Raw genomic sequence first — 144,179 nt, forward strand, 5'->3', positions numbered from 1 at the left:
ATATATATATATATATATATATATATATATATATATATATATATATATATATATTTACAGGCACCTACAATATATATATATATATATATATACACACACACACACACACAGTGAGGGAAACAAGTATTTGATCCCCTGCTGATTTTGTATGTTTGCCCACTGACAAAGACATGATCAGTCTATCATTTTTATGGTAGGTTTATTTGAACAGTGAGAGACAGAATAACAACAAAAAAATCCAGAAAAAAGCATGTCAAAAATGTTATAAATTGATTTGCATTTTAATGAGGGAAATAAGTATGTGACCCCTCTGCAAAACATGACTTAGTACTTGAGTGTGCTCCTAATCTCAGCTTGTTACCTGTATAAAAGACACCTGGGAGCCAGAAATCTTTCTGATTGAGAGGGGGTCAAATACTTATTTCCCTCATTAAAATGCAAATCAATTTATAACAATTTTTACATGCGTTTTTCTGGATTTTTTTGTTGTTATTCTGTCTCTCACTGTTCAAATAAACCTACCATTAAAATTAAAGACTGTTCATGTCTTTGTCAGTGGGCAAACGTACAAAATCAGCAGGGGAACAAATACTTTTTCCCCTCACTGTGTATATATATATATATATATTTGCATCTCTAAATGGGAAAACATGTTTGATTAAGTTGAACATGTGCTCTTTATGACAGAATTTTAAAAGGTGAAACAAAAAGTATTTTTTTTTCACCAAGTTACAGTACTCAAAAGGCACCCAATTGGTGGGACAACCAATAGAGGTCAAAACATGGTGTCTTGGCTTTTTTAATTGACCCTGATTTTAAAATGCAGTTAAGCATTTAGAATGTATTAATAATAATTGAGATTTTGTGCATAATAAGAAAAAGGGAAACTGGGAAGCACGAACAATCTAACACTCGTCCTCTTCTTCGTCCACCTCAATATCCTCCTCGTCATCTTGGCCTCGAACCTCGCGACCTCGTGATTCATCCACTTCTTCATCCTTCTCTCTGTACGATGAGTCCTCATCCTCTCTGGCCTCCTGGTCGCTGTCATCAGAGCCTGGAGAATGGAGATGATCAGACCTTTTATAATGAGTTTCCCACTTTGAGCAAATGGCTTGATTAGCATGGGATATAAACAGGGGTTTAACACTGGATTATGGTGAATGCCCAGAAGGAATATAATTATTTTGTACAATTGGTCAAAACTCTTGATCTTAGTTCCTCCTGCAATAAAATGTGTGTGAATGGTGAAAACAGTGAGATGTGAATTGAAGTATCAGGTAACCAAAATGTATAAACAAAGCACACCTTAACACCTAGTAAACGTTTAAAAAATAACTTCCAATGATTGTACAAATACCCCTTATTTAATGTACGAACAGTCTTTGGGTCTACTGGATTTTGCAGAAAATTGGCAGATCAGTGTGAATAAGCTGCTGAGTTTGCATGTAAAAATCACAAAGTCTTCCTGAACCATTCAAATAAATAGACTTTCATCCAAACAATGACTTCATGTTCTGAACTGAGCTGCAAAGCTGACCAGCAGATCCAACAACCTTCCACATTCTATGTGGTTTTCGTATAACATTTCTGCTTGTGGACAATTTCACCTGCATTCCTCATACAGGGACATCTTACTACACAGTTCTACACATTTCTCAGGAGGTAGAGGTAAACCAGCAGACAGTGTGGCCCTAAAGGATTGGAATCAGCTCCCTTACAGTCTTCACTTACCTGCATCTCGGCCCCCATCCTCACCTTCATCCTCCTCTTCCCTGCTACGACCTCTTCCAGGCTTAGCCTGCTCTTCAGCCTGCTCTTCATCATCATCCGAGTCAGAGATCACCACACAATCATCCCTGTTGCGGTTGTCAGCTGGCTTGGGCCCACTGGTGCTGTTGGAACTGCATGTTGTGATCAGGGATGTTAACAATTAACCGTTAATCAGTTAGCAGCTGAAAATACATTTGACCAGTCATGCTTATCGGTCTATAGGTTAATTTGCATAATTGTGTGGAATTAAATTGGCGAGTGTGTATTTTAGTTAGTCATCATGTATCTTATTTATCACACACGCAGAGCATACAGAGCCTAGTTTGAGGAGCGGAATAGCCTACCACCTGTCAGACAGCGTGAGAGTAGCTCCTCAAAAAGCTGCTACTGGAGTGAAAAGTGCTTTTGTCAGCCCAGTCATCGCGTGTTAAAAACTGTTTTGATCACCATGATTAAAAATAGCCACTTTCATTTCTCAATCTCAACTCGTAATTAAAGTGTGCCTCCCATTCGCCATTCGAGTGCATATAAAGTAAACGGTAGGCAGGCTATCAGCGCGTCACCCACCACTTTGCGATGCGAACTTGAGGCAGTATAATTGTTTGAAACCTGAACATTTTACTTTACTTCAAATGAGGCACGTCTTACCTTGCTTCAAAGTAGCCTTGCAAAAATCCATCCATAGAAACATGGAGGCAATTATTTATTAAGACTTCCTCATGCCATTAACCAGCATTTCTCTGGTGTTCAATTGGTTTTCATATCAACTTTATTTTGTTGTCCAGAAGCCAAAAGGCACAATCCTAGTCATATTAGCAACCTATCCTAGTTGTTGCTATTAGATTCCCCCTCTTTCTAAGTTTCTGACAGAGATGAAAATCTCTGTTAGAAACATATGGAACCACTCGCATTAGGTGCGCTGTTTAGAACTGTTTTCCAGCTAAATGCATTTTGGCAAATGTTTGAAAATGACATTTTATTAGCTGCTTCATTACAAGAGTTGCATTTTCAATAATAGGCTATAGCCTTTTGACTGTAAGACGATAGGCTTGCTATTGTTGCCTGTTTCCATTAAGCTCTTGATGAAAAATTTATGTTCCTTGTATGCAACTAGTCCAGTGGTATTTTACATTGACATTTTAGTCATTTAGCAGACGCTCTTATCCAGTGCATACATTTTTCATACTATGCATGCATAGTATTTTCTGTTGGTCAGTCAATTTACTGTTTGGGAAAAATGTAATAGTTTGTTGACCGGATAATGGGGATTGGTTAGTCAGGAGCAAAATTGACTGAAATTTGCATCCCTAGTTGTGATAGTTATGACAATCAAGAGACCTGTCATGTCTTGTTTTTTTACACAAAATGCTTTCTAATTAAAGTGTTTGGTAGCGTTTTAGGCTACATTATTATTATACATTACAACACAGAATAAAGTGGTAATAGCATGGTAATAGTATCATGAAGATGGAAAAGTCCTTATTGAACTTAGTTCCACAAGAAGAGGTTTTGTTGGGCAGCTTACCTGCCATTCTGCCTGGGTTCCCACAGTGGAGTCAGGTAGTATCTCAGAGGGTTTCTGAAAAGGTCATCCTTCAGTATCTTTAGATTCACACGGAACAAAGAGAGAAGAAGTGTGTGTTGGAATAGTGCAGTAACCTTGAGTGTTATAGAGCCTAAAATAAAGTCAGTTGTGTGGTCACCAGTGGATCTGTGCAATGTTCAATGGGCGGCAAATAGCGGCTAAGAGCGTTGGGCCAGTAACCGAAAGGTCGCTGGTTCGAATCACTGAGCCAACTAGGTGAAGAATCTGTCAACTAAAATGTAAAATGTGTCTGTGCTGGAATACTCCACGCATCTCAGACTGTGCACCAGCTCTCAACCTGTGCCAGGCAGTGAGCATGCTGTTACCTGTGCTATATCGTCCCGGCCAGGACTGGTGTGGTCGCTGAACCAGCTGAAGAAGGTCTGGTAGATGCCGCGTCCCGATCTCCTGGGCTCACTGTGGAGTGTCAGGTTCTGCCCGCGGTACCACAGGATGGGGTCGGAGAAAGACACCGGAGATCCTGTGAGAGGACATGTAACAGGGGAAGGATATTGTCATTATTGGCCTAATTTACACCTCTGTGTAGACACAGGAGTCTTGTCCTGTCAATATTTTCCCCGTACTGTCCGGTTTCCGCAACAGTTCTATGACCGACAACTTTCCTGTCCTGTCCCGATATAAAATTACTCCCGTCCAGTGCTCATTTTAACGTGCAACATTTTTTGACGTGCAGAAATCAGAAATAACTTCCTCCGTTAGCTGCTCGTCTGTCGGTCCCCCCCACTCCCTGCACTCTGCTGCATTTGTGTTTCCATAGCAACGGCCCATCATGAGACGCAAGAGAGCTGTTCACTCACTGTTAGCTACTTTTCGTTGCCTGCCCAGCTGATTATTTTTTTTTTTGCTATCTATAAATAAGGACAAACCACCTGGTACCTACAACCTGGATGGTAAATTACTGAGGTTGGTAGCGCAATACATTGTGACTCCTGTTTGCCACATCTTCAATTTAAGCCTAGAAGATGGTGTGTGCCCTCAGACATGGAGCAAGGCAAAGGTCATTCCACTATCCAAGAATAGCAGAGCGCCCTTTAATGGTTCAAACAGCCGACCAATCAGCCTGTTACAAATGCTTAGCAAACTTTGGAAGAAAATTGTGTTTGATCAAATACAAAAAGTTATTTTACAGAAAACAAATTAACAACAGACTTTCAGCACGCTTATAGGGAAGGGCACTCAACATGCTCGGCACTGACACAAATGACTGATGATTGCCTGAAAGAAATTGATAGTAAGAAGATTGTGGGAGCTGTTTTGTTCGACTTCATGCAGCTTTTGATGTCATTGATCATAACCTATTGCAGATTTTTTTTGGGGTGTTATGGATTTGCATCCTCTGCCTTATTATGGATTGACAGTTATCTATCTAGTTTTCGTTAATGGAGGCCTCTCTCATGCAAATTCAGTTGAGTGTGGTGTACTGCAGTACAGCCTGCTAGGGCCATTATTGTTTTCTGTTTTTACAAATGACCTTCCACTGACCTTGAATAAAGCCTGTGTGTCTATGTACGCTGACGACAACAGTATATACGTTGTTTGCTGATGACACAACAGTGGTAGGCCTGATCACGACAATGATGAGACAGCCTATAGAGAGGAGGTCAGAGACCTGGCAGTGTGGTGCCAGGACAACAAAAGGTTATACAGCTGCACCATTGAGAGCATCCTGACCGGTTGCATCACCGCCTGGTATGGCAACTGCTCGGCATCTCACAGTAAGGCGCTACAGAGGGTAGTGCGTACGGCCCAGTACATTACTGGGGCCAAGCGTCCTGCAATCCAGGACCTATATACTAGGCGGTGTCAGAGGGAAGCCCAAAAAATTGTCAAAGACTCCAGTCACCCAAGTCATAGACTGTTCTCTCTGCTACTGCATGGCAAGCGGTACCGGAGCGCCAAGTCTAGGACCAAAAGGCTCCTTAACAGCTTCTACCCCCAAGCCAACAATTAATCAAATGGCCACCCGGACTATTTACATTGACCCCCCCAATTTGTTTTTAGACTGCTGCTACCCGCTGTCTATTATCTAAAGTGAGGGAAAAAAGTATTTGATCCCCTGCTGATTTTGTACGTTTGCCCAATGACAAAGAAATGATCAGTCTATAATTTTAATGCTAGGTTTATTTGAACAGTGAGAGACAGAATGAAAACAAAAAAATCCAGAAAAACGCATGTCAAAAATTTTATAAATTGATTTGCATTTTAATTAGGGAAATAAGTATTTGACCCCCTCTCAAATCAGAAAGATTTCTGGTTCCCAGGTGTCTTTTATACAGGTAACGAGCTGAGATTAGGAGCACACTTAAAGTGCTCCTAATCTCAGCTTGTTACCTGTATAAAAGACACCTGTCCACAGAAGCAATCAATCAATCAGATTCCAAAATCTCCACCATGGCCAAGACCAAAGAGCTCTCCAAGAATGTCAGGGACAAGATTGTAGACCTACACAAGGCTGGAATGGGCTACAAGACCATCGCCAAGCAGCTGGGTGAGAAGGTGACAACAGTTGGTGCGATTATTCGCAAATGTAAGAAACACAATAACTGTCAATCTCCCTCGGCCTGGGGCTCCATGCAAGATCTCACCTCGTGGAGTTGCAATGTTCCTGAGAACGGTGAGGAATCAGCCCAGAACTACATGGAAAGTTCTTGTCAATGATCTCAAGGCAGCTGGGACCATAGTCACCAAGAAAACAATTGGTAACACACTTAGCTGTGAAGGACTGAAATCCTGCAGTGCCCGCAAGGTCCCCCTGCTCAAGAAAGCACATATACAGGGCCGTCTGAAGTTTGCCAATGAACATCTGAATGATTCAGAGGAGAACTGGGTGAAAGTGTTGTGGTCAGATGAGACCAAAATCAAGCTCTTTGGCATCAACTCAACTCGCTGTGTTTGGAGGAGGAGGAATGCTGCCTATGACCCCAAGAACACCATCCCCACCTTCAAACGTGGAGGTGGAAACATTATGCTTTGGGGGTGTTTTTCTGCTAAGGGGACAGGACAACTTCACCGCATCAAAGGGACGATGGACGGGGCCATGTACCGTCAAATCTTGGGTGAGAACCTCCTTCCCTCAGCCAGGGCATTGGAAATGGGTCGTGGATGGGTATTCCAGCATGACAATGACCCAAAACACACGGCCAAGGCAACAAAGGAGTAGCTCAAGAAGAAGCACATTAAGGTCCTGGAGTGGCCTAGCCAGTCTCCAGACCTTAATCCCATAGAAAATCTGTGGAGGGAGCTGAAGGTTCGAGTTGCCAAACGTCAGCCTCGAAACCTTAATGACTTGGAGAAGATCTGCAAAGAGGAGTGGAACAAAATCCTTCCTGAGATATGTGCAAAACGGGTGGCCAACTACAAGAAACGTCTGACCTCTGTGATTGCCAACAAGGGTTTTGCCACCAAGTACTAAGTCATGTTTTGCAGAGGGGTCAAATACTTATTTTCCTAATTAAAATGCAAATCAATTTATAACATTTTTGACATGCGTTTTTTTCTGGATTTTTTTGTTGTTATTCTGTCTCTCACTGTTCAAATAAACCTACCATTAAAATTATAGACTGATCATGTCTGTCAGTGGGCAAACATACAAAATCAGCAGGGGATCAAATACTTTTTCCCCCCACTGTATGTATAGTCACGTTACCCCTACCTACATGTACAAATGACCTCGACTAATCTGCACCCCCACACATTGACTTGGTACCGGTACCCCCTGTAGATAGTATATAGCCTCGTTATTGTTATTTTATTGTGTTACTTTATTATTTTTTACTTTCGTTTATTTGGTAAATATTTTCTTAACCTCTTTCTTGAACTGCATTGTTGGTTAAGGGCTTGTAGTAAGCATTTCACGGTAAGGTCTACACCTGTTGTATTTGGCGAATGTGACAAATAAAGTTTGATTTGCAACAGTAAAATAAATAACTGAGACAATTAACATTGAGCTCCAGTCAGTTTTAGAATGGGTAACTAGCAATAGGCTGGTGCAAAATATCAAAAAAACTAAAAGCATAATTTTTGGGACAAATCACTAGCTCAACCTCGTTTAGATCTATTATTGAATAATGTGGCTATCGAGCAAGTTGAGGAGACTAAACTTCTGGGTGTATCCCTAGATAGCAAGCTGTCTGGATGATAGCGGGGTGAACAGGCAGTGGCTCGGGTGGTTGATGGCCTTGATGATCTTTTTGGCCTTCCTGTGACATCGGGTGTTGTAGGTGTCCTGGAGGGCGGGTAGTTTGCCCCCGGTAATGCGTTGTGCAGACAGCACCAACCTCTGGAGAGCCTTGCTGTTGCAGGCGATGCAGTTGCCGTACCAGCCGGTGATACAGCCTGACAGGATGCTCTCAATTGTGCATCTGTAAAAGTTTGTGAGGGTTTTAGGTGCCAAGACAAATTTTAGGTGCCAAGCCAAATTTAGGTGCCAAGCCACGCAGTCATGGATGAACAGGAAGTACAGGAGTGGGCTGAGCACGCACCCTTGTGGGGCCCCAGTGTTGAGGATCAGCAAAGCGGAGGTGTTGTTCCCTACCTTCACCACCTGGGGGCGGCCCGTCAGGAAGTCCAGGACCCAGTCGCACAGGGGGGGGTTCAGACCCAGGGCCTCAAGCTTAATCTCTATGGGATCGGTGTCCCGTATACGGGACGGTTGAGCTAACTTGACTGTTGTAAGTAACAGCAAACTTTCCAGGACATAGACATGTCTTATATGGTCAGAAAGTTTAAATTCTTGTTAATCTAATTGCACTGTCCAATTTACAGTAGCTATTACAGTGAAAAAATACCATGCTATTGTTTGAGGAGTGCACAACAACAACACAACTTATCACGGCAACTGGTTTGATACATTCACCTCTGAAGGTAAATAATGTACTTACAGTCAGTAATCTTGCTCTGATTTGTCATCCTAAGGGTCCCAGAGATAAAATGTAGCATAGTTTTGTTTGAAAAAATCATGTTTATATTCAAATGTAGGATGTTCTCTATAGTTATGTACTTGAAAATGTATCAATTGACCAATTCGGCACATTTGGGCAGACTTGATAAAAAAATAGTCCAGTATTGCAATGCTTCACTGGATCAATCTGAACCTTTACACATACACTGCTGCCATTTAGTGGCCAAAATCTAAATTGCACCTAAACTGCAATATTATTTAGTGGCCTTTCTCTTTCATTTCAAAGATTATGGAACAAAAAAAAATTAGAAAACTGGGCCGGCAGCCTTGCGAGGGTTAACACATTTAAATGTTTTACTCATGTCGGCCACGGAGAAGGAGAGCCCACAGTCCTTGGTAGCGGGCCGCTTCGGTGGCACTGTGTTATCCTCAAAGCGGGCGAAGAAGGTGTTTAGCTTGTCCGGAAGCAAGACATCGGTCTCGGCGACGTGGCCAGTTTTCCTTTTGTAGTCCGTGATTGTCTGTAGACCCTGCCACATACGTCTCGTGTCTGAGCCGTTGAATTGCGACTCCACTTTGTCTCTATACTGACGTTTTGCTTGTTTGATTGCCTTGCGGAGTGAGTAACTACACTGTTTGTATTCTGCCATATTCCTAGTCATTCCTTTTGTTTGTATTATATTTTACCAGATGTAATGTGTTATATTCTCCTACATTCATTTCACATTTCCACAAACTTCAAAGTGTTTCCTTTCAAATGGTATCAAGAATATGCATATCCTTGCTTCAGGTCCTGAGCTACAGGCAGTTAGATTTGGGTATGTCATTTTAGGTGAAAATTGAAAAAAAGGGTCCGATCCTTAAGAGGTTAATGATGAGCTTGGAGGGTACTATGGTGTTGAATGCTGAGCTATAGTCAATAAAAGAGCATTCTTACATAGGTATTCCTCTTGTCCAGATGGGATAGGGCAGTGTGCAGAGTGATGGCGATTGCATCGTCTGTGGATCTATTGGGGCGGTAAGCAAATTGAAGTGGGTCTAGGGTGGCAGGTAAGGTAGAGGTGATATGATCCTTGACTAGTCTCTCAAAGCACTTCATGATGACAGAGGTGAGTGCTACGGGGCGATAGTCATTTAGTTCAGTTACCTTTGCTTTCTTGGGTACAACGGTGGCCATCTTGAAGCATGTGGGGACAGCAGACTGGGATAGGGAGAGATTGAATGTGTACGTAAAACACACCAGCCAGCTGGTCTGCGCATGCTATGAGGATGCGGCTAGGGATGCCGTCTGGGCCGGCAGCCTTGCGAGGGTTAACACATTTAAATGTTTTACTCATGTCGGCCACGGAGAAGGAGAGCCCACAGTCCTTGGTAGCGGGCCGCTTCGGTGGCACTGTGTTATCCTCAAAGCGGGCGAAGAAGGTGTTTAGCTTGTCCGGAAGCAAGACATCGGTCTCGGCGACGTGGCCGGTTTTCGTTTTGTAGTCCGTGATTGTCTGTAGACCCTGCCACATACGTCTCGTGTCGGAGCCGTTGAATTGCGACTCCACTTTGTCTCTATACTGACGTTTTGCTTGTTTGATTGCCTTGCGGAGTGAATAACTACAGTTTGTATTCTGCCATATTCCTAGTCACCTTGCCATGGTTAAATGCAGTGGTTCGCGCTTTCAGTTTCGCGCGAATGCTGCCATCTATCCACGCTTTCTGGTTAGTGTAGGTTTTAATAGTCACAGTGGGTACGACATCTCCTATACACTTCCTGATATACTCAGTTACCGCATCGGTGTATTCTTCTAAATTATTTTCGCAAGTTATCCGGAACATACCACAGTCCGCGTGATCAAAACAATCCAGAAGCGTGGATTCCGATTGGTCAGACCAGCATTGAATAGTCCTTAGCACGGATACTTCCTGTTTGAGTTTCTGCCCATAGGAAGGGAGAAAGAAGCAACATGGAGTCGTGGTCAGATTTGCCGAAAGGAGGGCGGGGGAGGGCCTTGTAATCATTGCGGAAGTTTGAATAACAGTGGTCCAGTGTTTTAGCAGTGCAAGTACTACAGTTGATATGTTGATAGAACGTCGGCAGCCTAGTCCTCAAATTTGCTTTGTTAAAATCCCCATCTACAATAAATGCAGCCTCAGGATATGTGGTTTCCAGTTTGCATAATGTCCAGTGAAATTCTTTGAGGGTCGTCGTGGTATCGGCTTGATGGGGGATATAAACGGCTGTGGCTATAACAGAGGAAAATTCTCTTGGGAGATAATACGGTCGGCATTTGATTGTGAGGTATTCTAGGTTGGGTGAACAAAAGGACTTGAGTTCCTGTATGTTACTACCATTACACCATAAGTCGTTAATCATGAAACACACACCTCCGCCCTTCTGCTTCCCGGAGAGATATTTATTCCTACCTGCGCGATGAACTGAGAATCCCTCTGGCTGGACCGATTCCGACAGAGTATCCCAAGGGAGCCATGTTTCAGTGAAACAAAGTATGTTACAGGCCCTGATGTCTCTCTGGAAAGAAATCCTTGCCCTGAGCTAATCAACTTTGTTATCCAAAGACTGAATATTAGCGAGTAACATACTCGGAAGCGGTAGGTAGTGTGCGCGCCTCTTAAGTCGAACCAGCAGGCCGCCTCGAGTGCCTCTCCTCCGCCGGAGATGTTTTGGGTGGGCCTCTGGAATCAGTTCAATTGCTCTGGGGAGAGTGAACAAAGGATCTGATTCGGGGAAGTCGTATTCCTGGTCTTAATGCTGGTAGTTCTGGTGAGTTACCGCCGCTCTGATATCCAATAGTTCTTCCCGGCTGTATGTAACGACACAAAATATTTCCTGAGCTAAACATGTAAAAAAGAATACATAAAAACAAAATACTGCAGAGTTTCCTAAGAGCTAGTCGCGAGGCCGCCATCTCCTTCGGCGACATCTTTTGCATATACAAAAGTGTGTATGTTATCGTTTGTTTGTATGCATGCGTCTATTTTTGTGTGGCTTCACAGTCCCTGCTGTACCATAAGGTATATTTTTATCAGTTTTTTTTAAATCTAATTTTACTGCTGGCATGACTTACTTGATGTGGAATAGAGTTCTATGTAGTCATGGCTCTATGTAGTACTGTGCGCCTCCCATAGTCTGTTCTTGACTTGGGGACTATGAAGAGACCTCTGGTTGCATGCCTTGTGGGGTATGCATGGGTGTCCGAGCTGTGTACCAATAGTTCAAACAGACAGCTCGGTGCATTCAACATGTCAATACCTCTGACAAATACAAGTAGTGATGAAGTCAATCTCTCCTCCACTTTGAGCCAGGAGAGATTGACATTCATATTATTAATGTTAGTCCCTCTTTGTGGCACCTGACCACACGACTGAACATTAGTTTAGGTGCGACAAAACTAGGGCCTGTAGGACCTGCCTTGTTGATAGTGCTGTTAAGAATGCAGATCAGTCCTTTATTATAGACAGACTTCTCCCCATCCTAGCTACTGTTGTATCAATATGTTTTGACCATGACAGTTTAAAATCCAGGGTTACTCCAAGCAATTTAGTCTCCTCAACTTGCTCAATTTCCACATTATTCATTACAAGATTTAGTTGAGGTTTAGGCTTTAGTAAATGATTTGTCCCAAATACAATGCTTTTAGTTTTAGAAATATTTAGGACTAACTTATTCCTTGCCACCCATTCTGAAACTAACTGCAGCTCTTTGTTAAGTGTTGCTGTCATTTCAGTCGCTGTGGTAGCTGATGTGTATAGTGTTGAGTCATGCGCATACATAGACACACTGGCTTTACTCAAAGCCAGTGGCATGTCATTAGTAAAGATTGAAAAAAGTAAGGGGCCTAGACAGCTGCTCTTGGGAATTCCTGATTCTACCTGGATTTTGTTTGAGGCTTCCATTAAAGAACACCCTCTGTGTTCGGTTAGACAGGTAACTCTTTATCCACAATATAGCAGGGGGTGTAAAGCCATAACAAACGTTTTTCCAGCAACAGACTATGATTGATAATGTCAAAGGCCGCACTGAAGTCTAACAAAACAGCCCCCCACAACCTTTTTATCATCAATTTCTCTCAGCCAATCATCAGTCATTTGTGTAAGTGCTGTGCTTGTTGAATGTCCTTCCCCATAAGCGTGCTGAAAGTCTGTTGTCAATTTGTTTACTGTAAAATAGCATTTTATCTGATCAAACACAATTTTTCCAAAAGTTTACTAAGGGTTGGTAACAGGCTGATTGGTCGGCTATTTGAGCCAGTTAAGGGGGATTTACTATTCTTAAGTAGGGGAATAACTTTTGCTTCCCTCCTGGCCTGAGGGCACACATTTTCTAGTAGGCTTAAATTGAAGATATGGCAAATAGGAGTGGCAATATCATCCGCTATTATCCTTAGTAATTTTCCAACCAAGTTGTCAGACCCCAGTGACTTGTCATTGTTGATCGACAATAATATTTTTTTCACCTCTTCCACACTTACCTTACGGAATTAAAAATGTAAATATATATATATATATTTTTTTACATTTTAGTCATTTAGCAGACGCTCTTATCCAGAGCGACTTACAGTTAGTGATTGCATACATTTTCATACTGTTTTCATACTGGTCCCCCGTGGGAATCGAACCCACAACCCTGGCGTTGCAAGCGCCATGCTCTACCAACTGAGCTACACGGGACTACTGCTTGTCTTTCAGAATTTGGTCAGATATACAGTGAGGGAAAAAAGTATTTGATCCCCTGCTGATTTTGTGCGTTTGCCCACTGACAAAGACATGATCAGTCTATAATTTTAATGGTAGGTTTATTTGAACAGTGAGAGACAGAATAAAAACAGAAAATCCAGAAAAACGCATGTCAAAAATATTATAAATTGATTTGCATTTTAATGAGGGAAATAAGTATTTGACCCCCTCGCAATCAGAAAGATTTCTGGATCCCAGGTGTCTTTTATACAGGTAACGAGCTGAGATTAGGAGCACACTCTTAAAGGGAGGTCCCCCTGCTCAAGAAAGCACATATACAGGGCCATCTGAAGTTTGCCAATGAACATCTGAATGATTCAGAGGAGAACTGGGTGAAAGTGTTGTGGTCAGATGAGACCAAAATCAAGCTCTTTGGCATCAACTCAACTCGCCGTGTTTGGAGGAGGAGGAATGCTGCCTATGACACCAAGAACACCATCCCCACCGTCAAACATGGAGGTGGAAACATTATGCTTTGGGGGTGTTTTTCTGCTAAGGGGACAGGACAACTTCACCGCATCAAAGGAACGATGGACGGGGCCATGTCTTGGGTGAGAGCCTCCTTCCCTCAGCCAGGGCATTGAAAATGGGCCGTGGATGGATATTCCAGCATGACAATGACCCAAAACAAGAAGAAGCACATTAAGGTCCTGGAGTGGCCTAGCCAGTCTCCAGACCTTAATCCCATAGAAAATCTGTGGAGGGAGCTGAAGGTTCGAGTTGCCAAACGTCAGCCTCGAAACCTTAATGACTTGGAGAAGATCTGCAAAAAGGAGTGGGACAAAATCCCTCCTGAGATGTGTGCAACCCTGGTGGCCAACTACAAGAAACGTCTGACCTCTGTGATTGCCAACAAGGGTTTGGCCACCAAGTACTAAATCATGTTTTGCAGAGGGTCAAATACTTATTTCCCTCATTAAAATGCAAATCAATTTAGAACATTTTTGACATTTGTTTTTCAGGATTTTTTTGTTGTTATTCTGTCTCTCACTGTTCAAATAAACCTACCATTAAAAGTATAGACTGATCATGTCTTTGTCAGTGGGCAAACGTACAAAATCAGTAGGGGATCAAATACTTTTTTCCCTCACTGTGTAGTGTCAGCGTTTGCTAATCTTGCCAATGAAAAAAGTATTAAAGTAGTTGGCAATATCAGTGGGTTTTGTGATGAATGAGCCATCTGATTCCAATGAATGATGGAGCGGAGTTTGCCTTTTTGCCCAAAATTTCATTTAAGGTGCTCCAAAGATTTTTACTATCATTCTTTATGTCATTTATCTTTGTTTCATAGTGTAGTTTCTTCTTCTTTTTATTCAGTTTAGTCACATGATTTCTCAATTTGCAGTACGTTTGCCAATCGGTTGTACAACCAGACCATCTCATTTGCCTCATCCCTCTCAACCATACCATTTTTCAATTCCTCATCAATCCACAGGGATTTAACAGTTTTTACAGTCATTTTCTTAAATGGGTACAAGCTTATTAGTAACTGGGATAAGCAATTTCATAAATGTGCATTGTCTGGTTGCTCGTCATTACACACCACAGACCAACAAATATGATTCACATCAACAACATAGGAATCACTACAAAACTTATTGCATGACCTCTTATACACAATATTAGGCCCAGCCTTTGGAACTTTGGTTTTCCTAGATATGGCTACTATATTGTAATCACTACATCCGATGGATTTGGATACTGCTTTCAAAACAAATTCTGCAGCATTTGTAAAGATATGGTCAATAAATGTTGATGATTTCATTCCTGTACTGTTTGTAACTACTCTGGTAGGTTGATTGATAACCTGAACCAGGTTGCAGGCACTAGTTATAGTTTGAAGCTTTCTCTTGAGTGGGCAGCCTGATGAAATCACCCAAAAAGTATACCTCTCTATTGCTATCACATATATTATCAAGCATTTCACACAGGTCAACATTCACAAGGTCGCAGGGCCAGACGGATTACCAGGATGTGTACTCAGAGCATGCGCTGACCAACTGGCAAGTGTCTTCACTGACATTTTCAACATGTCCCTGACTGAGTCTGTAATACCAAGATGTTTCAAGCACACCACCATAGTCCCTGTGCCCAAGGACACTAAGATAACCTGCCTAAATGACTACCGACCCGTAGCACTCACGTCTGTAGCCATGAAGTCCTTTGAAAGGCTGGTCATGGCTCACATCAACACCATTATCCCAGAAACTCCTGACGGACCACCCCTAGGTGGTAAGGGTAGGTAACAACACATCTGCCACGCTGATCCTCAACACGGGGCCCCTCAGGTGTGCGTGCTCAGTCCCCTCCTGTACTCCCTGTTCACCCATGACTGCATGCCCAGGCACGACTCAAACACATCATTATTTCTAAAATTAGCCGCCGAAATTGTCGCAACCCCTATTACTAGCCTGTTCAACCTCTCTTTCGTAACGTCTGAGATCCCCAGAGATTGGAAAGTTGCCGCGGTCATCCCCCTCTTCAAAGGGGGTGACACTCTAGATCCAAACTGTTACAGACCTATATCCATCCTGCCCTGCCTTTCAAAAGTATTTGAAAGCCAAGTTAACAAAACAGATCACCGACCATTTCGAATCCCACCGTACCTTCTCCGCTATGCAATCCGGTTTCCGAGCTGGTCATGGGTGCACCTCAGCCACGCTCAAGGTCCTAAACGATATCATAACCACGATCTATAAAAGACAGTACTGCGCAGCCGTCTTCATCGACCTGGCCAAGGCTTTCGACTCTGTCAACCACCGCATTCTTATTGGCAGACTAAATAGCCTTGGTTTCTCAAATGACTGCCTCGCCTGGTTCACCAACTACTTCTCAGATAGAGTTCAATGTGTCAAATCGGAGGGCCTGTTGTCTGGACCGCTGGCTGTCTATGGGGGTGCCACAGGGTTCAATTCTCGGGCCGACTCTATTCTCTGTGCATATCAATGATGTCGCTCTTGCTGCTGGTGACGCTCGGATCCACCTCTATGCGGACGACACCATTTTGTATACATCTGGCCCTTCATTGGACACTGTTAACAAACCTCCAAATGAGCTTCAACGCCATACAACACTCCTTCCGTAGCCTCCAACTGCTCTTAAACACTAGTAAAACTAAATGCATGCTCTTCAACCGAACGCTGCTTGCACCCGCCCACCCGAATAGAATCACTACTCTCGGCGGGTCTGACCTAGAGTATGTGGACAACTACAAATACCTAGGTGTCTGGTTAGACTGTAAACTCTCCTTCCAGACTCACATTAAGCATCTCCAATCAAAAGTTAGATCTAGAACCGGCTTCCTATTTCGCAACAAAGCCTCCTTAACTCATGCTGCCAAACATGCCCTCGTAAAACTGACTATCCTACCGATCCTTGACTTCGGCGATGTCATTTACAAAATAGCCTCCAACACTCTACTCAGCAAATTGGATGTAGTCTATCACAGTGCCATCCATCCCCAAAGCCAACACCTCCTTCGGCCGCCATTCCTTCCAGTTCTCTGCTGCCAATGACTGGAACGAACTGCAAAAATCTCTGAAGCTGGAGACTCTTATCTCACTCACTAACTGTAAGCGTCAGTTGTCAGAGCAGCTTACCGATCACTGCACCTGTACACAGCCATTCTGAAATTAGCCCACCCAACTACCTCCTCCCCATATTGTTATGTATTTTGCTAATTTGCACCCCAGTATTTGCACATCATCTTTTGCACATCTATCATTCCAGTGTTAATTTACGAAATTGTAACTATTTTTGCACTATGGCCTATTTATTTATTGCCTTACCTCCATAACTTACTACATTCGCACACACTGTATATATATTTTCTGTTGTATTTTTGACTTTATGTTTTGTTTACCCCATATGTAACTCTGTGTTGTTGTTTTTATCGCAGTTCTTTGCTTTATCCTCTTTAGCTCAGCTGGTAGAGCGCGGCGCTTGTAACGCCAGGGTAGTGGGTTCGATCCCCGGGACCACCCATACACAAAAATGTATGCACACATGACTGTAAGTCGCTTTGGATAAAAGCGTCTGCTAAATGGCATATTATTATTATTATTATTATCTTGGCCAGGTCGCAGTTGTAAATGAGAACTTGTTCTCAACTGGCTTACCTGGTTAAATAAAGGTGAAAATAAAATATTAAGTTGCCCGACGACACAACAGTGGTAGGCCTGATCACCGACAACGATGAGACAGCCTATAGGGAGGAGGTCAGAGACCTGTCCGTGTGGTGCCAGGATAACAACCTCTCCCTCAACGTGATCAAGACAAAGGAGATGATTGTGGACTACAGGAAAAAAAAAAAGAGGACTGAGCACGCCCCCATTCTCATCGACGGGGCTGTAGTGGAACAGGTTGAGAGCTTCAAGTTCCTTGGTGTCCACATCACCAACAAACTATCATGGTCCAAACACATCAAGACAGTCGTGACGAGGGCACGACAAAGCCTTTTCCCCCTCAGGAGACAGAAAAGATTTGGCATGGGTCCTCAGATCCTCAAAAAGTTATACAGCTGCACCATTGAGAGCATCCTGACTGGTTGCATCACCGCCTGTTATGGCAACTGCTCGGCCTCCGACCGCAAGGCACTACAGAGGGTAGTGCGTACGGCCCAGTACATCACTGGGGCCAAGCTTCCTGCCATCCAGGGCCTCTATACCAGGCAGTGTCAGAGGAAGGCCCTAAAAATTGTCAAAGACTCCAGCCACCCTAGTAATAGACTGTTCTCTCTGCTACTGCACGACAAGCGGTACCGGTGCTCCAAGTCTAGGTCCAAAAGGCTTCTTAACAGCTTCTACCCCCAAGCCATAAGCCTCCTGAACAGCTAATCATGGCTACCTGGACTATTTGCACTGCCCCCACACCCCACCCCATCCCCTCTTTCTGCTACTCTGTTTATTATTTATGCATAGTCACTTTAACTCTACCCACATGTACATATTACCTCAATTACCTCGACTAGCCGGTGCCCCCACACATTGACTCTGTACCGGTACCCCCCTGTATATAGCCTCCCTACTGTTATTTTATTTTACTGTTGCTCTTTAGTTATTTGCTTTTCTTTTACTTATCTATTTTTTTACTTAACACTTTTTTGATTTTATTTTTTCTAAAAATATATATATTAAAAAAACTGCATTGTTGGTTAAGGGCTTGAAAGTAAGCATTTCACTGTAATGTCTACACCTGTTGTATTTGGCACGTGGCAAATAAAATTGGATTTGATTTGATGTTATCCAGCTACTGACTGTTAGCACTTGGTGGTCTATAGCAGCTTCCCACCAGAATGGGCTTTAGGTGAGGCAGGTGAACCTGTAGCCATATTACTTCAAAAGTATTTAACATAAGATCCTCGCTAAGCTTTAAAGGAATGTGGTTCTGAATATAGACTGCAACACCGCCCCCGTTGGCATTTCTGTCTTTTCTGTAAATGTTATAACCTCGTATTGCTACCTCTGTATCATCAAAGGTATTATCTAAGTGAGTTTCAGATATTGTCAGAATACGAATGTCATCTGTTACTAGCAAATTATTGATTTCATGAACCTTGTTTCTTAAGCTACATATGTTAATGTGTGCTATTTTTAACACTTTTCTGGGATGCTTGATTATTTTTCTTGCTTTACTGGGAAGCTTGGCAGAGGTAGACATACTCTGGGTTATTTTTTATTAGTGCAGGGTGAGCTGCACATAGTGGACTTCCTGCTAGGGCACACCACCTCAGTGCTAACAGTATTACTCTGGTTCATAGGCATATGATTAGTGCATACAATAGCTGTAGGATCAGCAGAGGCATTCCGAGCAGTAAGAGGGACATAAATGAGGTTATTTACATTGTGTCTTCCAACGCCCCTAGGATAATGTACATTTGCTGAATCATTATGACAACTCAGCGACACAATGGTAGGGATTAAATGAGCTGGACTTGGGTCATTGATAAGTCATTGAAGAGACACAGCCATTTTATACATCTTGTATTGTAATTTGCACTGTACTATGTATCAGACCTAGATATTGTGTGTATGTACTGATATGTAGGCTATGTGTGACATTTTAAATGTATGTATTTCAGTCTTTGACTAATAATGTTCTGTACTATGTATTATGTGTTTCATGTGGACCGCAGGAAGAGCAGCTGATGCTTTTGCAGCAGCTAATGGGGATCCTAATAAATACAAAAATTATCATTTTTAAATAGTGATTGAAGACTGAAAAATGCGTGTTACTATAGTGAGGAGGGGTAGAGGGGAAAAAAACATTCAAAACGATATGTCCTCCTAAAACTGCTTACAACACAAAAATAACTGTTTAAAATATTTCCTGCACTGCCCAACCCTGTGGACTGTTGATCCTGTCCGGTCCTGTCCCGAACTTGACTCCCATTCCTGCAGGAATCCCACAGGAGTCCTGTTCCTGTGTCAACCTCTAATCTACACCTGTCAAATATGTAGGGACACCTGTCCAATGTCCAAATGTTGCATCCTAAAATCTGTTGTTTAGAGATGGTGACTTAATTTTCCATTATATCCCATGGCTGTGCCCCGTCACAGTTGGGTCCATTTACGTAGGAGAGGACAAGCAAGATCAATATGACAACTGGATCTGTCACTCACCTCCCATTCCACGGTGGAGCTCCTTCACTATGATGAGGTTTTGGAAGTAAGGGTTCCGCCTGAAGTGGAACCCGATTCTGTAGCCAAGCTTGTTGTTCTTGAAGGATTCAATCTACGGAGGAGACAAGAATACATTTTAATTTCAGGGGAGCAATAGGTCATTTATTCGGAAGATTTTTAAAGATTCATTACATTTTCGCTGGGATTATTTAATTACTTCAAGGTTGGTCATGTAACTGAGAGCGTCTTCATCTGTTTCGTCAATGTGAGCAGAGAGATGAGGGTGGTTCAACAACTGTTGAGCTTTGAGTCAAGAGAAATATATGTAACATACCAACACACTCACACTCAACAACATCTAGGCACATAAATCCAGGCACATGAACTGGAATCATGAAGTAATTTGCTACCATCTGGAAAAGTGTGTGTGTGTCACTGTGTGTGTTTGTATGAGTATTCAAAAGGATACTGCTGTGACCCAGAAGCCGGGGATGGCTTGTGTGATTGAGCTGCGCTGGTCCAGTTGTGGACGGCGCTGGCGGCTCATCTTCAGCTCTAACCGCTGGTGGAGCCGCGCACCTTTCTTCTCCAGAGCGTCCAGCCTCATCTGTACCTGTGCCAGAAGGGCCAATGATTGTCGGATCTCTGGGGCCATCTTCACTGATACTATGGCGCACTCCCCGTCATCGTCGTTATCTGATGGGAAAAAGGAACTTGGCGTGGAGGATGATCCAGGTATTGAGTCGTCGTCCTCATCGGGCATGTCCTCAGCATCCTCCCTGTCAACTCCACGCAGTGCAGTAGAGCTGTCTGCTGCTGCTGCCTGCGTGTGACGACCCCTTTCAGGTTTTGACCGTTCCTTTGAGGACTCACGTTCACCACGCTTAACTTTGTGTCCCAGTCTCTCATGATGTCGAACTTTTTTGGAGGAGCAGGGCGTTTGTTTAGCCTCATCTGCAGCTGCTCTTGTGAAACTAGCAAGTGCCTTGGCGGCTGCTATTGCGGACAAATCAGACTGTTCAAGTGAAGTTGAGGGTCGGCAATCTTCAGCACCAGCACTTCCCTCGGTGTCTACTTTCTTTGGATCGCTAGAGACTGGTGCATCCGAAGAAGGGGCACTCTCGGCGGCTCTGACATGTGCATCAGCGTTGGTTAGGTTATTGGCAGTGACAGTCGCACTAAATTTCTCCCCCGGTCCCTTCTGCCCATCTAGTCCACTCTCGCCATTGCCATCATTCTTCTCTTCCTTGGCTGCTACTTTATCGCCATCTTCCCCATTTTTGTTTCCATGAGAATTCGATGGTAATTCACTGGACACTTCGTCGCCCACTTTTGCTAACTTACTAGGAAGCGGGGACTCACCAGCCTGCTCGGGGGACGGACATCGTTTCTTCGGTGCGGAGACTGCAGACTTTTTGCTGCAGCTTGTTTTTTTGCTCATTTTTGCCAATTAGCTTACTAGCTAAAGCAATAAACCACAAATTAGTTAGGGGGTAGTGGAATTGCTTGCTTAGATGTGACTGGCTAACTTGTTCGTTGCACAAATTACTAGCTAACGTTAGTATTTCCTATAAACAGTTAGCAAGCTAGCTACTTGCCCTCCTTTTCCGCGTAAATTTAGCTAGAGGCCTAGCGCGAGCTAGCTGTGTTCTTCGTATCACAACACGGCCCCATTCTCTTAAAAGCTAGATATCAATTTAGCAATAGTTGTGCATAATAATAATACAGTAATAACGTTATATTGAATAAAATATTGGTTTATAATTCCACATAGTCCTGAAATTGTTTATATTTGTCCTTTCCCTCACTATTTCTTCGTCCGCGATGTTTATTACATTCCGAGACAGGAAAACAATTCGCTGATTGGTTACAGTACGCCGCGCCGAAATCTTTCAACCAATCATGCAACGGGGGTAATGTTTACGTGAGTCAAGCCCAATGAGGTATAATAAGGTGTGTGCTATTCGGGATCCTTGGGATGTCCAGACCATAACCCTTAACCGTTTTAAATTTCAACTAATCGCAAGGGTGTCGGATAGCTCGGACCATGCGGAGTCCGGTTTTCAGGAGGAAATTGGAAAGAAGAGCCTGTGACGCGACTTCCGCTTTTGGACGTTAACCACTTATTATTATTGATATTTAAAAGAGAGTTTGATATTTTTGTGCAATCATTAAGATTTGTTAAAAACAATCATGCCCTGAAACTCATTGCTGCCTTTGAAACATATACAACCTGATATAATATGTATAATTGAAGGTATATAAGTCGCTTTGGATAAAAGCGTCTGCTAAATGGTATATTATATATTATTATGTTATATATAATGCCGCGTTCATGTGATAGTCAGAACTAGGAAACTCGGACATTTTCGACATACTAACTAGTTGAACGGGGCACATGTATAACTATAACCCATTAGCCAGTCGGACATTTCCAAGTTTCCTAGTTCCGACTGGCACATGAAAGCGGCATAAGACCGTTTGTAAAAGTTTTTTATATAGATATATTTTTTTCTTAAACTTGTGTGCTTGGTTTGGTTATGTACTTTGCTAAATATGTATTTTGAATATATAATTCAACTTCTTTATATGTTGAATAAAAAAAAAGGGAGATAACCACTGAGGTATAATAAAAACTGGAGACTGCGTCCAAGATGTTCTACTGTTGTTTTCAAGGTAATCTACTCACGACAGCATATGCCAATTCATTGACCTTCTATGGACCAACATCACACGCGCACTAGCACTCAGTGCGCACAGGGAGCAGGGTTTCCACTAGTTACCACATCCATAAAGTCAAAGTGGCTATATTATAAAAATGAATGAAAACAAAAAGTAGCTTTTTGGTCTTAATTAAGGCTAGGGTTAGGCATAAGGTTATCAGTGTGGTTAAGGTTAGATTTAAAATCACATTTTAAGAAGATAAATTGTAGAAATAGGCTGGGTTTATTACTTTGTGGCTGTGGTAACTAGTGACGACCAGGGAGCAGCGCAAGCAGCGAGGTTGTCACTAGATACCACAGGCAGAGCCTGGCTTTATAGTACAAATATATGAAAACAAAAATGAGCTTTTTGGTCTTAATTTAAGGTTAGGCATAAGGTTAGCAGTGTGGTAAAGATTAGAGTTAAGGTTTAAAACCAGATTTTAAGATGAGAAATAGGCGGGGTTTAGCCACAATTATGACTTTGTGGCTGTGGCAACTAGTGACAACCAAGCAGCAATGACATGTAATCCAAAAACATGGCAGACATTTGATGACTATAAAATGATGTTTGATGCTCTTGAACACAATCCATGTGTTCGAGAGCATCAAAACGACTGCAGGTGACTGCCGACTGTCTGATCTACAAATCACCTTTCATCATATCACCTTTCACTCATTATTATTAATGAGTTTGATCAGTCAGTCAGTCAGAATTTCCCCTTGATACATTGTGGTTTTGATCCTCTTGAACACGGCCAATATCTTTGGCTGTGAGTGCTGAATATTTTTTGGCCTCAGAGACAGTTCTTTGAATAATTAAATGGATATTTTGTGCACAAAGATGATGACTAAATATTCTTATTAGGAATTGTCAAATCTGACTTCTCTATGTGGCCGTGTATGGAAATTGTATTTCTGGGCCGGGGTCAGTTAAACTCCAGTACCGAAGCAAAACTGTAGGAGCAGTCAAAACCGTGCTTCTAGACCGGAACCCTGGAGATACAGTAACAAGGTAACACTCCATGTTAACTCCTCCACATTTTCTGGATTAGTTGAACAGTGCAGAAGAGAACCTCCCCTGACAGTTTTTATTCTTACATGTATTTATATTTTTATATTATCCAGAGCGACTTACAGGAACAATTTGGGTTAAGTACCTTGCTCAAGGGCACATCACCAGATTTTTTCACCTAGTCTGCAAATCGAACCAGCGACCTTTCACTTACTGGCCCAACGCTCTTAACTGCTAGGCTACCTGCCGCCTCAATTTGTTTCTGATATCATCTTGGGTTGATGCTATTTCAAGCTTTTTCAGAAGCCAAGTGCACTGGTTGGTAATCCCTCGCCTCTTTCTCTTTCTCTGGTGCTTTCTACACTGGCCTTTCACCTCTTCTAAATCCCTGTCTTGATTTCCCATTAGATGTCCTGATCCTATCCTTAATACTAACATTTCCTCTTGGTGGTTTCCTATAACGTTTGGGAAATGTTTCTCTCAGTTTTTATATCATCTCTCCAACTCATTCAGCTCTGAGTTATGTCATGATGTGAACTTGTATCAAAGTGTTGATATCTGACCTGCTGTTGTTGTTGTGTGGTTCTCTCCTCCCCAGTCCCTCGAATCAATGGCCACTCTAAGTCGGAGCGCACAGCGAGGGACTCTGCCATGGGCTGTGACAGCGCCTCAGTGATGAGCAGTGAACTGGAGTCCAGCTCCTTCATCGACAGTGAGGAGGATGATGACGGCAGCAGGTAGATGGTCTTTCTCTCTCTCCCTCTCTCTCTGTCTTTTCTCTCATTTCCCTCTTTTCATCAGTGGTTCTTTACTGAAATCAACAAATCACCCCTCTTTTCCTGCCCTGCGGCTGACCCTGTGCTGCTCCTCAGTCGTGTATGTTGTGTGGTGGGGCTGGGTACTGTGACAGCAAAAGTCACCAAATTTCCATTGTCTCTGTATAATGGACCAATAAAGATGACGTTGTATTGTATTGTATCTCAGACTCAGCAGCTCCACAGAGCAGAGCTCATCCTCTCAGCTAATGCGCAGACACAAACACCGCAGACGGCGGCACAAAGGACTGGACTGTTGCACATACATGTGTGTGAGTGAGAAAGGGAACAGGAATGGTCGAAAACCGAATATCCAATATAAAACTAATTTTACCTTTTTTTTCTTTTTTATCCAGTCGGATAAACACTCCAAACAGTCTACCCGACCGCTCGGAGGCGTCCGCACACCGTTGCCTCGTTTTGTATCACATTCCAATTATAAAACTGGGGGGGACAAGAATGCAATTTCAGAATGTCCCCAGTAAAAGTTGCGCCCCTGCTGGCATCATTACTGAGAAGAATGGTATAAGCAATGCTTTTAACCAGCATTTTATCTCGGCATATATTTTATTTCAGAGAAACGCAAATAATTGACCCTGGTCAGTCAATCGACTGCTCTTCCCTCTCCCAGCTTCTAGCTGACTCAGCGGTTAACCCGTCAACTTCTAGTGAATCTTTGTTTTCATATGAACAATTTACTAACTGTGATGTGCTACCAGAAGCCTTGCTTAAGATAAAAAATCCACTGGGGCTGATATGCTTGATCCATTTATGATGCAGCTCTTTGCCCCCTTGATTGTGAAATCATTCATCCATATTTTTTACCTGATGATTATACACTGAGTATGTCCTCAGAACAGCCTCAATTTGTTGGGGCATGTCTCAAGGCTTAAAAATCAATTTTAACCTGTTTCCTCCCCTTCATCTACATTGATTGAAGTGGATTTAACAAGTGACATCAATAAGGGATCATAGCTTTCACCTGGATTCACCTGGTCAGTCTATGTTATGGAAAGACAATGTTTTGTATACTCAGTGTATCTGGTACTATCTCCAAGGTTAGGAAGGCGGCTCATGTACTCCACCTTCACAAAGGTGACCTTTGTGACCTAAATAACTATCACCCTATTTCAAAACTTTCTTGCCTAGCCAAGATTTTTGAATCCTTGATGAATTCTCCCCTAAGATATTTCTTGTCTACGAAATGAAATCTAAATGTACAGTGCATTCTGAAAGTATTCAGACCCCTTGACTTTTTCCACATTTTGTTACACTACAGCCTTATTCTAAAATTGATTAAATAAATAAAAATAGTCATCAATCTACACACAATACCCCATAATGACAAAGCAAAAACAGGTTTTTAGAAATGTTTGCTAATTTATAAAAGCAAACAAAATAAACAATACCTTATTTACATAACTATTCAGACCCTTTTCTATGAGACTCGAAATTGAGCTCAGGTGCATCCTGTTTCCATTGTTTCTACAACTTGATTTTAGTTCACCTGTGGTAAATTCTATTGATTGGACATGATTTGGAAAGGCACACACCTGTATATATAAGGTCCCACAGTTGACAGTGCATGTCAGAACAAAAACCAAGCCATGAGATCGAAGGAATTGTCCGTAGAGCTCTGAGACAGGATTGTGTCAAGGCACAGACCTGGGGAAGGGTACCAAAACAATTCTGCAGCATTGAAGGTGCCCAAGAACACAGTGGCCTCCATCATTCTTAAATGGAAGAAGTTTGGAACCACCAACACTCTTCCTAGAGCTGGCCGTCGGGCCAAACTGTGCAATCGGGGGAGAAGGGTCTTGGTCAGGGAGGTGACCAAGAACTCAATGGTCACTCTGACAGAGCTCCAGAGTTCCTCTGTGGAGATGGGAGAACCTTCCAGAAGGACAACCATCTCTGCAGTACTCCACCAATCAGGCCTTTATGGTAGAGTGGCCAGACGGAAGCCACTCCTCAGTAAAAGGCACATGACAGCCCGCTTAGAATTTGCCAAAAGGCACCTAAAGGACTCTCAGACCATGAGAAACAAGATTCTCTGGTGTGATGAAACCAAGATTGAACTCTTTGCCCTGGAAACCTGGCACCATCCCTACGGTGAAGCATGGTAGTGGCAGCATCATGCTGTGGGTGATGTTTTTCAGCGGCAGGGACTGGGTGACTAGTAAGGATCGAGGGAAATATGAACAGAGCAAAGTACAGAGAGATCCTTGATGAAAACCTGCTCCAGAGCGCTCAGGACCTCAAACTGGGGTGAAGGTTCACCTTCCAACAGGACAACAACCCTAAGCACACAGCCAAGACAACGCAGGAGTGGCTTCGGGACAAGTCTCTGAATGTCCTTGAGTGGCCCAGCCAGAGCCCAGACTTGAACCAGATCGAACATCTCTGGAGAGACCTGAAAATAGCTGGGCAGCGACGCTTCCCATCCAACCTGACAGAGCTTGAGAGGATCTGCAGAGAAGAATGGGAGAAACTCCCCAAATACAGGTGTGCCAAGCTTGTAGCGTCATACCCAAGAAGACTCAAGGCTGTAATCGCTGCCAAAGGTGCTTCAACAAAGTACTGAGTAAAGGGTCTGAATACTTATGTAAATGTATATTTCTAAGATACAGTAGAATATTATAGAATACAGTATATACATATGAGATGAGTAATGCAAGATATGTAAACATTATTAAAGTGACTAGTGTTCCATTTCTTAAAGTGGCCAGTGATTTCTAGTCTATGTCTATAGGCAGCAGCCTCTAATGTGCTAGTGATGGCTATTTAACAGTCTGATGGCCTTGAGATAGAAGCTGTTTTTCAGTCTCTCGGTCCCAGCTTTGATGCACCTGTACTGACCTCGCCTTCTGGATGATAGCGGGGTGAACAGGCAGTGGCTCGGGTGGTTGATGTCCTTGATGATATTTTTGGCCTTCCTGTGACATTGGGTGCTGTAGGTGTCCTGGTGGGCGGGTAGTTTGCCCCTGGTAAAGCGTTGTGCAAACCGCACCACCCTCTGGAGAGCCCTGCGGTTGCGGGCGGTGCAGTTGCCGTACCAGGCGGTGATACAGCCTGACAGGATGCTCTCAATTGTGCATCTGTAAAAGTTTGTGAGGGTTTTAGGTGCCAAGACAAATTTCTTTAGCCTCCTGAGGTTGAAGAGGCTCTGTTGCGCCTTCTTCACCACACTGTCTGTGTGGGTGGACCATTTCAGTTTGTCAGTGATGTGTACGCCAAGGAACTTGAAGCTTTCCACCTTCTCCACTGCGGTCCTGTCGATGTGGATAGGGGGGTGCACCCTCTGCTGTTTCCTGAAGTCTACAATCATCTCCTTTGTTTTGTTGACGTTGAGTGAGAGGTTATTTTCCTGGCACCACACTCCCAGAGCCCTCACCTCCTCCCTGCAGGCTGTCTCGTCATGGTTGGTAATCAAGCCTACTACTGTTGTGTCGTCTGCGAACTTCATGATTGAGTTGGAGGCGTGGTTGGCCATGCAGTCATGGATGAACAGGGAGTACAGGAGTGGGCTGAGCACGCACCCTTGTGGGGTCCCAGTGTCGAGGATCAGCGAAGTGGAGGTGTTGTTTCCTATCTTCACCACCTGGGGGCGGCCCGTCAGGAAGTCCAGGACCCAGTTGCACAGGACGGGGTTCAGACCCAGGGCCTCGAGCTTAATGATGAGCTTAGAGGGTACTATGGTGTTGAATGCTGAGCTATAGTCAATTAACAGCATTCTTACATAGGTATTCCTCTTGTCCAGATGGGATAGGGCAGTGTGCAGTGTGATGGCGATTGCATCGTCTGTGGATCTATTGGGGAGGTAAGCAAATTGAAATGGGTCTAGGGTGACAGGTAAGGTAGAGGCGATATGATCCTTGACTAGTCTCTCAAAGCACTTCATGATGACAGAGGTGAGTGCTACGGGGCAATAGTCATTTAGTTCAGTTACCTTTGCAATGTGAAACATAGACGTCTATGATTGGTACAGATTTGGTCCGGGCTGGACCAACCAAATTTGTTATTGGTTGGTGGGCAGAGTGTCGTGGCAAAATTACAACTTTTGTTATGCACATGCACTGTATGAGCCTTAAACCTGTACATTTCCAACTGTCTGTTTGGAGGTCTTGTAAGAAGAAGCTGGTATTTTTCCACTCTGCCTCTGTTCAACTTAGTCACACGGTCAAGAGAAAGAGCCTCTGAGAGTGATCACAGTGTCTCAGTTTATCCTGTTCTTCTCATATCTTAACAAAGGGCACAGCTGTGTGGAGATATGAGGTGAACAGAGGCTGGCTTGAACAGAGAGTCATAACATGCTGACCACACCGCTCGCGTCGCGTGCGCAAGCGTTGCAAAATAAATGTACACATACATGCTATTCAATCATTGCACCCACACTACGCGCTAATATAGAACTTTGTGACGCTTGACACGCTGCAAGTTCCGCCTCTCCCATCTCCTCATTGGTTTTTAGGAGCATATACCCATGTGGGTGATTGAAAGATGAACTGAGGTCCACACTCCAGTCCAGTTGGTTGTGGTAATGCACCTTAAAGTTGGTTGCTAAACGCCATTTAAAGTCCAGTGAAGAAGAAGCCATTACTAGAAACAAACTCTGTTTACACTTTTATCTGTGGATTAATTGTCAGAGTAGAGGTCCTTGTGCATTTCAGGTAACATAACAACCCAATGTTTATATCTCAGGACAAATTAGCTAGCAATAGCATAAATGTTTAATGCTTTTCGACCTGTCCCCAAATTAATATAGTTGGTTCAGAGTTTGTTTTGATATTTCAACCTGCGTGTCCTGGGGCCTGTTGCACAAAACTAGGATAAGGGATTAAGCCAGGATATCTTGGTGATCCTGGCTCAATTGATCCGTAATCCGGTTGCACTAAAGATGGATAGGGGGCAGGAGGATATGTTATGGTATAAATTACCATGGAGATTTATTCTGTGGAGCTAGCCTGCTCCAGACCAGGCTAAATTCCAGGATCTATTTAATCTCATCCCTAATGTCAGTCAGCAGTCACCACAAATGGAAACCAATAGTTATTTCACTGCTCACTATACATTGTTATCACATATAACTAGACCCACTGTCATTATTTAAACGTTTGTGATCATTAATTTCAATGATTTTGGATAAAAAATGATTTTTAGATGATGTTGCTATCATTAGATAATTTACAGTTTCCCATAGACTATAAGGCTATATATAAAATGATAGAATATTAGGGCCACAGAGGGGAAAAAAACACAAGTCATAATATTGTAACCAGTTGTTTTAAAGGAGGACAGTTGTTAAAATGACAGATGTGGGGCATTTCGTGAAATTGTACTTCAGTATGGTTTCATAAACAAAGACATGCTGATGTGCCAGAATATTAAGTATCACATTGTCATAAGTATCAAAACTGTAAAAACAATATGTAGCTTTTCTGCAGAAAGAACCAGCCTCATAAATTTATGACTTTATCCTTTTTCTTCAGTGTGGCCCTAGTACTCTGTCATAAACAAATACACATTCCATATGAATATAAAAACACAATGTGTAACATTATGTTCCTTTATTGAATAAGGACAAAACAAAGCAGGTAAACCATCAGCTCCTTTCGAAACTGAAGTCACAGTGACTCTACAAGATGGAAAGCACAGAATCCAAGCATATTATACAAAATGATACATACACATTCAAAGGTCTGTATATAACACACCCTGCATGTCTGCACACTAAAATAAATGCAGGACAAATCCATACACATCAACTGAACAGACAAATGAATGGATGCAGTAGCCTCCCTGCAGCCTTGTATTACACACAGTATACCGCACAAACATCATAAGAGGCCAAATTCGTAAAAAAACGAACCCAAAAAAACCCAAATTCCTCTGCCACCGCAGGACATATTTAACCAAAATTGAAAGCACACATACTAACTAAAATAATTCAACACATATTGGTCCCTCAGCAGCCGACCACTGTCGTCATCAGGGAAGATTGCCGGATTGTCCCAGTCCATGGCTGGTGGCACTCTGGGGGCCCTCTCCTTCCTCAGGCAGGCCACATTGTGGAGGACAGCACAAGCCACAGTAATATCACATGCCCTAACAGGGCTGACCCTTAATTTGTGAAGGCAGTGAAAGCGTGCCTTCAGGAGGCCAAAGGTCATTTCAACTCTGGCCCTGGTCCTGGCATGGGCATGGTTGTAGGCCTGCTGTGCTTCCTGGGGGTCTGTGAAAGGTGTCAGGAGAAAAGGCTGGCAGCCATACCCCCTGTCTCCCAGCAACACACCAGAGAATTCACCTGTCAACACAAAATCTCATCATTACTACCTCATAAACACAGTGATATTCTTGACACAGCCATGATGGTTATAAATAGGGGTTGTGTGGCTTACCTTGTGATAGGCACTGATAGATTTCAGAGGCCCGAAAGATTCTGGAGTCATGGACTGAGCCAGGCCATTTTGCCACAACATTGCTGATCACACAGTCAGCATTGCAGACCATCTGAAATCATAAGATGAGGAATATTACACCAATCAATGCACATCACTGGCAATGCAGAGTGTTCGTCAATGGACAATATCAAAAAGTTATGTTCACCTGAACATTAATGCTGTGAAAGGATTTCCTATTCACAAAATCGGCCTCATGGGCACCTGAGGGGGCTTTTATCCTTATGTGTGTGCAGTCCACTGCACCAATGACATTGGGGAAACCTGTCACACAAAGTAATGAGTATCCTACTATGTGTTAACAGTTGTCCTGTAATTTGTAGATCCTCTTACCTGCAATCCTATAGAACTCCTCTTTGATGTCACAGAGTCTTCTGTGGCCAGGGAAGGAGATGAAGACATCTGCTAATGCTTTGATAGCCAGACACACACTCCTTATTGTGCGGCAAATTGTGGCCTTGTTCAGCTGTTCTGCATCCCCCACTGAGTACAGGAAGGCTCCACTAGCAAAAAAGCGCAAGGCCACACAAACCATTTGCTCCACACTCAGTGCATGGCTCCGTGCAGTGCGGTGCTTAATCCTGGGACCCAGTAGTCTGCATAGATACCTGATGCCATCTGCAGAAAACCTGTATCTTTCATATAGATGGTCATCAGGGAAGGCCAGTGGGTCCAACCGGTCCCTGAAGACCCTTTCTCGCCTGAAGGCTCTCCTCAGCACAAGTGCTTCTTCATCCACCACATCTCGCACGAATGGGCATGCCATTGTCAGAGCAGAAAGGAACACACAATTTTGGGCCTTCATATAGGCTAGTGGCCACACCTGGTGCTGGGGGGGTGGGCAAAAGAGGGCGATGCCTTATAACGATGACTTGGTTGTACTGATTGCTGGGAAAATAAAAAAAAACTTAGAAAGATGCCACCGTCCTGTGTGCTCACAATAAGAGCTCATATGTCATGGCTCACTTGACTTTACGAGAATATACCTAATTTTTATTTTGAGCTGTGTCATCTTCTTGGAGCTGGGGGAGGAAAGAAAAATAATGATTAATACATTTGTGTTACAGTTAGCATACAGTGTACATTGAAGGCATATCTCACCTCCCTCTCAAGTTTTTTTATTTCAAGGTCCAGTTTCCTAATTGTCCTCTTTTTTATTTCGGACTCCAGTGCAAGATTTTCCATCTTTTTCTTCTTGTACTGAATGTCTATGTCTGCCAGTTCTATTTGGCGCCGGAGGTGGTTGCCATACAACTTTCTGATAGCTTGTGAGCTCTGTGAACACAATACAATTAGCGCAGCTGGAATTTGGCAGGATGTGGTGTCCTTTTATTAATACGCACTGTTGCCAGGCTGGTTTTCCCACTGTATAGCATCTGGGTCCTGTAAAAGAAATTAGATTTTTTGATTTTGATGAGGACTCCTCACCATTGTAGAGTAAATAGTACTTTCACAGTCTTAACATGATACCTCATGCCTTCTGGAATCCAGAGAGATGGTCTCCTCCTCATCATCATCGTCTCCATCATGTGCTGTTGCTGCTGCACTGGGGCCTTCACCCTATCACATTTAATCGGATTCATATTGAAGCTAGTAGACAAGACATGCCAGGCCTACAGTATGCCTTTGATGGAGTACTCACTGGATCAGCATCGTCTGGTGCTTGTGCTGGTGGCTCTAACAGGAACACAGTGCTGCCAGACACTGCAAGGCAATAGGTAAACCAAAGTCAGACAGTCCAAATTGATTCAATATGAATGTGGTTGTATCCCATGTAGAGATGGAAGGACATACCTTGAATGAAGCGGGTGGCATCTTGGGAGGAACCTATGCTCGTCTCTTTCCCCCCAGGGATCCCCTCTAAGACGGGCCTGCCTTTATTTAGCTCCAAGGCCATGTCCTCTGCTGGGGTAAGGTCAGCCTTTGGTGACCCACCACCCGTGCCTTGTCTGTGGGTATTCTTTTTCACTGCTAAAACAGTACAGACAATGTGTGAGCAGGCACCTTCTGGGTACAATATATGCTTGTGCTTTGTTAAATATTAGTCAGGGACCATACCATTCTGCAGAATGTTCTTGTATTTGATTTTGACCTGCTGCCATGTCCGTTTTGGCCCGTTCATGTTTAATCTACACACACACACACACATTTAATGGAGTCACACTGCAAAAAATTACTTGGTATTTTTGTCTTGTTTTCAGTAAAAATATCAAAAAATTTATCATAGCTTTATACAGTGTGATGGAGTTACTTTACACAATTTCACTCATATCTGCAGTGCATTTCAATAAAAAATTTAACCGTTTCATAATTACAGTACAACTGCATTTTTGGAGATGTGAATTAAATATTTGAATTGTCATTGTGATGTTTCAGCGGAGCGGTGAGTGTGTAATTGTGCACTACTTACGCATTCAGGCGGTCTGCAATACTTTGCCACGCTTTTTCTCTTTGCTTTATCACTGTGGCGGTGTTGCCTTTCTTCTTAATTATATATTTTACCTCCTCGTATGCCTCCATGAGGATTTGTGCTTCCGACGGGGAAAAGTACGCGGCTCTAGTTGCCATGGTAAATCAGTTAATCTGTGATCTGTGGCGGGGTCTATTTGAGTGAGCCGTGAGCGCGCACCTATCCAGGATTGGTTTCACCTGGCTTAATGAATCCGTGTCTGCTCATCCTGGCTTGGTCTTTGTGCAACCAATTAAGCCTGGATGCACATGTTTTGGCTTCATTGAGCTCAGCTGAGTCATTTATCCCGGATGTCTTAATTCTACTTTTGTGCAACAGGCCCCTGATCATGACTGGTGTGGGTGGACAAAAATAAACACGCGCACGATGGCGCAGGCGGACGCACGCGCGCGCCCGGTCTAGTCAGCATGTGACGGAACTAACGTTATCACTTGTTTGTGCGCTATGACCCGATACACATAGCCACAAGAAGAAAACAAGGTAGCTTATGATGCCCTGATCTGTCGGGGAGGGGTGGAACCAGCCATGACTAAGCATTTTTAGGTCTACTATATAAGACCTCAGCATTTCTTGTATTGTCGGGATCTCAACAAATCAACTACGGGTGGCTCGTTGACCAGCTCCATTATTGCAATAATTAATCGATATTAAATAAAGATTATTGTTTGAAGAAATGACAAAGAAATGACAAAGTCTCTCACTCATTTCCACCACAATACTTGACGACCCAGATGGGACACCAAACTCCATCTGCTGACGGCTCCTGAGGACCTAGGTTAACCGGGCACGGGGGCCACACCAAGTGGCTTAAGAAACCCGCACTAATCAGGGACCTGCCTAAGATCTGAAGGATGGTGTCGGCAGGGTGGATACGGTGTCCCGAACAGAGACAGATAAATAGGGGGAGACTGACATTTCTTGAAAACAACTATTACATTTTTTTTTTGAAGAAAATTGAGTTCTGAGGGAACTGCCATCTAATGTTAATATCCAAACCTGTTTGGACTGGATGAACATCCAAACCTGTGTGGACCGGATATAAAACACTTAAAAAAACTAGAATCTGTGTGAACTAGTTACGATCATTTAACGTTAGCATCCAAACCTATGTAGACCAGATGGAAACTAGAACCTGTGTGGACTAGTTAATACTTTAAAGCAGAGACCCTGTGTGGGTTAAAGTCCTGTGTGGGCTAGAGACCTGTGTGGACTCAAAAGCGCTATAGACATTTAGAGAATGCATTACAATGATATGGTATAAAATAGTGAGATGTACGTGTGAATGTTTTAATTCTCAACCACTTATTGAAGTTAGAAAATATTCCTGCAGGTTACAACATTTTTTGTAAAATAAAATGTATTAATCAGTGGACTGGTAAAACAGTTGATTATGATTGGGAAACCAGCTATAAATTTAAACCCTACACGGAAATGTGCATAGGAGGAACTACCATGTGGGTACAAAATCTAAAATTACATAGTCATTAAGAAATATATATATATATATATATATATATATATATATATATTTTTTTTTGATGGAGAAGAAATTACTCCTTTTTGAATTATAAGAAAGGAGGACGTTCCTAACCAAATACTGTTTGTTTTGTTTCCTGAATATGCGTGTTTTGAAGAGAGAATCGTGACAGATTAGGTGGAAATAGGAGTCGCCGGCAGTGAAAGATAATTTGGAATTATTAACGAGACAAGGACATGAGGCTGAAAACTGAAGACGGATATCTCATTAACTGGGCTTGCGTGTGGACTTCCATTTACAATTACAAGATGACAGACTGAATTGGCTGGATTAAATTAAATTAAGGAAACGCAAAAAGCGTGTGGGCGTTGTGACCATTCTTTCCCAAGTTCCTGACTGAAATGAATGGCAAAGGTATGTAGAACATTATCATTAACAGCTGGGTGCAGTAATGACTGCGATGGGGAAATGATTTGTGGGTTAAATGAGCGGGTTATAGTTTTTTAAGGTTGCTTTAGATGTGATTTATTTTTATGATTGTTTTGTAAGGGAAATGTACTGCTTGAAAAGCATCTGCTGTTAGCGGGTTATAGTTGTTTAAGGTTGCTTTAGTTGTGATTTCTTTTGATGATTGTTTTGTAAGGATAATGTACTGCTTAAAGCATTTCCTGCTGTGGTTTTATTTCAGATTGATGGAAAGTTATGCTTTTTTGTAGAATTATCTTGAAATTAGATGTTTGAAGACTATTAGAAAATTAGCGTTGAAATATGACATTTGTTTAAGGGGAATTAACTTGGTAATGGAATGAATAAGAGTACTGTTGTAATTTAGTGGACTCCTTTAGACCTTCCTACATTTTATAAGATCTACAATTGCTGTAGACTGTAGTTTTACAAAATTATAACTAAACTACTGACTGAAGGAGTTATGACTGATTTCCAACAATACCATTTTCTGTTCGCCTGTTAATTGTAGCAGTATTCTTACCGCTAACCTTTGCTTTCACAGCACTACCGGTGAAGACTTTAGAATTCTACGTTTTAAAAGTGAATGCTTTGAGCCTTGTGTAGAGGAGGCCTGTTTTTCAAGTGAGTTGACACGTGTAGTAAGGATACCTGAACTCTCGGGAACAGAATTTAAGTAGTGAGAATTGTGTTGATTGATCTTTGGAATTGAATTTAAGTGAACCAAATTTAATTTAAAATAGTCCTGGAATTAGTTAACTGGTTGATCTAAGAGTTGACTGCTGTTAAGAAATGTAGATACCTTTTTAAAGAACTAAACAAATAATGAGGAGTACCCCCATTAATTAATGTTTGGATGCACACAATAACAGAATGATTGTGAATGAATGATTGCATAATGAGGAACTGTTTAACACATGTTGACACTTATAGAAATGGCTGAAATCACTCAACCATTTTCTGATCTCACCCATGGCCACAAGATGGCGATGAAGGACAAGATAAGGTGGATTCCTGAGGGTTTGCAGGCACTTAACATTGAAACAGTTGCCGGATCATTCTAAACCGTTTAATCTATTGGTGGCGCACAACCAGAGAACATTATTTAGTGTAGAGGTGCTGACTAACGGTGAATAAACTGTAAGTTATAAAAACAAAGAGTTGCACTCTATGTATAAACTCCCAGTAATTTATTGGGTAAGAAACCACCATCGTTTCGGCATCACTGTGCCTTCTTCAGGTTTTTATAGCTTACAGTTGGATTATTTTTTTTGTTAATGGTTTTATGTCATCTGTCCTTATACAGGATAACAGTGGGAAGCAGTGGCCGTTGCATACTACTCTAAGAGACATGACAGCTGTGCTGACATCGTGTCAATGTGCCCTTTAACCTTTAAAGTTCCTCACACTGTTCATGCTCTCATTTCACAGGCACGTACTGCTCACCTCACCCCAGCAAGGCTGTTCCATTACTAGAATGTGCTGTTAACAATGTCACATGTCACACTGAAGCGCTGTACCATCCTTAACCCTGCCACTCTTTATCAACTGACGATGATGGTGAGCCCCATTATTGTGCTTTCCTAGTTGCCGGGTCTGTAAACCACGCTCCAATTTATCTGATGTGCCTTTAATTAATGCTGATTTGGAACTATTTTTTGATTGTTCAGCTCAAAAATCACATCAATAAAAACATTTAGTGGCTTATGCAGTAACCACGGCTGCCACTACCTTAGAAAGTGCTAAAATACCACCCCATCTGTCTGCTCAGGCTGCAAAATTGTTTGCTCTTACTAGTGGCGCAGTGGTCTAAGGCACTGCATCGCAGTGCTAACTGTGCCACTAGAGATCCTGGTTCGAATCCAGGCTCTGTCGCAGCCGGCCGCGACCGGGAGACTCATGGGCGGCGCACAATTGGCCCAGCGTCGTCCAGGGTAGGGGAGGGAATGGCCGGCAGGGATGTAGCTCAGTTGATAGAGCATGGCGTTTGCAACGCCAGGGTTGTGGGTTCGATTCCCACGGGGGGCCAGTATAAAAAATATATATATGTATTCACTAACTGTAAGTTGCTCTGGATAAGAGCGTCTGCTAAATGACTAAAATGTAAAATGTAGAGCATTTATTCTGGCTAAGAATAAAAATGTTATGATTAAACTGACAGCAGGTATGCATTTGGGGTTGTGCATGACTTCGGTACACTCTGGAAGCAACTTGGGTTCCTCACCTCATCTGGTAAGACAATTTCACATTCTAAATTGGTTGAAAACTTGTTGGAGGCTATTTTGTTGCACTTCCTGTCTCTGTTAAAAACACGTTTTCTTTACAGGATGTGTCTGACCTGCAGTCTACTGCAGGGCCAGTGGAATTTCATCTCTGGAACACAAAATGTACACGCGATTCACAGACTCAGCTGTGGATGGGCCCTGCCTAGGTCCTGTTTTCCCTATGTTGCTAAATTGGCACATGGTCAAGATCATGTGTCAAAGAGGGGAGTAGTGGGAATTGTAAATAATTTTTGGTTTGCTCCAAGTTTTTCTCTATTTGCGGAGCAATTTTGTGCAAAATGTGTAAACCCCTTTTCCACAGAACAGATTGACACTGCTGGGTTGCGAGGATGAAATGGTAAGCTACTGTGCTGCACGTAACAATGTTCTGAAGTCTATTTTCCCCAGGATAAAAGCGGCTTTACCTGAACCAAAGGGAAGACAGCTCCACAAATTGCAGCCAGGAGAACGGGTGGTCATCAAGGACCTCCGCAGAAAGACTTGGCACCAACAGCGCTGGACTGATCCATTCCAGGTGCTCCTGACGGTTGCAGAGAGGTCGACGTGGGTTCATGCCAGCCACTGCAGGAAGGTGCCCCACAACCCAGACGAAGATGTACCAGCCGATGAATCGTCATACTCCTGAGTGGCGCAGTGGTCTAACGCACTGCATCGCAGTGCTAACTGTGCCACTAGAGATCCTGGTTCGAATCCAGGCTCTGTCGCCGCCGGCTGCGACCGGGAGACTCATGGGCGGCGCACAATTGGCCCAGCGTCGTCCAGGGTAGGGGAGGGAATGGCCGGCAGGGATGTAGCTCAGTTGATAGAGCATGGCGTTTGCAACGCCAGGGTTGTGGGTTCGATTCCCACGGGGGGCCAGTATAAAAAAAAATATGTATTCACTAACTGTAAGTCTCTCTGGATAAGAGCGTCTGCTAAATGACTAAAATGTAAATGTAAAAATGTCATAGGTGACCCCAGTGGCCATGGGAGGACCATGACCAGACTCTACGCATCATGTTTGTTGCTTTCGTGGTCAGTCTTCTCATTGCAGCTGTTGTATGGGCCCTGGGAGAAGTGACCACAATGCAACTGAAGAATACCAGTATAGTCCCACAGCGGGACTTAAATAACAGCCGCTACAGCTCGAGCCAACGGCAGGCTCAGGACAGGAGTCCAGCAAACAATAGCCGCCCCATTGTTTAAGAGGACTGAGATTGATGCATCAACGTGATGATTGTCCTCTTTGTACAGATGAAGAGTTTTTTTTCTGTATAACTTACAAGGAAAGAGCGAGTGCGCTGCCCCTGAATGAGGGACACCTGTCACTGTCAATTTTACTATTCCTTGAATTACCTTATGGGATACAATTAAGTTAAGGTAGGAGCAGATTTACCGCTTGTGGGAATTCCCATAGGGGTAAATCTGACTATGCAAATGGAGCTACCCTTTACTGCTGAAGACAGTGATGTTTGACCTGTTTGCTCACTTAGAAATGCGCCTGCTGTAGACAGTGATTTGCTCTCACAAGGTCGGCTCAGTGGGAGTGGAATATTGGCTGAACGCTCAGACTCTGTGATTGCTAGGTGTTCTCTCCTAATCAGCCGCACTCTGGGAGCAAACGCTTTTCTGAGAAATGATGCACTTGGCAGTCTTTATTATGCCTAATCATCAGCAGACACTGGCAAGTTAGAACTGTATATGGTATGTGTAGACAGTTAAAGGTTTTAAACTCAGTGGCACAACAGAAGCCATTTACAAAGATAATGTGCTAGCGTAAGAAAGCCCTCTCCTACAATGTTTCATATTCTGCTTGGTTTAAGTTTTGCTTAGATTATGACATAATTGGCTTATATTATGAATTATGATTTATATGCTTACTTGTAATTTTATATTAGATTGAGATTAATCTCAAAAGGGAGGAATGTCGTGGCAAAATTACAATATTTGTTATGCACATGCGCTTAAACCTGTACATTTCCAACTGTTTGGAGGTATTGTAAGAAGAAGCTGGTATTTTTCCACTCTGCCTCTGTTCAACTTAGTCACACAGTCAAGAGAAAGAGCCTCTGAGAGTGACCACAGTGTCTCAGTCTATCCTGTTCTTCTCATATCTTTCAAGGGCACAGCTGTGTGGAGATATGAGGTGCACAGAGGCTGGCTTGAACAGAGAGGAGTAACGGAACTAACGTTATCACTTGTTTGTGCGCTATGACCCAATACACATAGCCACAAGAAGAAAACAAGGTAGCTTATGATGCCCTGATCTGTCGGGGAGGGGTGGAACCAGCCATGACTACGCATTTTTAGGTCTACTATATAACCACCTACAGTGGCTTGCGAAAGTATTCACCCAACTTGGCATTTTCCTATTTTGTTGACTTACAACCTGGAATTAAAATGGATTTTGGGGGGGGGGGTTGTATAATTTGATTTACACAACATGCCTACCACTTTGAAGATGCAAAATATTTTTTTGTGTGAAACAAACAAGAAATAATACAAAAAAACAGAACTTGAGCGTGCATAACTATTTATCCCCCCAAAGTCAATACTTTGTAGAGCCACCTTTTGCAGCAATTACAGCTGCAAGTCTCTTGGGGTATGTCTCTATAAGCTTGGCACATCTAGCCACTGGGATTTTTGGCCATTCTTCAAGGCAAAACTGCTCCAGCTCCTTCAAGTTGGATGGGTTCCGCTGGTGTACAGCAATCAAGTCACTTGATTGACTAGGCCATTCCAAGACATTTAAATGTTTCCCCTTAAACCACTCGAGTGTAGCTTTAGCAGTATGCTTAGGGTTATTGTCCTGCTGGAAGGTGAACCTCCATCCCAGTCTCAAATCTCTGGAAGACTGAAACAGGTTTCCCTCAAGAATTTCCCTGTATTTAGCGCCAACCATCATTCCTTCAATTCTGACCAGTTTCCCAGTCCCTGCCGATGAAAAACATCCCCACAGCATGATGCTGCCACCACCATGCTTCACTGTGGGGATGGTATTCTCGGGGTGATGAGAGGTGTTGGGTTTGCGCCAGACATAGCGTTTTCCTTGATGGCCAAAAAGCTCAATTTTAGTCTCATCTGACCAGAGTACCTTCTTCCATATGTTTGGGGAGTCTCCCACATGCCTTTTGGCCAACACCAAACGTGTTTGCTTATTTCTTTCTTTAAGCAATGGCTTTTTTCTGGCCACTCTTCCGTAAAGCCCAGCTCTGTGGAGTGTACGGCTTAAAGTGGTCCTATGGACAGATACTCCAATCTCCGCTGTGGAGCTTTGCAGCTTCTTCAGGGTTATCTTTGGTGTCTTTGTTGCCTCTCTGATTAATGCCGTCCTTGCCTGGTCCGTGAGTTTTGGTGGGCGGCCCTCTCTTGGCAGGTTTGTTGTGGTGCCATATTCTTTCAATTTTTTGATAATGGATTTAATGGTGCTCCGTGGGATGTTCAAAGTTTCTGATATTTTTTTATAACCCAACCCTGATCTGTACTTCTCCACAACTTTGACCCTGACCTGTTTGGAGAGCTCATTGGTCTTCATGGTGCCGCTTGCTTGGTGGTGCCCCTTGCTTAGGGGTGTTGCAGACTCTGGGGCCTTTCAGAACAGGTGTATATATACTGAGATCATGTGAAACTTAGAATGCACACAGGTGGACTTTATTTAACTAATTATGTGACTTCTGAAGGTAATTGGTTGCACCAGATCTTATTTAGGGACTTCATAGCAATGGGGGTGAATACATATGCATGCACCACTTTTCCGTTATTTATTTGTTCAAAATTTTTGAAACAATTTTTTTTTTCATTTCACTTCACCAATTTGGACTATTTTGTGTATGTCCATTACATGAAATCCAAATAAAAATCCATTTAAATTACAGGTTGTAAAGCAACAAAACAGGAAAAACGCCAAGGGGGATGAATACTTTTCCAAGGAGGTTCGTTGACAAGCTCCATTATTGCAATAATTAATCGATATTAAATAAAGATGATTGTTTGAAGAAATGACAGTCTCTCTCACTTGATTAGAATTTCCACCACAAGCGCTAATTAGAATAATAGCAAATGTGTAGAATAATACCCAAACATGCAAAGGAGAATATTAAATGTTTCTATTCAGGATACATCACCATGACGATAATGACATTCATAATTATGCATTTCTGTATAGTACAGTTTAGGGACCCATGATGTCATTCTGTTACCGGGTGTTGATCCACTTCACTTACTGTAGTTCAATAACAGAAGGAGATTTTTTCAAACTCAAGGTGTCATATCACAGCTGACACCCCATTCTTTCTGCAGACGTCTTTGAATCTTAATTTGGAGTATATATTTAAGAGTTTTTGGAAAATGTGGTCATATAAAAAACTGAGGGAGATTTTACTGTCATTCTGTTACCAAACTTTGCATCTGCACTTCCTCGAGTAAATGTGTTTTAGTAAAATGTTCTGTGGCAATTGTTAAAAGTAGACTTCTGCATATACAGTAGGTGTATGGTTTGTTAAACTTTGCAATCAATGGTTTTTGCTTGGCATACATTTTAAAGTGAAAAAGTGAGTCTCCGCGTCACTCTGTTACCGTGGACTTGCCCATATGTTGTCGCATAAAAATAACTTACGTTTTAATAATTTAAGCATATGCACTTTGGATGGTGCCCATATTGATCGTGTCCCTGCTTACAAATATCAGGGCTTCTGGATAGACCAAAAGCTGTCTTTTAAAAATATGGGTTTGTTAAGAAGCTGAGAATAAAAATGAGCTATTTTCTGTAGAAATAGGTAATGGCTCTTGCTAAAGAGTAGAAATCAGATTATTCAGTCAACATTCCTATCACTCCTAGACAATGGCGACATCATCTACATAAACGCAGGTGCCACTTGTTTAAAGCCGTTAGATGCAGTTTATTATAGCGCATTGCACTTTATTGCGGGCAACAGGTTTAGTACTCAGCACTGTATTCTATACCAGAAAGTTGGTTGTCCCTCTGACGTCACATATGCTGATACATTGCTATGTTTTCATAATAAAGCCCTTTTACAAAAACGGCCACTGTACCTAACATCATTACTAACCTTTAGACATACAGTAGGAGTTACATTTACATTTACATATCCAGAGTGACTTATGATAGCCAGTGGGACAACCACCTTTTTTTTATTTTATTTTTTTAATGGGGGGTGGGGAAGAAGGATTACTTTATACTATTCTAGGTATTCCTTAAAGAGGTAGGGTTTCAAGTGTCTCCGGAAGGTGGTCAGTGACTCCGCTGTCCTGGCGTCGTGGGGGAGCTTGTTCCACCATTGGGGTGCCAGAGCAGCAAATAGCTTTGACTGGGCTGAGCGGGAACTGTGCTTCCGTAGAGGTAGGGGAGCTAGCAGGCCAGAGGTGGATGAACGTAGTGCCCTCGTTTGGGTGTAGGGTCTGATCAGAGCTTGAAGGTAAGGAGGTGCCGTTCCCCTCACAGCTCTGTAGGCAAGCACCATGGTCTTGTAGTAGATGCAAGCCTCAACTGGAAGCCAGTGGAGTGTGCAGAGGAGCGGGGTGACGTGAGAGAACTTGGGAAAGTTGAACACCAGACGGGCTGCAGCGTTCTGGATAAGTTGTAGGGGTTTAATGGCACAGGCAGGGAGCCCAGCCAACAGCGAGTTGCAGTAATCCAGACGGGAGATGACAAGTGCCTGGAGTAGGACGTGTGCCGCTTTCTGTGTAAGGTAGGGTCGTACTCTGCAAATGTTGTAGAGCATGAACCTGCAGGATCGGGTCACCGCTTTGATGTTAGCGGAGAACCACAGGGTGTTGTCCAGGGTCACGCCAAGGTTCTTTGCACTCTGGGAGGAGGACACAATGGAGTTGTCAACCGTAATGGCGAGATCATGGAGCGGGCAGTCCTTCCCCGGTAGGAAGAGCAGCTCCGTCTTGCCGAGGTTCAGCTTGAGGTGGTGATCCGACATCCACACTGATATGTCTGCCAGACATGCAGATATGCGATTCGCCACCTGGTTATCAGAAGGGGGAAAGGAGAAGATTAATTGTGTGTCGTTTGCATAGCAATGATAGGAGACACCATGTGAGGATATGACAGAGCCAAGTGACTTGGTGTATAGAGAGAATAGGAGAGGGCCTAGAACTGAGCCCAGGGGGACACCAGTGGTGAGAGCACGTGGTGCGGAGACAGATTCTCACCACGCCACCTGGTAGGAGCGACCTGTCAGGTAGGACACAATCCAAGAGTGAGCAGCGCCGGAGATGCCCAACTCAGAGAGGGTGGAGAGGAGGATCTGATGGTTCACAGTATCAAAGGCAGCGGATAAGTCTAGAAGGATAAGAGCAGATGAGAGAGAGTTAGCTATAGCAGTGCGGAGAGCCTCCGTGACACAGAGAAGAGCAGTCTCAGTTGAATGACCAGTCTTGAAACCTGACTGGTTTGGATCAAGAAGGGCATTCTGAGAGAGATAGCAGGAGAGTTGGCTAGAGACAGCACGCTCAAGAGTTTTGGTGAGAAAAGAAAGAAGGGATACTGGTCTGTAGTTGTTGACATCGGAGGGATCGAGTGTAGGTTTTTTGAGGAGGGGTGCAACTCTCACTCTCTTGAAGACGGAAGGGACATGGCCAGCGGTCAAGGATGAGTTAATGAGCGAGGTGAGGTAAGGGAGAAGGTCTCCGGAAATGGTCTGGAGAAGAGAGGAGGGGATAGGGTCAAGCGGGCAGGTTGTTGGGCGGCCGTCCGTCACAAGTCGCAAGATTTCATCTGGAGAGAGAGGGGAGAAAGAAGTCAAAGCATAGGGTAGGGCAGTGTGAGCAGGACCAGCGGTGTCATTTGACTTAATAAATGAGGATCGGATGTCGTCAACCTTCTTTTCAAAATGGTTGACGAAGTCATCCACAGAGAGGGAGGAGGGAGGGGGAGGAGTAGGAGGATTCAGCAGGGAGGAGAAAGTGGCAAAGAGCTGCCTAGGGTTAGAGGCAGAGGCTTGAAATTTAGAGTGGTAGAAAGTGGCTTTAGCAGCGGAAACAGAGGAAGAGAATGTAGAGAGGAGGGAGTGAAAAGATGACAGGTCCGCAGGGAATCTAGTTTCCTCCATTTCCGCTTGGCTGCCCGGAGCCCTCTTCTGTGAGCTCGCAATGAGTCGTCAAGCCACGGAGCAGGAGGGAAGGACCGAGCCGGCCGGGAGGATAGGGGACATAGAGAGTCAAAAGATGCAGAAAGGGAGGAGAGGAGGGTTGAGGAGGCAGAATCAGGAGAGGATTTAGCAGAGGGAAGAGATGATAGGATGGAAGAGAAGAGAGTAGCGGGAGAGAGAGAGCGAAGGTTGCGACGGCACATTACCATCTGAGTAGGGGCAGAGTGAGTAGTGTTGGAGGAGAACGAGAGAGAAAAGGATACAAAGTAGTGGTCGGAGACTTGGAGGGGAGTTGCACTGAGATTAGTAGAAGAACAGCATCTAGTAAAGATGAGGTCAAGCGTATTGCCTGCCTTGTGAGTAGGGGGGGACGGTGAGAGGGTGAGGTCAAAAGAGGAAAGGAGTGGAAAGAAGGAGGCAGAGAGAAATGAGTCAAAGGCAGACGTAGGGAGGTTAAAGTCACCCAGAACTGTGAGGGGTGAGCCATCCTCAGGAAAGGAACTTATCAAGGCGTCAAGCTCATTGATGAACTCTCCAAGGGAACCTGGAGGGCGAAAAATGACTAGGATGTTAAGCTTGAATGGGCTAGTGACTGTGACAGCATGGAATTCAAATGAGGAAATAGACAGATGGGTCAGGGGAAAAATAGAGAATGTCCACTTGGGAGAGATGACGATTCCTGTGCCACCGCCGCGCTGACCAGATGCTCTCGGGGTATGCAAGAACACATGGTCAGATGAGGAAAGAGTAATAGTTACCACACCCTAATGTTAAGTTGCACACCCTTTTGCCCTCAGAACAGCCTCAATTCGTCGGGCATGGACTCTACAAGGTGTCGAAAGCGTTCCACAGGGATGCTGGCCCATGTTGACTCCAATGCTTCCCACAGTTGTGTCAAGTTGGCTAGATGTCCTTTGGGTGGTGGGCCATTCTTGATACATACGGGAAACTGTTGAGCATGAAAAACCCAGCAGTGTTACAGTTCTTGACACAAACTGGTGTGCCTGGCACCTATTACCATACCCTGTTCAAAGGCACTTAAATATTTTGTCTTGCCATTCACCCTCTGAATGGCACACATACACAATCCATGTCTCAATTGGCTCAAGGTTTAAAAATCCTTCTTTAACCTGTCTCCTCCCCCTCATCTACAGATTGAAGTGTATTTAACAGGTTATAAGGGATCATAGCTTTCACCTGGATTCACATGTTCTTAATGTTTTTGTACACACAGTGTATAATCAAATCAAATCAAGCTTTATTTATATAGCACGTTTTAGACATGAATGCAACGCAATGAGCTTCACAGGAAAAGACAATAAAAAAAAATATATATCAACTACATGACAAAAATGATGTGGACACCTGCTCATCGAACATCTCATTCCAAAATCATGGGCATTAATATGGAGTTGGAAGTGGCGACCTGTCATTCAGGGCAGGTAGAGCCCCACCTGTTTTGAGCCCTGCCTGTTTAGCTATATAAATATATATAGTTGAAGTTTACATACACCTTAGCCAAATACATTTAAACTCAGTTTGTGAAATGTCAGAATAATAGTAGAGAGAATGATTTATTTCAGCTTTTATTTATTTCATCACATTCCCAGTGGGACTGAAGTTTACATACACTCAATTAGTATTTGGTAGCATTGCCTTTAAATTGTTTAACTTGGGTCAAACGTTTCAGGTAGCCTTCCACAAGCTTCCCACAATAAGTTGGGTGAATTTTGGCCCATTCCTCCTGACAGAGCTGGTGTAACTGAGTCAGGTTTGTAGGCCTCCTTGCTCGCACACGCTTTTTCAGTTCTGCCCACAAATTTTCTATAGGATTGAGGTCAGGGCTTTATGATGGCCACTCTAATACCTTGACTTTGTTGTCCTTAAGCCATTTTGCCACAACTTTGGAAGTATGCTTGGGGTCATTGTCCATTTGGAAGACCCATTTGCGACCAAGCTTTAACTTCCTGACTGATGTCTTGAGATGTTGCTTCAATATATTCACATAATATTCCTTCCTCATGATGCCATCTATTTTGTGAAGTGCACCAGTCACTCCTGCAGCAAAGCACACCCACAGCATGATGCTGCCACCCCCGTGCTTCACGGTTGGGATGGTGTTCTTTGGCTTGCAAGCTTCCCCCTTTTTCCTCCAAACATAACGATGGTCATTATGGCCAAACAGTTCTATTTTTGTTTCATCAGACATTTCTCCAAAAAGTACGATCTTTGTCCCCATGTGCAGTTGCAAACCGTAGTCTGGTTTTTTTATGGCGGTTTTGGAGCAGTGGCTTCTTCCTTGCTGAGCGGCCTTTCAGGTTATGTCGATATAGGACTCATTTTACTGTGGATATAGATACTTTTGTACCTGTTTCCTCCTGCATCTTCACAAGGTCCTTTGCTGTTGTTCTGGATTGATTTGCACTTTTCTCACCAAAGTACGTTCATCTCTAGGAGACAGAACACGTCTCCTTCCTGAGCGGTATGATGTCTGCGTGGTCCCATGGTGTTTATACTTGCGTACTATTGATTGTACAGATGAACGTGGTACCTTCAGGCGTTTGGAAATTGCTCCCAAGGATGAACCAGACTTGTGGAGGTCTTGGCTGATTTCTTTTGATTTTCCCATGATGTCAAGCAAAGAGGCATTGAGTTTGAAGGTAGGCCTTGAAATACATCCACAGGTACACCTCCAATTGACTCAAATTATGTCAATTAGTGTATGTAAACTTCTGACCCACTGGAATTGTGATACAGTGAATCATAAGTGAAATAATCTGTCTGTAAACAATTGTTGGAAAAATTACTTGTGTCATGCACAAAGTAGATGTCCTAATCGACTTGCCAAAACTATAGTTTGTTAACAAGAAATTTGTGGAGTGGTTGAAAAACAAGTTTTAATGACTCCAACCTAAGTGTATGTAAACTTCCGACTTCAACTGTATATACAGTACCAGTCAAAAGTTTGGACACACCTACTCATTCCAGGGTTTTTCTTTATTTTTACTATTTTCTAAAATATAGAATAATAGTGAAGACATCAAAACTATGAAATACCACATATGGAATCATGTAGTAACCAAAAAAGTGTTAAACAAATCAAAATATATTTTATATTTGAGATTCTTCAAAGTAGCCACCCATTGCCTTGTTGACAGCTTTGCACACTCCTGGCATTCTCTCAATCAGCGTCATGAGGTAGTCACCTGGAATGCATTTCAGTTAACAGGTGTGCCTATTAAAAGTTAATTTGTGGAATTTCTTTCCTTCTTAATGCGTTTGAGCCAATCAGTTGTGTTGTGACAAGGTAGGGGTGGTATACAGAAGATAGCCCTATTTGGTAAAAGACCAAGTCCATATTATGGACAAGAACAGCTCAAATAAGCAAAGAGAAACAACAGTCCATCATTACTTTAAGACATGAAGGTCAGTCAATCCGGAAAATTTCAAGAACATTGAAAGTTTCTTCAAGTGGAGTCACAAAAACCATCAAGCGCTATGATGAAACTGGCTCTCATGAGGACCGCCACAGGAAAGGAAGACCCAGAGTTACTTCTGCTGCAAAGGATAAGTTCATTAGAGTTACCAGCCTCAGAAATTGCAGCCCAAATAAATGCTTCACAGAGTTCAAGTAACAGACACATCTCAACATCAACTGTTCAGAGGAGACTGCGTGAATCAGGCCTTCATGGTCGAATTGCTGCAAAGAAACCACTACTAAAGGACACCAATAAAAAGAAGAGACTTGCTTGGGCCAACAAACACGAGCAATGGACATTAGACCGGTGGAAATCTGTCCTTTGGTCTGATGAGTCCAAAATTTAGATTTTTGGTTCCAACCGCCGTGTCTTTGTGAGACGCAGAGTAGGTGAACGGATGATCTCTGCATGCGTGGTTCCCACCGTGAAGCATGGAGGAGGAGGCGTGATGGTGCTTTGCTGGTGACACTGTCAGTGATTTATTTAGAATTCAAGGCACACTTAACCAGCCTGGCTACCACAGGATTCTGCAGCAATACGCCATCCCATCTGGTTTGCGCTTAGTGGGACAATCATTTGTTTTTCAACAGCACAATGACCCAACACACCTCCAGGCTGTGTAAGGGCTATTTGACCAAGAAGGAGAGTCATGGAGTGCTGCATCAGATGACCTGGCCTCCACAATCACCCGACCTCAACTCAATTGAGATGGTTTGGGATGAGTAGGACCGCAGAGTGAAGGAAAAGCAGCAAACAAGTGCTCAGCATATGTGGGAACTCCTTCAAGACTGTTGGAAAAGCATTCCAGGTGAAGCTGGTTGAGAGAATGCCAAGAGTGTGCAAAGCTGTCATCAAGGCAAATGGTGGCTACTTTGAAGAATCTAAAATATATTTTGATTTGTTTAACACTTTCTTGGTTACTACAAGTGTTATTTCATAGTTTTGATGTCTTCACTATTGTTCTACAATGTAGAAAATAGTAAAAATAAAGAGTAGGTGTGTCCAAACTTTTGACTGGTACTGTATATACATGATATATCATTTATTTATTTTTGCATGTTCTGTATGTTATTTTGGCATTCATACGTGTCACATATCAGTTTGCAAACAATGACAAATTAAATAATTGAGTTAATAAAGCCGCATACAAACATGGTCTCTTTTTTGCTTTCTTGAGTAAGGCAGCTCCAAAATGCAGGCGTTTCAGCCTAGCTCAGTGCTTTCTGTGGTGGTGGGCAGCCAGCGGAAAATACACAGTGTAGAGGTTGGTAATGTTCTCTAGTTGCGCCATGATCGGCTCAGTGTTCTGTCATGCATGGGGACATTACGTCACCGCAAAAATTCAAGCCCCTTGGGTGCTGCCATAGAGTTACATTAGAAGTGCCCATCCAAGAAGGCTGAAGGTCATTGGCCACAGATAAAATGACGTTGTTATGTGTGACATGTTTTTCTTTCTCCCAATCTTCCTTTGTAGTGTTTGTGTGGTTCAGAGTGGTTGTTCTGTTGGTGTGTTCTGGTTATTTCAGGTGTGCTGAGTTGCGTGGGCGTGGCTTCGGTCCGGAGTCCTGGCAGCTGTGGTTGAGTGACTGATTGACTAGAGCATATAAACTGTTTGTCGCGTGAGAGAGCACTTTTTGTTTGGCTGAGGATTTAGTTATTGGTTGTTTTGATTTATCTCAAAATTGAATCTGACGTCACACCACTCCCACTGCGGTTCACGGGATCGCGTAAAACGGAGGTGGAGGGTTGGGCTAATTGGATTGAGCCCAGGGGATATTGAGACTGAGCCCTTTGTCTTCGAAACAAGGACGGGCTACCCTCTACTACGAGCCACAAAAGCTGACATTATAGACACTCGCTCTTGCTCATCGGTTCTCCATTGATGTCATGCTTTACAACACGTTCTGAAACTGGATAAGTGGCAGTGGTTCTGTGTAATGCTGGTTTAACGCTGCACAAACCCGCACCACTGAATTCTATTGGAGTCCTCTGATCCAGTGTTAACGTTTCCTACACTAAAGGGGAATAGCCAACACAATGTATTTTTTAACCATACCATACGGGGAGGGACTTTTCACCGCGGTGAAAAATGAGGGGTCATCCGGAGGAGTACGGTGTAATGACGAAGGGCAGTGTAATTCGGATGAAAAATGCGAAGAGAGCGGGGAAACGAACGTGACTCTCATCTCGAGATTCCCTCCTATCCCAATAAAATCTATGCTGAAACCGCAGAGTATTTTAAAATCAAAGATGCAATTCACAGCAGGAGAGTGTGGATTGCCGATACAACAGGTGGAGACCTAACCGAGATGATGGAATTCCTCACATTTGATGAGGATGATGATGCCAGGTGGAAAGAAGAGGAAGCAAAAACCGACGGAAAATCCGTGAACCGACCTACCGCGTGAGCCTGGAGTGGACCATGCCCACCACCTCTGCCCTAAAGAAAGCAATGCACACTAATAAAGTAGAGGTGCCGAATTTGTCTCCGGTTGAAGATGAGCCCCTGGCATTAACCAGGTTTATTCGAGTCCTCAATATTTCATTTAACAAAACTATGTGCATTCGATCAACTATGGACAGATGGAGCACCTACTTTGATTGTCCAGCAGATTATGTCCAGAGCAACGGTGAGACATACATTTTCCTTCAAGCTCTCTTTCTGCCTACCGTATCTTCACCATGGGGCTTTATAATATACTAGATTCTCTATGTTTTAAATGTAATCCTGACCCATTTAGGAATGACACGCTGTCGATCGTAAAAGTGTAGAGGAGCATTTTGAGTACAGTTACAGGAATTATTTACATTTGAGTCATTTAGCAGATGTTCTTATCCGGAGCGACTTACAGTAGTGAATGCATACATCTTCGTATTTTGTGACTAGTCCCTGTACCTCAAAGCTATTCTGGTCCCAGATCTGTTAGTGCTGTATAGCCAACTCCTATTGTCATTGTCACGCCAAACAATGACCATTGTTGGCTGTACACCACAAATCTGGGACCATGCTACCTCAAAGCTCCCATGTCCGTCAATTACTTATTTATCTTTATGTTATTCCTACAGACTGCCAATGACATACCCAGTTCTCCTCTCCCAGCCAACCTTCCATCACCAGATGGAACACTGTCCAGTACCACTGTATCCCTAGGTGAACATTCACCTCATGTGTCTTCCACATCCACAGCACAAACCAATGAATTACTATACATACTGTAGCATCCCAAGTCAACCAACTGACAACTGAACCTTCACCGGAACTGGACTGTGAATTACCAAAACTGACCTGAACTGTGAAATACCGAAACCCAGGAGGAGCCCAAAGATAGAAGTCCCTGCACACCTCTGAGCTATCCATACCTGTAACACCGCACCACAGCAGCATGGCTGAAACCTTAGAGGTTGAGGTCGAGGAGGAGCAGGAGGGAGGAACCTCCACCCTGAATCACAGAGAACCACACACTGAACCTGACCCACCTCACACAGAGATCCAAGCCAACATGCCTTCACTGGAAGATGTTTCATATCAGAGTGTGCTTCCCGCAACACCAGATGTAGTGGTGGAGGAGGTGGTGGAGGTGGTGGAGGAGGAGAAGGAGGTAGAGAAGGAGGTGCCTCAGCAGGGATCAAAGGTGGAGGCAGAGGATCCAAGGCAGGAAGCAGAGAAGGAGACAGAGGAGGAAAACAAAAAGTCCTTCAGAATTCAGGAGCCAAGCACCAGCTCCTCAAGTCTCCTAGAACATCCTCAGACCCCACCCACTGTGAGTTCAGCAGAGCTGAGGAGGGTAGCAACTCCCAGATAGAGGTTTCCCCTGAGGCCTCCCCATCTCTCCCTGAAGAGTCTGATGATAAACAGCTGACATCAATGGATGATGGCATGGCCATAGAAATTGGAGTCTTGATTATGGAGGCTACAGGGCCCAGGCTCGAGAGCTTCCAGGCAGGTGGTGAAGGGTTTCTCGGTGTAGTGGCCACCTGATTTTGGAACTTCTAACGCGAGTGGGGCGGGTGTGGCTTCTTGATAATGATGCAAGAGCAGCTGCTCACCGATTTGACTGCTCCAACAGTTCCACTTCCTACACCGCCAAAACATTTGCTAAGCGGGTGTCTGCTATCGCTGGTTAGATCTGATAGAATCTTGGCCTTAATAAACTAGAAGTCATAACTGTTTTATGATACAGTGCCTTCAGAAAGTATTCACACCCCTTGACTTTTTCCACATTTTGTTGTGTTACAGCCTGAATGTATTCAATTGAGATGTTGTGTCACTGGCCTACACACAATACCCCATAATGTCAAAGTGGAATTATGTTTTTAGAAAGTTTTACAAATTAATTAAAAATGAAAAGCTGAAATGTCTTGAGTCAATAAGTATTCAACCCCTTTGTTATGGCAAGCCTAAAGTTCAAATTTGCTTAAGTCACATAATAATTGTCATGAAGTTATTAATTACTCTTTGGATTGTGTATCAATACACCCAGTCACTACAAAGATACAGGGGTCCTTCTTAACTCAGTTGCCGGAGAGGAAGAAAACCGCTCAGGGATTTCACCATGAGGCCATTCGTGACTTTAAAACAGTTACAGAGTTGAATGGCTGTGATAGGAGAAAACTGAAGATGGATCAACAACATTGTAGTTACTCCACAATACTAACCTAAATGACAGAGTGAAAAGAAGGAAGCCTGTACAGAATAAAAAATATTCCAAAACATGCATCCTGTTTGCAAGTAAAACTGCTAAAAATGTGGCAAATAAATTAATTTTATGTCCTGAATACAAAGCTTTATGTGTGGGGCAAATCTAACACAACACATCACTGAGTACCACTCTCCACATTTTCAAGCATGGTAGTGGCTGCATCATGTTATGGGTATGCTTGTCATCAGCAAGGACTAGGGATTTTTTGGGGATACAAATAAATGGAATAGAGCTAAGCACAGGCAGAATCCTAGAGGAAAACCTGGTTCAGTCTGCTTTCCAAAATACACTGGGAGACAAATTCACCTTTCAGCAGGACAATAACCTAAAACACAAGGCCAAATATACACTGGAGTTGCTTACCAAGACGACATTGAATGTTCCTGAGTGGCCTAGTTACAGTTTTGACATAAATCGACTTGAAAATCTATGGCAAGACTGGAAAATGTCTGTTTAGCAATGATCAACAACCAATTTAACAGAGCTTGAACAATTTTTTTAATAATAATGTGAAAATATTGTACAATCCAGGTGTGCAAAGCTCTTAGGGATTTACCAAGAAAGACTCACAGCTGTGATTCTAACATGTATTGACTCAGGGGGCTGAATACTTATGTAATCAAGATATATAAGTGTTTTATTTTTCATATATATATATATTTTTGAATTTTCAAATATTTCTTCCACTTTGACATTACATAGTATTTTGTGTAGATCATTGACAAAACATGAAAAATCAATTTTAATCCCACTTTGTAACGCAACAAAATGTGGAAAAAGTCAAGGGGTGTGAATACTTTCTGAAGACACTGTAAATACTGACATACACATAATCCCAGCTGTACTCAGCTGTACACACCCATTCTTTTAGAGTGGGCACGAAGTATGTGAGGGTGGAGGGTGGGTTGTCAGAGAATTTAGCATTTTTCAAACACCTTCTATCTAGAGCCATAATAATTATGCCTAATTCTATGTAAAAACAAATTCTGCATAGGTTATCTAACCATACCTCTTTACCTGTTCAATTGTTATTTTAATTAATTCACTTTTGTGATTTAAAAAAAAACGAAATGTATTTGAGTGTTTACCAGCATTTGTAACTTGAGTCTGATAATTATCTGTACAAAACAGTTAATCTGATAATACTTGTGGAATATAAAAACACTTCTTTGATATATGTTTTTCAGTTTCTTGAAATACTTTGCAAATGCACCGTATTTCTATGTGAAACCTGAAATGGTCTATTCATTCCTATTTAGAAGCTCTTATCCAGAGCAATTTACAGTAGTGAGTGCATACATTTTCATACTTTTTCGCACTGATCCCCTGTGGGAATCAAACCCACAACCCTAGCATTGCAAGCGCCATCCTCTACCAACTGAGCCACATCAACACATCATTACAAACCACTTGATGTCTCAATGTACTCAATTACTGTATTGTGCATTGTTTTAATTCATGGTGATGGAAAGTCTATAGGTACAAACCTAGATGACCAGCCTATGTGCATGACCAGCCTATGTGCATGTACACTGCTCAAAAAAATAAAGGGAACACTAAAATAACACATCCTAGATCTGAATGAATGAAATAATCTTATTAAATACTTTTTTCTTTACATAGTTGAATGTGCTGACAACAAAATCACACAAAAATTATCAATGGAAATCAAATTTATCAACCCATGGAGGTCTGGATTTGGAGTCACCCTCAAAATTAAAGTGGAAAACCACACTACAGGCTGATCCAACTTTGATGTAATGTCCTTAAAACAAGTCAAAATGAGGCTCAGTAGTGTGTGTGGCCTCCACGTGCCTGTATGACCTCCCTACAACGCCTGGGCATGCTCCTGATGAGGTGGCGGATGGTCTCCTAAGGGATCTCCTCCCAGACCTGGACTAAAGCATCCGCCAACTCCTGGACAGTCTGTGGTGCAACGTGGCGTTGGTGGATGGAGCGAGACATGATGTCCCAGATGTGCTCAATTGGATTCAGGTCTGGGGAACGGGCGGGCCAGTCCATTGCATCAATGCTTTCCTCTTGCAGGAACTGCTGACACACTCCAGCCACATGAGGTCTAGCATTGTCTTGCATTAGGAGGAACCCAGGGCCAACCGCACCAGCATATGGTCTCACAAGGGGTCTGAGGATCTCATCTCGGTACCTAATGGCAGTCAGGCTACCTCTGGCGAGCACATGGAGGGCTGTGCGGCCCCCCAAAGAAATGCCACCCCACACCATGACTGACCCACCGCCAAACCGGTAATGCTGGAGGATGTTGCAGGCAGCAGAACGTTCTCCACGGCGTCTCCAGTCTCTGTCACGTCTGTCACGTGCTCAGTGTGAACCTGCTTTAATCTGTGAAGAGCACAGGGCGCCAGTGGTGAATTTGCCAATCTTGGTGTTCTCTGGCAAATGCCAAACGTCCTGCACGGTGTTGGGCTGTAAGCACAACCCCCACCTGTGGACGTCGGGCCCTCATACCACCCTCATGGAGTCTGTTTCTGACCGTTTGAGCAGACACATGCACATTTGTGGCCTGCTGGAGGTCATTTTGCAGGGCTCTGGCAGTGCTCCTCCTGCTCCTCCTTGCACAAAGGCGGAGGTAGCAGTCCTGCTGCTGGGTTGTTGCCCTCCTACGGCCTCCTCCACGTCTCCTGATGTACTGGCCTGTCTCCTGGTAGCGCCTCCATGCTCTGGACACTACGCTGACAGACACAGCAAACCTTCTTGCCACAGCTCGCATTGATGTGCCATCATGGATGAGCTGCACTACCTGAGCCACTTGTGTGGGTTGTAGACTCCGTCTCATGCTACCACTAGAGTGAAAGCACTGCCAGCATTCAAAAGTGACCAAAACATCAGCCAGGAAGCATAGGAACTGAGAAGTGGTCTGTGGTCACCACCTGCAAAACCAGTCCTTTATTGGGGGTGTCTTGCTAATTGCCTATAATTTCCACCTGTTGTCTATTCCATTTGCACAACAGCATGTGAAATGTATTGTCAATCAGTGTTGCTTCCTAAGTGGACAGTTTGATTTCACAGAAGTGTGATTGACTTGGAGTTACATTGTGTTGTTTAAGTGTTCCCTTTATTTTTTTGAGCAGTGTATATTTACATTAAGTGGTTTGTAAGGATGGTAAATTAATACTGCACAAAAAGTGGTTGTTGTCCATGTTATTTTATCAAGAAATTTATTTAATTTGATGTGGATGTTCTGTGTCTTTCCCCATAACTTTGCACCTTTTGATGTAAATGTTTGAGGACAGGGTTTTGTTCTTTCTGGATTACATTAGAATGACAATCGCAGAGAAAGGGACAGGGCAACAACTCTTACAATTCCAACTACTGAATCCTGCAAGATACTGTTCTTAATTATACAACAACCTTTTTTTTGCCAAAGCAGAGTTGCTGAAAAAATGCTTTTGCCCGTGTTACAGATGCCTGTATCAGTCTGCTAATACTAGGAAAGGACCAGTGCACTTTTTCACATTTTGTTACGTTACAGCCTTATTCTGAAATTCATCTATCTACACCCAATACCCCATAATGACAAAGCGAAATGTAGCAAATGTATTAAACAGAAAAACAGAAAAACCTTATTTAAATAAGTATTATGACCCTTTGCCATGAGACTCGAAATTGAGCTCAGGTGCATCCTGTTTCCATTGATCATCCTTGAGATGATTCTACAACTTGATTTGAGTCCACCTGTGGTGAATTCAATTGATTGGACATGATTTGGAAAGGCACACACTTGTCTATATAAGGTCCCACAGTTGACAATGCATGTCAGAGCAAAAACCAAGTCTTGAGATCAAAGGAATTGTCCATAGAGCTCCGAGAGAGGATTGCAGCGAGGCACAGATCTGGGGAAGGGTACAAAAACATTTCTGCAGCATTGAAGATCCCCAAGAACACAGTGGCCTCCATCATTCTTAAATGGAAGAACTTTGTAACCACCAAGACTATTCCTAGAGCTAGCCGCCTGGACAAACTGTGCAATCGGGGGAGAAGGGCCTTGGTCAGGGAGGTGACCAAGAACCTGATGGTCACTCTGACAGAGCTCCAGAGTTCCTCTGTGGAGATGGGAGCACCTTCCAGAAGGGCAACCATCTCTGCAGCACTCCACCAATCAAGCCTTTATGTAGTTTAGTGGCCAGACGGAAGCCACTCCTCAGTAAAAGGCACATGACAGCCCGCTTGGAGTTTGCCAAAAGGCACCCAAAGGACTCTCAGACCATGATAAACAAGATTCTCTGGTCTGACGAAACCAAGATTGAACACTTTGGCCTGAATGCCAAGCGTCACGTCTGGAGGAAACCTGGCACCATCCCTATGGTGGTGGCAGCATCATGCGGTGGGGATGTTTTTCAGTGGCAGGGACTGGGAGACTAGTCAGGATCGAGGGGAAAGCTGAACAGAGCAAAGTACAGAGAGATCCTTGATGAAAACGTGCTCAGGACCTCAGACTGGGGCGACGGTTCACATTCCAAAAGGACAATGACCCTAAGCACACAGCCAAGACAATGCAGGAGTGGCTTTGGGACAATCTCTGAATGTCCTTGAGTGGCCCAGCCAGAGCCTGGACTTGAACCCGATCGAACATCTCTGGAGAAACCTGAAAATAGCTGTGCAGCGACGCTCTCCATCCAACCGGACAGAGGTTGAGTGGATCTGCAGAGAAGAATGGGAGAAACTCCCCAAATAGATGTGTGCCAAGCTTGTAGCGTCATACCCAAGAAGACTCAAGGCTATAATCGCTGCCAAAGGTGCTTCAACAAAGTAATGCGTAAAGGGTCTGAATACTTATGTAAATGTGATATTTCAGTGTTTGATTTTTAATAAATTTGTATACATTTCTACAAACCTTTTTTTGCTTTATTATGGAGTATTGTGTGTAGATTGAGATTCAATAATAATAATATATCAAAGGTAACAAAATGTGGAAAAAGTCAAGGGGTCTGAATACTTTCCGAATGCACTATATATTTTTTGTATTCTGTTTTTTTCAGGGGGTGCTGCAGCACCCTCAGCACCCCAATTTCCCGCTGCTATGCCCCCTCTGCAAAATAGTAATTAATTTAACAGCTGAAAAATACAAAAAACAGGACATATCTGCCCCCCAGCGACTGTTGTGGTTAACTACACAGAGAAAAGTAATGGCAGACTCTTTGGATAATGCTTGTTATCTTACAATATTTTTATACAGCTATAAATGATCTAATCTTTAGGATATTTTAATTGTAATAAAGCAACTCTTATACATGTGTTTTATAATTACTGTTGGGCCAAATTACAATTTCTATTACATAGGTATTGGTCAGTATTGATTCATTTTAAGGCAGCATGGTCTCATACACTAGACGTGACATAGTAAAGTAAATCCAGGACATTCAAATTAGTATGATATGTTACATTTGGTATGGTTACATAAGAACGATGGTTACTTAAGGCAAAAATGAAGGGAGGGTGGTTGGACGGGGTGGATGAGTGGTCGTATAACACAAACATCTAGCAATCCAAATGTTGTGTGTTTGAATCTCATCGTGGACAACTTTAGCTAATTAGCAACTTACTACTTTTTAGCTACTTTGCAACTACTTAGCATGTTAGCTAACCAGTCCCCGTCCCCTAACCTTAACCCTTTTAGCTAACTCTAACCCTAACCTTAACCCTTTAACTTAACCCCTAACCCTAACCCCTAGTCTAGCTAACATTAGCTTTAGCCACCTAGCTGACATTAGCAACAACAAATTGGAATTCGTAACATATTGTACATATTGCAAATTCATAACATATAGTACAAATAGCCGCCTGTCCCTTTTAATAGCCAGGCAACGGCACACATTTCAGCAAATAAATGTCTGTTTCAAATAAACACTGGGTCTAAATGAATTGTACAAGGTTTAATGTTTGATTTGTTACATTAATTAATTCAGTAATGACTCAAAATAACTCTGGCAATAATATTTTTTTATCGCCAGTAGGAAACTGCTAGCCATTGGCTGCTAAAAGCTGAGAACTGCTAGCTAACTGGCAAGCACAAAAACAGTCAACAACTTCGGGAGTACAGACACCTGGCTCAAATGGGAAATAGATGGGAAATAGACACCTGGCTCAAATAGAAGCTTGTCTCTAATAAGCGCCTGTTGTGTTCAGTGATTTAAGCAAATTAATCCCAAGGCTATTCATTTAAGTTTTACTGTATTGTAAGAATTGCATTACTTAACATATCATACGAATTGTAATCACAAATGAATACATACGATACGAAACGTAACATATCATACTAAATGGAGTGTCTTGAATTTAAGTAGAGAATAATATGAAATGCTCTGAGACCAGGTTGTTTAAGGTCACAGTGCATTCCCACTCCGAGGTCATGACATTTGACCTTTCACATATAGAGGGAATTCCTGGTACATGCACTGTGACCTTAAACAACCTGGTAGGCTTCTTGGCAAACAAAGGTGATTCTGATTCTGATAGGTGAGATTCTAATCAAATCAAGTCAAAATGTATTGGTCACATTTGCCGAATACAACAGGTGTTGACTTTACCGTGAAATGCTTACTTACAAGCCCATTCCCAACAATCCACAGTTAAAAAGGAAGAAAATGATTTGCTAAATAAAAAGGAAATAGTAACACAATAAAATAACAATAACGAGGCTATGTACAAGGAGCAACGGTACAGAGTCAATGGGCAGGGGTACGAGGTAGGCTAGTTGAGGTAATTGAGGTAATAGAGTATGTGCATGTAGGTACACTCCCCCCTCTGCAAGCAATACCAAAGATTTATACGAATAGGCGAACAGCATCCACGTAAGCAGACGCAGCCATTTAATTGGGATTACTTTAAAATAATTAATTTAAACACCCAAATGTTTTTATTTTTAACATATGTTTGTCGACTAGACATGCAATATAAATGTAAATGTTTGTCATTTTCAAAAGCCAATGCCAAATCAAATGCGCTCCGACCGTTCGCTAGGCAGACAAATGCAATGTGGACCTTCACCGGACAACAACACAGACTGGCTTCAAATTACTGGGTAAATAAATGCACAGCGTTTACTTTGACATCATGGAAATCGAGATTAATCGAGGTTATTTTGAAGACTGTGGATATGCGTCAAGGGGCGTCAAGACGTTAGTCAAGGGAAACTCGATATTTCATTTTACGTTTATGGCTATGAAAATCTGAGATTTGGATCTGACGATATAGAGGAAGATTGTATTGCAGGCTATAGAGGCTAGCCTACGTGCTGTTACTGTTACCTCTCCTAAATTGTCTTTAGGCTCTATTTACCTCCGACCTGATGCAACAATAGCCTATCCGATGATAGTGCAAATTACATGAAATGATGGACACTAAAATTGGACACATCCTTTGGTCTGTGTCAAACTTATGCTTAAGAGGCCCAGTAAACATTATGCTACCTGTGGCCCAACCCAATTGTGTAATCGCTCAGAGAGGACAGACATAGCCTATCTTGAGTGACGTGGTTTCAATATTGACTGGAGAATGTGTTCATACAATGTCAATGCCGCTTCTATGAAGGAGGTTTCCGGCATCTTTACATTTCCCAGCAGTGTTGGAGAGTAGTGAACTAAGCTAGTAATTTAACTACATTTTGCAGTAGCTTGGTGGTAGTTTAACTAAATTCAAATCTTGGTAGTGTTTTCAGTAGTTACATTTAATTATTTTGCCATGTAGCGGTGTAGCTAACTACTGGAACTACACACTACATTTTTTGCAATAAAAAAAGGAAATATCGGTGACGTAGGCAATAATTTACTTTATTTTTCAGCATTAGACCTGCCCAATTCTCACTTGAAACAGTTTTTGTGTGGAATAGGCTAAATCACACATTCTGTTAACATCTGACTCCAGAGTGATCTATTCTTTCAATTTGTAGTCTGACATTTCGGATTTAGATATGATAGTTTTTTGTAGTTTGGATGTAGTGAACTAGTTTTTCAAAGTAACTTTATTTAGTTAAGTAAACTATATTTTTCTTAAGGGTAGATTTAGTGTAGCTTAACTTCTTCCAGTGTGAAGTATTGTTAGCTTGGTAAACTATATTTTCAGAGTAGCTTCTCCAAAATTGTATCCCAGAAATCGAAGGTAAGTTATTTCTGTATATGAAGCAAATAATGTAAATGTGACATGACGATGCACCTTATATCTCTTTCCCATGCTGCATGTTCACAGGGCATTACTTAAAACGAGTCAAGAGTCAATGCAGTGATAAAGTGATATGTGTTCATGCAGAAATATGTTTCTTATCAAAGCTAGTCATTTGTAGCCAAGGTCTATGAATAAGATGACATGCATCTACACAGTCTTAATTGGGATTAGAGCAGTATGCAATACTCTTCTATGTATTTAGTGCCTCCCTGCAGGCTCAGCCCCAAGAACAGGTGCATTGTTATCATCATATGAGTTTCCTGGGCACGGCGCTGTTCAGTGACATGGGTGCTGAAATCTGCGATCGGGCCTTTGTTTTAGTTCGCGCTGATGTGGCGCTGTCCATTGTGCTGTATGTTTGCTTGATGGGCACAACAATGAATTCCCGCAGCCTGGTTAGTTACATTTCTTTATTGTACCTGCTCCTTCTACAATTAAGTTGAAATATGCTTGGGTCAGGGTATTCTAATGTGCAGAAAATTCCCTGCATGCTATGTAGACATTTCCTTGATATATTATTATTATTATGTTTAGGCCTACATTGTCCCCTGGGAGGCCTGTGTATTCAAATATTAGGGAATCATTTATATTCTATGAAGTCAACAGGTGAATCACTCACTCTCAGACACACTCATAGACCTGCATCTTCCTCCCAACTCCTTTGTTCAGCTGTAATGATAACTCAATTTCCATTTACAGTGTCCTTTTAATCACATAATCAATTTGGAGTACCCTTTTTCGGCACAAACACTATTTTCACATTTAGAATGTGAATTAGTTGGACTCTAATGCTGTCTTTCTTATTTGATCTGCTTGGTTGTGCTCTGCTCTGCTCCATCCCCTATACACCCCCATGCATGCACTCAAACACCCACACTTGCACAAAGTATGTGAGCTGTTGTATCTTAGCAACAGGCAAGGTAATTACTGAGAGAGCCAAGGAGCTGGCATGCTGGTGAACTGCTGATCTGATCCCAGCCATTGAAAGACAGTAAGGCGGAGATATCTTCACTGTTGCCCAACACAGACTTCTGAGAAGCCATGTTTTCTTTGTTGTTTTTATGGATCTGAATCGGTCTGACAAACATATAAGTAGAGGCTGCCTGCTTTACAGATGATTGCGTTCTGGTAAATGGATAAATGTGCTAACTATGCCCTCCTGGAGTGAGTGTTAATGCACTGTCTTATTATGTCTGTCTGTTTCTTTGTTCACAGGTGCTGAATGTAATGGAGAGAGGACAAATGAGTCTGTTATGTAGAATGGATCCTCACAGCTCCCTGTAAGAGTGGGACAGAGGCATACACCAGGACGTACGAGAGGAGGGCTGCCTGAGGCGGAAGAGTGGCGTCGGTCGGAGAGAGAGAAGGGGTAGAATCACCCAAGCACCCCACCCCTAGAATCACAGAGCTGGAGGCATGTCTAACCAGACCCAGATCTTTGGCATTGATGGCCCAGGCAGCCTGCTGGCAGTGTTGGCCTCACAGAGGGCCAGCAGCATCAGCACCAGCAGCAGTGAAGGAATCTCGGCTGCAGCTGTGTCCGCCTACATCAAGCTGGTGTTCCTGGGCCTGATCCTCTGTGTTAGCCTGGTAGGCAACCTGCTGGTGTCTCTGCTGGTCCTCCGAGACCGGGCCCTCCACAAGGCCCCCTACTTCTTCCTCCTGGACCTGTGCCTGGCTGATGTTGTCCGCTCTGTTGCCTGCTTCCCCTTTGTCCTGGTGTCTGTCCACAACAGCTCTGAGTGGACCTACAGCACCTTCAGCTGCAAGGTGGTGGCCTTCCTGGCTGTGCTCTTCTGTTTTCACGCTGCCTTCATGCTGTTCTGTGTGGCTGTGACTCGCTACCTGGCCATTGCCCATCACCGCTTTTACACCAAGCGCATGACGGTCTGGACCTGCGCTGCCATCATCTGCATGGTGTGGACTCTGGCCATCGCTATGTCATCCCCACCCATCTTTGACGTGGGGACGTACAAGTTCATTCAAGACGAGGACCAGTGCATTTTCGAGCACCGCTACCTTAAGACCAATGACACTCTGGGCTTCATGCTCATGCTGGCCATCGTGGTCCTGGCCACTCATGGTTTCTACGCCAAACTCCTGCTGTTTGAATACAAGCACCGGAAGATGAAGCCTATCCAGCTAGTGCCGGCCATCAGCCAGAACTGGACCTTCCATGGACCAGGAGCCACGGGCCAGGCAGCAGCCAACTGGATCGCAGGCTTCGGCCGGGGCCCAATGCCCCCCACCCTGCTGGGCATCAGGCAGACTTTGCACAACCAGCAGCACCGGCGTCTGATGGGCATGGAGGAGGTGAGGATGGAAAGGAGTCTGGGCAGGATGTTTTACATTGTCACCCTGCTCTTCCTGGTGCTCTGGGCTCCCTACATAGTGGCCTGCTTCTGGAGGGTGTTTGTCAAGTCCTGCTCCATCCCACACAGGTACCTCTCCATCACAGTGTGGATGAGCTTCGCCCAGGCCGGGGTCAACCCAATCTTCTGCCTCCTTCTCAATGAGGACTTGAGGAAAGTGCTGAGGGCCCACCTGCCCACCTACAGCAGGACTAGACAACACCAACAGCTGCCTCGCCATGAGCTGTTGGTGTTCACCATCACATGATGCTCTACTGCAGGGGTGTCAAACATCCGGCCCGCAGGTGGTTTGCATAAAACAATTATTTAAAAAATTTATTTTTAGAAGAAGAAATGTGTGGGGGGGTGAAACAAACTCAATATACTTTATAATGACTAAAACCAAATCGAAACTGTGTAGAAATTATAATGGACCTACACTCATACAGTTTCTTGACTGTGTCCAGCTTGCTAATAATCACCGAAATTAAAGCTAGACAGTCAGGGAGCATCAAAAATAAAAAATATTATGGATAGAGGACTATTTTGTTCAAATTTCGACGCAGAGGAAATATTTTAAAAAATTCAGTGCGGCCCTCAGTCTGTTGAAGAGCAAATGCGGCCCCCGGAGCAAAATGAGTATGACACCCCTGCTCTACTGCATTGAGTGATGGTGGTGGGATTGGTGTGTTTTGTTTATATTATACTGAAATGTCTATTTGACATTTTTTTGTAAATATAATGTTTATCAGATGCTACTATTTTTGCAAATGAATTATGACTTCGTTTCATATGTGATGTACATATCACGTGTGTGTGTGTGTGTGTGGACACATGCAGTATGAGAAGCAGGTTTGTAGTAATACTTGGTAATTAACATTATCCGTAGATTATCTCATTTATATGGCTGAAAATGTCAAAACTATTAACAGTGATTTTCTCTAGTTCAATGGAGGCGATTGCAACTGTCACCAAAATAGCATAGGTTATCATCAACTGCAAATGGATAATGAATCTAGATTGGAAAGAATCTCATGTGCATTGTAATGGGACCCATATTGTTATTTATTTTCTTTAACCATCAGGGAACCACCAATATAACCTGGGCAAAAGTATGTGCCTTCTATATTCCAGATAATCATAAAAATCTAATGACATTCACTAATTTAGATAAGAGTAATGTTTGGAATTCAGTGCTAATTATTTGGCTTAAATATGTCTGAACATTCCTTGTTCAAAGATAACACTTTCTAAAGGCAGAGAGCAACAAAATAGCATGCTTTCCAACATCAAGAGTTGCATTTTTTCATGGTTCCCAGACTGAAGTTTGCAAATAATGTTTTGACATTGAAAAAACAACTGAGAAGTGAAATGGGGTTTAGAAAGATTGGAGGGGTCTGGTATTCATCTCTAAGATATCCTGTTGTACAGTATTTAAAGGGGTTGTTTTTTCCACTCACCAATAGTCTACTTTTGCTGCATTTTGATCTGGCTACTGACTTCAGTTGCTATGGGATCCATATTCTTAGCAATTAGAGAAACACAAAACAAATAGAGCTAAACATGCAGTTGGTATAATAAAATATTCCTTTTATTTTGCCAGTTGTACATTCGTAAGAAAAAGGCATGTTTTATTTACAGAAAGATCTGGACCAAGATGACCTAGTAATGCTCAATATACAGTGTAGCTTTTGCCACTGAATGACATCCGTTAGGGAAAGTCTGGGGCAGTACGTATCAAGTATCTCAGAGTAGAAGTGCTGATCTAAAAGGCAAAACTGATCCTAAAATCAGCACTCCTACTCTGAGACACGTGATACATAAGATCTCACAATGGGAAGAGGTCCTACAATTTTGCCAGTCTAACCCAGTGCAACCTCTATGAGGGGACAGTAGCTCCATATACCAATAAATGTGAGGCTTAACACGAGTGACAGGCCTACCGCCTGTAATTAATGGTTTTAGCCAGCCTATTGAATTGCAGTCACAAGAAAGCTCTTTACAATTTCTCTATCAACGGTAGGGTTGGGAATTGCCAGGGACCTCACGATACGATATGTATTGAGATTCTCACGATTCTATATGTATTGCGATTCGATAATGTGATTTTATTACAATTCGATGTTCCAAACATATTGCTCACCATATATCTGCTGCAGAGGGACAAGAGAGAGCCATGAGAAAACCAGTTTTGATCAGCCATGGAAATAAAAGTGTTTAAAAGATATTGGCGCCCTATCTAAAAAGAATATGGAGAACAAGCTATGATGGAAAACTACTGGCATTTTGGTGCAGCCAACTTCAGCAAAAAATTATATTCCAATTTTGTCAAACCTATACGATTTATAGTCAAAAATAATATCCCAATATGTAACTATCGATTTCCCCCCCATCACTAATCAACGGCTCCTAATCCAAATAATGTCATGGAAGAGTGCATTTTCATACATATTAAAAACACACCTTTCAACTTTCACACATGCCAGTTTTGTACAGACAAATTGTACAGCAGATGATTACATCAAATGAAAAGTAGTTCAGCATTCAATGAGAGATCATAGTGTTTATGTTATTTAAATATGGCACACAATTTGATTCTAGTGTTGTATACTAAAACCAAATAACTCTAAAAAACTGCAAACAGGTTAGAAACAAATTAAACATGATGCCCCAACCCTAATGAATAGTGTTTGATGAAAGGGTTGAATATTAAAAGACACCATATATTCACAGTCCATTTAAAATGCCAGAAATAAAGTTTAATTGTCATGATGGCACTAATGGTGTCACACCCCTAAAACAAGTACCCCCTGCAATTGTCATTCCCACACTTGCACTCCATGCGCACACGCTTTTTGGGTGATCCAGACATGTGATCCTTTTTGGGTGATCCAGACATGTGAGTCTTTTTAGGTGATCCAGACATGTGAGCCTTTTTAGGTGAGCCAGTCATACTGAAATTGGAGTCCATCTTAGTGCTCTCCACATCTATTGGATCAACTAGAAAGACAAAAAGAAAAAAGGGTTAAAATGACAGAAGCAATGCAACCCATTTTAAGATATCACCGAATCTACAACCTAAATGGATTCTAAATCTTCCATTAACCTTACCACCAGCTCTATTGAGACATATGAATTAATGTTCCATTTTGTAGGCTCTCAGAAATGTAATTCGACTGTATTTCCATATGTTTTATTTCAGCGATCTTGTGATCTGTGGATATACAGTATGATATATCAGATGAAACCTACTCTGCATATTGTAGTCGAAGGTGAGCTCCTCCCCAGCTCTGATACCACGGTTTGAGAAGAAAGCCAGGCGTGGTAGTCTCTCATCCAGGTTGTCTATGAATACATTGTACACCTGCAGGTTCGGGTTGCACTTTGGGACAGAGGTCAGAAAAGACAAGGTCTAATGATTAAGTGTTCTCAAATGTGAAATGATTTGGTAAGTAACAGGGTTGGGGGTCAATTCCCTTTCAATTCAGTAAGTACTTAACTGAATTGAAATGGAATTGACCCCAAACCAGTAAGTTTCCCTTCCCCCACTCACACTGTGGTTGACAAAGTGGGAGACGTTTCCATAGCGAGCAGCGTCAACAGTGTACTCATCCTCAACATAGTCCAGGTCAAACAGGTATGTTGCTCCCTGTCTGTCATAGACCTGACCCCTCCTCTCTGCCTCCTCTGTAGTGATGATCTGGATAGAACACAATACAGCCAATCACAACAGAGAACAACCATACCGTGTAATACAGCCAGGATACACACAGTGCTGCATGAGATAATAAAAACCACTAGTAGTATGTTGATGTTTGATTGTCAATTGTGACAGCTGCTGGTGATATTAGAAACTGAGCACCAAATAAGCTCTCTCTATAATCAAAGTTGTCTTTCTTACCTCTCCGACATACTCCATGACGAAGGAATGCTTTTTGATACGCTCAGAGGCGCGTACGCCCCACCCCCGCCCGTTGTCTGTTTTGAAGATGCAGAGGGTATGCTGTATCCCTCTCTGTACCACTCTGTTGGGGCAGTCTGGTCCACAGCGACACTTCTTGTTGCACTCATAGATGGGCTGCCCAGGCTTAACCGTCACCTGCCCACACTCGTTGTAGGAAAAGCCATGGCCCGATACTCCTGGGCAGCAACCACCCACAGGGTTCTCCAAACAGTTGGTGCACTCGCACCCCACTGCCACCGTCGTCACCGAAATGCCCTCACCCACCTAAGAGAGAAAATCTTTGATTTCATTATACATATTTATATTTGTACTGTATTGCTGATGCATAATACTGCAGCCTATATACTAGACAGTGATAAAGAGGGTAGCATCACTACAGTTGAAACATGTCTTGGATACAAAGTACTGGTGATTCACAAGCCCTTGCACACCTTGTATCCGTTGATGTAGGTAAAGTTCTTCGGAGGGCCCTCAAGGTCCACACGGTTGCGGACCAGGATGCGTTTGGTGAGGCCCCCGACACTGTTGATCTGGGCCTCCCACCTCTGCAGGCTCTGCCTATGTCTGGCTCTCTGCTCCAGGTAAAAGGATAGCTCTGGTTCAAACCGGTTGGGGACTACAGTCTTTTTCTGTCTCTGCAGCTCCAGGAAGACATCGTCCCAGAACTGACGTAGGAGCTCCACACACCTGAGGTTTTTCCTCGGCTCCCAGGTGTTCATGTGATCTGGGTAACGCTTCCATTTAACCAGGTAGAACTCCCTCTCCTAGGAAAAAAACAGCAGCTGACAAGGAGTCAGACTAAACTCTGGTGCCCCTATGACAAGGTAGACATCTCTTAAGATCACTTTATTTGGCCAACTGTACACAAGGTCCAACGGAAATGTGACTTCTATTTTATCCCAACCCCTCTGAAAGACACACATACACATACAGGTTGGAGCAGGGTTTGCAGGGGAGCATGTCTCTCTCAATTAAAGATGGATGCTTTCAGTGACAGTCAGACATTGCCAGCACTGTAAATTACATAAATTAAAGCTGGATCAATATAATCTCTAGCTACCAAAATCAAACCATAGCATAGCTAGCAGTGGTGTAAAGTATACTAGTAAAAATACTTTAAAGTACTACCTAAGTAGTTTTTTGGGGTAACTTTTACTCCTCTACATTCCTAAAGAAAATAATATACTTTTTACTCCATACATTTTCCCTGACACCCAGAAGTACTCATTACATTTTGAATGCTTAGCAGGACAGGAAAATGGTCAAATTCACACACTTATCAAGAGAACATCCCAGGTCATCCCTACTGCCTCTGATCTGGCAGACTCACTAAACACAAATGCTTTGTTTGTAAATGATGATGTCTGAGTTTAGGAGTGTGCCCCTTGGCTATCCTGTTTTATATATAAAGTATATATCATTTCAAATGTGTTATATTAAGAAAACCAGATGGCACGATAAAAAAAAAAAAAAATATATATATATATATTTAAAAATCGTGCCATATGGTTTTCTTAATATAACACATTTGAAATGATATATACTTTTACTTTTAATACTTAAGTATATTTGAGCAATTACATGTACTTTTGATACTTAAGTATATTTCTAACCAAATTATTTTAGACTTTCTCAAGTAGTATTTTACAGGGTGACTTTCACTTTTACTTGAGTCATTTTCTATTAAGGTACCTTTACTTTTACTCAAGTATGACAATTGGGTACTTTTTCCACCACTGATAGATAGAATTTGTTCTAACCTTTGGTACTCCCGTTGGATTGGCTCTCTTCCTTCCAGGAACAAGTGTCCTCTTGTAGTCACACAGGTACTCCACTTCGAAGTCGTGCATTTGTCTCTTGTTGACCCCCAGATCCAAGCACACAATCCCTTCATGACGACAGTGTGTCTGCAACTGGCTCGTTGTCACTTTACATGCAACTTGGCACTCTGCAGTGAGTGACAAGCCAGTTACACAAAGAACAACACGACATGGCTCGCTCCGATCAGCAACTATCATCATGACTCCATTTATTTATCAACATGTTTTCATTCTGTATGTGCATAGCTAGGTTGCTAAGTATTCATATGCGATGGTAGTTATATTCACTACTGTTTATTAATGAAAATCAAACATGTTGCAGCTAACTAGCTACAAGATTCGACCACTGATTGCGAAATGGGCCAGCTAACGTTAGCTAGCTAGGCTAACTTCGACAAATATATAATAAACTGTGTTGCATCACCATTTTTCTAATCAACTTCATGATATATAATTTTTTTAAAGCGTGATTATCACATAACAGCTGTTACCGAAGAAAAGTAAACAAATCCAACATTTTCTTTAGAATTTGGGACCTTACCTTTTAAATCTTCCGCCATCTTTACTTCACCGCCAAAATCCCAGGAACTCTCGCTAGCCAAAGGTTGGATGGATCCGCTTTTAGAATGACAGCCCAAATGACCAATAGACTTCTAGCTCAAGTGTGGAAAACGAAAATAATTTACACATGGCTAAATAAATAAATAAATATGCCATTTAGCAGACGCTTTTATCCAAAGCGACTTACAGTCATACATTGTAATAAACACTAGCAATTCAACAAAATCAAGCAACTCTGTGTGATGTACTGTGGTTACTTTATTCAGTATATGCATTTCATAAATATATTATAGTAATTTGCAACCAGCAAGACTTCAGTGACAAACACAGGCAAATGCAAATACAAACACTCACAAATGTTTTGAGGTCCCATCATTTTGATCGGTCTTTATTGATCCTGTAGTTATTCTGAATTGTCAATAATGATTTCTATGATGGGTTCTTGATACATCAAAGTCCAACAATAAACATGGGAACCCTTGAAGGCAAATGGGCAAATGCATAAATAAGGCTGTCAATTAGTATATTCCATTATTCTGCTTCATTACTGCTTTACAATAAACAGTTAGCTCTATACCAGGGTGTCATTACAGGTCTTAATCTTGACTCATGCAAGCCTCTCAGGTCCTTCAGTGAGAAGCAGTGCTCTCTTTTCTATGGTGAAAACCTAAAAACTCCACTAAAACCTCCTAGACAACACAGATATCCCTTGATTACCTCACTGCACGTTGTCAGAGTTCATTTAATTTGTACTGTATTTAACATTCTAGAAGTGAAGTTCTAATGGCTTATGGTTGGACAGTAGAGTGGTAGCTGCTTTTTTTCTAGCAGAGAATTGACAGAAGTACAGTGGGGAAAAAAAGTATTTAGTCAGCCACCAATTGTGCAAGTTCTCCCACTTAAAAAGATGAGAGGCCTGTAATTTTCATCATAGGTACACATCAACTATGACAGACAAAATGAGAATTTTTTTTCCAGAAAAAAATCACATTGTAGGATTTTTAATGAATTTTTTTGCAAATTATGGTGGAAAATAAGTATTTGGTCAATAACAAAAGTTTCTCAATACTTTGTTATATACCCTTTGTTGGCAATGACACAGGTCAAACATTTTCTGTAAGTCTTCACAAGGTTTTCACACACTGTTGCTGGTATTTTGGCCCATTCCTCCATGCAGATCTCCTCTAGAGCAGTGATGTTTTGGGGCTGTTGCTGGGCAACACGGACTTTCAACTCCCTCCAAAGATTTTCTATGGGATTGAGATCTGGAGACTGGCTAGGCCACTCCAGGACCTTGAAATGCTTCTTACGAAGCCACTCCTTCGTTGCCCGGGCGGTGTGTTTGGGATCATTGTCATGCTGAAAGACCCAGCCACGTTTCATCTTCAATGCCCTTGCTGATGGAAGGAGGTTTTCACTCAAAATCTCACGATACATGGCCCCATTCATTCTTTCCTTTACACGGATCAGTCATCCTGGTCCCTTTGCTGAAAAACAGCCCCAAAGCATGATGTTTCCACCCCCATGCTTCACAGTAGGTATGGTGTTCTTTGGACGCAACTCAGCATTCTTTGTCCTCCAAACACGACGAGCTGAGTTTTTACCAAAAAGTTCTGTTTTGGTTTCATCTGACCATATGACATTCTCCCAATCCTCTTCTGGATCATCCAAATGCACTCTAGCAAACTTCAGACGGGCCTGGACATGTACTGGCTTAAGCAGGGGGACACATCTGGCACTGCAGGATTTGAGTCCCTGGCGGCGTAGTGTGTTACTGATGGTAGGCTTTGTTACTTTGGTCCCAGCTCTCTGCAGGTCATTCACTAGGTCCCCCCGTGTGGTTCTGGGATTTTTGCTCACCATTGTTGTGATCATTTTGACCCCACGGGTGAGATCTTGCGTGGAGCCCCAGATCGAGGGAGATTATCAGTGGTCTTGTATGTCTTCCATTTCCTAATAATTGCTCCCACAGTTGATTTCTTCAAACCAAGCTGCTTACCTATTGCAGATTCAGTCTTCCCAGCCTGGTGCAGGTCTACAATTTTGTTTCTGGTGTCCTTTGACAGCTCTTTGGTCTTGGCCATAGTGGAGTTTGGAGTGTGACTGTTTGAGGTTGTGGACAGGTGTCTTTTATACTGATAACAAGTTCAAACAGGTGCCATTAATACAGGTAACGAGTGGAGGACAGAGGAGCCACTTAAAGAAGAAGTTACAGGTCTGTGAGAGCCAGAAATCTTGCTTGTTATTAAGTGACCAAATACTTATTTTCCACCATAATTTGCAAATAAATTCATAAAAAATCCTACAATGTGATTTTCTGGAGAAAAAAATTCTCAATTTGTCTGTCATAGTTGACATGTACCTATGATGAAAATTACAGGCCTCTCTCATCTTTTTAAGTGGGAGAACTTGCACAATTGGTGGCTGACTAAATACTTTTTTCCCCCACTGTGTGGTTGGTTGATCACTTCTGCTCCCGCCTCCAGATGATGACCATGCCAGTGGAATCAGCAGAGGCCAGTAAGCTCTCATCACAGTTGAAGCTGACATCCAGCACTGGGCCACCGTGACCCTGCAGCTTGTTGACTATGGCCTTAGTGTTGCGCTCCACATCGAAGAAGTAGACACAGGCATCCTCACTGCCAGTCACTGGCATAAAGAGAGGAGAAAAGGGGGAGAAAAACAGGAAAGAGAGAGTTAGAGAGAGAATACTGGTGTGAACAATCCTATGCTATAACTATGTTATAAGTAAGGCAGTGTGAGTGAGGCTCATACCAACACAGGCGCCCTGTCTGAAGGACATGAGAGGGCAGAAGATGCTGTGGAGGGGCTGGTAGCCATGCTTGATAGGGAAGCTCGTCTTCAGCTGCAGAGTGCCTTCATTATCCACCACTCTATGAAGACGAGAGGAACACAGAACCAGTCAAACTCAACTCAGCATACAGTGCACAGAGTGGATCACACCTTCCTTGTTTATGCAATAGCATACAAGTATGTATGACTGATATTACATACACGTTCCAATGCAAAATGCAGCAGTTAATGAAACTATGACAGTTAAATTCATTTTTAAGTGTTTGGATTATAACTAATGGAGCCTCTGTGTGTGTGACCTGTAGAGTAGCAGTTTGTTGACACAGGCGTTGATAAGCAGGGAGGGGTCTCGGGCCTCTCTGCTGATCCAGGAGCGGGCAGAGATGCTGCAGATGGGACTGCCCTCACTCACCACCAGCCGCTTGGCTTTGGTCAGCTTCCCTGTGGGTCGAAATTCAGAGTTGTTGTTAGACACACACACACACAACACTTCTCTTTCCTATGCTTGTGGCCTAGTACTTTGGGTTTGTGATAAAGCGCTTTATAGATAAAATGATTTTATACTACTTATTCATAAAAAGCAGAGAGGGTTTTCCTCGGTCTACCTGTGGCCATGTCAAACAGGAAGGAGAATATGCTGCCCCTGTCGTCCCCGGCCCAAAGGATCCTCCCAGGGGCATCAAAGGACATAGACAGCACCCGTCCTGTCAGCTTACTAGAACCTCCCTTCACCTTCTTCCCTGTGGAGATGTTTACCACCTGCAGGAGGTGCTTACTGTTCCCCACCTGGAGGACAGAACAGAGGTCAGGGGGTCAGGGTGAGCATTGGTGAAGGTCAGGGAAGCCGTAAGGAAGAGAGTTTGGCCATTGTAGAGACAACGCTTTTACTATGACTCACCACTGTGAGGTTGTTGTTCATGGGCTGGAAGGTGCAGCAGAGCAGTTCGCTGGCCTCAGGGTCTCTGACCTCACGGATACACCTCCCATCCTCCGTGTTCCAAATACGCAGCGTCCCATCCTTTGACGTCGACACGATGACGTCGTTGCTAAGGGACCAAGCGAAGTCAGTGACGGGACCTGCGTGACCCTTCAGGATCACCTTCACACTGGGCGGGGACGAGAACAGGGTCATGATAGATAGAGTGCTGTCCAATGAGCAGCAGGCTAGGAGGTGCTTGTCATCGTTAGCAAACTGCAGCCGTGGAACTAGAGGAGAAGAGGGAACCCAACAAAACATGAGAATAAGACACAGAAATACTCAGTCCTTGCATTGATATCTTTCCATCACATACTGTCCTTTCCACTCACCTGCAGCATCCACGTGTTGGTCAAATATGTGGTGCATGCCAGCAAAAGCATAGTTCTCACTCAGAGTGGTGTCCCCGGCCATGGCACGGCTAGCCTCTGCCACAGAGGTTGGCACCAAGGCACCTGGAGGCCTGTAGGCACAAACAAACTAACGTTTCTAATCAGGAAGAATAATGTATTACACATTTGACCATCACTCAATGAAATGCTGTGCTTATAAACATGAAACAATCCAGTGTTTCAAAAGAAAAGAGACTAAAGGATGAATGGGATCAGTAAGGAGTGGCTGGGGTTACCTCTCATCGTAGACTGCCCTGTTCATCTGGGCCTTTACCTGGTAGGAGCCTCTGCTCACCGATCGACGGTGACCACGAGCCCCCTGAGCACGGGGGTCCTCCTCAAAGTCCTGTCAAGAAAGAGGGTGGGATAATGAGCAAGAGAACCTAATGGAGTGAGTGCAAGCAGTGAGAGATTTACAGGCCATATCAAAACAATCATCTTCTGAGTCTGCCTACGTTTGTCTTTCTCCCTCCATCTCAATTTACCTTGACGGCATCTCATCTCAGTCTAATCTTGACTGTTCAAACTACTTATTGACAGTATTCTGTTTCTGACCATCTCGCTCTCGCTCTCCCTTCCTCTCAGTCTCTGAGTCTAACCTCCATGCGGTCCAATGTGGTGCGGGAGCTGCGCACACTGCTGGCCCTGAAGCTGCTCTGCTCAGACAGGGGCCCGTAGCGCATGCCCAGCAGCTGGCTGCGCAGCCTCAGGTAATGTCTGCGCAGCCCCGGCTCAAAGCCACACTTGGCGTTCTCCCTGAGCAGCTGGCTGCGCCGGCGAATGTATTGCGTGCGGAACTGTGGGAACGTAGGTGTGCGGTAAGCATTGTACCTGTGAAGGGATCGCGGGAAGGGGGTAAAGAGAGCGAGAGAGAGAGACAGACAACAGTTATTAGCAACAGTAGGATCTGTGAATGGTAATTTCTCACTTTGTACCTTTCTTTAGATCGTTTTGCTTGAACTGAGAACTGCTGTATAAGTATTAGGCCTACTATTCACTAATACAAACATGCTGACAGCAGTTTTACTACAATCAATGCCCTTGGCTAGCCTGGTTTAACGAGACTAACAACTGCGATCACCATTGTTTTAGCAGCGGTCAGTCTGGTTTAACCAGGCTAGCCCTAGACAGCAATCTATGCAAGATCTGTATCAGTAGACTTATTTTTATCAGTACTGTGAGGCCATTAAGCCATGCCACCAGTTCTTTAAATGAGACTTACCTTGCATCCACTGCCAACACCTGCTGCCAAACTGCAGCCATTCCACAAACATTCAAGGTAGAGAGGACGCCACGGCCAGGGCAGATGTCAGATCCCTATAAACACATACACAGCACAACTAATTAGAGAATGGTAGGGGAGTAGGCTACATGCAGGCTAATTCAATTTAGCCTCCAGAGTCCAGACAGTGTGTTATTGGCAGGTACAGAACACTGTCGGCTAGATCGGCATTAATCCCGGGATATAGCTTCAGTGGCAAAGAAATTGGGCACAGTGTAATGCAATTTGTGTTCCAGATGGTAGCTACTCTGTCAAAACAGGACAGGTCGCAACAGACACGATCCAGCGATTGACTTCTGCGACTTCTTGACATTAAAAGGGCTGCCCTATTATAACGACAGCTACATTGTTAGTCACAGAATATCAATGACAAAAGACAGAAACGGTGCCGAAATCTTTTATGTAGATGCCACAAAACTAACTTGCTAACCCGCCCAGTCAAAGTCTATGAGAATGCTCACGAACGTCGGCTTCCGAGTGCTTATACTGTGTGAAGAAAGCTATGCTAGCCCTTGATCATGATTCAGTTCCATTACATATACACTATATATACAAAAGTATGTGGACAACCCTTCAAATTAGTGGATTCTGCTATTTCAGACACACCGTTGCTGACATGTGTATAAAATCGAGCACATAGCCACGCAATCTCCAAAGACAAACATTGGCAGTAGAATGGCCTTACTGAAAAGCTAAGTAACATTCAACGTTGGCACCGTCATAGGATGCCACCTTTCCAACAAGTCAATTTGTCAAATTTCTGCACTTTTAAAGCTGCCCCGGTCAACTGTAAGTGCTGTTATTGTGAAGTGGAAATGTCTAGGAGCAACAACGGCTCAGCCGTGAAGTGGTAGGCTAACAGAACGGGACCGACGAGTGCTGAGGTGCGTAAAAATCGTCTGTCCTCTGTTGCAACACTCACTACTGAGTTCCAAACTGCCTCTGGAAGCAACGTCAGCACAAGAACTGTTTGTCGGGAGCTTCATGAAATTGGTTTACATGGCCGAGCAGCTGCACACAAGCCTAAGATCACCATGCACAATGCCAAGCGTCGGCTGGAGTGGTGTAAAGCTCGCCGCCATTGGACTCTGGAACAGTGGAAACGCATTCTCTGGAGTGATGAATCACGCTTCACCATCTGGCAGTCCGATGGACTAATCTGGATTTGATGGATGCCAGGAGAACACTACCTGGCCCAATGCATAGTGCCAACTGTAAAGTTTGGTGGAAGAGGAATAATAGTCTGGGGCTGTTTTTCATGGTTCGGGCTAGGCCCCTTAGTTCCAGTGAAGGGAAATCTTAAGACTACAGCATACAAAGACATTCTAGACGATTCTGTGCTTCCAACTTTTTGGCAACAGTTTGGGGAAGGCCCTTTCCTGTTTCATTATGACAATGCCCTCGTGCACAAAGCGAGGTCCATACAAAAAGGGTTTGTCGAAATCGGTGTGGAAGAACTTGACTGGCCTGCACAGAGCCTTTACCTCAACCCTATCGAACACCTTTGGGATGAATTGGAACGCCGACCGTGAGCCAGGTATATCGCCCAACATCAGTGCCCGACCTCACTAATGCTATTGTCCCGCAGCAATGTTCCAACATCTACTGGAAAGCCTTCCCAGAAGAGTGGAGGCTGTTATAGCAGCAAAGGGGGGACCAACTCCATATTAATGCCCATGATTTTGGAATGAGATGTTCGACGAGCAGGTGTCCACATACTTTTGGTTATGTAGTGTAAGTCATTGGCAGACTAAATAGCCTTGGTTTCTCAAATGACTGCCTCGCCTGGTTCACCAACTACTTCTCAGATAGAGTTCAATGTGTCAAATCAGAGGGCCTGTTGTCTGGACTCTATTGGGGTGCCACAGGGTTCAATTCTCAGGCCGACTATTCTCTGTGTATATCAATGATGTCGCTCTTGCTGCTGGTGACTCTCAGATCCACCTCTACGCAGACGACACCATTTTGTATACATCTGGCCCTTCATTGGACGCTGTGCTAACAAACCTCCAAACGAGATTCAATGCCATACAACACTCCTTCCATGGCCTCCAACTGCTCTTTAACGCTAGTAAAACTAAATGCATGCTCTTCAATCGAACACTGCTTGCACCCGCCCGCCCAACTAGAATCACTACTCTCGGCGGGTCTGACTTAGAATATGTGGACAACTACAAATACCTAGGTGTCTGGTTAGACCGTAAACTCTCCTTCCAGACTCACATTAAGCATCTCCAATCCAAAGTTATTCCTATTTCGCAACAAAGCCTCCTTCACTCATGCTGCCAAACATGCCCTCGTAAAACTGACTATCCTACCGATCCTTGACTTCGGCGATGTAATTTACAAAATAGCTTCCAACACTCAACTCAGCAAATTGGATGTAGTCTATCACAGTGCCATCCGTTTTGTCACCAAAGCCCCATATACTACCCACCATTGTGACCTGTACGCTCTCGTTGGCTGGCCCTCACTACATATTAGTCGCCAAACCCACTGGCTCCAGGTCATCTATAAATCACTTCTAGGCAAATACCGCCTTATCTTAGATCATCCGTCACCATAGCAACACCCATCCGTAGTATGCGTTCCAGCAGGTATTTCTCACTGGTCATCCCCAAAGCCAACACCTCCTTTGGCCACCATTCCTTCCAGTTCTCTGCTGAAAATGACTGGAACGAACTGCAAAAATCTTTGAAGCTGGAGACACTTATCTCTCTCACTAACTTTAAGCATCAGTTGTCAGAGCAGCTTACCGATCACTGCACCTGTACACAGCCCATCTGTAATTAGCCCACCCAACTACCTCATCCCCATATTGTTATTTAGCTGGTAGAGCACGGCGCTTGTAACGCCAAGGTAGTGGGTTCGATCCCCGGGACCACCCATACACAAAAATGTATGCACGCATGACTAAGTCGCTTTGGATAAAAGCGTCTGCTAAATGGCATATTATTATTATATTATTATTATTATATTATTTACATTGTTATTTATTTTGCTCATTTGCACCCCAGTATCTCTATTTGCACATCATCTTCTGCACATCTATATATACTCCAGTGTTAATACTAAATTGCAATTATTTTGCACTATGGCCTATTTATTGCCTTACCTCCATAACTTACTACATTTGCACACACTGTATATACATTTTCTATTGTGTTATTGACTGTACGTTTTGTTTATTCCATATGTAACTCTGTGTTGTTGTTTTTATCGCACTGGTTTGCTTTATCTTGGCCAGGTCGCAGTTGTAAATGAGAACTTGTTCTCAACTGGCTTGCCTGGTTAAATAAAGGTGAAATAAAATAAATACAAATTGGAAGAAGGCGTCTTCTGTAGGGGGAAGTTTTGTAAAGAGAGCCGCAACGCTTGGTCTGAACATTAACATGCATTGCTTGCCTTAAGTTTTTGAAGCATAAGGACCTTATCTTTCATATCAGCAAGACATAATTTTCAAAAAACAAAAAGGTTAAATTGATACACACCTTTATATGGTTAGGGTTCCCACATGGCCGTATTTGAGCGCTTGTAAAGATGGAAGACCTGTGCTAATTAGCTATCTGCGTCTCGGAACACCTGTGTGTAAAGGACAGACACCACAAATGTGTTGTCACTGAAAAGTACTGTCGCTGTAACTGTGTTAAACCCGATTAAAACACTGTACATACAGTAAGTGTGTATTTTGCATTTGTGAAATTATTTGGATGTGATATGAAAGTAGAGGGTTATGTTTCTAGAACCGCAAATGAGAATCGATTCAAGTTTATATTTGAGAATTTGGTTGTTTTGGCTTCCAGAGGCAATTTGCCCTTTAAAACAGAACATGTAAGGTCCTTGGACTACGGAGTAATGTTAGGCTCCTTTAGTCAAATATTGGGCTAGCTACAGTTGCTTGCTAGCCATGCCTGATGATAACTGGACGCCCCTGTCCTCAAATGCTACTTAGCAGACTGATTTTGTCTATTTCTTCAAAAGCATTTTAAACGACGTCCTTTTCCATAAAAAATGACATTCAACATATAACGAAAACCTCACCGATAGCTCACCTTCCTTCCTTAGCTTTTCGCCAGCGCTGTCAGTGTCAAATCATGTGACACCATTGATCCTGCCCTAGTGCGCAGCTACGCTGACTTGTAAAACATATGGCTGACCCAGCATTACTATGTCTTGACGTAATCAATATGATTTACAAATCAAATAATATGTCTGTACGCCAAAAATGTATGTATGCAGAGTTTGTACAGTCTTTAATAAACCAGGAAACCATGGCAATTAGGGCGTGTTCCCAAATAAATGCATAAGCGTTTTATGTTTTTTGTTGTTATCCATAGTTTTGCTTAGCCCTGTTGTAATTTTCCAATACCCAACATATTCAACATGTATTATATAGTAATGGTTGTATATCAATTACACCTAGTGTAGTTGAATAAAGCTTGCCCAGTTTTCCAATTGTTTTTTACTGGTTCCACTTCTGTATTTCATCACTAGGAGGAGACATTGACCACAACACACAACACCCTGCGAACCAACCTGTATGGTCTACCACACCGTCTCTCATAAGCACCACCATCTGAAGAGAGTTTTCTCCCTAATTGTCTTCCCCGTGCCCTGTATGAACTTGTCCATTTCCTTGTGATTATTCTGAAGAAGGCCATTGAAGGCCGAAACGTCAATCTTTTAAACTTGCTTAAAAAAACTAAGAATTTTAAATGGTGAGCAAGTGTTGCGCCTTTTCCTTTCCAATGATGTTTACACATTTTTAAGTTGCACTTCGACTCACGTTGTTTGAGCACCCTCTACTTCTTTCTAAAAACTAAACCAAAGAAAAACAATATTCTGGATAGCTTATATATTGCCCACTCAGACACTCTTGACACCAGTGGAGACTGCTGAGGAGAGGACGGTTCATGATAATGGCTGGAATGGAGCAAATGGAATGTATTTGATCCCATTCCACCCATTCCGCTCCAGCCATTACCACGAGCCCGTCCTCCCAAATTAAGGTGCACCGACCACCTGTGCTTGACACCCATTCCAAATGGGAACTACAAATGTGGCTCATGCACACAGTGCAATAGCACTACAAAAACATCCTTCTTCAGACACCCACATACAGGTCGAAAAATCCCTGTTAGGAGTATCATCTCATGCAAGACAAAGGGAGTAATCTATCTCATCACCTGTTCATGTGGGAAAGCCTACGTAGGACAAACGAAAAGACAATTAAAACAACGCATAGCTGAACACCGCAGCTCAATCAGGTGTAAGAACACTGACTATCCAGTAGCAGCTCACTTTGTTGAAACTAACCATCCCATCTCCTCCCTCAAATACACAGGTATTGAGTGTTTTACTCTACCAAGGAGAGGAGGTAACATCGAGACCCTACTACTACAGAGGGAGGCCTACTGGATATTCTATCTAAAAACATTGACCCCTAGTGGTCTGAATATTGACTTTGATCTCAGGCCCTTATGAACAATTCTCATTTTTTATGAACAAGTCTGATAAATGAATATATATTTTTTTACAGTTTATCAGCTTACACCCAATGTTCCCCCTGTTGATGATGCTTATTATGCATTATGGTTGAACCAAAATATTACACGTAACAAAAATGAAATGAAATTGGAAACAATTAAATGTACAGTGGGGAAAAAAAGTATTTAGTCAGCCACCAATTGTGCAAGTTCTCCCACTTAAAAAGATGAGAGAGGCCTGTAATTTTCATCATAGGTACACGTCAACTATGACAGACAAAATGAGAATTTTTTTTCCAGAAAATCAAATTGTAGGATTTTTAATGAATTTATTTGCAAATTATGGTGGAAAATAAGTATTTGGTCACCTACAAACAAGCAAGATTTCTGGCTCTCACAGACCTGTAACTTCTTCTTTAAGAGGCTCCACTGTCCTCCACTCGTTACCTGTATTAATGGCACCTGTTTGAACTTGTTATCAGTATAAAAGACACCTGTCCACAACCTCAAACAGTCACACTCCAAACTCCACTATGGCCAAGACCAAATAGCTGTCAAAGGACACCAGAAACAAAATTGTAGACCTGCACCAGGCTGGAAAGACTGAATCTGCAATAGGTAAGCAGCTTGGTTTGAAGAAATGAACTGTGGGAGCAATTATTAGGAAATGGAAGACATACAAGACCACTGATAATCTCCCTCCATCTGGGGCTCCACGCAAGATCTCACCCCGTGGGGTCAAAATTATCACAAGAACGGTGAGCAAAAATCCCAGAACCACACGGGGGAACCTAGTGAATGACCTGCAGAGAGCTGGGACCAAAGTAACAAAGCCTACCATCAGTAACACACTACGCCGCCAGGGACTTAAATCCTGCAGTGCCAGACGTGTCCCCTTGCTTAAGCCAGTACATGTCCAGGCCCATCTGAAGTTTGCTAGAGTGCATTTGGATGATCCAGAAGAGGATTGGGAGAATGTCATATGGTCAGATGAAACCAAAATAGAACTTTTTGGTAAAAACTCAACTCGTCGTGTTTGGAGGACAAAGAATGCTGAGTTGCATCCAAAGAACACCATACCTACTGTGAAGCATGGGGGTGGAAACATCATGTTTTGGGGCTGTTTTTCTGCAAAGGGACCAGGACGACTGATCCGTGTAAAGGAAAGAATGAATGGGGCCATGTATCGTGAGATTTTGAGTGAAAACCTCCTTCCATCAGCAAGGGCATTGAAGATGAAACGTGGCTGGGTCTTTCAGCATGACAATGATCCCAAACACACCGCCCGGGCAACGAAGGAGTGGCTTCGTAAGAAGCATTTCAAGGTCCTGGAGTGGCCTAGCCAGTCTCCAGATCTCAACCCCATAGAAAATCTTTGGAGGGAGTTGAAAGTCTGTGTTGCCCAGCGACTGCCCCAAAACGTCACTGCTCTAGAGGAGATCTGCATGGAGGAATGGGCCAAAATACCAGCAACAGTGTGTGAAAACCTTGTGAAGACTTACAGAAAACGTTTGACCTGTGTCATTGCCAACAAAGGGTATATAACAAAGTATTGAGAAACTTTTGTTATTAACCAAATACTTATTTTCCACCATAATTTGCAAATAAATTCATAAAAAATCCTACAATGTGATTTTCTGGATTTTTTTTCCTAATTTTGTCTGCCATAGTTGACGTGTACCTATGATGAAAATTACAGGCCTTTCTCATCTTTTTAAGTGGGAGAACTTGCACAATTGGTGGCTGACTAAATACTTTTTTTCCCCACTGTATGTATGTTGATGCAATTATTATGCAAAATATCTAATTATGTTGACATATGATAACAATAGCCTATTATATTCAACATGCTGTAAACTATTATATTTTAACAGTTTCACTCAATTCATTCTTATCAACCTAATAATTATGACACAACCCTCTTTATTGACATTGGTTGCACTAATTGCACTGTTTGTCTATATAACCTGATTCAAGCATTCATGACATTACCCTGAAGAAGGCATTGATGCCGAAACGTTGGTGGTTAACCCAGTAAATGACTGGGAGTTTATATATAGAGTGTGCGACTCTCTTTATTTATTTTTTATAGCTTACAGTTTGTTCACAGTTAGTCAGCACCTGTACACAAAATAATGTATCTGTGTGTGCACCAGCTCATGCCTTTTATTAGACTAAGGCGCTTTTCATAACAATCTAAAAGCGCTTCAAACGCAAAAATATAAATAATAAATATAAATAATATTATCTCTATGTAGGCCAGTAGGCCTAAAGTAATAGCCTATGATAAAAACGCTTTCTTGTTGTTTAATTTGAGGACAATGAGACAGCTCATCTTCCATACAATGGTGGGATTATGAGTTTGGGTCGCGCGCTCAGACGTTTCGCCTGAGCTCAGCAAAGGCCCGCAGGACAGTGTCCCTCTCGCGCAGCTGACGGGGCTCTTTGCTTTTTCGCCGCGCTCTTTCCCGAAGGGGCCCCGGTGAAAGGAGCATTCAGGTGCTGGAGCCATAAATGAGCGAGTTGGACGCCACATAAGCACTGAGTTTTCTAAAAGACACAGAGACTTTGGAGCACAGCCAAAATGCCCGGAACAAAAGGTATTTCTAAAGTAGTTTTTATGCTTTCATGTAGCCTATATATTTGTATTAGGCTATAGTCTATTATTATTGTATATAAAAAATATATATATTATATATAAAGGCTTTTCTCAAGGTAGTGTATAATGTAGTGAATTTAGGCCAATGCTATATTTGTGTTTTATTCCATTCATTAACTGGCAAAAGCTAAAAGCTGAATTTGGGACTACCCATCTAGTTCAATTGGACTCAGTAATAAAGTAAAATACAATAAGTGTTAAATTCCCTCAGTCTCCCCTACAGTCATACAATGACTTGACTATATGAAAATTATTGCAAAATGGAAAGGAAAATGCAGCATCCTCTTACCTGGATCATCATGAAGGGGACAGTTATTCTAAAGACTAATAAATCAACATACTTTCTTCATTTGCAGGTAACAAATCTGACAAGAAATCAGCTACCAAGGTAAGAACAAGAAACCAGCAGATAGTCCTCATTCATTGTAAGTTAAACATTCAAGTTTGAGTTTGTCTAAATTTAATTTCCCCCCATTTGATCTCCATAGCAACCACAGAGTCCTAAGGAGCAACCGAAGAAAGCTGATCAGAAAGGAGATGATAACAAAAAGCAAGGAGGTAAGCATTAGACTAATCTAGGACCGAGGGTAGGCGGATCATGGTCTTTATCAGCCTCATGGAGTCCTTGCTCTCAAAATGATTGGAGAGAGCTGGACCAAGTGAATTACAGTTGGCTATTACCCCCATTGTTATGTGAGAAGCAGGGCCACTGCCTATTTCTGTGTTCCATCCCCTCGCAGGACAGCCGAAGGGAGAGAAGCAATAATTTCCAGGCATTTGTGAAGATGGCTCTGGAGACTCTGCTGGGTTCCTGCCGTCGCAAGAATGGTGGTCCTTGGGGTAGGCAAGGCTGAAAAGCAGCCTCCCATCCTCTCCCCATCTCCCTTGGACCTGCATACATGCCCTGTCTTGCTACACAACTGCGCTCACTTGCTCTCGCAACGGCAGAAAGTGACACAGATTTCCATCCATCAGTGATCAACTTTCTTCCCACCCTGTTTGCCTTCACCCGTTGTCTGCTCTGGATTGTTGAACGCTTAGAAATGGACGGACACAAGGTCAAACCAAGCCAATGCTCTGAGCTTCCCCAGAAACTGAAACCTTCACCCCTCCCAATCTTTCCCTCTTCCCACCCCAAGTTCCTTATTTTGATCAACTGTCTAACGGTCCAAACCATTCTTGTAAATAAGCAAATAAACCATTTTTTCTTAAAATAGTCCAGCAGTTTCTTGTTGTTACATGTTCACACAATATGTTTTTGAATGCCATGTAAGAACAGGTCTACTTGGCAGAAATAGTTTACTTAAAGCTAGAATCCTTAGTTGCTACATCCATTTTTGGACTTATAAATTAATTATATATACCCATTGATTCTTGAAGAATATAACTTATAAATGCCTCATGAGCATAGTTCAACTTTTGTACCCCACCAGAACCCTAAATATAAGCTTGTTTAACTCCAATGTTTGTAAACAATGGACATGTAAACAAACACTGTATAGCCTCAAAGCATGGTTAAAAATGTTATTATTAAATCATGGATAGTCAGTCCTTGCATCCATAGTTCTGTCTATGAATTTGTGAGTGGTTACATTTCTCCAGGCCCAACCCTCAGCTTTTTACCGAAACAGAAGCGGGGTGCCCACTTTATTGTTTCAGTTAGCTTCCTTTAACAGTGAATAGTTCTTTACATAAACTTGAACCAAAGATAGACAGTGATTAACATTTGATAGAAAATGTATAAAAAAAAACTATCACAGACCTCTCTCAGTAGCTTCACACATATAGGTACAAGTTTGACAAAAGGACAGTGGTGAAAGGTGGTGTGCTAAGGCTGTGTACTTGTGCATTGCATGCACCTTGTATTCTAAGGGAAAGCCTACTAAATTACAGTATATGTTATATATGCTAGTGTAAGTTTCCCAGTCACAGTTGTGTAACAGAAACAAAATGGAAACAAAAGTTCTTAAGGGTGGTTCTGGACTGGCCCTCTTCACATGAACCAAATGAGCAGTAGGTTTCAACGTGCAGTGTGTTCAGGAGCAGTATGTATTCCATCATGAATTATTAATTTCCTTAAAAGCATGTTTAAAAGAGCAGCATGTTGAAAATGACCAAAGGCTTAAGTTACAGATGCAACTTCATCTTAAGTTATGCATTTTCATAATCAGCTTTACAGCAACATGAAAAACCCTTACTGACCATGTAAATACTTTAGTATTCTTGACTGAACTACAATAATTTGGTGAATACAGTGAGGGAAAAAAAGTATTTGATCCCCTGCTGATTTTGTACGTTTGCCCACTGACAAAAGACATGATCAGTCTATAATTTTAATGGTAGGTTTATTTGAACAGTGGGAGACAGAATAACAACAACAAAATCCAGAAAAATGCATGTCAAAAATGTTATAAATTGATTTGCATTTTAATGAGGGAAATAAGTATTTGACCCCTCTGCAAAACATGACTTAGTACTTGGTGGTAAAACCCTTGTTGGCAATCACAGAGGTCAGAAGTTTCTTGTAGTTGGTCACCAGGTTTGCACACATCTCAGGAGGGATTTTGTTCCATTCCTCTTTGCAGATCTTCTCCAAGTCATTAAGGTTTCGAGGCTGACGTTTGGCAACTCGAACCATCAGCTCCCTCCACAGATTTTCTATGGGATTAAGGTCTGGAGACTGGCTAGGCCACTCCAGGACCTTAATGTGCTTCTTCTTGAGCCACTCCTTTGTTGCCTTGGCCGTGTGTTTTGGATCATTGTCATTCTGGAATACCCATCCACGACCCATTTTCAATGCCCTGGCTGAGGGAAGGAGGTTCTCACCCAAGATTTGACGGTACATGGCCCCGTCCATCGTCCCTTTGATGCGGTGAAGTTGTCCTGTTCCCTTAGCAGAAAAACACCCAAAAAGAAGGTGAAGGTGGGGATGGTGTTCTTGGGGTCATAGGCAGCATTCCTCCTCCTCCAAACACGGCGAGTTGAGTTGATGCCAAAGAGCTTGATTTTGATCTCATCTGACCACAACATTTTCACCCAGTTCTCCTCTGAATAATTCAGATGTTCATTGGCAAACTTCAGATGGCCCTGTATATGTGCTTTCTTGAGCAGGGGGACCTTGCGGGTGCTGCAGGATTTCAGTCCTTCACGGCGTAGTGTGTTACCAATTGTTTTCTTGGTGACTATGGTCCCAGCTGCCTTGAGATCATTGACAAGATCCTCCCGTGTAGTTCTGGGCTGATTCCTCACTGTTCTCATGATCATTGCAACTCCACGAGGTGAGATCTTGCATGGAGCCCCAGGCCGAGGGAGATTGACAGTTATTTTGTGTTTCTTCCATTTGCGAACAATTGCACCAACTGTTGTCACCTTCTCACCAAACTGCTTGGCGATGGTCTTGTAGCCCATTCCAGCCTTGCGTAGGTCTACAATCTTGTCCCTGACATCCTTGGAGAGCTCTTTGGTCTTGGCCATGGTGGAGAGTTTGGAATCTGATTGATTGATTGCTTCTGTGGACAGGTGTATTTTATACAGGTAACAAGCTGAGATTAGGAGCACTCCCTTTAAGAGTGTGCTCCTAATCTCAGCTCGTTACCTGTATAAAAGACACCTGGGAGCCAGAAATCTTTCTGATTGAGAGGGGGTCAAATACTTATTTCCCTCATTAAAATGCAAATCAATTTATAACATTTCTGACATGCGTTTTTCTGGATTTTGTTGTTGTTATTCTGTCTCTCACTGTTCAAATAAACCTACCATTAAAATTATAGACTGATCATTTCTTTGTCAGTGGGCAAACTTACAAAATCAGCAGGGGATCAAATACTTTTTTCCCCTCACTGTATATCACAGTTACATAATTATTAACAGGAAAATTGAAAAAAATTCTCAAATTACATGACAGATGAAAAACATAGTATAAAATACACAAACACCAATGTACACTATTATTTCCATAAATAAAAAATACATTAAAAAAATACAAACATATTTTTTCAATTAAAATCCACAAAGGAAATCTGCTGCCTTATAATGTTGGTTTGTGCGGTCATAAAAACGGAAATGGACTCTTTCCTCATCTCAAACCTGGGTTTCACATGCTCTATAAATGTAACAAATGTAAGATGTAAGGGTGTAATAACAAAATGTAGCATACTAATATGTAGGAACAGGAAAATAGGACTTTAATGGCATATTCCGGAATCACTTCTGAAAACTAGAGAATGGGTTCTTAGTTGTTCATTAAAGAGAGTGAATGATTGACCACTGTCATGCTAACAGGACGGGTATTGATTGAGAATCGCAGCGAGATGTCTGATCCGTATCTGCTGTTTGATCTGTATCTGCTGTCTGTCTCTCCACAAGGGGTAGACAAATGCAACAGCTCAAACCAAACTATGTGATTAAAAACGATGTGATTAAGGAAGAGTGGGGCATTATTTCAAGTGTATCAAAAATAGTTTGTCACTAGCAGGTTACAGTAAGTAGATAACCTAGTCTCTTAGGCGGTGTCCTGAGCACTGTATGTTGGTATTGAGAAAATAGTTAATATACTGTCCATAGGGTGGTTGTGTGTACTCTTCAGTCCAATACAACTTCACAGTGCAGTAGAGAGCCGGTCTTTCCTCAACAGGCTCACATTAATTCCCTCTTGTTATTGCATCCCTTTTCTCTATGTCTCTCTGTCCCCAGCTCTCTCTCGCTCCCTCTCTCTCACACATCTAGAGGATTATGCGGTAGAGCACCCAGCAGCCAAACGTCACCCAGTGGCTGGCCCAGCTCAGCTCCGTCCACTTCTGAATGGTGTGGTTGGCCACGTCACTCTGTAGAGGGAGAAAACAGACATGGGTTTAAAATACCAAAATCAACCATAACGCTTTGTTCTAAAAGATCTGACGGTGCTACGTGACATCGTATAATCAGAGTAATGTATGAGAGTTTGGCCATCTTAGAGCTGAACACCATTCAGTAAATAGTTACCTCCTCATCCTCATCCATGTAGTCCACACTGAAGTTGAACAGAGAGCCCAGGTATGCCAGGTGGAAGACTGCCAGGGCACTGAAGGCTATGTTAATAATGTACACCCACAGGGCCTGTGTGGATGGGAGACGGAGAAGAAAGATCATGCTGTAATGCAAACGTTCTTATTGGGGATTTTTTGGCATTGGTTTAGTATAAGAGTTATTGTGAAATGTTGTTTGGTCCATTTGCATGGGACCAACACTGAAAAATCTTTAGACTTTACACATGAAAATATCATTATGCATAAATATCACCTTTTTTTATTTGTATTAAACCATACTTTTTTGTTCTTGTGAGTGCAGTTTGGCTGACATTTCTTTGACAGAATACACGTGTTAAAAATGGCTGCCAGTCTCTTCCGCAAAACTGGAACAGCGGGTATGCAACAAAATTAGTCTCAGGCAGATCACATAAAGGTCACAATGATTTATCCTATCATGCCTACACAGCATTTGCTGTGCTTTGTGTCACAGCCAAGTTGATTGATTGTTCATTAGTAATAAACAAACTTTGTATGTCACCTTAAGTTATTCTCCAGATGTAAATAATGTTATCCTTGAAAGGTAACGTGGAACTCCTTTTACAGACTTACCATGCTCAATTTACGTGATGAACCCGAGAGACAGTAGCACTGCACCCAGGTGGAAGCTCAGACCCTACAGGCCAAAGGAGACAATGGTAAGAAAATATATCTTACACACCCATACTCTCACCCACACCTGCTTGTGCATACTCACATGTAGAAGTGCACTGGTTGTGTATGTCACTAGGATGGCTGGAAAGGTTCCAAGGTTGTGAGCACTGGTAAAAACATCTGGGTGATCAGACAGAACAGTTTTCAGAGGATCAAGTTTGTATTCCAGTTCAGAAAGAGTAATTGAGTTGGGATGTTTACTGCTTTAAATGTCATTGTAGGAGGGCAACTGTGAAAACAGGTGAAAAAAAACATTGTATTATTGTGGTTCAAAGTAAGCTAACAATGCTCTAAATTTGATCAATTTCACAGAAAGCTTACAGGTATTGAGGCATCGGGACATGGGCAGATTCCACGAGGTGGCCACCTCCACCATAGACCTGGGAAACTCCACATGAAGGGGCCAAGCAACAGACATATCCCTGGAGAAGAAAACACAGGCATTTCAGTTGGGCTGTTTCAGGGGGGAAAGAGAACTAGGAGGGGGGCAAACAAACTATTTAACTTATGGCAAGTCTATGCCAAGCCTAGTGACCATGATGCTTCAATGTACTGACCATTTGAGGTTGTCTTTCTCTTCAGTAAAGCCTGCTCCAGCCAGAGTGGTGGTGGTCTCACTCAGGTAACCCACAAAGTAGTTGCTGAAGTGGAAGGAGAGTGCATTCTCGTAGGCTAGGAGCCACCTAGAGGTCAATGAAAGAAGGTTAGATTAGAAGACACCTGTCACAATTAAAGCCTCAAATCACACTTAACAATAATACTTTTCTATTTTAATATAAATTGCAAAAACATACAGTACCTTGCCACAGAACCTCTGTGCAGCAAACAATTGAAGGAAAATTGTAATCAATTATCACCATTTCATTTTATTTAATACATTTAACTGATACAGACTCACATTATCAAGTCTCATGGCATGAGTGGGCAGGGCAGAGACAGACGCGGTTGTGGGAATGATTGTTGTACAGACGTGCAGGTGACAGGGAGTTGGCACAGCTGGTGAGTTAGAAATGGACATGCAATATAAAGTACAGAGACAGGTGGGGGATATTCTATCGTCATAATATCAGATAAATAATGACCTGATCTTCCGTTTTGTTTTGCTGGGGATAGAGCCCAGGCAAAACAAGACAATTTATTGGAAGGAGAGAAAGGAACAAATATGAATGGCCCATTACACTACAGAAATACATTCCTCAAATACCTTTCCTACAAAAACATTTAGAGGAGAGTGAGGTTAGTTGAGCCAAAGGGGTAAATTGAGCCACCCTTGTTTCTAGGAAACTATACAGAAAATGAATAATTTGACCAAATATTTAGGAAGAGGTCCTCATTTTATGAAGTATGTGAAGGAATAAACCACATAGAAAAAGTGGTAAGCAAGTTAGGTCCAAAAAACAGATTTTCACCATGTCAAAATGAATTTATTGTGTTGAGGTTTTATGATGTTTGTATCTAAACCAAAGTAGATATTTTTAAGATTATACTATAAATCAGTTGGGGTCTCTATAAGCTTCAATATGAGGTCCTAAACCTAGCATGAAAGTGCATCCTTGTAGCTGTGTCGGATAATACAGTCAAAATGTTTGCCTTGGGTAAGTTGAGCCAATGGCCATGGGGTAAATTGAGCAAATTGAAGTGTTTTCTTCCCAGGCATAATGCAAGGCATTATCGCTGGGATATGAGGTAACAACAGGGCCTGGCCTATGTTAAAAGTGTTTTAAAAAGTACAAAGTGTTTGTTAGGTGTTATGCGTAACAAACACATACCGAGCAGCACCTAACCCAAACCCTAAACCGGGTTCGTAGCCAAATCCCAACCCTCCCCATACACTGATACATCACACTCTTTCCCTTTTTTGAGCCCACCCCTCTCTTTATTCATGTTTTTGTTTATTCTGATGTTTTGTTTTGACTCCTGTTTTTTTTTTTTTTTTTTTCGTTTTTACAACTATAAAGCAACTTTGGGTCCTTAAAAAGCGCTATATACTGTATGTCCCATGTATTGTTACTATTATTATTATTATTATTAAAAGATGCTTAAAATGATGAAAAGAGAAAAAAAAGTGATTGCGATTGTGTTGAATTGTGTTTGGGAAATAAAGATATACATGGCTCTAAAAAGGTAGTGGTAATATTTAATTCAGTACATAAATGTGTAGGCGGCTTTTTATCTGTTGCGGTCTAGTACTGTCTTTTTGCTAGCTAGGGACATCTACTTTAAGTGCTGCCTTTTTTCCCAGTGGCCTGCTTGGTGTGTGAACTGCTGACTGCTCATAATTTGCAGATAGTTGTTGACACATCAACCAGGATCAAGGGGAAGGGCAATTTGTGACTTGTTTTGGTAATCAGTGGCTGTATTGGGGGGAGTGGTTTCACCTCTAATAGGCAATCAGCAATTAGTACAGGGAGGTGTGCTCTCCACCTCTGCTAGGCAATTAGCGTTAGTTATTCAGTCTCCCTTTTTTAAATTGATGTAGTTCTGTCCTTGAGCTGTTCTTGTCTATTAATGCTCTGTATTATGTCATGTTTAATGTTTTGTGTGGACCCCAGGAAGAGTAGCTGCTGCTTTTGCAACAGCTAATGGAGATCCTAATAAAGTACAAAAATATCCTGGTTTCTCAGCGGCGGTCGTGTCAGTGGTGGTTTTGTCGCAAAACTAAGACCATTGCCGAAACAAAGATGGTTCTGCCGAGTTGTTCTGCCGAGTTATTCAAGGAAGGAAAGAGGGGGAGGCTCCACACCACTCTCTCACCTGAGTATTTTACCTAGATATTTACAGATTATCTAATTTTGCTATTTTGTAGCTATGTCAACTATGTGTGTGTTTTCTATACTGTTTCGTACCTCTCCCTGTAGGCGTTACAGACGCTCCCCACCACTTGGCTGCAACCCTTCTAATTTAGAGTACCCTGCGCGCACAACCCATGTGGAATTCCGGGTCTCCGGCAGCATTTGGAACTGTCGATCTGCTGTGAAGAACGCTGAGTTCATCTCAGCCTATGCTGCCCTTCAGTCCCTTTACTTTTTGGCCCTGACAGAGTTTTGGATCACCCCAGAGAACACTGCTACTCCAGCTGCTCTTTCTTCATCTGACTATGTTTTCTCAAAAAGTCAGAGAGCATCTGGTTGTCGCGGTGGTGGCACAGGTCTACTAATTTCTCCTAAGTGGAGATTTTCTCTTTTCTCCCTCTCTCACCTGTCCATATCCTCATTTGAATTCCACGCTGTCACTGTCACTTGTCCACTCAAGCTTAACATTATTGTCATCTATCGCCCACCAGGTGCCCTTGGGAGAGTTCCTCAATGAGCTTGACACCTTGATAAGCTCATTTCCTGACGATGGCTCACCGCTCTTCGTACTTGGCGACTTCAACCTCCCGACGTCTGCCTTCGATTAATTTCTTTCCAACTCTCTCTTTCCCCTCCTTGCCTCTTTTGACCTCACCCTTCACCAATCCCCTCCAACTCACAAGGCATGCAATATGCTTGACCTCATCTTTACTAGAGGCTGCTCGCCTACTAATCTCACTGCAACCCCCCTCCAGGTCTCTGATCACTACTTTGTTTCCTTTTCTGTCTTCCTTTCCTCCAACCCTAGCAACTCAGCTCCTACACAGATGATCATGCGCCGTCGCAATCTTCACTCTCTTTCTTCCACTACTTTCTCCTATCTATCCTATCATCTCTCCCTTCTGCTAAATCCTTCTCCCTTCTGTCTCCTGATTCTGCCTCTTCGACCCTACTCTCCTCCCTTTCCGCATCCTATGACTCGCACTGTCCCCTTTCCTCCCGGCCGGCTCGGCCTTCCCCTCCTGCTCCGTGGCTGAGTGACTCATTGCGCGCTTACAGAACAGGGCTGTGGGCAGCTGAGAGAAAATGGAGGAGAACTAAACTTCCAGAGGACCTATCATCCTTTCACTCCCTCCTCTCTACCTTCTCTTCCTATGTATCCGCTGCTAAAGCCACTTTCTACCACTCTAAATTTCAAGCGTCTGCCTCCAACCCTAGGAAACTATTTTCCACCTTCTCCTCAATCCTCCACCCCCTCCCCCCGCTCTCTCTGCGGACAAGCTACTCATTCACTCAGCCTACTAAGTCCACTGGTCTCACTCACACAGAACTACCCTTCGCCTTAACCTCTTTCTCTCCTCTCTCTCCAGATGACATCCTGCGACTAGTGAGGTCTGGCCGCACGACAACCTGCCTGCTCGACCCCATCCCCTCCTCCCTTCTCCAGACCATCTCTGGAGACCTTCTCCCATTCCTCACTTCCCTCATCAACTCATCCCTGACCACTGGCTGCGTCCCCTCTGACTTCAAAATGGCCCGAGTTTCTCCCCTCCTCAAGAAACCAACACTGATCTACACCCCACCCCCCCCCACATTTTTTTTTTTAAAGTACAAAATAAACATAAAAAAAATATGACAAAATAAAATAAACACTTGACTCAGCTGACGTCAAAAACTATAGACCTGTATCCCTTTATTTTCTTTCCAAAACACTTGAGAGTGCTGTCTCTGATCAACTTTCTCGTTATCTCTCTCAGAACGATCTTCTTGACCCTAACCAGTCAGGCTTCAAGACAGGTCACTCAACTGAGACTGCACTTCTCTGTGTCCCGGAGGCTCTCCGCACTGCCAAAGCTGACTCTCTCCTCTGTTCTCATCCTACTAGATCTATGCGCTGTCTTTGACACCGTGAACCATCAGATCCTCCTGTCCATCCAGCGTCTCAGGCTATGCACACTCTTGGATTGCATCCTACCTGGCAGGCCGCTCCTACCAGGTAACGTGGAGAGGATCTGTGTCTGCACCACGTACTCTCACTACTGGTGTCCCCCAGGGCTTGGTTCTAGGCCCTCTACTCTTCTCGCTATACACCTAGTCACTTGGCTCCGTCATATCCTCACATGGTCTCTCCTACCATTGCTATGCGGATGACACTAATTTTCTCCTTCCCCCCTTCTGACACCCAGGTGGCGACACGCATCTCTGCGTGCCTGGCAGATATCTCAACTTGGATGTCGGTCCACCACCTCAAGCTCAACCTCGACAAGACAGAACTGCTCTTCCTCCCAGGGAAGGCCTGCCCGCTCAAAGACCTCTCCATCACGGTTGACTTCTCCACAGTGTTGCCCTCCCTTGGCGTGATCCTGGACAACACCCTGTCGTTCTCTTCAAACATCAAAGCAGTGACCCGCTCCTGCAGGTTCATGCTCTACAACATCCATAGAGTATGACCCTATCTCACACAGGAACCGGCGCAGGTCCTAATCCAGGCACTTGTCCTCTCCCGTCTGGACTACTGCAACTCGCTGTTGGCTGGGCTCCCCGCTTGTGCCATCAAACCCCTCCAACTTATCCAGAACGCAGCAGCAGGGGCGGTGTGTTCATTAGGGCGATATGGGCGACGCACTGCCAAACGGGAAAAGGAAGGGATTTTTTTTCTAATCAATTTTATCACGGCAACAGTAGTTATCAGTGTTCTAATCTAGACGTCTGATCTGCCACTAAATGTCCAATCAGGCTAAAGTCGTGCTTCAAATGGCCCCGCCCCTTTTGGGGCGATTTCAGTCAGGTTGAAAATCGCCCCAGAAGTCTCTCATAGACTCTCATGTAAAATCTTTTTTTTTTTCAAATATCAGAGCTTTCAATACAATCTCTATGGGTTCCGGGAGGGCTTGCACTTACGCGCTTTCGTCATACGTAACATAAGTAACCATGAACATAACTAAGAAAAGAGCGGGTAGCAGCGTCAATCAATTCACGTACTACTGTCAAGATGGCTAGCTTTGCGAGGCAAAGATGAAACTGAGGGCTCCACCAACCCTGGTATTGTTCTTGGATTTGTCAACTTTGTGGCACAATTAGATGAGGTGTTTGATGACCATCTTAAAAATGCTAAAGTTTTCAAGGGCACATCAAAGACCATTCAAAACGAGCTACTGGAGTGTATGCTAGCGGTCATGAGGGAACATATTGTGGAGGAGGTGAAGTCGGCGAACTTCGTAGCTATCCAAGCTGACGAGACCACGGACGTTTCTACACAGACACAGCTGGTGCTTGTGCTGAGGTACATAGATAGCAACCACAAAGTGCAGGAGCGCTTTTTTGAGTTCTTTCCCATCTCGGAATCAACCTCAGTCTCAATCGCCAGTGTGCTTTTGGAGAGACTGAACGGTCTTTTTGCCGACGACGAGAAAGTCAAACTCATTGCGCAAGCTTACGATGGAGCCAGTGTGATGAGGGGAGAGAAGGCTGGTGTGCAGCAAAAGGTGCGTGAGCATTTCAAGAATGCCCATTACGTGCATTGCTATGCGCATCAGCTGAATTTGATCATGCAGCAAGCTACTTCTCGCATCAAAAAAGTGAACATTTTCTTTTCCGATCTGAGCGGGATTGCAACTTTTTTTTCCCGGTCACCCAAACGCACCAGCATTCTTGACCAGACTGTTGCACGAAGACTGCCCAGACCTTCATCCACACGGTGGAACTTCAACAGCAGAGTCGTGAACACTGTCTACGAGAATCGAGACGACCTCATAGAATGTTTTGAAGCCATCCGGACGGGTTCATTGGGTTCATTTGACCAGCCCACCGTGAGAGAGGCATCTGGCTACGTGAGGATGCTACATGATTGTCACGATCGTCGTATGAGTGAGTAGACCAAGGCGCAGCGTGTGAAACAAACATGACTTTAATTAGTTAAAGTTATCAAATCAAAACACGACTCGTGAAGTCCACGGTAAACAACTACCGACACGGAACAAAAACCCACAAACCCAAAGTGAAACACAGACAGTTAAATATGGCTCCCAATCAGAGACAACCAGCAAACAGCTGACACTCGTTGCCTCTGATTGGGAGTCACTCAGTCACACATAGAAATGAACACAACAGAAATACCAACATAGAAATACACCCAATGAATGAACACACCCTGGCTCAACATAATGAGTCCCAGAACCAGGGTGTGACAGTACCCCCCCCTAAAGGCGCGGACTGCGACCGCGCCTCAACTAAACAAAACAGGGGAGGGCTGGGCGGGCATACCTCCTCGGCGGCGGTTCTGGCTCCGGCCTTGACCACCACCCTCCAATAAACCCCCCATAGTGCCCCTGGTCCAGTCTGTCGACTCGCACCCCTGGCTTGGTGCGTGGAGGAGGAACGGACCTTACCAGGCTGACTTCTCGCACCCCTGGTTTAGTGCGAGTGGCAGGAACAGGCCGGACCGGGCTGGCGACGCGCACCGTAGGTTTGGTGCGAGTGGCAGGAACAGGCCGGGTCGGGCTGGCGACGCGCACCGTAGGTTTGGTGCGAGTGGCAGGAACAGGCCGGGTCGGGCTGGCGACGCGCACCGTAGGTTTGGTGCGAGTGGCAGGAACAGGCCGGGTCGGGCTGGCGACGCGCACCGTAGACTTGGTGCGGGTGGCAGGAACAGGCCGGGTCGGGCTGGCGACGCGCACCGTAGACTTGGTGCGGGTGGCAGGAACAGGCCGGACCGGGCCGGACTGGGCTGGCGACGCACACCGTAGGCTTGGTGCGTGGAGCAGGGACAGGCCGGGCTGGGCTGGCGACGCACACCGTAGGCTTGTTGCGTGGAGCAGGGACAGGCCGGACTGGGCTGACGACGCACCCCGTAGGCTTGGTGCGTGAAGCAGGGACAGGCCGGGCTGGGCTGACGACGCACACCGTAGGCTTGGTGCGTGGAGCAGGGACAGGCCGGACAGGGCTGGCGACGCACCCCGTAGGCTTGGTGCGTGGAGCAGGGACAGGCCGGGCTGGGCTGACGACGCACACCGTAGGCTTGGTGCGTGGAGCAGGGACAGGCCGGACAGGGCTGGCGACGCACACCGTAGGCTTGGTGCGTGGAGCAGGGACAGGCCGGACAGGGCTGGCGACGCACACCGTAGGCTTGGTGCGTGGAGCAGGGACAGGCCGGGCTGGGCTGACGACGCACACCGTAGGCTTGGTGCGTGGAGCGGGAACAGGCCGGGCTGGGCTGTCGACGCACACCGTAGGCTTGTTGCGTGGAGCAGGGACAGGCCGGACTGGGCTGGCGACGCACACCGTAGGCTTGGTGCGTGGAGCAGGGACAGGCCGGGCTGGGCTGGCGACGCACACCGTAGGCTTGGTGCGTGGAGCAGGAACAGGCCGGGCTGAGCTGGCGACGCACACCGTAGGCTTGGTGCGTGGAGCAGGGACAGGCCGGACTGGGCTGGCGACGCACACCGTAGGCTTGGTGCGTGGAGCAGGGACAGGCCGGGCTGGGCTGGCGACGCACACCGTAGGCTTGTTGCGTGGAGCAGGGACAGGCCGGACTGGGCTGGCGACGCACACCGTAGGCTTGGTGCGTGGAGCAGGGACAGGCCGGGCTGGGCTGGCGACGCACACCGTAGGCTTGTTGCGTGGAGCAGGGACAGGCCGGGCTGGGCTGGCGACGCACACCGTAGGCTTGTTGCGTGGAGCAGGGACAGGCCGGACTGGGCTGGCGACGCACACCGTAGGCTTGGTGCGTGGAGCAGGGACAGGCCGGGCTGGGCTGGCGACGCACACCGTAGGCTTGTTGCGTGGAGCAGGGACAGGCCGGACCGTACTGGGAACACACACCACTGGCTTTAAACGGGGATCAGGAACGGGCCGGACCGGACTGGCAATACACCTCAGTACCTCTCGCCGTGCCTCTACGACTTCCTTCCCTCCTCTCGCCAATGGCTCCCGTAACCCGGTGGCCTTCTCTCCTCGTCTCCTATTTCGCCCTGTGGCAGCCTCCTGCTGCCCAGTCGCCCACGCCGTGTGCCCCCCCCTAAAAAATTATTGGGGGTGCCTCCCGTCCGTCCGACGATGGCACTGCTGACGCCGCTGCTCCTCTCCTGCCTGGGTCTCCCCCTTCATAGCCCTCCGGTACCGGACGGCCTCCTCCTCGGTAATCTGCCCCCAACCGAGGAGGACATCCACCAGCGTCACCTCCTGCGTTTGTTCCTGGACACGCTGCTTGGTCGTTGTATGGTGGGTTTTTCTGTCACGATCGTCGTATGAGTGAGTAGACCAAGGCGCAGCGTGTGAAACAAACATGACTTTAATTAGTTAAAGTTATCAAATCAAAACACGACTCGTGAAGTCCACGGTAAACAACTACCGACACGGAACAAAAACCCACAAACCCAAAGTGAAACACAGACAGTTAAATATGGCTCCCAATCAGAGACAACCAGCAAACAGCTGACACTCGTTGCCTCTGATTGGGAGTCACTCAGTCACACATAGAAATGAACACAACAGAAATACCAACATAGAAATACACCCAATGAATGAACACACCCTGGCTCAACATAATGAGTCCCAGAACCAGGGTGTGACAGTGATGAAGATTTTATTTTTTTCCTGGGGCTTTTTCACAAAATCATGCCCCACGTCGACATTCTGTACCAGAAGCTACAGAAGAAGGACATCGATGCTGTCTTCATCAAACGTGCCCTCGACAGCTTCACAAGCAGTGTGCAGGCCATAAGGTAAGATTAAACAATATCATTCGATCTTTCTCAAAGCAGAGCTTTATTTGGAAAATGTATGCATGAAAGGAGACTGCATTTGTGTTTGAAATTACATTATTCTCATTATATATGGCCAGTGGTGTAATCTAGCTTATTTTATATACTATGTGTACTGTACAGTGGTGCTCATAAGTGTATGAACACATTCTAAAGTTGACTAAAAAGAGGAATAAAAAATTTAAAAAATCATCTTTTGGAAATTGATCTTAATGACTTAATTAAAAAAGTTGGAAAATCCAACCTTTAAGGACACCAATTTTCTTTTCTTTTTTATTCCTCTTTTTAGTCAACTTTAGCATGGGCTCATAAGCTTATGAGCACCACTGTATACTGTGCTGAACATCCAGGCTATGTGAGACACAAAGGCTAACTTAAACACTAAAGACATTATGCATCCCTGCCCATTTTAAGTGGAACTGAAGTATTTGTACTATACATGGATACATTGCATATACCTGTGCATCACATAGACAACAATACTGTACAAAGCCAACAAACACATTGGTCTGTTTGCCTTCAGGGACTCCTCTCAACAGCAGCTGCAAGAAGCAACAGGAGCCAAAAGACCCAGAACAGCTTTGAGAGAAGATGAGAAGCAGAGGCTGTCTGAAGAGGTCTGCAACACCATCCTGGATCACACCAAAGAAAGGTTCTCTTTCTCTGGCCACCTTGTGAGTGCTACCTTACTGCAAGCAGACATGTTTGAAAGGTACTGCCATTCATTTCCTGATGAGGCTCTGAATGCCACTGTGAATGCATACCCCATGCTGAGCAAGGCAAAGCTCAAGACAGAACTATCTCTGATCTATGAGAATCCTGAATTCAAGGGCTGCTGTGGTGCACTGGCACTGTACCAGGTTCTCATGAGCTACAACCTCCAGGAGACGTTCTCTGAGACTGTGACTCTGTTGAACATCCTCATAACTACTCCCATGACAACAGCTGAAGCTGAGAGATGTTTCTCAACTTTGACACGAGTTAAGACATTCCTGCGAAATTCAATGGGCCAGGAACGTCTGAATGCACTGGCCATGCTTTCCATGGAGAGGGAACTAGTCCTCAGCATGCCTGATTTCAATGAGAAAGTCATTGACCGCTTTGCTGCTTTGAAAGAGAGAAGAGAACAGTTTCAGTACAAGTAATGTAGCCTCTCTCTCTCTTTGTCCCTCCCTGTCTGTCTCTTTAACACACACACGCCCAAATCAGTTCACAGTTGATGTTGTTTAAAATAGTTATTTTTCATTTAAAAAAAAGTAAAAAATTAAAAAATAATCTGTTCATGTTCATTTTTACAAATCTATACAATTGGCCAGAATATGGTTGTTCATATTTACAAATCTATACAATTGGCCAGAATATGGTTGTTCATTTTTACAAAGCCATACAGATAGCTGTGTTTACCTTTTCTATAAATTATTTTCAAATTCTGTTTTCAGGCAAAATGTCTATCACTGTTCATTTTCGCAAATCTATACAAGAGGGCAGAATATGGAAGTCTATAGAAATTTCTTATTACCAATAACTTGCATCAATGTTTTCAGTAGCCTCTATCAAAAGCTCCTGCTTGCTTGTTGTGAATTATGCTCAGGTGCACATATTTCCAATTCAACCATGAGGCCTTTTTGAAGCAAGTAATGTGTATATCAGTATTGACTTATATGCTGCCCCTGTCTTCATGTTGTTGCTGGACATATCTTTTTTAAAATGTGTGTAGGTCACCTAAATCATCAGAAAAATTGCCCCCCTTGACAATTTTTTCAGGAGCCGCCACTGCGCAGCAGCCCGCCTGGTTTTCAACCTTCCCAAGTTCTCTCATGTCACCCCGCTCCTCCGCACACTCCACTGTCTTCCAGTTGAAGCTCGCATCCACTACAAAACCATGGTGCTTACCTACGGAACAGCAAGAGGAACTGCCCCTCCCTACCTTCAGGCTATGCTCAAACCCTACACCCCAACCAGAGCACTCCGTTCTGCCACCTCAGGTCTCTTGGCACTCGGGAGGGCAGATCCCACTCAGCCCAGTCCAAGCTCTTCTCTGTCCTGGCACCCCAATGGTGGAACCAGCTTCCCCCTGAAGCTAGGACAGCAGAGTCCCTGCCCATCTTCCGTCTTCCGAAAACATCTGAAAACCTACCTCTTCAAACAGTATCTTAAATAATCCTGCTCCTCATCTAAAAAATGCACTTGACCCCACCCTCCCCTATATTGCACTTTTTGGGGACGTTCACAATCATCAATGTCTGTGGAAGCTTTTTCTGACCTACGGTAAATCATTACAAGAGGTTAAGTCATCCACTCACTTGCGTAGCAACGTGTCCCCATAGATAGGGATGAAGTAAGGGAAGAGGTAGGGAGCAACACAGTTAGAGATGACCAGACACAGTTAGGCTCTTCACCCAGCTGACGCACACTTTCCATATCCAGGAGAAGCTCTGAGGAAGAAGAGAACATCTCAATACCATCTTTCTCTCTCTATTCCCTCCACCCATGTCCCCCCTTATCCTAGCCTGGTCAAACTAGACTAGTGAGTGCAGCGTTTAGTCTGGTTTAACCAGGCTACCCTTATCTCTATGCCAAGACAAGACTTATTGTTGAACTCACCAGCTTGTGGCCCTCTATAGCCTCTCTGTAGCTGTTGAAGCTGATCCAGGGTCCGAAAATGACAGTGCCCACAAAGGAGATGTAGCCCATGAACTCCACAGGAGAGGGCACGTTGGTCACCACACCCCGGTCCAGGTCAAAGGCCAGAAAAATGGCCTTCATAGCCTACCACCATCTGGGAACCTGATACAGACCGCAGTGAGTCTTAAAATATTAATTTCATGTTTTCATGAATACGGTGAAAACATTGTTTGTAGTAGGGGTTGGTACCAACATTTTTAAAAATCGTTCCGTTCCCCTGTTCCGACCAGCAAAATAAAGTTCTGAACCGGTTTGAACCAAAAAAAGTAACGGTTTATATTGTTCCTTTCTGTTCCTTTTTGAACCTCTGAAATCTCTTCTTTTTTTTCATTTAGCTCGACATTAAATTACTTCACCAATCCTGCAGACCAGATAGAGCAGCTTGCTATGGTGCGAGCAAGCTATAGTTCAGTGAGTTGTTTACATGCGTGATGGAAAGACAAGTGTAGGGTGCAAAATGCAACTTACATTTTGCGGGGGGGAGAGAGCGAGAGAGGGTGGAGGAGGAGGCTTGGCTTGAAGCGCTGGGCATCTTGTGATGACATGTATTATCGGAATTAGGCCCACAGAATTATACCTACGGAGGAGCGACTTCCATGGAGGAACTTTGAATGTCTTTGAACTTCAGAGTTGGCCTAACGTTGGACAAGAGAAGCTAGCTAGCTAACAAGCTTGTATGTGCAGAGCGGCACCAGAATTAAAAACACGTCTTACCTTTTTGTAGTTAATAAAGCCAATGTGAAATGTGATAACTATAGTATTCCTAATTAGCACTGAAAAAGTTAATCCATTCTTCTCTAATTAAAAATCTCTCTCCCTATCTTCTGAATCACGCTTGTAACATCTGTAGGCTACAGCCATGCTTCGGAGGGGGAACGGCAGTTAGCCTACACGCACACACAGGCAAAGATTTTCAGCTGGCAGGCAGAACTGGAAGAATTTTCTGATTGGCAGAGGGAGGGCTTTGCATAGGTGCTTTGTTGTGTTTTTTGTGGGACTGGAAAAAAAATGCCCGGAATGTAAAAGAATGTTATTAACCAGTTCCCATGCTTTTAAAATAACGGTTCTGTTCTGGAACAGTATAGATCACTTTCGTTCCAGGTTCTGATTTTGTTCCTTGAAAAAATATATGTATTTTCTGTTCTGTTCCCTAAACCAGTTCCAACCCCTGGTTTGTAGTGTATATTCACGCTGAGAGTAAGTACCATCCTCTCATTTTGTGCCAGGTGGTGGTGTCCATCATATGCAGCTCTCTGGAAGGAAAAGGGGAGAGTAGACTGATTAGACAACCATTTTCAATGCACTTGGTAACAGGTAACAGATCTACCTACCCAATGAGCAGGTAGATGAGGATGGTGATGGAGAGGAAGGTGGCCCGGTTACTGGAGTGCCAGCAGAGGAAGAGGATGAGGTAGCAAAGTAGATTGAGCAGCACCACCCACACCATGGGGAGCTCAAAGAACAGGTACAGGGTGTAGAACCCTCCCGCCATGGTGTTCAGGTGTTTCACATATGAGGGGAGGCCTGACCAGGGGAACAAAACAAAAACAACAGCACACACAGAAGAGAATGAGAACATGTAGTAGAACCTGCATGTAGTTCTTCAGTTCTATATCATTTCTCAGAAATGTCCTAATCAAAATCACTCTCCTAAGACTCATCATGTTCTGTCGTTATCAGGAGCTCTGTGAAATTCCGAAAGTAACATTTCACGCAAAGGAATGCGAAATCTCACCCAGAATCCAGAGAAGTCGACATAGAAGGCAGATGACCAGAAGCTGCCAGACATGCTCCAGGCCCTGCTGAGCGAGTATATTCTAATAGTATATTCTAATAGACAACATTACACATTACAATGTATAAGTTCCAACAGACGTGACCACCACTCTTCTTTGTGCATGCTGACAACAGCAGTGATACACTGGCTAAACTACAAGCCCCACCATGCATCACGATTGACACATCTGTGCACAGTGCACCCTGCTGCAGGGGTTTAATGAGGAATTACCAGACCTTGATAAGGAAAATGCATGATAAGCAATTGTATTCCATTATAGTAGCAAGTAATGTTACTTTCGGTCCTCCATTCCTGCTCCGTGGCTTGACGACTCATTGCGAGCTCACAGAACAGGGCAGCCGAGCGGAAATGGAGGAAAACTAGACTCCCTGCCGACCTGTCATCTTTTCACTCCCTCCTCTCTACATTTTCTTCCTCTGTTTCTGCTGCTAAAGCCACTTTCTACCACTCTAAATTTCAAGCCTCTGCCTCTAACCCTAGGAAGCTCTTTGCCACCTCCTCCCTGCTGAATCCTCCTCCCCCTCCCTCCTCCCTCTCTGTGGATGACTTCGTCAACCATTTTGAAAAGAAGGTTGACGACATCCGATCCTCATTTATTAAGTCAAATGACACCGCTGGTCCTGCTCACACTGCCCTACCCTATGCTTTGACTTCTTTCTCCCCTCTCTCTCCAGATGAAATCTTGCGACTTGTGATGGCCGGCCGGTCAACAACCTGCCCGCTTGACCCTATCCCCTCCTCTCTTCTCCAGACCATTTCCGGAGACCTTCTCCCTTACCTCACCTCGCTCATCCTTGACCACTGGCTATGTCCCTTCCGTCTTCAAGAGAGCGAGAGTTGCACCCCTTCTCAAAAAACCTACATTCGATCCCTCCGATGTCAACAACTACAGACCAGTATCCCTTCTTTCTTTTCTCTCCAAAACTCTTGAGCCGTGCCGTCTCTAGCCAACTCTCTTGTTATCTCTCTCAGAATGACCTTCTTGTTCCAAACCAGTCAGGTTTCAAGACTGGTCATTCAACTGAGACTGCTCTTCTCTGTGTCACGGAGGCTCTCCGCACTGCTAAAGCTAACTCTCTCTCCTCTGCTCTCATCCTTCTAGACCTATCTGCTGCCTTTGATACTGTGAACGATCAGCTCCTCCTCTCCACCCTCTCCGAGACACACAATTAATCTTCTCCTTTCCCCCTTCTGATAACCAGGTGGCGAATCGCATATCTGCATGTCTGGCAGACATATCAGTGTGGATGACGGATCACCACCTCAAGCTGAACCTTGGCAAGACGGAGCTGCTCTTCCTCCCGGGGAAGGACTGCCCGCTCCATGATCTCGCCATCACGGTTGACAACTCCGTTGTGTCCTCCTCCCAGAGTGCAAAGAACCTTGGCGTGACCCTGGACAACACCCTGTCGTTCTCCGCTAACATCAAAGCGGTGACCCGATCCTGTAGGTTCATGCTCTACAACATTCGCAGAGTACAACCCTACCTTACACAGGAAGCGGCACAGGTCCTAATCCAGGCACTTGTCATCTCCTGTCTGGATTACTGCAACTCGCTGTTGGCTGGGCTCCCTGCCTGTGCCATTAAACCCCTACAACTCATCCAGAACGCTGCAGCCTGTCTGGTGTTCAACCTTCCTAAGTTCTCTCACGTCACCCAGCTCCTCCAGAAGCCTGCATCTGCTACAAGACCATGGTGCTTGCCTACGGAGCTGTGAGGGGAACGGCACCTCCGTACCTTCAGGCTCTGATCAGTCCCTACACCCAAACGAGGGCATTGTGTTCATCCACCTCTAGCCTGCTGGCCCCCCTACCTCTGCGGAAGCACAGTTCCCGCTCAGCCCAGTCAAAACTGTTCGCTGCTCTGGCACCCCAATGGTGGAACAAGCTCCCTCACGACGCCAGGACAGCGGAGTCATTCACCACCTTCCGGAAACACTTGAAACCCCACCTCTTTAAGGAATACCTGGGATAGGATAAAAGTAATCCTTCTACCCTCCCCCACCCCAAAAAATATAATATATATATATATATAAAAATATGTTTTTTTTTTGAAAAATTGATATATTGTAAAGTTGTCCCACTGGCTATCATAAGGTGAATGCACCAATTTGTAAGTCGCTCGGGATAAGAGCGTCTGCTAAATGACGTAAATGTAAATAGACTGGTTCCAATTATAAGTGTAAAAGGTGGTGTAGGGAGTTTGATAGGTCAGTGAGTGGCACTGGTGCAGCTGTGTGCATCATGGAGTGAGTACCAGGCAATCTGCTAAATCAATGTTGGCTAAATCATAAAATGGCCCAAATAATCTACTACAAACTGACATGTTTATGTTATTTCGCAATTTAAAAAATATATATATATGAATTTGAATGCTGGTTTACAAGGACCAACTCACATGTAGCTACCTAGCAAGTAGTGCATTACAAATCCTGCTTCGTCCTAATCCGCAGTGCAGTTTTCTTCACACTACGCTAGGTACTGTTAAGTTGCGTCAATTCAAATCTGGTATTAGGAACAAAAGAGGTCAATACACGTCTTCTAAAATAGACTAGTATTTTAATTAATGCAAACCACTTCAATGGTAAATATGATGTTCGTATATACGGGTCAACTGAAATACCACACAGGGCACTCAGAGAACTGATCCATTGTTCTAAGTTCTTCTTCAAATACTCTGACAGAGATAGTTCCCGCTCCCTGCTGGCCAATCAGAGTAGAGACTGAGCGTGGTTTATACTTACTCAGCCAATCGTTGGCGCACAGGCTGGTCCCAGCCCCTTGGCACTTTACCGTTGCACACTGCTGCCAGGCATAAGTTGTTATCATCACAACCTGTAGAGTCAGCACCCATAGACACTGTTCCCCTGTACTCCTTGTACCTACGTCCAAGGACGGTTCACAGATCCCAAAGAGGCAGTGTTCGTGTCTGTGAGAAATACAAGTCTTATCTCATCCTACCCCCTAACGTTCCTCACATGAATCACAGCTTGTTATGTGAAACAATTTATATCAGTACAGTACAAACCCATTATGTTTAATCATTAATGCATTCCTTCTAAGCTAGTCATCACATCTAGATCCCCACAGTACTTGCAAAGGTCGTAACTATAGTCTTCCATTATTGTGCTTAGTTGATAACATTATCTATTTGCTATTTAAGAAATTGGCTGACCATGCTTTCCCCATCAATCATCAGACATGATCATATAAGAAAATAGCTAGTGGCTGGATAGCCACCCGACCCCACGCTCTACATCGCCAGCGGGCGACAGCCACTGGTTTCACGAGACTCAATATTCCAGACTTCACTTGTTTTCATTTTTTTGAGGGAAATAATGGGTTTTACCTCCAAACCAACCCTTCAACTAACTGTTCCGTAAAATGGGTCTACGTGTCAGTTAATTCTCTCTGTAGCCACTTGACACTATAATATCCTTCATGCACTGTCAGTCCTGATGCGGACACCAAACTCCAGGTCACAGCATCAGCAGCAATTGCTTCAACCATTCATGCAGCCAGTGCTAATCTACGAACGGATTAACCAATCAACTGCGTCGATTTGGAGGAATCAGTCAATGATTGTAGTCGGTTGCCCCGATACAGATAGCTAGCAAATCAACTGCAACTGTTACCAGAGGTGGTTTTGACTGGTCTATACCCAATCACAAAGGGAACATAATGGTACCGGTATTACGCAACCAATGGGATGTATATTGCGAAAGATTTGCGCTGCCTGCCAATTCGATCATCTGGCCCGGGTTACCCCGGTGAGAATAGTTTGCACGGGTGAAAAGTGATTGCATTAGTTTTGGAACCGGGCTACCAACCAGCGTGAGCCAGGTGAGGTGCCCTGTTCAAAACACACGGCGAAACCTAGGCTCGATTACGTGGAGTAATGAGTAGTTTTCTCTGTTCACATGCAAAAGTGATTACTTTTGAAAAAAAAACGCTTTATTGAAAATTCTAACATATTTGATGGAAAAACAGATGTTTCTGACCGATGTACCATGCTGCCTAGTTGACAACATGACCAAAAGGCGCAGATTACTGTTAGATTTGAAAAAGTTGCTCCTCCCTCACCGCTTTTGCCCGTTCACGTCAAGGGCCATAGACCGGTGCACTGCGACTCATTAACAGAACTCCCTCAATATCCTCGAGTTTGCGAACGCTTTCCAGTGGAAGGGCTTTGTCAGAGACAATCCTTACAGACCATAGTTTATAGACAGATAAAAATTGATTTTCAAAAAATCAAAGTAGCTCAAACTGTGAGTAAAGTAATAACTCGACTGTGGCGGTGGTAGACCAGGGAATATCATATTAGAATGACAATATCTACGGTCTATGTAAGTAACTATAACAATCTAAATTCAGTCTTAACCAATATTTTATATCAGAGATAGGAGTCAACACGGGGCCCTAGATTGTCATGTTTTACACAAGCAGATTTTAGTGTTCACCTCTTGTTGTAAAACAAGGATGATATATGGAGCAGACGCGTGCCTCTTTAAAAATGACATTGCCACGCAGATATTGTGCGAGATGCAAGACTTCGCTCTCACAGTCACACACAGCATGTGCATGGGTTCGCTTCTCGCTGTTACTGTGTGGTAGCCACGGCACCAAAACATGGGAGAAGTTGATCCGTGCGCTTCAAAGTTTGTTGCGGAAATTGACCCACTTTGAGGTTTACGTTCTGCACCTACTTCATATCAGTCTACCTTTAACCTATTGTAATAGTGAAGATAAGTGATACAAGTCTGCTGTAATACAGAGCCTGATACAAAGGACTTTCCAGTATTCATCACACAACTTAGGTCAGGTATTTGATGTTAGCTGCAATCAAATGGTCACCCGGACTATTTACCCCGCTCTTTGTTTTTACACTGCTGCTACTCGCTGTTTATTATCTATGCAGTCACTTCACCCCTACCTACATGTACAAATTACCCCGACTAATCTGTACCCCCGCACATTGATTCGGTACCGGTACCCCCTGTATACAGCCTCGTTATGTAATTTTGTGTTACTTTTTATTTTACTTTAGTTGATTTAGTCAATATTTTCTTAACTCTATTTATTGAACTGCATTGTTGGTTAAGGGCTTGTAAGTAAGCATTTCACAGTAAGGTCTACACATGTTGTATTAGGTGCATGTGACAAATACAATTTGAGTACTTAAAGCCAAAAAGTGAGTCAATATATTTCTATGCATGCTTACATTCACTTTAAAAGGAGTCTCTTGTGACATGAAAAATAAATACCTGGAAAGTGTCAATAATAAAGACAAAGACAAGAAATGTATAAGTAAGCCCATTATCAATAAAAAAAAACATTTACAAATCGACAGCCTGTGGTAGTTATGCAGAATTCAAATGGAGACATAATTTCGACATACATAGACTTTTTTACCCAAATTTAACAACATTGTCCACATTACACAGACTACAGATATAGGGATTCACTTGTTCCTATGACAGGTACATTTAGTAATTAATCAACAACAATGCATCATGATTATTTACACGTACATAAATTGGTGAAGGCAATTTCTGGACAACTAAATGGTTAAGGCCCAGAAAGAAACCCTACAGGCCTCTATGAACATAATCTAAAAAGCAGATCAAAATGTATTTCCATATCAAATAATTGATGTGCAACATCAGAGGAGTTACCTAGTTTAATAATGCATGGACACTAGCCCTTACATGGCAATGGATCAAAACAATTTAATTAATCATAATACAACTGAAAAATGTATATTCTAATGAAATACAAAAAGTTGTCACGATCTCAAATGCAAAACAATATAACATTTCAGAGGACAGTTAATAATTTTAAATGCTTGACAGAATGTTTCAAAATCATGATCAATTGTGGAGAGAAAATTATTTTCTCAAACTCATAATGAAGGAATAAATACCAAAATCATAATGTGATGCAAGACAAGTGTTAAGGTACAGTGGGGAAAGAAAGTATTTAGTCAGCCACCAATTGTGCAAGTTCTCCCACTTAAAAAGATGAGGCCTGTAATTTTCATCATAGGTACACGTCAACTATGACAGACAAATTGAGAAAAAGAAATCCAGAAAATCACATTGTAGGATTTTTAATGAATTTATTTGCAAATTATGGTGGAAAATAAGTATTTGGTCACCTACAAACAAGCAAGATTTCAGGCTCTCACAGACCTGTATCTTCTTCTTTAAGAGGCTCCTCTGTCCTCCACTCGTTACCTGTATTAATGGCACCTGTTTGAACTTATTATCAGTATAAAAGACACCTGTCCACAACCTCAAACAGTCACACTCCAAACTCCACTATGGCCAAGACCAAAGAGCTGTCAAAGGACACCAGAAACAAAATTGTAGACCTGCACCAGGCTGGGAAGACTGAATCTGCAATAGGTAAGCAGCTTGGTTTGAAGAAATCAAATGTGGGAGCAATTAATAGGAAATGGAAGACATACAAGACCACTGATAATCTCCCTCGATCTGGGGCTCCACGCAAGATCTCACCCCGTGGGGTCAAAATGATCACAAGAACGGTGAGCAAAAATCCCAGAACCACACGGGGGGACCTGGTGAATGACCTGCAGAGAGCTGGAACCAAAGTAACAAAGCCTACCATCAGTAACACACTACGCCGCCAGGGACTCAAATCCTGCAGTGCCAGACGTACTGGCTTAAGCAGGGGGACACATGTCCAGGCCCGTCTGAAGTTTGCTAGAGTGCATTTGGATGATCCAGAAGAGGATTGGGAGAATGTCATATGGTCAGATGAAACCAAAACAGAACTTTTTGGTAAAAACTCAACTCGTCGTGTTTGGAGGACAAAGAATGCTGAGTTGCATCCAAAGAACACCATACCTACTGTGAAGCATGGGGGTGGAAACATCATGCTTTGGGGCTGTTTTTCTGCAAAGGGACCAGGACGACTGATCCGTGTAAAGGAAAGAATTAATGGGGCCATGTATCGTGAGATTTTGAGTGAAAACCTCCTTCCATCAGCAAGGGCATTGAAGATGAAACGTGGCTGGGTCTTTCAGCATGACAATGATCCCAAACACACCGCCCGGGCAACAAAGGAGTGGCTTCGTAAGAAGCATTTCAAGGTCCTGGAGTGGCCTAGCCAGTCTCCAGATCTCAACCCCATAGAACATTTTTGGAGGGAGTTGAAAGTCTGTGTTGCCCAGTGACAGCCCCAAAACATCACTGCTCTAGAGGAGATCTGCATCGAGGAATGGGCCAAAATACCAGCAACAGTGTGTGAAAACCTTGTGAAGACTTACAGAAAACGTTTGACCTGTGTCATTGCCAACAAAGGGTATATAACAAAGTATTGAGAAACTTTTGTTATTGACCAAATACTTATTTTCCACCATAATTTGCAAATAAATTCATAAAAAATCCTACAATGTGATTTTCTGGATTTTTTTTCCTCATTTTGTCTGACATAGTTGACGTGTACCTATGATGAAAATTACAGGCCTCTCTCATCTTTTTAAGTGGGAGAACTTGCACAATTGGTGGCTGACTAAATACTTTCTTTCCCCACTGTATAACTCCTTTCTGAAACAGTGTGTCCACATCGGTGGAGATTAAACAAAACAAACGTCATATTTTTAAAATCTTGATCTGACTGATTATCCCATTTGTTTTATCATCATGTGGAATCAAAGAATAACCTCAATGTCATAAGCAACTTTTTGCAATTTGTCTCTAGTTAACAACACAGGCCAAAGTTCCTCTTGAGGCACAGAATGTACTTTCTCTGCTGGGCCTGGATGTTTGACTCTACTCCTCTTTTTCTTCTTTTTAGAATGATCATGTTTGGTTGAGAGATCATGGCTCTTGTTAAGCTTCTTGTTAAGCTTCTTAAGCTGCTTGGGTGTGAGTGTGACCTGAATGGGAGGCGTGGGTTGCATCGTGGACGTGGACTCAAACCCAGGTCGAGGCTCAAGGTCGGGTCTGGGTATGCCCCTGGGGTACTCGTGACGCTGGCAGAAGAGCACGCCACATTTCCGGCAGCGGTACGCCTCTTCTTTGGCATGAATGGTTTGGTGACGCTTCAGGTTGTGGTGTGTGGTGAACGAGCGCTCACACTGGTCGCAGGGAAAGGGGCGCTCCCCAGTGTGAACACGCTGGTGCTCAGTGTAGTGGCTGCGGCTCAGGAAACGTTTCCCACACACACCACAGGGAAAGGGCCTTTCTTCGTCGTGGAACTGTTTGTGTCTCACCATCTGAGGAAAAGAGAAGAAGTTCTGGCCGCACACCTCACAGACAAACCCTCCAACTGGGTTGGCGCTGTACGAAGGTGGCAATAGCAGAGTGGGGGGCCGCTTGTATGGCTTCAGGGAAGGTTCTGGTACAATGAAAGGAGTCGATGGGACAATCCGTTTTTGTACTTTCAGGTTACCAGTAGATTCTGTTTGAAGAATAGCCATTGCAGCCTCACGCACTTTGAAAACCGCAGCACCTGCTGCAGCCCTCTTACCCAGCCCAGTGGGGCCAGTTTCCTGGTCAGCCATGTCTACTCCACTCAGGACCCTGGCAAAGCGATGAGTCAGAAATATAGATCAGAGGTCAATAAAACTCATTAGGGACAGAAACCTCTGAAGTACAGTAAAAAAAAGTGTTTTGATTGGCTTGATGTTATCAGTGAAACACAAGTGCCCATACTGTAGCAAATATAACTTTCTTTACAATTTGTAATAGTTCAATGTAGCTAGCTAGCTAACATTGAGCCATTGTTTACCTAGCTAGATACCCAGTGCATCTTCTTACCTTCAGATAGCCCAAAGGGCAGCAGATGGCGATATTGAGTCGTTTTATCTTACCGTCCAACGGGACTGCATGCAGCCGGCTATAAACTTGTATCCCCTGTGGACCGGTTCGTACATAAAACATTCTCCATTCAGGCTGCAAAGGCATCGATTTACTCCTTAACTGGATTTAATGGCAAGAAGGTGGGAAAGATATGCGTACTTTCTTTATGAAACACCATTTTCCACCCCCATGCTAGAGTGGCTAAATGCTAGTCCCGGATGTTGCGTATCACGTTCTGCCAAATCAGGTTGCAGCAGTCTGTTTACCCTTGGGCTGCGGTCTTATCGCATTATTTTTACCCCCTCAACCCTCGCACTAGCCACTTTCCCTCGATCCCCGTTGAAACCAGATGCAATTTGGTTGCCATCTTAAGTGGCGGTCCAATTCACAAAAGTTACCCCCTCAGCCCTTGATTTAGCGAGTGAACAACTTAGATCACGTGGGGTTGATATGACCCACAATTCAATGCAAACTGTAGTGACGTGTCAAATTTAATCAACACGCTGCTTTTTCGGCATGCGAGACAAAATTATATAACATTGATTTTAGCGGTGGCCAATGGGAATATGATGCTCAAAGTAGCTCAGACTCAGTGGGGAGTCTATAAAACATAGCTAGCTTCATAAACATATTTTTGTGAATTCTGAAATGTATTGGAATAAATAACCAAACTATAAAACTAGCTAGCCAGTTATGAGTAATTGTAGCTAGCTACCTGACAGGAGTGCCAAGTTAGCTACTTTTGCTTGCTTAAGTACATCAATAGATTTAGGTTAGTTTTAGGCTCAACTTCAAGATTTCCACCAACGACGTTGCCTCCGATCATCACTCTCCTCGCTTGGGCAAGGGATATTTAAGGTACACTCGGATGTGATGAGGTAAAACATAATTCAATGGCTGAGGGCCGAGGGCTGTCTGTCTACTTCGCGTTTGGACCACAGCCTTGGTCTGAATGCTGTATGCAATGTCAGGAAGTAGCATTAGCCACTATAGCATGATGGTGGAAATTGTATTTCATAAAGAAAGTATGCATATTTTCCCAGTTTCTTTCTGCCTTCTCGCCATTAAACCTTATTAAGGTGGAAGTCAACGCCTTTTCATCCTGAATGAAGAATGTTTTATGTACGAACAAGTCCACGGACGGGGGATACGAGTGTATAGCCGGCTGCATGCAGTCCCTTTGGACGGTAAGATGAAACGACAATATCGCCATCTGCCGGGCTAACCTTCAGACAAACTTGTTGTAAACTCACATACTTGCCAAGTACATAAAGCCACTGCAAATTGGTTGTAGCAAGCTATCTAGTAAAATAACTATCCTAGCTAGCTACAATCCACGTTAACATTCATGATGGCTCGTTCTGCTAATAATTTAGTAGCTAACGTTAGCTCACGCGACTTGGCAGATTTGTCAAAATATGATTACTGGACCATCAATATTTGAACGTTTGCCATTCATATACACAAATATTATACTAAGGGGTGGCAGTAAATTGAAAAATACTTACAGAAAGTAACGTTTAAAGGTATAACGCTATCGGATGAACTTGCACAAACTGCAAACTAATCGAATTTCATGGCAGTCTTCTTGAGCGCTTTTTGCATGAAAGGTGCAACACCAACACATTCCGCCAGAAACATAAGTACACAATTTAGATCCCCATGTATGACTGTAATAATGGTTCCTACACCTACATTACTGTACATGCAACTGTGTAACAATTATAAAGAGTCCCAAAAATATCGATGTGGATCTATAACGTTTTACGTAGATTTGTGTGTATATATATATATATATATCAAAATCAAATCAAATCAAATTGTATTTGTCACATACACGTGTTTAGCAGATGTTATAGCGGGTGTAGCGAAATGCTTGTGCTTCTAGCTCCGACAGTGCAGTAATATCTAACAATTTCACAACATATACCCATTACACACAAAACTAGTAAGGAATGGGATTTAAGAATATATAGAATATATATATATATATATATATATATATATATATATATATATATATATATATATATATATATATATATATATAATATATATATATATATATATATATATGTGTGTGAACACCTGCAACCTTGCTGTGAAAGTGTACTTTGTTATTACTATATGTGTTTGAGAGCATCAATTCTGCTCAGTCGCTTAAGTAAAGTATGATGGATTTGAGTAGTCTACCTATCGCCATGATGTTCTGAAATTAAATCTGTGAAAACACATAGACAAGGCTTTTGATAGAAAATAGAATTCAATCAAAATGTTCAGTCTTCTTAAAAAGTATCTCATTCAAAAGTTAGGTGCTTGATGAAGTTCTTCAGAAATTCTGGCAGGTGTCACTGTTATCTGCAGAATAGCCCACAAACGATTTGGAAAAGCCTAGATAATTAATTTACTCCAAATAATTTACGATTACACAGAATTCTCTAATTTACTTCTGACCCAGATGAAACAGGGATGTAAATAGAGGAAGCAGTCGTGGGCACTAATACTTGTGTGTATAAACATAGACATACACTGAGTTACAAAACCCTAATATTGAGTGGCACCTCATTTTGCCCTCAGAACAGCCTCAATTCCTCTGGGCATGGACTCTACAAGGTGTTGAAAGCGTTCCACAGGGATGCTGGCCCATGTTGACTCTAATGCTTCCCAAAGTTGTGTCATGTTGGCTGGATGTCCTGTAGGTGGTGGACCATTCTTGATACAAACGTGAAACTGTAGAGCGTGAACAACCCAGCAGCATTGCAGTTCTTGACTCACTCAAACCGGTGTGCCTGGCACCTTCTACCATACCCTGTTCAAAGGCACTTGCATCTTTTGTCTTGCCTATTCACCCTCTGAATGGCACACATGCACAATCCATGTCTCAATTGTCTCAAGGCTTAAAAAAGCTTCTTTAACCTGTAGCCTCCCCTTCATCTACACTGATTTGAAGTGGATTTAACAAGTGACCTATAAGGCATCATAGCTTTCACCTGGTCAGTCTATGTCATGGAAAGAGCAGGTGTTCCTAATGTTTTGTACACTCAGTGTATATCATGGGTATTTCAGATGGTGTGTGTGCGTATGCTTGCTTACATGTGTGCTTGAATGAGAGAGAGACACTGTGCCATTATATAGAGAGCCAGTTTTTGGTGGCCATTGCTATTTTATGCGAGAAGGAGAGAGGTCAGTGATGAATGATAGGGGTAGTTTAACAACACCCCTCTCCAACTATGCCCTGGGTGAACTTCACAGTACTGGGTGAATGTGACTGGGACTTCTGATAGACTGCACTCCAGACACAAGTGTGGAAATTGATCTATCATGCTGCTTCTGAGAGTTAAATCAATATCTGTAAAAAAATGTTCTCATTGCAGTGTCGAGAGAAACAGCAGACCCCCACTGACACTAGTCTAGTACAAACCTGTATTTTACTCTACTGTACCATTCTGTGTGAGATATTATTGGGTGTGTTCACTGTGGAGGGACTTGATGAGAATCTGAGTCTTGTAGAGTATGGTGTGTGCGTGTGTGTGTGTTTCTGAAATGGCTATTTAAATACACTATTTATACAAAAGCATGTGGACACCCCTTCAAATTAGTGGATTTGGCTATTTCAGGTACACACGTTGCTGACAGGTGTATAAAATCGAGCACACAGCCATGCAATCTCCATAGACAAACATTGGCAGTAGAATGGCATTACCGAAGAGCTCAGTGACTTTCAACGTGGCACCGTCATAGGATGCCACCTTTCCAACAAGTCAGTTCGTCAAAGAGCTGTCCCGGTCAACTGTAAGTGCTGTTATTGTGAAGTGGGAACGTCTAGGAGCAACAATGGCTCAGCCGCGAAGTGGTAGGCCACACAAGCTCACAGAATGGGACCGTCAAGTGCTGAAGTGCGTAGTGTGTAAAAGTCGTCACCATCTGGCAGTCCGACGGACGAATCTGGGTTTGGCGGATGCCAGGAGAACGCTACCTGCCCCAATGCATAGTGCCAACTGTAAAGTTTGATGGAGGAGGAATAATGGTCTGGGGCTGTTTTTCATGGTTTGGGCTAGGACCCTTTGTTCCAGTGAAGGGAAATCTTAACGCTACAGCATACAATGACATTCTAGACGATTCTGTGCTTCCAACTTTGTGGCAACAGTTTGGGGAAGGCCCTTTTCTGTTTCAGCATGACAATGCCCCTGTGCACAAAGCGAGGTTCATACAGAAATGATTTGTTGAGATCGGTGTGGAAGAACTTCACTGGCCGGCACAGAGCCCTGACCTCAACCCTATAGAACACCTTTGGGATGAATTGGAACGCTGACTGCGAGCCAGGCCTAATCGCCCAACATCAGTGCCCGACCTCACTAATGCTTTTGTGGCTGAATGGAAGCAAGTCCCCACAGCAATGTTCCAACATCTAGTGGAAATCCTTCCCAGAGGAGTGGAGGCTGTTATAGCAGCAAAGGGGGGGCCAACTCCATATTAATGCCCATGATTTTGGAATGAGATGTTCGACGAGCAGGTGTCCACATACTTTTGGTCGTGTAGTGTATGTATTTCATTGTTTTTACATAACAATCCAAACCAGAATTAGGTTGAGTGGCTCATTCAAAAAATGACTGTTGCACCAGCTTGTGTCTGAAGAGAAACAACTTGGCAGCATTGGCCCCTTCCCTCCATCCTTCCATTCCTCCTTCCCTCCCCCTCTCTCTCAAGGTGACACTCTTCCATCTGCCCCTTCCTCTTCTTGCCAATCTCTATCTCTTAATTTAAAACCCCCCTTCACACTCTGTCCCTCAATATCTCACCTGTTAGGCTCAAGCATCCTGTGTTTTGAACGTGACATTTTCTTTTCTTTATTGTTGCGGCAAGCAATCACAGTAGCCTGTGTGTGCGTGCGTGTGTATGTGTGTGTGTATGTATACTGGAGGGAGATAGAGGTAGAGGTAGACTGTTCACATAAACAATGGTCTGAAAGGTTAAAAAATATATATTTTATCTCCATCCCCGTCTGGCCAGATTGCACTCTGAGTCTGTCTTTTTACTGTGGCATCATTCACAGCCAAGTGAGATCGTTCATATGTGGTGTATCCCGCCATTACGCCCTTCATCTCTCACCACACAGCATCCCCAATTTAATTACCCTCATCCTCACCCCTCCTTGCCTCATCCAAAAGGGGGATAGAGAGGATGGCTTAGGGGTGGAGGGATGGAGGGAGGGGTAGACATGGGAAAAAGAGGGAATGGGCGTGTTGTGTGTGTGTGTGTCACTATGTGTGTGTGTGTATTTTATTTCACCTGTATTTAACCAGGTAAGCCAGTTGAGAACAAGTTCTCATTTACAACTGCAATCTGGCCAAGATAAAGCAAAGCAGTGCGATAAAAACAACAACACAGAGTTACATATGGGGTAAACAAAACGTACAGTCAATAACACAATAGAAAATCTAAATACAGTTGAAGTCAGAAGTTTACATACACTTAGGTTGGAGTCATTAAAACCCGTTTTTCAACCAATCGTTTTTCAAAACTCGTTTTTCAACCACAAACTATAGTTTTGGCAAGTCGGTTAGGACATCTACCTTGTGCATGACACAAGTAATTTTTCCAACAATTGTTTACAGACAGATTATTTCATTTATAATTCATTGTATCACAATTCCAGTGGGTCAGAAGTTTACATACACTAAGTTGACTGTGCCTTTAAACAGCTTGGAAAATTCCAGAAAATGATGTCATGGCTTTAGAAGCTTCTGATAGGCTAATTGACATAATTTGAGTCAATTGGAGGTGTACCTGTGGTGTATTTCAAGGCCTACCTTCAAACTCAGTGCCTGTTTGCTTGACATCATGGGAAAATCTAAAGAAATCAGCCAAGACCTCAACAACAAAATAATTGTAGACCTCCACAAGTCTGGTTCATCCTTTGGAGCAAATTCCAAACGTCTGAAGGTACCACGTTCATCTGTACAAACAATAGTAAGCAAGTATAAACACCATGGGACCACGCAGCCGTCATACCGCTCTGTCTCCTAGAGATGAACGTACTATGGTGTGAAAAGTGCAAATCAATCCCAGAACAACAGCAAAGGAACTTGTGAAGATGCTGGATGAAACAGGTACAAAAGTGTCAATATCCACAGTAAAACGAGTCCTATATCGACATAACCTGAAAGGCCGCTCAGCAAGGAAGAAGACACTGCTCCAAAACCCCCATAAAAAAGCCAGACTACGGTTTGAAACTGCACATGGGGACAAAGATCGTACTTTTTGGAGAAATGTCCTCTGGTCTGATGAAACACAAATATAACTGTTTGGCCATAATGACCATCGTTATGTTTGGAGGAAAAAGGGGGGTGCTTGCAAGCCGAAGAACACCATCCCAACCGTGAAGCACGGGGTGGCAGCATCATGCTGTGGGGGTGCTTTGCTGCAGGAGGGACTGGTGCACTTCACAACATAGATGGCGTCATGAGGAAGGAAAATTATGTGGATATATTGAAGCAACATCTCAAGACATCAGTCAGGAAGTTAAAGCTTGGTCGCAAATGGGTCTTGTCCAAATCGACAATGACCCAAAGCATACTTCCAAAGTTGTGGCAAAATGGCTTAAGTACAACAAAGTCAAGGTATTGGAGTGGCCATCACAAAGCTCTGACCTCAATCCTATAGAACATTTGTGGGCAGAACTGAAAAAGCGTGTGCGAGCAAGGAGGCCTACAATCCTGACTCAGTTACACCAGCTCTGTCGGGAGGAATGGGCCAAAATTCACCCAACTTATTGTGGAAAGCTTGTGCAAGAATACCCAAAATGTTTCACCCAAGTTAAACAATATAAAGGCAATGCTACCAAATACTAATTGAGGGTATGTAAAGTTCTGACCTACTGGGAATGTGAAATAAATAAAAGCTGAAATAAATCATTCTCTCTAATATTATTAAATATATATATTAAATATTAAAGTGGTGATCCTAACTGACCCATCAATTTTTACTAGGATAAAAAATATTTGTTTAAGGTGTATGTAAACTTCTGACTTCAACTGTACAGTGTGTGCATATGTAGTAAGTTATGGAGGTAAGGCAATAAATAGGCCATAGTGCAAAATAATTACAATTTAGTATTAACACTGGAATGATAGATGTGCAGAAGATGATGTGCAAATAGAGATACTGGGGTGCAAATGAGCAAAATAAAGAACAATATGGGGATGAGGTAGTTGGGTGGGCTAATTACAGTGATCGGTAAGCTGCTCTGACAACTGATGCTTAAAGTTAGTGAGGGAGATAAAAGTCTCCAGCTTCAGAGATTTTTGCAGTTCGTTCCAGTCATTGGCAGCAGAGAACTGGAAGGAATGGCGGCCAAAGGAGGTGTTGGCTTTGGGGATGACCAGTGAGATATACCTGCTGGAGCGCATACTACGGGTGGGTTTTGCTATGGTGAACAATGAGCTAAGATAAGGCGGGGATTTGCCTAGCAGTGATTTATAGATGACCTGGAGCCAGTGGGTTTGGTGACGAATATGTAGTGAGGGCCAGCCAACGAGAGCGTACAGGTCACAATGGTGGGTAATATATGGGGCTTTGGTGACAAAACGGATGACACTGTGATAGACTACATCCAATTTGCTGAGTAGAGTGTTGGAGGCTATTTTGTAAATGACATCGCCGAAGTCAAGGATCGGTAGGATAGTCAGTTTTACGAGGGCATGTTTGGCAGCATGAGTGAAGGAGGCTTTGTTGAGAAATAGGAAGCCGATTCTAGATTTAACTTTGGATTGGAGATGCTTAATGTGAGTCTGGAAGGAGAGTTTACGGTCTACCCAGACACCTAGGTATTTGTAGTTGTCCACATATTCTAAGTCAGACCCGCCGAGAGTAGGGATTCTAGTCGGGCGGGCAGGTGCAAGCAGCGTTCGATTGAAGAGCATGCATTTAGTTTTTCTAGCGTTTAAGAGCAGTTGGAGGCTACGGAAGGAGTGCTGTATGGCATTGAAGCTCGTTTGGAGGTTTGTTAACAGAGTGTCCAATGAAGGGCCAGATGTATACAAAATGGTGTCGTCTGCGTAGAGGTGGATCTGAGAGTCACCAGCAGCAAGAGCGACATCATTGATATACACAGAGAATAGAGTCGGCCCGAGAATTGAACCCTGTAGCACCCCCATAGAGACTGCCAGAGGTCCAGACAAGAGGCCCTCCGATTTGACACATTGAACTTTATCTGAGAAGTAGTTGGTGAACCAGGTGAGGCAGTCATTTGAGAAACCAAGGCTATTTAGTCTGCCAATAAGAATGTGGTGATTGACGGAGTCGAATGCCTTGGCCAGGTCGATGAAGACGGCTGCACAGTACTGTCTTTTATCGATCGCGGTTATAATATTGTTTAGGACCTTGAGCGAGGCTGAGGTGCATCCATGACCAGCTCAGAAACCAGATTGCATAGCGGAGAAGGTACGGTGGGATTAAAAAATGGTCGGTGATCTATTTGTTAACTTGGCTTTCAAATACTTTCAAAAGGCAGGGCAGGATGGATATAGGTCTGTAACAGTTTGGATCTAGAGTGTCACCCCCTTTGAAGAGGGGGATGACCGTGGCAGCTTTCCAATCTCTGGGGATCTCAGACGTTACGAAAGAGAGGTTGAACAGGCTGGTAATAGGGGTTGCGACAATTTCAGCTGCTAATTTTAGAAAGAAAGGGTCCAGATTGTCTAGCCCAGCTGATTTATAGGGGTCCAGATTTTGCAGCTCTTTCAGAACATCAGCAATCTGAATTTGGGTGAAGGAGAAGCGGGGGGGCATGGGCAAGTTGCAGCGGAGGGTGCAGAGCTGGTGGCCGGGGTAGGGGTAGCCAGGTGGAAAGCATGGCCAGCCATAGCAAAATGCTTGTTGAATTTTTTTATTATCGTAGTGACAGTGTTTCCTAGCCTCATTGCAGTGGGCAGCTGGGAGGAGGTGCTCTTATTCTCCATGGACTTTACAGTGTCCCAAAACGTTTTGGAGTTAGTGTTACAGGATGCACATTTCTGTTTGAAAAAGCTAGCCTTCGCTTTCCTAACTGATTGTGTATATTGGTACCTTACTTCCCTGAAAAGTTGCATATCGCGGGGGCTGTTCGATGCTAATGCAGTACGCCACAGGATGTTTTTGTGCTGGTCAAGGGCAGTCAAATCTGGGGTGAACTAGGGGCTATATCTGTTCTTAGTTCTGAATTTTTTGAATGGGGCATGCTTATTTAAGATGGAGAGGAAAGCACTTTTAAAGAACAACCAGGCATCCTCTACTGACGAAATGACGTCAATATCCATCCAGGATACCCGGGCCAGGTCAATTAGAAAAGCCTGCTCGCTGAAGTGTTTTAGGGAGCGTTTGACAGTGATGAGGGGTGGTCGTTTGACCGCGGACCCATTACGGACGCAGGCAATGAGGCAGTGATCGCTGAGACCCTGGTTGAAGACAGCAGAGGTGTACTTAGAGGGTAAATTAGTCAGGATGATATCTATGAGGGTGCCCATGTTTACAGATTTAGGATTGTACCTGGTAGGTTCGTTGATCATTTGTGTGAGATTGAGGGCATATAGTTTAGAATGTAGGACGGCCGGGGTGTTAAGCATATCCCAGTTTAGGTCACCAAGCAATACGAACTCTGAGGATAGATGGGTGGCAATCAGTTCACCTATAGTGTCCAGGGCACACCTGGGGGCTGAGGGGGGTCTGTAGCAAGCGGCAACAGTGAGAGACTTATTTCTGGAAAGGTGGATTTTTAGAAGTAGAAGCTCAAACTGTTTGGGCACAGACCTGGATAGTATGATAGAGCTCTGCAGGCTATCTCTACAGTAGATTGCAACCCCACCCCCTTTGGCAGTTCTATCTAGATGGAAAATGTTGTAGCTGGGAATGGACATTTCTGAATCTTTGGTGGCCTTCCTAAGCCAGGATTCAGACACTGCTAGAACATCAGGGTTGGCGGAGTGTGCTAACGCAGTGAATAACTCAAACTTAGGAAGGAGGCTTCTGATGTTAACTTGAAAGAAACCAAGGCTTTTGCGGTTACAGAAGTCAACAAATGATAGCGCCTGGGGAGTAGGAGTGATACTGAGGGCTACAGGGCCTGGGTTAACCTCTACGTCACCAGTGGAACAGAGGAGGAATAGAATAAGGATACGGCTAAAGGCTTTAAGAACTGGTCTTCTAGTGCGTTGGGTACAGAGAATAAAAGGGGCAGATTTCCGGGCGTTGTAGAATAGATTATGGGCATTATGTACAGACAAGGATATGGAAGGATATGAGTACAGTGGAGGTAAACCTAAGCTTTGGGTAACGATGAAAGAGATAGCATCACTGGAGGCACCGATTGAGCCGGTCTCCGCGTGTGTGACAAAGGAGCTATCTGAGGCAGGTTGAGCGGGACTGGGGGCTCTACAGTGAAAACGTACAGTAAGAACTAACCGAAACAGCAGTAGGCAAGGCATATTGACATGGGAGAGAGGCATAAAGCAATCACAGGTGTTATTCGAGAGAGCTAAGACAATAACTGGTAATGGCAACGAAAGTTTGAGCTGAGGCTAAACAGATAAACAGGATGGGGTACCGTATAAAGGAACAGTCCAGTAGGCATCAGCTGTGTAGCTGAGTGATCATAAGGTCCAGTGAACAGCAATAGGTGAGTCCGGGAGCAGTTCAGTGGCTGCTACAGCACAGGCGAGCAGGAGGCACGGCTGTTGATTGTGTGTGCTTGCGGGCCGGGGATAGCAGATGGATCTTCGTGGTCGTCGCAAGGGGAAGCCTGTTGAAACCACATCAGATGATTACGTCGGCAGACCAGTCCTGATGGATCGGCGGGGCTCCGTGTCAACACTAGGAGGTCCCATCCGGTTGACAGAGAGGTAGATAGCCGGGAGATGGGCCTGGCTCGAGGCTAGCTCAAGGCTAACTGGGGCTTGCTTCTGGACAGCGGTGATTAGCCAACAACAACAACAGCCATTCGGTTGCAGTTAGCTAGTTGCGATGATCCAGTGTTAAGGTCCAGTGATTCAGTGATCCCGGCAGAAAATCTGATATGCTATGGCTCGATAGCGCGATGTGCAGACTGGCCGATAATTGTCCAGGCAAGAGCTGGCTGGTAGGTAGTGCAGGCCACGGACAATGGTGAAGACCGCTAACGGTGGCTAATAGCAAGTAGCTAGTTAGCTGGCTAGCTGGCTAGTTTCAAACGGATTTCTAGATAAGAAGGTATAAAGAAATAATAGAATCTGTTCCACATTGGGTGAGGCGGGTTGCAGGAAAGTATATTTAGTTAAAGGATGGAAAGTGAGATTGAGAAATATATACGAAAATGGCAAAAACAAACAAAAGAACAGGCTATTTACATGAGGACACTACAGAAAACACGACCGCACTGCTACGCCATCTTGGATTATGTGTGATGTCTGTGTGTGTGGTAATGTGTAAGGTTAAGAGGAGGATCCTCCTCTCCATGCTATTGTTCACTCCACACTCCCCACTTGCCTGGCTGATTAAGTCAGTATTTCCCTTCTTTCTGTGCTTTACGGTTAACTACAACAACCTTTCTCTTTCCAGTCAACGTCCTAAAGGACCCCAATTTATATTACACCTCTGCTTATTAGCCATCAATGACCTTTGTGCTTATTCTCCCATTACATGTCTGACATCCAGTCTGAATGTGTTGTTATTACCTGGTGCTGTTTGTTGTTATGTTAAGGTATTGTTGACAGGCTGTTGTGTTTACACAGGCAGCCCCACATAGCCCACAGGCTCAGCCTCACCCATGTCCACCCTGCCGAGAGAGACTGAACTGTCTGCCACGGCATCCGTCAGCCGTGTGCTGAAGGGTTGAGCCACTACAACGCAATTACACATTAATTTCACCCAGCCCAGGCCAGGCAAGGCAGTCTCCCCTCCCCCTCCATCCATCCCTTCCTTCCTTCCTTCCTTCCTTCCTTCCTTCCTTCTCTGGCTCAGTCTGTCTTCCTCCACTGCACACAAAAATCCTCTCCATATTCTCTCCCTCTCTTTCTGCCCGTTCATGCCATTCCATCTCTCCTTGATCTGGCTCAAATTCCCCCCTTTTCCCCTCTGCTCCCTCCTCTCTCATTTTCCCTCTGTCTTCTTACCCTCTCCCCCGTCAGCTGTAGGTTCAGAGAAATGCAGAACAAAGGCCAAAAGAGGACAGGTAGTGCATGCAGAGAGGAATAGAGGGGATATCATAGGAGAGGGGGAGCAATGAAAAGAAAGGAATCTGAATTAACATGAACTGCGAGGGGATGAGAGGAGAGACTGGAAGAACGAGGAAAGAGGGAGGAAGGGGGTTGGTTATATATTGCTGAGCTAGCTGGGGACCCCTGAATGAGGAATGGAGGGTGAAGTAGAGACTGGCTCTAATGTTATATTGATCTGGCACAGCCTGAGGGCACATAACTCTTACTGTGTGACTGGGACGAGAGAGAGAGAGACTCCAAATGTCTGATCGTGGTTAGATTAAATTTACCAAGATTAAACAAAATGGTACATTGTTTCATTCTGTGTAAGATAGATAGAGGAAATATGAAGATAATATAGAAAAACCTTTTATCTGTTCATACCCTGTCAAACATTAAATCACCCATTGGGTTGTTAACAGCCTACTGTTTGACTGAGAGCTGAATTACACTGGCGTTCTGTTATCACGCTGTGAAGAACTCCAGCAGCTCCTATGTTACACTAGCAATCTGTACTAATATTATAGATCCTCAGTTTGACAGTGAGAGGGTGACAAGACCCATTTGTAGTCTAAACAAGTGCTCCTCAGTCTTCACCCCTATCATGGGTTTGGCTCAAGCTGATAGTAGAGCTTTTAAAATACCAGTGAATTATTACCTGAGGTGTGTGTCTATTGAAAATGACACAATATAGGTGTGTGTGTGTGTGTGTGTGTGTGTGCACATGTGTGCACACGTGCATGTGTTTGGTATATGTTGCAGTGAATTGAAATGAGTTCAGAGTCCAGGTATCTGTTCAGTATCAGTAATATCAGATCAACTCCCTGCAAGAGCTTGAGATCAGGAGCCACTGGGGAGCACATTATGGTGAGATCACTGAGGAGGGAGGGAGGGATTAATGGTGTCGAGGTGTGTGTACGTGTGTGTGTGTGTGTGTGTGTGTGTGTGTGTGTGTGTATGGATGGACGGACGCGTGTGTGTGTGTGTGTGCGTGTGTGTGCGTGCGTGTTTGTGTGTGTGTGAGAGAGAGTGAGATTCAATGTATTCACCAGCAGAGGTGTTGCCATCAGAGTATTGATTCTGCAACACTTTGCTGAAATACAAATGAAACAAACAGATTGGAAAAATACATAAACCTAAACAGGCAATATAGAGAGAGACTCATTAACAGAAAATGTCTAGGGAGTTCCTGGAGTATAAGGCCTGTTCAGGTACAGGATTTCAATATTCCCCCATGGATACATAATGAGGTATTCATTTAAATAGAGGTGTCCTGTGTTTCTGTTGTCAAATGAAGTGGATGTGCCCCCTCCTATGTAATGGCTGTATTTAATTTCATGTAATGATCCCCTCCTATCCTCCCATTGTGTCCAGGCTTCCAGAGCCGGTGTATATACCATGTGGCTGTCTATTGGTCTGGACACTGTGGACAGGGGTCATAGTGGAGGATTAATCCAAGCATAGGAGTTAAAGAAGGTAGGTAGCCTAGTGGTTACAGCGTCACTACTTAAAATCCCAGAGCCAACAAGGTGAATAATCTGTCAATGTGCCCTTGAGCTCCAGGGTCGCTGTTGGGAATGGCTGACCCTGGCTGTGACCCCAACCTCAGGGCGAGTTGAGATATGACAAAAAAAAGTAACTATTTCACACATGCGTATAATATACACATACGCTTGTATATGTGTGAGACAGGACAAATATAAGCACCCACCAAATTATTATTATAAAACTCATCATGTTGTGGTCCCTCTCTTAGCACTTGAATTAATTAGTCAATCCGCTCTAAGCCTTCATGCTCCTGCCTGCTACTAGTAATCTCTATCCCCACTGGAGGGACAACTCTAAAGCTGCCACCCCCTGACTTTCCACTTTCCTCTCTCCTTCTCTTTGTTTCTCATGCAGTCTTTGCCCTCCACATTCTCTCACCCCGCTACTTCAATCTCTCCCAGCTCCCGTTTACCCACCTCTCTTCCCCTCTCGCATTGTATCTCTCTCCACCCTCTCAATTTCCCTCATGTCTTCTCCCACCTCTTCTTCCTCTCTTTCCTTTCCACTCTCGTTCACCCTCAGATGCCACCAGCAGTGTTCGCAGCAGGGTTCTAATTTAAGGAAATGTAGGATATTAATAATATAAAAACTCTGAAGACCATCTCTCTCTCCCCTCTCTCTCTCTCTCTCTCTCTCTCGCTCTCTCTCTCTCTCTCTCTCTCTCTCTCTCTCTCTCTCTCTCTCTCTCTCTCTCTCTCCCCTCTCTCTCTCTCTCTCTCTCTCTCTCTCTCTCTCTCTCTCTCTCTCTCAGAATCTTGATAAAATCATAAAAGGTCCTTCCATCCCTCATCACTCATTTCCCCTGTCTCCCCCTCCCCTCCTCTCCCCTCCTCCCCCCTCCTCCCTCCTATCCTGTAAACATGTTACATCAAAATATTAAAATGAGATGGGAATAGGGTAGAGTCGTGATGAATGAGGAATGGAGAATAGTGATGGGTAGGCAGTAGGGAATATACTATTTTGGCTATTAAGTGGTGCAAAAGCAATTGCATGACCCAAACAAATAATCCAATTTCTCTCTGTCTAAAGCCACTCTACTGTGCTTTCTCTCTCACACACAATCTCTACAATATGGTATCATCTGTCCTCTTTACTCCTCTCATCTCTCCCTCTATAACCCCTATGTTACTCTGAAAGAAGATCTCTGTCTCTCTCTGGAGAGGAATCAGGGGAGTAACTGTTCTTAGACCTCTCCTAGGCCCTCTTAGAAATTAATGACATCGTAAAAACTGTAACCATTGAACTGAATCCGATTGAATTACTTAGCATCATACCCAGCCATCACCATGTCTTGAGACATGTCTTGAGACGTCTTAAGACATATAAATGAAGACATCTTGAGACGTGTAGAGACCTTTCTTAAGATTTCTTAGATAATGTAGACGTCTTTAAGTCAGTCTATAGACATGTCTTGGAAATACCAATGTCTTGAGACATCTGTCTCGCAACATTTTATAATTTATTGTTGTTTTCATGTTTTATTACACTCACTCTAGAACTCTCATGCACATTCATATTATAAATTGTAGATGCATACCAAATCCAAGTAATCAAGATTTATTAACCAAAATAACAATTTCAGATGCAATAAAATAACTTTTGGTAAAGGTGGTATTGAGCTCCAAACAATGCCTATCTTCAAGTCTTTACAGCCAGATAGTAATCTCTTGTTTGGGGATCTCAGATCTCAGAGCGGCTCTTCCTTAATCTGCAGGAAAATAAAATGTAATTAGGTATTATATCATAAATACAGCAACAGCAATAACAATACCACCTCTACCATGCTATTTTTTTGTACCGCACCCCTTTCCTGCAGTCAAATGACCTAGTGGCCTCATGGGTGGAATGTTATAAAAAAAAAAATTTATTTCATAATTAATAAATATGATTTCAACAAAACAAACACAGAAAATCTGGTGTTTCTATGTCAAACAGTTTTGTTGTATTTCAGTCTTCTGTGATGTACAGTACCAGTCAAAAGTTTAGACACACATACTCATTCAAGGGTTTTCTTTACTTTTACTATTTTCTACATTGTAGAATAATAGCGAAGACATCAAAACTATGAAATAACACATATGGAATCATGTAGCAACCAAAAAAGTGTTAAACAAATAAAAAATATATTTGTATTTGAGATTCTTCAAATAGCCACCCTTTGCCTTGATGACAGCTTTGCACACTTGGCATTCTCTCAACCAGCTTCACCTGGAATGCTTTTCCAACAGTCTTGAAGGAGTTCCCACATATGCTGAGCACTTGTTGGCTGCTTTTCCTTCACTCTGCCGTCTGACTCATCCCAAACCATCTCAATTATTATTTGAGCTGTTCTTGCCATAATATGGAATTGGTCTTTTACCAAATAGGGCTATCTTCTGTATACCACCCCTACCTTGTCACAACACAACTGATTGGTTCAAACGCATTAAGAAGGAATGAAATTCCACAAATGAACTTTTAAGAAGGCACACCTGTTAATTGAAATGCATTCCAGGTGACTACCTCATGAAGCTGGTTGAGAGAATGCCAAGAGTGTGCAAAGCTGTCATGAAGGTTGGCTATTCGAAGAATCTCAAATATAAAATATATTTTGATTTGTTAAACACTTTTTTGGTTACTACATCATTCCATATGTGTTATTTCATAGTTTTGATTTCATAGTTTTGATGAGTAGGTGTGTCCAGACTTTTGACTGGTAGTGTATATAAAGTGTAATATTGGGATGCAAACTACATTTACTTATACATTTCAACTATATATCTGACATAGTACAGGTGTCTTATTTTTTGTAAACCCATAACCATGTGTGTGAGATGTATACCTTTGTTTCAAAGTAGGGATGAACATTTCAGTCAATTTTGCTGCCGACTATTTGACCCTCACTAACCAGTCAACAAACGGTTAAATTTTTTCCAAACAGTAAAATTATGTGACCAACAGAAATACTATCAGAGATCTGTATATAATGATGATATGCTTATGTTTCTGCCCTAACAATGGGAGTCGTCCCAAGTCGGGAAGGCAGGCGACAAGCTGAGGCCCAAAATAAGCCCATAGAAACACATTGGACTTATTTTGGACAGACTTTGGCGAGGGTGAAACCTCTCGCTTCGCAAATTCCTCTCTGATACTATGCATGCATACAAGGAGCGGACAGTTTTTATTAAGAGCTTAATGGAAAGATGCAACAACAGCAAGCCTATCGTCTTACAGTCAAAAGGCTATAGCCTATTATTGAACATGCAACTCCTATAATGAAGCAGCTAATAAAAAGTCATTTTCAAACATTTGCCTAAATAAAATTTGCGGAAAACACATTTCAAATCAAATAAAAATCAAACCACATTTATTTACAAAGCCCTTTTTATATAAGCAGATGTCACAAAGTGCTTAAGTGCATTCGGAAAGTATTCAGACCCATTCCCCTTTTGCACATTTTGTTATGTTACAGCCTTATTCGAAAATTGATTTAAACAAATATTAATTATCATCAATCTACACACACTAACCCATAATGACAAAGAGAAACAGGTTTTTAGAAATGTAGCAAATGTATTACAAATAAAACAACAGAAATACCTTATTTACATAAGTATTCAGACCCTTTGCTATGAGACTCGAAATTAAGCTCAGGTGCATCCTGTTTCCATTGATCCTCCTTGAGATGTTTCTACAACTTCATTGGAGTCCACCAGTGGTAAATTCAATTGATTGGACATGATTTGGAAAGGCACACACCTGTCTATATAAGGTCCCACAGTTGACACTGCATGTCAGATCAAAAAACAAGCCATGAGGTCGAAGGAATTGTCCATTGAGCTCTGAGACATGATTGTGTCAAGGCACAGATCTGGGGAAGGGTACCAAAAAATTTCTGCAGCATTGATGGTTCCCAAGAACACAGTGGCCTCCATCATTCTTAAATGGAAGAAGTTTGGAACCACCAAAACTCTTCCTAGAGTTGGCCGCCCGGCCAAACTGAGCAATCGGGGGAGAAGGGGCTTGGTCAGGGAGGTGACAAAGTGCCCGATGGTCACACTGACAGAGCTCCAGAGTTCCTCTGTGGAGATGGGAGAACCTTCCAGAAGGACAACCATCTCTGCAGCACTCCACCAATCAGGCCTTTATGGTAGAGTGGCCAGATGGAAGCCACTCCTCAGTAAAAGTCACATGACAGCCTGCTTGGAGTTTGCCAAAACTCACATGTGCCGAATACAACAGGTGTAGACCTTAACGTGAAATGCTTACTTACAAGCCCTTAACCAACAATGCAGTTTTAAGAAAATAGAGTTAAGAAAATATTTACTAAATAAACTAAAGTAAAAAAATTAAAAATAAAAAAGTAACACAATAAAATAACAATAATGAGGCTATATACAGGGGGTACCGGTACAGAGTCAATGTGCGGGGGTACAGGTTAGTCGAAGTAATTTGTACATGTAGGTAGGGTTAAAGTGACTATGCATAGATAATAAACAGCGAGTAGCAGCAGTGTAAAAACAAAATGGGTAGGGGGGGGGTCAATAGAAATAGTCTGGGTGGCCATTTGATTAATTGTTCAGCAGTCTTATGGCTTGGGAGTAGAAGCTGTTAAGGAACCTTTTGGACCTAGATTTGGCCCTCCGGTACCACTTGCCGTGCGGTAGCAGAGAGAACAGTCTATGACTTGGGTGACTGGAGTCTTTGACAATTTTTTGGCCCTTCCTCTGACACTGCCTAGTATATAGGTCCTGGATGGCAGGAAGCTTGGCCCCAGTGATGTACTGGGCCGTACGCATTACCCGCTGTAGCGCCTTACGGTCGGATGCCGAGCAGTTGCCATACCAGGCGGTGATGCAACCGGTCAGGATGCTCTCTATGGTGCAGCTGTAGAACATTTTGAGGATCTGGGGACCCATGCCAAATCTTTTCAGTCTCCTGAGGGGGAAAAGGCGCTGTCGTGCCCTCTTCACGACTTTCTTGGTGTGTTTGGACCATGATAGTTTGTTGGTGATGTGGACACCAAGGAACTTGAAACTCTCTACCCGCTCCACTACAGCCCTGTCAATGTGAATGGGGGCATGTTCGGCCCTCCTTTTCCTGTAGTCCACGATCATCTCCTTTGTCTTGCTCACGTTGAGGGAGAGGTTGTTGTCCTGGTACCACACTTCCAGGTCTCTGACCTCCTCCCTATAGGCTGTCTCGTCGTTGTCGGTGATCAGGCCCACCACTGTTGTGTCGTCAGCGAACTTAATGATGGTGTTGGAGTCGTGCTTGGTCACGCAGTCGTGGGTGAACAGGGAGTACAGGAGGGGACTATGCATGCACCCCTGATGGGCCCCAGTGTTGAGGATCAGCTGATGTGTTGTTGCCTACCCTTACCAACTGGGGGCGGCTCGTCAGGAAGTCCAGGATCCAGTTGCAGAGGGAGATGTTTAGTCCCAGGGTCCTTAGCTTAGTGATGAGCTTTGTGGGCACTATGGTGTTGAACGCTGAGCTGTAGTCAAAGAACAGCATTCTCACATAGGTGTTCCTTTTGTCCAGGTGGGAAAGGGCAGTGTGGAGTACGATTGAGATTGCGTCATCTGTGGATCTGTTGGGGCGGTATATCCTTTGCGTCAGACTCATTAAAGAAAATGATTCGTCCAGTTTGAGGTGAGTAATCGCTGTTCTAATCTCCAGAAGCTCTTTTCGGTCGTAAGAGACAGTAGCATCAACATTATGTACAAAATAAGTTACAAACAATGCAAAGAAACACACAAAATAGCACAATTGCTTAGGAGCCCGTAAAACGGCAGCCATTCCCTCCGGCGCCATTGTTGGCACCTAAAGGACTCTAAAGGACTCTCTAAATGAGCCTCAGACCATGAGAAACAAGATTTTCTGGTCTGATGAAACCAAGATTGAACTCTTTGGCTGGAATATCCAAGATGGCGTAGCAGTGCGGTCGTGTTTTCTGTAGTGTCCTCGTGTAAATAGCCAGTTTTTTAGTTTTTTGTCTATTTTGTATATATTTCTCAATTTTACTTTTTTACTTTTCATTCTTTAACTAAATACACTTTCCTGCAACCCGCCTCACCCAACGTGGAAAGGATTCTATTATTTCTTTATAACTTTTATCAAGAACCTTAAGCTGAAACTAGTCTAGCTGCAACCGAATGGCTGTGGTAGCCAGCTAGCTAGCTACTTGCTATTAGCCACCGTTAGCGGTCTAAACCATTGTCCGTGGCCTGCACTACCCACCAGCCAGCTCTAGCTCTAGCCTGGCCAATTTGTCGGCCAGTCTGCACAGCGTGCTATTGACCCAGAGCATATCGGATTTTCTGGACCCTAACGCCGGATCATCGCAACTAGCTAGCTGCAACCGAATGGCTGTTGTCGTTGGCTAATTACCATTGCCCCTTCGCAAGCACCAGTTAGCCTTGAGCTAGCCTCGAGCCAGGCCCATCTCCCGGCTATCTACCGCTCTGTCAACCGGACGGGACCTCCTACTGTTGACACGGAGCCCCGCCGATCCAACATGACTGGTCTGCCGACGAAATCGTCTGATGTGGTTTCAACAGGCTTCCCGTTACGACGTCGACCACGAAGATCCATCTGCTAGCCCCGGCCCGCTAGCACACGCAAGCCGTGCCTCTTGCTCGCCAGTGCTGTAGCAGCCCCCAAACTACCTCCGAACTCTCCTATTGCTGTTCACTGGACCTTATGATAACTCAGCTATACAGCTGATGCCTGCTGGACTGTTCCTTTATACGGTACCGCATCCTGTTTATGTTTAGCCTCAGCCCAAACTTTGTCGCCATTACCAGCTGTTGTCTTAGCTCTCTCGAATAACACCTGTGATTACTTGATGCCTCTCTCCCATGTCAATATGCTTTGCTTATTGCTGTTTCGGTTATTTCTTATTGTACTATTTCACTGTAGAGCCCCCAGTCCAGCTCAACCTGCCTTAGATAGCTCCTTTGTCCCACCCCCCATACAAACGGAGACCGAAGTGATGCTATCTCTTTCAACGTTACCCAACGCTTAGGTTTACCTCCACTGTACTCATATCCTTCCATATCCTTGTCTGTACATAATGCCCTGAATCTATTCTATAACGCCCGGAAATCTGCCCCTTTTATTCTCTGTATCCAACGCACTAGAAGACCAGTTCTTAAAGCCTTTAGCCGTATCCTTATTCTACTCCTCCTCTGTTGCTCTGGTGATGTAGAGGTTAACCCAGGCCCTGTAGCCGCCAGTATCACTCCTACTCCCCAGGCGTTATCATTTGTTGACTTCTGTAACCGTAAAAGCCTTGGTTTCTTGTACGTTAACATCAGAAGCCTCCCCCCTAAGTGTGAGTTATTCACTGTGTTAGCACACTACGCCAACCCTGATGTTCTAGCAGTGTCTGAATCCTGGCTTAGGAAGGCCACCAAAAATTCAGAAATGTCCATCCCCAACTACAACATTTTCCGTCTAGATAGAACTGCCAAAGGGGGTGGGGTTGCAATCTACTGTAGAGATAGCCTGCAGAGCTCTATCATACTATCCAGGTCTGTGCCCAAACAGTTTGAGCTTCTACTTCTAAAAATCCACCTTTCCAGAAATAAGTCTCTCACTGTTGCCGCTTGCTACAGCCCCCCCTCAGCCCCGAGCTGTGCCCTGGACACCATATGTGAACTGATTACCCCCCATCTATCCTCAGAGTTCGTACTGCTTGGTGACCTAAACTGGGATATGCTTAACACCCCGGCCAACCTACAATCTAAACTAGATGCCCTCAATCTCACACAAATGATCAACGAACCTACCAGGTACAATCCTAAATCTGTAAACATGGGCACCCTCATAGATATCATCCTGACAAATTGACCCACTAAATACACCTCCGCTGTCTTCAACCAGGATCTCAGCGATCACTGCCTTATTGCCTGCGTCCATAATGGGTCCTTGGTCAAACGACCACCCCTCATCACTGTCAAATGCTCCCTAAAACACTTTAGCGAGCAGGCCTTTCTAATTGACCTGGCCTGGGTATCCTGGATGGATATTGACCTCATTCCGTCAGTAGAGGATGCCTGGTTGTTCTTTAAAAGTGCTTTCCTCTCAATCTTAAATAAGCAAAAATTCAGAACTAAGAACAGATATAGCCCCTGGTTCTCGTCAGACTTGACTGCCCTTGACCAGCACAAAAACATCCTGTGGCGTACTGCATTAGCATCGAACAGCCCCCGCGATATGCAACTTTTCAGGGAAGTCAGGAACCAATATACACAATCAGTTAGGAAAGCGAAGGCTAGCTTTTTCAAACAGAAATATGCATCCTGTAGCACTAACTCCAAAACGTTTTGGGACACTGTAAAGTCCATGGAGAATAAGAGCACCTCCTCCCAACTGCCCACTGCACTGAGGATAGGAAACACTGTCACCACCGATAAATCTATAATAATCGAGAATTTCAACAAGCATTTTGCCACGGCTGGCCATGCTTTCCACCTGGCTACCACTACCCAGGCCACCAGCTCTGCACCCTCTGCTGCAACTTGTCCATGCCCCCCCTGCTTCTCCTTCACACAAATTCAGACAGTTGATGTTCTGAAAGAGCTGAAAAATCTGGACCCCTACAAATCAGCTGGGCTAGACAATCTGGACCCTTTCTTTCTAAAATTAGCCGCCTAAATTGTCGCAACCCCTATTACTAGCCTGTTCAACCTCTCTTTCGTAACGTCTGAGATCCCCAGAGATTGGAAAGCTGCCACGGGCATCCCCCTCTTCAAAGGGGGTGACACTCTAGATCCAAACTGTTACAAACCTATATCCATCCTGCCCTGCCTTTCGAAAGTATTTGAAAGCCAAGTTAACAAACAGATCACCGACCATTTCGAATCCCACCGTACCTTCTCCACTATGCAATCCGGTTTCCGAGCTGGTCATGGGTGCACCTCAACCACGCTCAAGGTCCTAAACGATATTATAACCGCGGTCGATAAAAGACAGTACTGCGCAGCCGTCTTCATCGACCTGGCCAAGGCTTTCGACTCTGTCAACCACCGCATTCTTATTGGCAGACTAAATAGCCTTGGTTTCTTAAATGACTGCCTCGCCTGGTTCACCAACTACTTCTCAGACAGAGTTCAATGTGTCAAATCGGAGGGCCTGTTGTCTGGACATCTGGCAGTCTCTATGGGGGTGCCACAGGGTTCAATTCTCGGGCCGACTCTATTCTCTTTGTATATCAATGATGTCGCTCTTGCTGCTGGTGACGCTCGGATCCACCTCTATGCGGACGACACCATTTTGTATACATCTGGCCCTTCATTGGACACTGTGTTAACAAACCTCCAAATGAGCTTCAACGCCATACAACACTCCTTCCGTAGCCTCCAACTGCTCTTAAACACTAGTAAAACTAAATGCATGCTCTTCAACCGAACGCTGCTTGCACCCGCCCACCCGACTAGAATCACTACTCTCGGCGGGTCTGACCTAGAGTATGTGGACAACTACAAATACCTAGGTGTCTGGTTAGACTGTAAACTCTCCTTCCAGACTCACATTAAGCATCTCCAATCAAAAGTTAGATCTAGAATCGGCTTCCTATTTCTCAACAAAGCCTCCTTCACTCATGCTGCCAAACATGCCCTCGTAAAACTGACTATCCTACCGATCCTTGACTTCGGCGATGTCATTTACAAAATAGCCTCCAACACTCTACTTAGAAAATTGGATGTAGTCTATCACAGTGCCATCTGTTTTGTCACCAAAGCCCCATATACTACTCACCATTGTGACCTGTACGCTCTTGTTGGCTGGCCCTCACTACATATTCGTCACCAAACCCACTGGCTCCAGGTCATCTATAAATCACTGCTAGGCAAATCCCCGCCTTTTCTTAGCTCACTGGTCACCATAGCAACATCTACCCGTAGTCTGCGCTCCAGCATGTATATCTCACTGGTCATCCCTAAAGCCAACACCTCCTTTGGCCGCCATTCCTTCCAGTTCTCTGCTGCCAATGACTGGAACGAACTGTAAAAATCTCTGAAGCTGGAGACTCTTATCTCCCTCACTAACTTTAAGCATCAGTTGTCAGAGCAGCTTACTGATCACTGCACCTGTACACAGCCATTATGAAATTAGCCCACCCAACTACCTCATCACCATATTGTTATTTATTTTGCTAATCTGCACCCCAGTATCTCTATTTGCACATCCTCTTTTGCATATCTATCATTCCAGTGTTAATACGAAATTGTAACTCTTTTGCACTATGGCCTATTTATTGCCTTACCTCCATAATTTACTACATTCGCACACACTGTATATATATATATATATATATTTTTTTAAATTGACTTTATGTTTTGTTTACCCCATATGTAACTCTGTGTTGTTGTTTTTATCGCACTGCTTTGCTTTATCTTGGCCAGGTCGCAGTTGTAAATAAGAACTTGTTCTCAACTGGTTTACCTGGTTAAATAAAGGTTAAATAAATAAATAAATAAAATCACGTCTGGAGGAAACCTGGCGCCATACCAACGGTGAAGCAACATTTAATCCATTTTAGAGTAAGGCTGAAATGTAACAAAATGTGGAAAAAGTCAAGGGGTCTGAATACTTCAGAATGCACTGTATACAGAAACCCAGCCTAAAACCCCAAACAGCAAGCAATGCAGATGTAGAAGTTCCGTGGCTTGGAAAAACTCCCTAGTTCTAAACTGCGCACCTAATACGAGCAGTTCCATATGTGACAGAGATGAACATCTCCAATAGAAACTTAGAAAGAGGGGGAATCTAATAGCAACTACTATGATCGGTTGCTAATATGACTATGATTGCGCCTTTGGCTTCTGGACAACGAAAGAAAGTTGATATAAAAACCAATAGAACAGGAGAGAAATGCTGGTTAATGGCATGAGGAAGTCTTTATAAATGAATCGTCTCCACGTTTCCATGGAAGGATTTTCGCAAGGCTACTTTGAAGCAAGGTAAGACATGTCTCAGTATTTGAAGTAAAATAAAAAGTTCAGGTTTCAAACAATTATACTGCCCCAAGCTCACATAGCAAAGTGGTGGGTGACACACTGATAGTCAACCGTAGGCAGGCTATAGCATCCGAATGGCAAATGGGAGGTACTCTTTTCGCGTTGAGATTGAGAAATAAAAATAGCTCCTTTTTAATCGTGGCCACAAGTTTTTAACACGCGATTGCATTTAGAAATTGTATTTGTTGCGCAATGACTGGGCTAACAAAAGCAGGTTTCACTCCAGTAGCCTACAGGCTGACAGGTGGTAGGCTATTCCGCTCCTCAAACAAGACTGTATGCTGTGCGCGTGTGATAAATAAAATGCAAAACGACTAACGAAAGTAGACACATGCCAATTTAATTCCACAAAATTATGCAAATTACCTATAGACCGATAAGCATGACCGGTCAAATATATTTTCGGCGGCTAACCGATTAAAGTTAACCGTTAACATCCCTATTTCAAAGTAGATTTGTTTAAGAACAAAAGTGTCTCAAGATGGCTCAGGACAAAGGTGATGGCTGAGAACAAAGGTGATGGCTGGGCATGATTTATGCACTGCTCTTATACTGAAACGTTTTTGAAAATGTGTACCTTACCTGACATGAATATACACTATATATACAAAAGTATGTGGACACCAGTGGTGTAGTGGTCCCTGGAGAAGTGGGTATACTCTCAGTATTCACCTTTTTTTTTTTTAAGTAGTCCAGAAAAAAGCCCTGTTTTAGAAACAGTGACATGTAAGACTATGATTTAGTTTACCCAAAAATATGTAATTTCTACTTGCACACTATTATAAAATGATCATGACTTGATTATGAGCAGTTTGTAGTTACTACTGGTCACAAGAGCAGCCTGGATGAATGTAAAATGTATTTATCATGAGGCAAACAGGAAATGGTGTTTCGATTATTTTTTGCACATTTATTTAAATAAAATACTTCAAATCTGAAGGTGACAATGCATCCTTGTTCATATTGCTATATGCTTTGTTTTGAACATGTTCATTTACCGGTAAATCATTCAACAAAATATGTTACAACAATATTTAGTTAACAATTAACAAAAATATATGCATTAACAACACATCAACAGTGATATACTCTCTCAACCCAGCACTGGGTTTCTGACCTTTGCTCATACTACAGTATATTCCAGACAAATTTGCTTTCTGCAGGAGCTTTCACACTGCACTGTCTAGAACGCACCGAAGAGGCAGCACGATGGCTCTTCAACCAGGTCCTTGTATATTTTCTAGGATCAAACTTGGAAGTTGGTGGGCCGTTGATATTAATCATCATCAAGTTTGATATGTTTGAGATCAGAAGGACAGCCCTCTTGTCTGAGCTTATATTGTTCATAAGGCTAAAATTCCTCTCACACTCTGCTGTACCGACAGGGAATGTTTTCATACAGTTCATAAGTGGTTTTAGGTCCTTGGGCTCACTACTGGGCTCTTCCAGTAGGTCCCGCATCCCATTCAGTGCTTGGTCTGTGCACAAGTTAAATCGCTTGCACAGTCGCTTAACTTGTTCTTCACCATGGCGGATGCTGGGCTTTGATGGCCACTTACTCTGATCAAGGATGCTGAGGTCCATGATGGTCTCATCTTCAAAAGACAAGCGTTTCTCCAGATTGTTCACAAGGCTTTGTAAGAACTGGCCTGGATTGATAGACTTCAGCTTTGCATTTGTTTTCAGGGCTATAGACCGATACTCCCCAGTCTGTTTTGCTTCTAAAGCCTCACTATATTTCTCACCTGGACTCTCTTTGAATGACTGGATCACTCTGATTGAGCGTTTCAGCAGATGCTCTGCTCTGAGGAGCGTTATAGAACGAGACTGAAGCTCCTGTGACAGGAGACTTAGTTCATGGAGAGTGTCGTACATGAGGCCAAGGTCACAAATGAATTCTGGACTTTGAACACGGTCTAACAAACCTCTGTACATCTGCCTCTCTTTGGTGGACCTCATCTCATCACTGCAAGCATTTTTAAAGTGCTGCACAAGAGCTCCCAGGGATGTCCAAACAGCACGAACAGTCCGAAAGCTACTGGCCACCCAGCGTACATCCAAGATTCTGCCAATGCGAAGAAGTTGTGAGCCTACTTCAGCTGCTGCATTAACAAGTTCACGTTCATTTTTGTTTGACACACTATACAGAGAGTATAGCTTCTGGATAAAAGTTTTAAAGTGATTGACAGAGTTTACCTCATCAACTGCATCTGACACAGCAAGTTCAAGTCTATGGTTCATGCAGTGCCATACAAAAAGCTTTGGGAATCTCAAAGTCAGTCTGGTTGCTACTCCTGACTTCTTTCCTAGCATGACACTGGCTCCATCAGATACAAATGTTACCCAGTTTTCATGAAGCCACTCTTCTGTAAAGCCAGCATTAGTTAAACAGGTGAGTAACGCCTGTAATATGCCATCTGCTCTCTGATTTTCCAGTTCAACAAGTTCCAGGAATATGAACTCAGGGCTTTCTTCTTGAATTGATGCTTTAATAGAAACTGTCATGACAGCTTTGTGACTTAAAGAAGATGCCTCGTCAATTAGGACAGCTAACTTACTGGATGATGCTATAATGCTACTGATGATTTTGCTCTGCATCTCACTAGCAACATGTTGTATTATTTGTGTTGCACTGTAACGTGAATGAAGTATTGAGCCCATTTTTACACCATTCAGTTCCTGCAGCTCAATGAGGCTCTCATGGTCAGAAAAGGGTCGGTTCTTTTTGGCCAGATGGTAGGCTGTTCGAAACACAGCTTCAGTTTCCTTCATGTAGGACTCAGTCATAGTCTCCACTGCATTCTCAATGGCAGCTTCTTTCTGTTGCTCTGCCACCTTCACAGCCTGAGTGTGGGCCTTGGACAACGCATGTTTCCTCACCTTATTTCTCAAGATTGACAAACTTGTTGTTCTACTTCCCTGGCCAGACACTTGAATTTCAAAGTTCATCCATTCTCTTGAGAGCGATACACCTTGTCCTTGCTCCTTGTCGATCCCAATGGAGTTCACACTGCTACAGACCAGACATCCTGCGAAGCATAAACAAACAATGTAACTACTCCTGTATCCACAGCTGTACGTGTGCATGGTCCTTTACACACACACACACACACACACACACACACACACACAAAGTTATCTGTGCCCACTGTTTCAGAAGTTACCCAAACTAGCAATCTACCTAAACTTACCCAATTTTTTGTTTTTGGATCCCAACCAGGGGTTCTTGGATTTGAAGTCTTCTGTTTGTTTAGCACTCCACAGGTCTGGCCAGTCATTATTGATGTCTACAGACAACAACAAAACTAATTATGCATCTCCCTGTCTCTCTCTCTCTCACACACTTACACACACACACACACACACACACACACACTACTGTGATCACAATAGTCATCAGCAAGACATGGGTCCCCCTCTTTACATTAACAATCTGCATAACCAAGTGGAAATATTTTCAGCAAGTGAAGCTGAAGCATACAGGAGATTAGTGAGTGAAATACTTGGGAGAGTTTATTTAACAAAAAAACAACAAATTTAACACAAAATGTTATATAACAGTAGCATTGTAAAAAACAAACATGGATACAGACAAAATAAATAGAAGGGCAATAAAATAAATAACATCACACAGAAATTCAAAATGAGGCTTAATCTGTCAAAATCACCTTTTGTTACAGTGTGAGGCTTCACTTTTCAATAAACTGGAGATGCAATTTACTGCCTGTGTGTTCTGACCTGGTGGTGGTAGACTGGATCCTTCTCTATGCTCACACTGACTTGCCTGGCTAGCTCCCGGTTGAGAGCTGCCAGGGCTGCTGGTTTTAGGGGTGGGGTCTGCCTGGGCCTGATCTGGGCCTGATTTGTGCCTCTTTACAAAAAAGTCTGCAATATCTCCCTTCCTTTTCATGGTTACCTGTCCCTATACAAAATAAGACAGCCTGATTAGACCTCAATATTGTTTTAGGCTGAATCTTAAACTATTTGTCCCCATTCTTGTGTTTTAACTTACTTAAAAATCAACTACCAGCTTAGCTACTATGCAATTAAACTAGATCATATAGGTTAGTTAGGGCTAAGTAACTTGGCTAATGTTATAATTTAGGGCTTAGTAACTTGGCTAACGTTATAATTTAGACCTTTACAATAATAAACAAGCTTCATAAACATTGAGATAATCAGTTTCATCAGTCTGGTATGAAATTCTTATGAACTGGGTTGATTAAACACTTACTGAAAACCAACAATGCCCCGGTTTCCCCACATTATCCCAATCTACGTAGCTAGCTTCATAACGTTAGCCGACTCGCACTAACTATTGGCGGCAACATCTCTTCTCCTCTAAATGTGCAGTCACTGGCAATTTGCCAGTAGTTTAAAATAATGATTCATTTGGAAACCACCTTAAAACTTACCTCAGAATGATGTCTTCCATCAACTGGGGTGGCACACCGCCGCTTGTGTCCTTTCTTCATCCGTTGTTTGGTCTGCTGCCGTTATCGTAGTCAAGTGGCACCGGCACCTGAGTTTTTTTTTTTTTTTTTTTTACTGGCACCTGAGGTATTAGCGATATTTTCCTCGGCATGACCCGCCCTACTCTGCCTCTGATTGGCTCATCAGTCCTCATGCCTAAAGTTAACCAATCTAATCAGTGAAAGCAGCGAGTACCAGCCAATTAGAGGCAGAGGAGGGTGGGTCATGGCTTCACTATCCCCGAGGAAGAAAATAGGCAATCTGACTCACAGATATTACTGAATGATGCGCATCAGGGGGGATTTAGAAGTGGGTATACGCAATGCTGACTGAAAAATAAGTAGGTATACGCCGTATACCAGCGTATACCCTGGACTACACCTCTGGTGGACACCCCTTCAAATTAGTGGATTCAGCTATTTCAGCCACACCCATTGCTGACAGGTGGATAAAATCGAGCACACAGCCATGCAATCTTCATAGACAAACATTGGCAGTAGAATGGCCTTACTGAAGAGCTCAGTGACATTCAACGTGGCACCGTCATAGGATGCCACCTTTCCAACAAGTCAGTTCGTCAAATTTCTGCACTGCTAGAGCTGCCCCGGTCAACTGTAAGTGCTGTTAATGTGAAGTGGAAAAGTCTAGGAGCAACAATGGCTCAGCCGCGAAGTCTTAGGCCACACAAGCTCACAGAACGGGACCGGCAAGAGCTGAAGCGTGTAGCGAGTAAAAATCGTCTGTCCTCGGTTGCAACACTCACTACGAGTGTTCCAAACTGCCTCTGGAAGCAAGGTCAGCACAATAACTGTTTGTTGGGAGCTTCATGAAATGGGTTTCCATGGCCGAGCAGCCGCACACAAGCCTAAGATCACCATGCACAATGCCAAGCGTCGGCTGGAGTGGTGTAAAGCTTGCCTCTGGACTCTGGAGCAGTGGAAACGCGTTCTCTAGAGTGATGAATCACGCTTCACCATCTGGCAGTCCAACGGATGAATCTGGGTTTGGCAGATGCCAGGAGAACGCTACCTGCCCCAATGCATAGTGCCAACTGTAAAGTTTGGTGGAAGAGGAATAATGGTCTGGGGCTGTTTTTCATCGTTCGGGCTAGGCCCCTTAGTTCCATTGAAGGGAAATCTTACTTTTGGTCATGTAGTGTAACACGTTGTCCTCCTTTTCACCTCTTCCCATATTTACTGACTGACTGGGGCTTTGGCCTAATCTTTCTTTAATGATGAATCAATAATAGATCCTGATTTTTCTAGCCAATTAATTACTGTGAATCCTCCCATCTTCTGAGCAAAGCTTCCTCTATTCAAGGTGGACTAAACCCACCCACTCTGGGCCCCCATCTAACAGGTCATGATTAGCCTAACAGTTAAAGAGAGAAGATGAGGCCAAAGCCCCAGTCAGTCAGTAAATATGGGATGAGGGGAAAAAGAGGTCAACGTGTTATATTCATGCCAGGCAAGGGACACATTTTCCAAAAAGTTTCAGTATGAGAGCAGTGCAAAAAATATTACGATCATTCAATCGGTTTGTTACAGTTTTTACAATGTCATTAATTTCTAAGAGGGCCTAGGAGAGGTCTAAGAACAGTTACTTCCCTGATTCCTCAACAGAGAGAGAGATAGTGATCTTCTTTCAGTCATACTGTGGTTATAGAGGGAGAGATGAGAGGGGGGAAGAGGACAGATTATACCTTATTGTAGAGCTACTAGCGCTGACTTTACTGAAAATGTACATGCTACGATTGTGATGTGTTGTTGTCTCACCTAGCTATCTTAAAATTAATGCCATAATGTAAGTGTCTGCTAAATGAGTAAAATGTAGGTAGCTTTCCTCTCCGTTGTACTTCATCATTCCTCATGAGTCACTCACTTTTCATTCATCTCTCTCTCTCTCTCTCTCTCTCTCTCTCTCTCTCTCTCTCTCTCTCTCTCTCTCTCTCTCTCTATCTATCTATCTATCTATCTATCTATCTATCTATCTATCTATCTATCTATCTATCTATCTATCTATCTATCTATCTATCTATCTCTCTATCTCTCTATCTCTCTATCTCTCTATCTCTCTATCTCTCTATCTCTCTATCTCTCTATCTCTCTATCTCTCTATCTCTCTATCTCTCTCTCTCTCTCTCTCTCTGCCATGCTGTTTCTGTCCCTGGCTGTCACAGAGCTCTCTGCCCCTCATCTCCTTCTTTCCTCTGTGAAATCTCTCTCTCTTTGTGCGACTCCCTCATAATGGAACTAAGTCAGCTTCAGGGGAACAGAAGCTCCGACACCCCTTGCTACTCTTACGCCCCTCAACCAGGCCCTATGACTGGGTCTCAGATGACAGGTCACTTCACACACACACACACACACACACACACACACACACACACACACACTAATTGCGCATAGAGACAATCACATCCTTAGAGACCTAATAACATCTGACCTCTACTTAAAATGTATCTTTTTGTATTCCCTTGAGTCCCTATAATCAGTTTTTATTATTACACACACACACACACACACACACACACACACACACACACACACACACACACACACACACACACACACACACACACACACACACACACACACACACACACACACACACACACCTCATGGTTCCCAGTAAAGTGTATTATTTACTGGCAGCCCTTCCCTCCAAGCAGTAAATAAGTAATGAGAACATTGTTAAAATTCTGCTGGTATTCCATCGCGCTCTACCTCCCAACCCTCTCTTTCGCTCCTCTTACAAATGCAAAAGGAAGCTTTACTAGAAAGGTAGAAATCTCTCCTTATCATATTCCTCTCTCCTCCCATACTACATCCCTCCAGTCATGCTCCTCAGAGCTTTTATCCCTCACCTACACAACAACACAGAAACTCTCTCTGTTTGAATCTCTGTCAAATACTGTTCTCTCTCAGCTTTTCATTTACCACTCATGCATACATAATGATTTCAATTAGTATTTTCCAAGACAAGTGCTTATGAGTCCTTGCTTCCTCCAATAATGCATTACAGTAATGTGCATGAGAACAATTCTCATTCTGGTTTTCAGTCAGTACACACCTCATATTGTCAGTGTAAATTTGAAAAGCTATTTGCATTTCCCAATATTAGCATGCGTTATATCTTACCTATTCAACATTGAGACTTTTGGTCTATATGTACACACTACATTTGGTCTGTATATGAAGAGTTTAATTGCAAAACACTATAAATCATTTTTCAGAAATGTTGGTAACTAACTAAC

At 43.5% G+C, this 144,179-nt stretch overlaps 5 protein-coding genes and 1 pseudogene across 10 annotated transcripts; 1 reads left to right on the forward strand and 5 right to left on the reverse strand.

The window, feature by feature from the left end:
* Positions 1 to 656: 656 nt before the first annotated feature.
* LOC311149676 (uncharacterized protein) lies at positions 657 to 21,507 on the reverse strand. Its single transcript, XM_084186879.1, has 7 exons — positions 20,112 to 21,507; positions 19,860 to 19,937; positions 19,643 to 19,754; positions 3,685 to 3,839; positions 3,299 to 3,375; positions 1,735 to 1,904; positions 657 to 1,057 (listed from the first exon to the last, which is right to left on the reverse strand). The coding sequence occupies exons 1-7, from the start codon at positions 21,081 to 21,083 to the stop codon at positions 906 to 908; spliced, it is 1,716 nt and encodes a 571-aa protein (XP_084043005.1). The 5' UTR covers positions 21,084 to 21,507; the 3' UTR covers positions 657 to 905.
* An 8,199-nt stretch (positions 21,508 to 29,706) lies between these two features.
* On the reverse strand, positions 29,707 to 31,520 carry LOC311150035 (putative nuclease HARBI1). Its single transcript, XM_084187279.1, has 4 exons — positions 30,966 to 31,520; positions 30,781 to 30,896; positions 30,573 to 30,684; positions 29,707 to 30,478 (listed from the first exon to the last, which is right to left on the reverse strand). Exons 1-4 carry the CDS (start codon positions 31,435 to 31,437, stop codon positions 30,108 to 30,110), a joined length of 1,071 nt encoding a protein of 356 aa, XP_084043405.1. The 5' UTR covers positions 31,438 to 31,520; the 3' UTR covers positions 29,707 to 30,107.
* A 3,136-nt stretch (positions 31,521 to 34,656) lies between these two features.
* On the forward strand, positions 34,657 to 63,436 carry LOC311149864 (putative G-protein coupled receptor 173). Of its 3 annotated transcripts, none has more exons than XM_084187103.1 (2): positions 34,657 to 34,993; positions 62,017 to 63,436. In XM_084187103.1, exon 2 carries the CDS (start codon positions 62,218 to 62,220, stop codon positions 63,418 to 63,420), a length of 1,203 nt encoding a protein of 400 aa, XP_084043229.1. In that variant the 5' UTR covers positions 34,657 to 34,993; positions 62,017 to 62,217; the 3' UTR covers positions 63,421 to 63,436. The 3 variants fall into 3 exon arrangements, with proteins under 3 accessions (XP_084043229.1, XP_084043228.1, XP_084043230.1); XM_084187102.1 differs by lacking the exon at positions 34,657 to 34,993 and adding an exon at positions 59,571 to 59,662; XM_084187104.1 differs by lacking the exon at positions 34,657 to 34,993 and adding an exon at positions 60,667 to 60,738.
* A 1,805-nt stretch (positions 63,437 to 65,241) lies between these two features.
* Positions 65,242 to 69,530, reverse strand: LOC311149863 (histone-lysine N-methyltransferase SUV39H1-like). Its single transcript, XM_084187101.1, has 7 exons — positions 69,478 to 69,530; positions 68,877 to 69,064; positions 67,548 to 67,880; positions 67,054 to 67,380; positions 66,706 to 66,852; positions 66,405 to 66,534; positions 65,242 to 66,152 (listed from the first exon to the last, which is right to left on the reverse strand). The coding sequence occupies exons 1-7, from the start codon at positions 69,494 to 69,496 to the stop codon at positions 65,947 to 65,949; spliced, it is 1,350 nt and encodes a 449-aa protein (XP_084043227.1). The 5' UTR covers positions 69,497 to 69,530; the 3' UTR covers positions 65,242 to 65,946.
* A 2,387-nt stretch (positions 69,531 to 71,917) lies between these two features.
* LOC311149643 (WD repeat-containing protein 13-like) lies at positions 71,918 to 79,064 on the reverse strand. Of its 3 annotated transcripts, none has more exons than XM_084186835.1 (10): positions 79,014 to 79,064; positions 74,902 to 74,996; positions 74,279 to 74,510; positions 73,916 to 74,025; positions 73,620 to 73,750; positions 73,210 to 73,517; positions 72,917 to 73,097; positions 72,611 to 72,752; positions 72,273 to 72,391; positions 71,918 to 72,146 (listed from the first exon to the last, which is right to left on the reverse strand). In XM_084186835.1, the coding sequence occupies exons 2-10, from the start codon at positions 74,940 to 74,942 to the stop codon at positions 71,962 to 71,964; spliced, it is 1,449 nt and encodes a 482-aa protein (XP_084042961.1). In that variant the 5' UTR covers positions 74,943 to 74,996; positions 79,014 to 79,064; the 3' UTR covers positions 71,918 to 71,961. The 3 variants fall into 3 exon arrangements, with proteins under 3 accessions (XP_084042961.1, XP_084042963.1, XP_084042962.1); XM_084186837.1 differs by having other exon boundaries at positions 79,003 to 79,051; XM_084186836.1 differs by lacking the exon at positions 79,014 to 79,064 and adding an exon at positions 78,453 to 78,541.
* An 8,763-nt stretch (positions 79,065 to 87,827) lies between these two features.
* Positions 87,828 to 102,863, reverse strand: LOC311149378 (protein-serine O-palmitoleoyltransferase porcupine-like; annotated as a pseudogene). The gene is made up of 14 exons: positions 102,797 to 102,863; positions 102,393 to 102,585; positions 102,252 to 102,314; positions 100,981 to 101,145; positions 100,680 to 100,811; positions 89,906 to 89,926; positions 89,623 to 89,637; positions 89,381 to 89,506; positions 89,145 to 89,245; positions 88,867 to 88,943; positions 88,722 to 88,785; positions 88,410 to 88,495; positions 88,087 to 88,200; positions 87,828 to 87,929 (listed from the first exon to the last, which is right to left on the reverse strand). The product of its transcript is annotated as a protein-serine O-palmitoleoyltransferase porcupine-like (transcript).
* Positions 102,864 to 144,179: the final 41,316 nt, after the last annotated feature.

This window comes from Coregonus lavaretus, assembly GCF_964263955.1.
Source record: "Coregonus lavaretus genome assembly, chromosome: 22".
NCBI lineage: Eukaryota > Metazoa > Chordata > Actinopteri > Salmoniformes > Salmonidae > Coregonus > Coregonus lavaretus.

What these genes read in the sequence shown, in the direction of transcription:
- LOC311149863 (XM_084187101.1), bottom strand. An exon ending in ATCCAACGGGAGTACCAAAG is followed by an intron (nt 67,881 to 68,876) that starts GTTAGAACAAAT and finishes TTTTTTTCCTAG; the next exon opens with GAGAGGGAGTTCTACCTGGT. An exon ending in CTTCGACTACAATATGCAGA is followed by an intron (nt 66,153 to 66,404) that starts GTAGGTTTCATC and finishes TTGTCTTTCTAG; the next exon opens with TTGATCCAATAGATGTGGAG.
- LOC311149864 (XM_084187103.1), top strand. Translation starts at nt 62,218, where the DNA reads ATGTCTAACCAGACCCAGATCTTTGGCATTGATGGCCCAGGCAGCCTG.
- LOC311149676 (XM_084186879.1), bottom strand. Translation starts at nt 21,083, where the DNA reads ATGAGCAAAAAAACAAGCTGCAGCAAAAAGTCTGCAGTCTCCGCACCG. An exon ending in CCGGCTTCTGGGTCACAGCA is followed by an intron (nt 19,938 to 20,111) that starts GTATCCTTTTGA and finishes AAAGCTCAACAG; the next exon opens with TTGTTGAACCACCCTCATCT. An exon ending in GCTCCACCGTGGAATGGGAG is followed by an intron (nt 3,840 to 19,642) that starts GTGAGTGACAGA and finishes GTCCTCTCACAG; the next exon opens with GATCTCCGGTGTCTTTCTCC.
- LOC311150035 (XM_084187279.1), bottom strand. Translation starts at nt 31,437, where the DNA reads ATGAAGGCCCAAAATTGTGTGTTCCTTTCTGCTCTGACAATGGCATGC. An exon ending in GGAGTTCTATAGGATTGCAG is followed by an intron (nt 30,897 to 30,965) that starts GTAAGAGGATCT and finishes TTTGTGTGACAG; the next exon opens with GTTTCCCCAATGTCATTGGT. An exon ending in TTCACAGCATTAATGTTCAG is followed by an intron (nt 30,685 to 30,780) that starts GTGAACATAACT and finishes TTATGATTTCAG; the next exon opens with ATGGTCTGCAATGCTGACTG.
- LOC311149643 (XM_084186835.1), bottom strand. Translation starts at nt 74,942, where the DNA reads ATGGCTGCAGTTTGGCAGCAGGTGTTGGCAGTGGATGCAAG. An exon ending in TGAACAACAACCTCACAGTG is followed by an intron (nt 73,098 to 73,209) that starts GTGAGTCATAGT and finishes TCTGTCCTCCAG; the next exon opens with GTGGGGAACAGTAAGCACCT. An exon ending in AACAAACTGCTACTCTACAG is followed by an intron (nt 72,392 to 72,610) that starts GTCACACACACA and finishes TCGTCTTCATAG; the next exon opens with AGTGGTGGATAATGAAGGCA.